Here is a 115,426-nt window from a genome sequence, read left to right as displayed (position 1 = left end):
GGAAGTGTCAAAGTGTGGATTCAATGAGTGCAGATGGGTTTATTCTTATCTTCATTTCTAAAAGGGGAAATGCAGTCCAAATATAATCTAGTCTGATAAATACGGGACGTGAAATCTTACGAGTTCAGCTGTAAAAATTTGTCTGAAATTAGATGAAAAATAAAGTTCATTGGTGCAAAATTGAGCAAAGAAAACGGGATTCCATCCCAATGGAATCCCATTTACTTAGCTCAATTTTGCACTTATGATATTCATTTCTGGTCAGTTTTTATGTTTGCATTTCTGTCATTATAAAGGAGATGGCTAGTAACAGATCAATGGGAATCAGTGGGAATGCTGGCGATGATTGTCCCAATTCTTGTGGGATTCATTTAAGAGTACAATAAAATTGTTTTTGTGTGAAAATTTTTTATTTGCTTCAGAATGGTCTTATATTCAAGTAATGTGCAGTTCAATGTTTCCAAGTTAGCATGCCTGTACAGTGACGGGGCGATCGTTAACGATCGCCACGCCACTGTACAGGCATGCTAATCTGGAAACATTAAATTGCACATTACTTGAATACGAGATCATTCTGAAGCAAATAATGTTCACACAACAGTAGATAGTTAATGTCATCTTAAATGAATCCCACAAGAATTGGAACAATCATCCCCAGCATTCCCACTGATTCCCACTGATCAGTTACCTAGCCATCCCCTTTAAGTCTGAAACATGATGTCATTCCTGGTTGAATAAATGCAGAATAGTGATCAGTCGGATATACCAGGATTTGAGCCTTGCTTGACATAATTGCGTTTGAATGAAAAACTGGAAATGTCAAAAATAATTTATGTACAAACTATATGTCAAGTTGTGAGGCGAGAATGACATGTTCACTTTGCCATTATATCAATATTGACCGTTCAAAAACTGTATCTTGAAAAATTAGCAAAACTTCATAATGTCAAAACTTCCTTATTTTTCTACCCGATCAAAATGTTACCGTTGAACTCGTAATATCTTACTCTTTTTTATCAGACTAACTTATATTTGGACTGGATTTCCCCTTTATCCCTTTGTTCGTTTTTTGAATGCATGCTAATATCTGGGTTTCTTTCCGCTTCCATAATGGCATTGATATTCTGATTGTGTATTTGCACGATATTGTTTGTATGTTGTTTGATCCACTCTCCAGTTGTATGATCACATGATACAAATCTAGAAATTTATTGTATAGGCCTACGTGTTCCTTGTTTTTCCTTGATGTATAGATCCATGTAAACCTGCAGGGTGCCTTTAGACAGCAGTTTTGCACAACTGAATAGACCAACCCTTCAGGATAATGTAAAAAAATAAATGAATCAATATATTGTTATAGTAATGATTTTGTTATTAGTAAGAATATAATAAGATGGTTGCCGGTTGAGTTCATTTTTTCCGTTTTGGGTGGGGGCATTTATCACTTTCAGTGACAGTATTAATTTTTGATGAAATATATGGTTAATTGTGTGGTTATAATAGATACGTAGGCCCACCATGGTATTATTGCTTGTTTGATTAGTAAGCGTGTAATTTTCAGTGTATAGTTGTTGTGTGACTGTATATGTAGGGGACTCGGTGGAAAGTATACTTGTCACATACAGTGTGTTGTATTTGACGTAAATGTCTTTGTTTTGTCAACTGTAATGTTTGTCTGTGCAGGGTCCCCCAGTAAGAACAGCACCTGCCTACTGATGGGGCTGCCCTATTGAAAGAAGACTGAATAAAAAAAAATATATATACATCAATAAATTGGTATTTTCATATCAAAGAACGAGAAGATTAAGCAGTCACCGTTCTTGTTGGACCATGGTTTCACTCTTCGGCATTTTATAAGTAATCAATGCTTAAGTATTCAACGCTTCTCTTATTGCTTGCTAGACTCTGCTTATCAGTCTGTCAGTACAACAGATGACACCGTAACGGGTGTGTGTCTGTTTAGTTTATTCATCTGTTCATTGTAGGGACTATAACATCCGTCCTCGAAAACTATCGGCCCTGGAAACTTGGCACTGTCCCCTCAGCCTGGTTTACAGGACGCGCTATATCGTTCAAACAAAATACCTTCCCCTCCAAACAAGGTTTGTATCTACTCGTATGTTGATATACCACGCAAAGTTCAGGGACATAGGAAAGTTCGTTGATACCTTCCCTGTTCATGCACTTCTCAGGTCTGAGACAACAGTCATGACAGTGGCGCAGTCTTTTGACATAGGGCGGCTCAGTCAGTAGGCGAATCTGCCTTGCAATCGAATGACTCGGGTTCGCGGACGCGGGTTCGAGTCCCATACAACACAGTGAGTGTTGCTGAGCAATGTTGTGCTTTATCACCCCGCCCCCTTTAGCAAGAGGCACAACATTAGCTGTCCCTCGGAAAGGACATTGAATAAGGGTCGTATGTGAGAGTCACAACCCATGCATGTAAAAGAAGGAGCTGCACTCATTCATTGCGAAGAGCAGGATTAATTATCCATAAGTTGTTCGCCCCAAATATGATACAGCAGCTATACATATGCCTCATGGAAGTCACTATAGTCCTACTGAATATAGGCTATAGCACTGTCCAGCCATCTTGTACAAAAAGGGAAAATCGAAAACATAGCAGATAAACAAACAAACTTCGCCCATCAGTTCCACGAGGAAACTTATATGGCATCCACAGCTCACAAAACTGCTGAGTTGACAAAACTACACTTAAGTAGTTCAGAGGGTTCAAGTAAGTCTACCAATGTTATTGAGCGAACGGAAGAGGGAAGAGTCATGTGACTACGGACTTTGGAAGTAAACAATTTTCTGTCGCCTTCAGGACCTGGGAAATTAGATCGTGTTATTCCAGCGGGAAATGACATGGAACGTGGCGGGCTGTTACCACCGAAATCAGCTGAAGATCAGAGGACTTGAAAGCGTCCCTCTCCTCTCCTCTTCTACGGACGATTCCTAGTATTTGTTTGTTTGTTTGTTTGTTTGCATGTGTTTTGTCCATTGGCATGTATTCTGTTAAAGAGGAATGAAACCCAAATATTACGTACGTCCTGATTGGGTGAATACAGCAGCAATTAAATGAGTCGAACACATCAGTGAAAGTTTGAGGAAAATCGGACTATCCGTTCAAAAGTTATCATGAAGTTTTAAAGCTTTGGTGCAGCTATCACTAGATGAGAAGACTAATACAGCTTTTGTATGTCACATAAGGAGAATGATATGGGTGAAAATGTCGAACGATGTACAATTGGCTATTTTCGGGCTTTTCGATATTCAAACCCTTGTAAAATTGTCACCTTGGGGTGCTTTTCATGGTTTTAGGTATCATTTGGTAGGGGATGGTTGTACCTTTCAGAAAATATATACTTTGTAGTGTTCTTACTGCATTTTCTTTAAAAAATAATGCCTTGAAGCTGAAAAAAATTGACAAAAATGCATATTTTGGGAAAAAAATCCCAGATTCACACGTCTTAATTTTTGTTCTAATGCAATTCTACAGCTTTGTTTTTCCTTGTGAGTAAGCCCACACACTTCAACTATTTAATCAAGTACTTCTGCCATGAACGTGTGTATTATTTATCTTCTCAGGAAACGTTGTATTCACTTATGTCTGAAAAAGAACGTCTCTGAATGAATTATCTTTTCCTTGACGCCAAAAATTCAGAATGACTATGAAAGCAAGTAAGGCCATATTTATTTAGCGTCTTATCCATACTACCATTCCATCAAAATTTGTGAGTGAGCTGTGTAAAATAATCGTGTGGTGGCTCATTAAAGAAAATTATACTGAATAACCATCAGAGATGTTCAGTTGTTTAATGGTGTCATTAATGAAAGTGGATTATGCTTGAGATAAAAAGTGGTTATCAGTATGTCAGTGTGAGCCAGGCGACTATGATGATTGGCAACTTTAGTAGCATACTGTCCACAAAAATGAGTTCTGGTTGAAAACCCGAATTGGCGAATGTCTCTGATCAAAACGAATGTCCCTGATTGAAATTCTCTGAAGGGATATTCCCTCATCTGACACTTTCGCACTGCATGATACTTTCTTTGCGTGCTTATTTTACGCACTGACGAGCCATCCTGGAATCGAGTCAGCACAGTTCAACGACAGATATGCCCACAAATCTTGAAAATGTGAGTAATAACAAAAACTTTCCTGGTGTTTGTGCCGATTTATTACAATTATTATTCCGTAGATTTGCCAATCAGTATCATTTGTGAAATCATGTATTTCAATCTTTGGATTAGAGGTAAATTAAAAAAGGATAGACAGTAAATATGTAAGAATCTGCACGAAAATCAAAGACCGCACGTCTCTGAGCAAAATGAAAAACGTCTCTGAAAATTACTGTTTCATGAAATAAAGACATCCACTATACAAATTATGAGAACATTAAAGTAAATTTATGTCTGGATGGGCTCAGCTAGTACAAAAGGAACAAGTAGAACCAAGTTAACACGGGCATGTTGTAATATTAAGAAAAATGAAGCTTCCTGAAAGATGTTGAAAATATGTAAAAGAGTTTCAAATTTAAGATTTTCTGTTAATTGAGCAAGTGTAAACACATTGCCAGGACAGAAAATATGTTTTATGACTAGTAATAGGTCAATAGTCTATGATTATTATGTAGTAGTCACTTAAGTTTACGTATTTTTTGTGAGAGAGGCAAAAATGTTAGAAAAATAGGTTTAGGTCAGAAACGTTCTCTGAACAAATAGGATCTGCTCTCAAACCAATATCAATGACCCACCATGGCGAATTGGTGCCTACGTTTGTAGCACATTGGTTCCTCAATCCAAATATAATGCCAATATCTTGTAAAAATCAAACCCATTAAGTACTGATAAGCAAAGATGTTTACGTCAGAGACGTTACATTGAACGTTTTACACATTTTCAACTACTGCAATAAGGAGTAGATCTTTCATTATTCCACAGTATATGGCCCTCGTATACATACATCGTTCTAGGTAATTTACGCAATCTAAAAACAATGTTGATTTTATAATTTTGATCAGAGACGTTCATTTGTGCGTACATTGTTCTTCCAGTGCATGATAGATTCATTTTAATATCATTTTAACTCTATCTTTTTTTTTCTTACAGCAAGATGGGAAGACCGGAAGGATTTTGAATGCTCCGAATATTAGAATTTCGTCCTGCTCAGGATCTTTAGGCTCAGTCACGTTCATGGAGCCTACAAGTTCCGGACAACGGCCGTGGTACTGTCAAGACCGGATGGACATCTTGGAGGTGCCATCTGTTTATAAAATAATGACTATCCCAACCCCTGTTTCAGGTAGCAAGCGACGCAGTCGGTACCATGCACTGATTGAGGACATGGAATACCAAGTGGAGGGGAAATACAATTTAATGTTATAATGCGGACTCTGTTTTTAATGCACATCACTACGTTTGCTTTTGAGGCTGTAAAATCTGAGGCTTACACGCTAAGAGATAAATGTTCAAATTTGCACCTAATTTGTAACAATAGCAGCACACCTGCGGTGCATACTTGCACCCTTAATTGTGCTGAATTGCACCCTTAATTAACTGCCTTTTTGAAGTTTTGCTAATTTCTGCAAACAAGTTCTCGTACAGTTGATAAGAATTTGCAAATGAGTGAGCTAACCATGTCATAACCTCACAATTTTCCATTGATCGTGTACAAAAAATAAAGAAAATTCAATTTTTCTGTCTTTGAAATCTGAAACATGATGCTATTCCTGGTTGATTACCTTCAGAATAGTAATCAGTTAGATATACCCGGATTAAAGCCTCGGGCATAATTATGTTTGAATGAAAAACTGAAAATTTCAAAAGTTTATGTGCAAACATTATGGCAAGTTGTGAGGGAATGACAAGCTCAATTTGCCATTAGCATATTCATAATGACCGTTCAAAAACTGTTTCCTGAAAAGTTAGCGAAACTTCAAAACGTCATAACTTCATTATTTTTTTCTTGACCCCTTAAGATTTTATTCTTTCTTGTCAGCGGCTAGCTCATATTTGGGCTGAATTTCCCCTGTAATGACTCCTTTTCTCTTAGAAGTAAGGTGAGATGTTCTAGTGGTATTATTTTTGAGGTTTGTAAGCCAAATACATGAGAAAAGGAAAAATACTAACATCTATGATGAAACAAGAAAATGTCTATTAAGAATGTCCCTTTACTTAGTTTCCTCTACAACACTATATACTTATGTATCGCCTTCGAGTAGAAAGAAGGATCGATAATCCCCTACCGATGTGACAGGTAAAATGTGGTATTGTAATGTTATCATTGTCAACCTCTTGAAAGAGGTTTTCAGTTCATTTTTGGTCAAACGTTTGCTGTGCCACACCGTTGATATTCTGTTGAGTTTGGCGTTTACAATTTATATCTGCCATAGTATACAAAAAAAAAGAGCACAGCGGAATTTGATGCTTCTAGGATGAGTATAGGTTAATTACAGCTTTCTGAGACGACATCATGACAGTGGCCCAGGTACGGTCCCTAATAAAAATCCGAACTGGCCTGACAAAAACATACAATCATATTTGAGGTATAGTGGTCAAATTGAAATAGTATTAGTAAATTCGTGTTTACCTTTGTTATAGATTTGGACTACATTTTAAAGAAAACATATACAATATTGATAGCATGTGGGCACACCTTCGCATACACCGGAAGGTGAAATACAAAGTAGTGGTTATCATAAACAAAAACATTTCTTGACATATGCCTCGGTAAATGATTTCTCAATGAATGTGGAATGTTGAGTTACGAGCATCTTTTAAAATAGGGAGTTTGGTGTTTAATTCTAGTGATAACTTACAGCCGAAAAGTCCCTGATGGAAAAGCAGATGTCCTCTGATATAAACAAATAATTTAGGTAAGGTAGTCAAATTTGCAAGTATTTCATGTAATTTTTATTTGTCTGTCTTTCAAAAGTGTTGTAAGATATGAATAATATAACAAGGACAGGTTTGTTGTTGATTTTTGGTGTAGAAATCGAAATTCCTCTTACAATTTGGAGGTTTGTAGTTACAATCGGTTATTATGAAAAATAATTCAAGTTGAAATTACCATTCTGAATTGTTCACAAAAGATAAACATGTGTTTAATGAAAGAATAATGTTGTTTGTTCACAAACCTCGTAATTATGGATCAAAGGACATCGTTTTTATTGTCTATGTCTGAGGAACGTCTATGAGTGAAACCTGAACGTCTCTGATCAAAACATGGCTTACTTTTAGCATCTATAAAGGGCTTTTATGGGGATTTGACCAAGCGAAATGCACTAACTTCATTATTAGTATCTAGTGAACATTAACATTTAAACAAATGAGACCCCTGCTATATGTTTTGTTCAAATGAGATGAAAGTGAAGATAAGAATATAAAAATCTCTGCTTACATGACAAAAACTCCACTTTTACTTTAACTTCCGTGTGTATTAGCTTTTGTAAACTTCACAGGAGGTAAACAATATTTTAGGAACAAATTAAAACAGTCTTCAAAAGCATGAACAAGATGAAAATATATTCATTTGAATGTTTTTCTACCCTTCATTTGAATTTTCACTAAAACAATGTTTATTTTAGTCAGAGACGTTCGCCAATATGTCACAGTTCTATCTAATCTTGAATAAAAACAACACCCTTCGAGATTTCCCAGTATAATCGGGTTTCCAAGAAAGTTGATATCAATGACATTTGACTGAGATATATTTATATCAGCGAGTGACGTTTTTTAATTTTGACCCCTGATTTGCCCAATTGTACATCGTTCAACGTTTTCACCCATATAAAGAAAATGTTGAAAATAAATCCATATATTTTCACTTTTTTTAGCGCAGTAAAAGAGCACTTGACTAACCTCTTTAAGAAAGCGGGGGAATATTTTAGGTTACTAGCCTTAACTTATGTCAGTAACAAATCGAGGAACTACCACTTTTCATTAAAAAAAAAATGCATCCAGCGATGGTTTCACCTCCATCTGACTTGATTGGCAATCGCTTCTTAAAGGGGAAATCCAGTCCAAATATGAGTTAGTCTGATAAGAAAGAGTAAAATATTACAAGTTCAATGGTGTAATTGTGATAGATATCGGATGAAAAATAAGGAAGTTATGACATTTTGAAGTTTCGCTATTTTTTCCGGAAAACAGTTCTTGAACGGTCAATATGAATATGCAAATGGCAAAGTGAGCATGTCATTCCCTCACAACTTACAACATAGTTTGTACATAGAATTTTGAAATTTCCAGTTTTTCATTCAAACGCAATAATGCCCGAGGCTAAAATCCTCGTATATCTAACTGATCACTATTCTGAAGATATTCACCAAGGAATAACAGCATGTTTCAGACTTCAATGACAGAAACATTGAATTTTCGTCATTTTTTTTTGGACGCAATCAATAGAAAATTGTGAGGTTATGACACCTTATAGCTCACCCATTTGGATATTCATATCCACTGTACAAGAACTGTTTTGCAGAAGTTAGCAAAACTTCAAAATGTCATAACTTCCGTATTTTATATCCGATTTTCAGTCAAATTTTTACAGTTTAACTCGTAAGATTTTACTCTTTTTTTATCAGACTAACTTATATTTGGACTGGATTTCCCCTTTTAAACATTCTGGTGGATGGGATCCGAGACCTGCACGCGTGACTCTCACCATGCTGAATCTCCGAAAGCAAAGTTCGTGTTGTTATATCATATCATTAAGTATTGTGTGTGTGTGTGTGTGTGTGTGTGTGTGTGTGTGTGTGTCTTGATATCACAATTTAAAACTTGGGTAAATATCATTATCTAAGAGTGTGCATGTATATTTACACATATCTGTAGTAGTTGTATGATGACTTGATAAGAAATTATGCCAGCTTGCAAGATTCATCTCTCTCTCTCTCTCTCTCCGTCACTCTCTTCTGATGAGTTTCTTGTTGCTTCCTACATTATGTCTCTGCATGTGATATGCTGTTCTTGTTCAGTGTGAACAGAGCCTATCACATGATGTTGCAGTGACCCAGAAATTAACTGAGTAATGTGATAAGAATGCTAGCCATAATAATTATCTGTAATCTACACTCTACATAAGTACATTGTCCTCCGGCGCAAAGGGTCCTATGAGTTCTGTTTCGAAAAAAATAAAAACATACCAAAATCGCTCATTTGGGGATCAACTAAGGTTACCGAAGAGGTTACAGTTCCTAATCAACATGAAGGTTTGTTATTCCGAAGGTTAGTAATTCCGACAATGAGATAAGGTTCGTTGTTCGACAGATCGTTCTTCCGAAGGTTCGTTAATCCTAAAACAAAATAATTGCACTCGTTATTCCGCAGGATCATTAGTCACTGTCAGCACGCATCCTCTTTTTTCTGATTAACGAACCATCGGAATAATTAACCATTTTTCATTTTCGGATTAACGAACCTTCGAAATAGTGAACCTCTCTTCATTTCGGATTAACGAACCTTCGGAATGACGAACCTTATTTCATTTCCAATTTAACGAACTTCCTGAAAAACGATTCTTCGGGATAATGAACCATCACCCCCAGAAGACACCGCTCACTCCGTGTTAGCGCGGGTAAAGGTGACATCGCGTAAGAAAGTCGACAGATCGACAGATACATGTACAATATCGATGCAGAAACTAAAGATCTATGTATATATCTCTAGTGATGTAAATATACGGTGCAGACCCGATATAATTAACACGGATACAACGAATTCCGGTTATACCGAATTAAAAACGAAGGTCCCAACATTATCTGCTCTATATTTGTTATTGTTCATTTGTCCGGTTTTAACGAAATTTGACAACGACATTTATATTGTACTGCTGTATATCTCTCGTAATCACTATGTCTATCATGTCTATGTATCTATGTTATACGTGTATTTGTATATGTATGTATCGATGTAACGTGTATGCACGCAAATAAAACATATTTCTAGAAACGGACAATAAAATCGAATCTAATTGAATTGAAATTTCGATATAACGAAAGAAAACTGCCGGTATCGAGGACTTTGCCTAACGGGAGTCGACTGTAATTGTGTTCTCTCTATCGTTCTCTCTTTCTTAGATTCACGTTACCTCGATTTGGTCCTTCGTACACCTGTACATAAATTACTTTTTAAAGATTTTTTTTTTTTTTAAAATCCTCGAATGTGAACGCTTTTACATTGTGAACATAATAACTGCATGCTTGGAACAACGAGCAACAAAGTTTGGTTGAACCACAGTTTGACACTTTATTATACAGCAATACATTGGCACTTACAGCGTCACATTTTAAAAACAATACAACTTGTATTCCATGAACAAATGATAAGAGCGAGTCTCACTCACAAACTGCATCATAACCGACTCGCATTCTCGACAAACATAACTCACTCATTCATAAATATAAGACATTATTCTTTTCAGGACAAGCTTTCAAAACGTAATCAAACGTTAAAATTAACAAGTTCCTTGCGGTCGTAAAAGAGGTTTAGCATTTCATCTGAATCATTACATGATTTTTTTTTAATCCCTTCTTCTCTTGTAATTTCTATCACAAATTCACCTCTTCGAAACTCGGGATGACCTCATATACTGCGAGTACGTAGCCAGTTGATGAGGCAACATAACCTCCTCGCTACCGCCGAGAGAAGAGAGATACTATAGGTAGTCTCTCGATTACAGCTGATTTCTTAAAACCGAGCATGTGCACGTACAGTCAACCTCGCCTTAGTCGACCTCGCTAAAGTTGCAGAAATTGGCTAGGTCGACGAAAACTATACCCCGATGGACATATCAAACATGTTTATTTATATTCTGTAAACCGAAAATCACGTGTAAGTCAAAGGATATTCTCCCGTCCGTTTGGATCGGACTTTGAGGTTGACTGGATAATTTACGTATATAGGTACCACGATGCACACATGTATATATAGGAAATATAACAGTTGACTTCCCAAACGCACATGAAGTAAAAAGAACGAAAACGTGGATGTGCATACATTTTTTCCTTTTAAAACAAAACAATTGCACTGACATCGTGAAAAAAAAAAAAAATATGGAATGCTCTTAATCATGTGGGCAGAAAAAAAAAAATGTTATCAGGGAAAAGATGACAGTGTTCATAATATATCTCTTCCTCAAAATCGGCCATAAATGTATACTTCTTCCTCGATTCCGTGGTCAACATTTGTCGTATTCTGCTGCCATTAAACATAATATAATTATTTTGAAGGCTTCTGTGATGCACTGAAATTGGCTTACCTCCATTCACACAGAACAGTATATAACCTCCCCCCCCCCCCTCGAAAAAAGCGGCGAAGCATAGGACATTATGTCAGACAAACCAGCAAATTGACCACTATTATACACCCACTCAATGAAGAGAGAGAGTTGCTGTATTACTAAATCGCAGGGGAGGAGCACACCTCTCCTAAAGGCTGCTTTTTCCCTCAAGAATTCCATTTGATTCCATCTTTCCACATTACATGGACTGTCATAGACTTAAGAGCAAAATCACTTGTATGATCGAATATAACTCTTGATAGAACAGGCCCATCATAGCATGGCTTCTTTGAAAGACCTGTTTGAACTACATATTATACTCATCATTCAAGTGCGGAGATGAGAGATTCCAGAAAGGTCTGTTCACAATCTTATTGAGCATCCCAAGAAGATAAAGTAGCCCCCCCCCCCCAAAAAAAAAAAGAAGAAAAGAAAGAAAATTGCCTTTATTATAATTTTGTTTCATCTCAGGCATCATTAGCGCCCACCATGGGATAATTCAAGACACCATTTATTCTTCAACCATCGTAGAACTATGGCAAATTCAATATTGTCTCGGTTCTACATGTATTAACAGAATGACTTCTTTGAAGAAGGATGACATCATACCTGAATTTGACAATCTGGACAACATTTCATGAAAGTTGTCAGCCCTGACAAGTTGTCGGTCTCTGACAATTTCAGCAAAATCCTCGATTTTGATTGACAAGCTCTGGTCACTGACTGTTACTACACTGTATGTCAGAGACTGGCAACTTGCCAAGACAGACAACTTTCATGAAACTGTGCCCAGGTCCTATATCTCTGGCCCCCTGAGAACCTTGAGATTAATTTCTGAATCTAGACATCCTACAACCAATTCGATGACTCTACATGAACAATCTGTTGGCATTGCTAAAAAGAGATAAATTTGTGAAATGATTTAGAGCTGAAGTAGCAGAAACTAAGCAAAATGCACCATGGGTAATTGACATGCCTACATTGGGACGCGAGCTACCACAGTATCGTTTCAACTACAATGTATCTACGCATTTTGATGAGCGATTACTCTGAACATGTAGTGTGCAGTTCATCTTTACAACCTGTGATATCAAATTGATATGTACTGCACTAGTCATTTGAGCACATTAATTGTGACCTTTTCTTACGGGCTTAACCATACACCATACGCACAACCTTCTCTCAATTTCAGCCAAGATTTTGATAATGTACGTTCATAATTTGCATGTGCTCAATATGCACTTTAAACATTGGGGTTGACATAGTAGATGTTAAATGAGCTGAGAACAAGGTGCTTGAAGTTCAGAGGGGTACAATTGACTATTTGCATTAAGGGCGAGTTTATACCCAATAGACAGGCCTTGTGGATTCGGTGAATGCTGAAATATTAGTAGAATTCCAAGTGAAGTTCAGGGTAACTTTGGAAATCCGTTTGTAAATTTTGAGTAAGTCCATTATGCCATCATCGCTAGACAAAAAGGCTATGAGATATGTATCATCACATTGGTGGATCAAGAATATAGAAAATAAAACATGAAGTCCACGTATTTAGTTTTTCTAGCAGAGTTGAAGAGCACCTGACTCTTTCAGAACATAATACAGGGTTCCACACTAACTTTTTTGTTTGGTGACCCGATGGGGCCACCAAAATCCTCAATGTCAAATTTTTGGTGGCCCGAGAAAAAAATTTGGTGGCCCCGAAAAAAAACACAATAGAAAACATTAAAAGTCCTGTTTTTTTAATGAGTCAAATATCTAAGTTTTATCACAGTCAGAATTGGAAGTTGGACATATCTTGAACGTACTCATAAATAAACCTCAACAAACTCGCAACACTCACTCTCAGGTACTCATTCAGTCCTTTTCATCCATCCTTTAAACAAATTTAACTGCTGATTTCCGGCGAAAAAAGATACGAATTAATTGACACACTTTTCCAAAAATTTTGGTGGCCCGAGGCGGGCCACCAAATTTGCCCTTTTGTAAAATTTGGTGGCCCAACTTTCATTTTTGGTGGCCCTGGGCCACCGCGCCACCGTTAGTGTCGAGTCCTGCATAATATTATGTCAGTGAGAAGTCGAGGGAATTGCAACTGAATGATAATTGCCCTACATTGACGTAAATTTCATTAATTTGTAGAGTCGAGGAAATTCTCATTTTTCATGTAAACAAACATGAAATTTGGTTGGATTCTCTCTGTATTTTCTACATATCCTTCCACTCTGTGACATCACAAATATTGCTGCAGAATTCTTTACCAGCGATGGCTGCACATGGACTTTACCACAACTTCTGAATTTCATTTCTGAACAGACTGTCCTCAAACTTCATTGAAGTGCGCTATTATTCCTGCACTGACTGAAACTACAGGTCAGAGTGGAGAAAACTCGCCTTTAAATCAGATTATTGCTCTTATCAGAGATATGTTTATCAACTACAGACGTGACAATCCCCATTTAATTCTCTCCCTTTTTATTTCCATTCTGTCAATGGTAAAGCCTGCATTAGTTGAACACTTTAAATGTACGAACAAAAAGCCATGGTGTGCTGTGACTATCAAATCTGGGCAAAACTTTGTTGCATAAAGTGTAACCCTGCCTCCATTAAATTTGTAAGTCTAAAGTTTCTGCAATTTTTTTTTTCTCTTCATGAAGGACATTGAATATGAACTACATGATTTTATTAAATTTGTTCAAAATATGAAGAATATTAACATGAATTTTTCAATTTGAGACAGAACAATCATTCGCAATCTTCAGAAATGTGGCTCCCATTCATAAAGCACCCATTACAAATTTAGCAATTCAGAGCTTTTGGTAACCCTGCTTTGAAAAATATGCAATGGTATATGACCCAAATATGGTTCAAATTAAAGAGAATTTTTGGACATACAATTTACAAGCAAAGAATTCATTAGACTTGAAGTCTGGAGTCAATTGAACGTAAGTAGATATGTGCATTCAAGCTGGAAATTTTCCTGGAATCCGCACAGGCTTCTGCCTCTAAGATTATGACTACATATCTGTAACATCTGCTATGAAACTGCTGCAGTAAAATGACTGCAGTCCACTCTTGTGAATTTCATCTCAAGAAATGCAGCATATTACAGTGTACTTTATTTCTGCATCTTCTGTTGTTGCTTATTTTAAGCCCATAATTGTTTTGCACAAGTATAGACTGAAACATATACACATAAATACACACACACATTGGTCATTAGAAGCAAAAGAAAAACAAAATCACTTAAATTACAATAAAAGGGTGATGCTACAAAATTAATAATGAAGAAACTAAGAGTTTGACAAATGCTTAAAACATCAAAAGATTCAGATCAAAGAGTAAGTTCAGGTGGAACAAAGGTGATCACACACATTGTGAATATGAATATATCTCAATAAATCTTGACAAATACGGTGTAAGCAAATAAATAACGTACATACGAGGTGAAATTCTGTTCACGGAGCAATTTTCCGGTCTATGGGAAACAACAGCTTCAAACAGCCTCTGCAAATAATCACTGACAAGAAAATTTAAGAACAGAAGAAAAAAGACAAGTAACTGATCATGCTGTGATGTAAAAGTGACACTTGGTTTACCATGAAATTTTGAATTTCACCAACAAAGAGTGGAGAAAATATATTTTACCATAGTTAGCTGACATGACATAGTTGCATTCCATAACACACATAATGAAGGTAGCTTGTAAATATCACTAACAGAGAAATAGCTTTTTCTTTTGTCACAACTACACATCATTAAATCGTCATCTGCCCAGCAGAAGAGCTCTAGCATAAAAATTTGACACAAAGTCAAAGTTGGTTTGTGACATAATTTGAGAGTTTTGAAGGCTCTTCCTTATGATTTAACCATAAATGTGTGTGTGTGTGTGTGTGTGTGTGTGTGTGTGTGTGTGTGTGTGTGTGTGATATTTATGAGTGTGCAAGCCCTGGGGCCATTTTGCCCAGCAGGCAACAAATACCAATGTCCTGTTGAAAATGACAGACACAACATACAGAATGACCCATTCCATGGGGTTGAAGTGCTACTTCGACGGAAGTCAGACGTCCGATTAAAAGGTAAGGTCAAGAAACTTGTGACTTCCCCAAAAGTGAGCATTTAAAACAACTGGGGTTAGCAAATGCTGCATATATTCCGGACAAAGAAAGACACGGTCTGTCATATCAACCGGGATTCGTCAAAGTGCTTTGAGGGGAACGCATACCTTTTCAACTCAAATTTACGATGGCAGCCATTTACGCACGGACACAATAGCGAGCTACGCAAAACCATACACAACTTGGGTGTCTTTACACCTCATGCGCACAGAATATACCAAAATTGCGTACTATGATTTTGCGAAGTACTGCTTCCCTCATATGTAATTTGTTTACAAAAGAATATTCTCCTTGGGGGAACACTACGAATAGTAGTCACCACCACATGATAGGTAACTGGTATATGATTGTTAACCCATATGATACAATACAATCAACTATGGATTGGCTACTGTCTATTTCTCGGAGCATGGGAGAATGACCTTTAACCTTGTAGTATATTGGGAGGAAAGTAACCCGTAACTCGTACTGTCCGTGTATGCATACGTGGACTCATAATAGGCGTGTGGCCTTTTAGACTGGATGCTAGACAGGAGTGAAAAAGTCCTTTTTGTGATTGGCTAAGAGCTGATGCGTGATCACATGGTAATATCATTCAAAATGTGAACAAGTACATGTATCTATTGACCAGACATACATTTCACTAACAACTCGTCGGTTGAGAATGATAAGGGCGTTAAGTGACCACAAAACCCATAATGTTCGAGACAACTTAACGCCCTTCTAATTCTCAACAGACGAACTGGTCACTGATATCTTCTGAGCACCAAAGGAGCTTACATTTACACATAAAACAAAAATGCGTTTTTGTGTACACCATTGCAGAGTGTGCTACACATCCTATAACCTGTTGAGGATGGGCTGTTTTGCTACAACATGCATTTCCCATAGACACCTGCCCCCTATCCGAGTATACTCAGGACTCATCCTCAATGGGTCAATACAGGATATCTACAGGTATCGCATACTAATGCAACACAAAGTACTACAGTGTAGAACTGAAAGAATCCATCCATGTTGGCATTCCACAAGACTGGTGGTTCTTTTTCCCCGCCAAGAAATAGCTATGTCATGTAGACACACTGACCATGATGATACGCTGGCATGGAATTCAGATATGATTGGAGCTTGAGTGCCCCGTAACTTCTGGCAAGTCTGTGTTTGATGACCACAACAAGCCCACATCGATTGATGCAATAACTTTTGCGCACACCCTGCATTAACAGCACCATAGGTGACCCACCATTGGTTCATCATCTGTTTCAGGCCTTCTCATTGGTTCATTGGAGAAAGCGGGTTGGGGGGGGGGGGGGGGGGGGGGTCTGCTGGTTACCACACACATTCAATAATGGCATATGGAGTATTCCTTCCACCACCAGTGGCAATACATGGCCTGAAATATTTACTCCTTAATTCAGAGCATGGCTGAAACACCCCTTGGCTATTTTCATAGCCCTGATGACAGCAAAAATAGACACAAGCCACGTCTTCACAAATAATCAGCACAAATTATTCCGTGACAAATTTCCCTCCCTTCTCATAGGAACATAATAAAACAACAACAAAAATTGACAAAACCTTACACTTGAAGACACCTTCTCCGAGTACAAGACCAAGTACATAGTCATAAGAGCAAGTCCTTGTCAAGAAAAATAAATATCCACTTGTTGAAGGAGGCGTAATCTCTTGGCATGAGAAAACAAGTGTCTTTAAAACAGTTTGAGGTATTCCACAGAGAATGATCATGTGTGAACGCTGCTTCAAGGTCCGAGTCCTGAGTTCGTGGCGGCGTCGAGAATCATATATCGAGGGCCTCCTTCAGTAGTTTGGCTATGTCCTTCTCTTCATCCTCTCCTGGCCCACCTGGGAAAAAAAAAAAAATGATGAGAAGAATTAAGACTAAAAAAAAAAAAATGATGAGAAGAATTAAGACTAAAAAAAAAAAAAAATGATGAGAAGAATTAAGACTAAAAAAAAAAAAAAATGATGAGAAGAATTAAGACTAAAAAAAAAAAAATGATGAGAAAAATTAAGACTAAAAAAAAAAAAAAAAAAATTAGCTTCTCGCTTCATTTCATATTAATTTTCTTTTCTGAAACAAAAAAAAAAAAAAAAATTGCTAGATTCTCCCCTCACTTCATATTAATTTTCTTGTACATTCAGAAGAGCTTTCACAGCATATTCCTAATCATGACAGCTGTTGTAAAGTGAGGCTCAAGTTACACATTCACTCCTTTCTGTGCCAGGGACTTTGCACAATGTGTATACAGCTATGTGGTTTCCTGTGACAATCAGCACTCATAGCAGACGATGGGTTAATGAAACACCGGACATGTTTTCCCGTGAAAGAATACACAGCCATTCTGACAATACTTAATAGGCGTTTTCACATCAGCCCGATAAAAATCCAAGCTCGAGATATTTTTTAATTCCCCCTTTAAGAAAATAGCGCGCTATTTCGAAACATCGGGCTGATGTGAAAACGCCTAATAGGACTGGTTTAATTATATATTCAAATTTAAGCATGCCTTCCTGACAATGGTTATTCTTGACAACCACGTGGCCTTTGAAAGCCGCAAGAAATTTTTCACCAATTGCCACTGACATTCAATGCTCATAGTGTCAACAAAAATTTTTGCATGCATTTTTTAATACCTTCCCAATTCTTGGCTCTCGTGAAATTAGCAAAATTAAAATGCGCACCAACATTTCTGGGCCCTGTTTCATAAAGCTGTTCGTAAAGTTACGAACAACTTTCGGGCGACTGGTGATCAGTTCTGATGTGCTATACATACCAGAATTTCCATAATTCAGCACAGACCTGATCACCAGTCGCTCGTAAGTTGTTTGCAACTTTACGAACAGCTTTATGAAACACCCCCCCGGTTTTACAGTACACTGTATTCTCCTTCTTATCTTGGTATAGGAATTTAACAATATAAAACTCTTCTTCTTGACATGACCCACAAAAAGACAACTGCTTTGAGTTGCAAAAAAGCCAAAATGGGTCGGGTCAGCAGGAAAAATTCGGGTCCACATGCCTTTGACAATAAGCTACCCAGTCAATGATAATAATAGTGTTCAAACAATGCAGTTCAAGTGCCTGCATTCAAACAATGGTATAACCTCATGCCCTGTGCTCCAGAATCAACCCTGCAGAATGAAGTTTCCTTTTCCTTTTCATTTGTTTTTTCCCCATGTGCATATTGAAATACACAGGAATCTATCTACTGCAGTGGGATACACCGATATTACATGGCTGCCATTAACAAGTACATGTACACACAATGTGCATGCCAATGTTAAAATGCTGAATATTTCCTGTGTTTAGTGAATGAGGTCATTGCCCTTTTTTTCTTTGTGTATGTGTGTGTGTATGTGTGTGTGTGTGTGTGTGTGTTTTACATTATTTTTATTGTGCGCATCACGGCTGCATGCACTTGAACTATCAAAATTTATTACAGGCTAGTAGCACTGCAGCATTTATGAAAGAAAAAGACAGCAAAAGTAATGCGTAGGCCAAAGTTTCTGAAATATTAATTTCATGTCTTCATCTAGATCTAGATCTACAGATAAACTTGGTACATGTAGCCCCTGCTTGCTCCCACAAAATACAGCAAAAAAAATATATCTATGTGCTGTATTCCACATGGTCTTCAACCTCATGGAATATGGTTCCAGTCTGCAGACATTTGCCTGTATTTCTTAAACAACCTGGAGATAACTGATAAGATATCTTCACATTTCTGAGACTTATAATGGCGAGTAACTATTCATATCACACTAAACTCCTGGGCCTTGTATCATGGGCTCAGAGGTGGTACTGTATTACGTCCACTATAGAGTTTGTCATGCAGCTGTCACACACACAAAAAAAAACCACCTTAAAATACTACTTGCCCACAGATAATCTGCATGATGAGGGATCATTGACATTGAGCAGCTTAGTTCAGCCTTTGTGGTAAATTTAAAGCCAAAAGTATAGGATTCCAGTTAGATTATTATGAAAAAATGGGATATAAGATTGTATCAGCTGTGAATATCAAACTCTGAACATTTCAAAAGTAAGACTGTCTGAAGCAACTGTCGATGTTTAGATATCAACATACTTTGGATTGTTAAGTTGTTTTACATCCTTGATAAGACTTGTGGGGTGCAGTTCATGCATGGGGGTGGCCAATGCACCAGCACATTTGGTATCAAAATGAAGACATTCTGGTAGTTGATCTCTCATCCATCTCAAACTCTCAAGTGGAGGTGGAGAAGGAGAGGAGTAATAGATTCTCCATATCGCATACAGCCGATATCCAGCGATATCGGCTATCGATAGCAAAAATTCCCTTCAAAGTACCCGGATGTGCTGGGAAGGGTACTTCCGTTGCTGGCGCGCTAGTTGGCGATCGATGCTTTCTTGCTTTTATACGACGGCTTCGTTGGCTTTCCTGGCGAGTGTCTCGAGTTCTTGTTGTCGTTTCACAGCATTTGGAACACCGCGACTGTTCAAAAATTTTCTCAGTTGTGGCACTGTCATTCCCTGAAATTCATCAATGATGAATGTGTGAACAGTTCAGAAAAAGAATGATGAAACTTCGCACTTTCATTGAGGGTATAACGTTTCAAAGCTGTTACTGGAAGTGAGCTTCCCAGCAAAAATACCCGGATGTTGATATCGATAGCTGATATCGCTGTATATCAGCTATGCGATAAGGAGAATTGAGGGATCCCTCCCCCTGAAATAAATCAGGTGGGGGGGGGGGGGGGGGGGGGCTTTACCTGTCTTTCCACTGGTCATCTGCCTCTCCAGCTTGAGCTTATAGTTGGCACAGGACAGCATTCCCTCCTCAATGGTGTTCTTGCTGACCAGTCTAGTGACCGTAACATCTCTGGTGGATGAAAGAAATAAGTCCTTACACTGTCATTGGTGGGCTAAAACTGTACTATAATACTACAGCTTATATTACAGTGTAGAAACACTGGTACACAAAATTTGCAATGAGGAAGTTGCAATCAATTATACTTGTCATAATAATTATTGTCATTATCACTATCATTGTCATTATCATTATCATTATCAACATCAATATCATTAACATCATCCTTATCTTAATCTTTATCATTACCATTATCATCATCATCATCATTACTATTGTTAATACCATTCTCATTATTATCATCTTTCCAAACATTTCTACAATTTTCACCCATTTATTTTTTTAAAGCATGAAGAACATACAAAGTACAAGCTATATTTTTTAAAAATATAAGAAAAATTGGGCATCTGCAGTTCTTGAAAAAAAACAAAACATGATAGTGTCTCATAAAGTTAGTAAGAACAACAGGTCTCACAGTGTTTAATAAATTTAGGAACAACAACAACTCTTTTAGAAGGTTTTAAAGCAAATGAAAGAGATAGAAATCAAGGAAGAAAGTATATTTGACATTGGGGTGTAACTTTCAAATTTTAAAGGCATAATTTACCATTTGCAGATGAAACAAAAACCCAGCATTAGTGCTTTAAAACAGTTCTAAAATATGAGTTAGGGACAGAAACAACCACTGCAAAAATTTGAATCCGTACAATCGACGTTAACCCGTTCCATACGGGAACCTGGTGGCCTGTGTATTAAGTCTATGGGGAATCCAGAATTCAGTATGGAACGGGTTAAGTGCTTTTTAATACACAAGATGTGAACTATAGCTTTGATAAAAATTTTCCAAACTAAACTGTCTACAATTACGGTTTATTGAGAAAAACACTGATATCTCCTTTACTTTTTAGGCTTTATTGCAAAGAACAAAAAATTATATGGCAGGATGTTTTATGATAGAACAGACCTACACATATGCATCACACTTTGAACCTTTTTTGAAACCACTGCTCCCGAAGGGAAACTGGACCTTTAAATCTGACCAATCAGAGCTAAAGGTAGTTTACCTTGTCTGGCCAACCCTATGGCAGCGGTCTTCGGCCTGCTTGTCGTTGTACGGGTTGAAGTCAATGTCGTGGAGGATGACGTAGCTGGCCGACGTCAGGTTGATGCCCACGCCACCTGCCCTCGTCGACAGCATGAAGATAAAGACGGAGTCGTCCGAGTTGAACTTGTCGATGAGTGGGGCCCTGGGGAGAAAAAGAGCAGGGTATGGCTTGTGTTTCTCATTCAAATGAAAAGCATGAAATGCTATATCAGTGATGATGAATACTGTGGGTACAAAAACTTAAATCTCCTCCTTCCTCTTCCTCCTCCCCTCCCCCCTCCTTGTCCTCCTCCTCGTCCTCGTCCTCCTCCTCCTCCTCCTCCTCCTCCTCCTCCTCCCCCTCCCCTCCCCCTCCTCTATCCTCCTCCCCCTCCTCTATCCTCCTCCCCCACCTCTATCCTCCCCTCCCCTCCCCCTCTGACTCTTCTCCCAATGACCACCAAATCTGACTAACTCATCCCTACAATTTGTCAACAAAAACCAGATGACTTCACGGCAGACAAAGAGTAGTCACCTTTCAGTTATTTTGCTTGGTGCAAGAAATTGAATGATTGTGGCAATACACCAACAAATAACAAGAATGCATACACACACAATTCAATTATCACATACTTTAATACCCAGACAAACTACACCCCATCCGTTTTGCATACATTCCCGCGACATTCTATCCAAAAAGGTATAATGGAATGGACAGCACGGCACATATTTTTCATAGTCCTGCAGTAATATTGTAACGCAATACTACTACGATCTGTTTGTGCTAAGAGACCTCATATCAACAGCTCCATGACATTTGCTACTGCAACAATTGCTACCATGAAATATCTCCCTGCTAAGCCAAAAAACTCTACCTGCAAACAGAACCGTAACCCTAATCCAATTTCTCACATTAAACTTTAACCTAAAACCCTATCATAAACCTACGGCCTTACCCCTCACCCCAAGTGCTTGGAAAAAATAACACCAGAGCAATTGTCACAGGAGCAAATGTTTTGTCACCCATATCAACACAGCATCATACCATTTCCCAAACTCCAATCACCACCTCCATTTGATGTGTATGTGTGTGTGTGTGTGGGAGGGGGGGGGGGGGTTGAAGTTTCTAATTGGGACATGCTCATTTTACAAACCTCTCAGACACTTGTGTCTGGCCGTCCATCCTCAGGAACTTGTGTCCTCGCATCTTGAGGTAATCCTCCACTATATCTAGCACGATGACAAACTGGCTGAAGAGAAGGACTCGGGTGCCCTGGACAAACAACCAACAACAACAATAACAACAACAAAAACTAACAAATTATACGGTATACTAACTAGAAAATCACTCGGAGAGTGCAGAGCTCATTTCCACTCATATATGAAAGCTGAAAATTGGCTCTATATCCCAATGATACAGAAGCCCTTCTGTTGTGTCTAAGAGTCTACCTCATCACCAGCTTACAGCACGCTACACCTCGAGTGCACGCTCAGTGCATGTATGATTACCTCAGACATGCACAGCTTGAACTCCCAGGTTTGTTGGCACTATTTGCTAATGATAATCCTTCCAAAAAAAAAATAAATAAATAAAAGTAAATAAAAAGTATTCCAGATCCACACGGTTACCAGATCCCTACCAAAATTTAGTCATCTGTTACATGTGTCATGTACTACTTTTCCTGTAATCTTCATCCAAATCTGTCTACAACTTTTTGTCTTATTTTGCAAACAAACAAACAAACCAACACTGGCAAAAATATAGCCTCCTTTATAGTGAAGGTACTTAGCTAATACACAAAACAATCAGAAATTAAACAATCTTTGATCAAATCACCCTTCTTTTTTCTAGGGGTTATAAGGACAAGACCAGAAGGTGAAACTGAGCTTTGAACAAGGGACAAAAAGGGCTTGCAAAATATACAGATACAGATAATATCCCAAATTCAGTTAAACTTTGAAATACACAAATCAGAACGAATACAAATCAACTTTGCTCTTCCTTGGGAAATGGTCATGAACAAAATCACGACTGACTGTGCAAAATATGTGATTTACATCTCTAATAGAAACATTATGCTCTCAAATCAAAATGTCAATCGCAAGATTGTCTGCAGAGAATACATACAGTAAAACCAGACATTTTTGTGGGCATGAAACTTTTGCGAATTTTGCGAGGGGCTAAAATTTGTGAAATTAAATGCACCAAAAGTGTTTGTTTACACAATGAATTCAACGCCAGTGGCGATTCGTGACAGTTTCATGCTATGAAAAAGGCCGTCAGTTCCAATTAGTGAAATTTTCATTCAACCAATGTTTCTGGTTTTGCAGCATTAAAACTACTTCTAGCAGTCAAAGCCACTGTCAGGATAGGCATGTTAAACAGAAGAGCCAGAGAAAATGCTTATCAATGTAAAAGCAAACATTTTCTTGTGAGCAATTTTTCTGCGCTCAGCCTGGTAAGATGAAATTCATGTCTTTTTAATTCCACATAATCAAAATACATATATGTACTATGTAGCATTACAAACATACATGTATATTACAAGCAGAATTCATGATGTTTTCATTTTCGCTCTAGTCTTTTGTTGCTCAAAATGCGCAAAAATTTTCGCACTGCAAAAATGTCCACTTTTACAGTAATTCAAAGAAGAGGCTCAAAGAAAGTACAGCCACATATGAAACTAGTGGATTACAATCACATCTACTGTTCCCACCTTTTGCTTGAGCTCCGGTAGCAACTTGTCCAGGTACCTGAATTTACCCGAGTCCAGAATGGTTTCCTTGTCCAACCGGTACTCAGCGATCACGGCGTACTCGTGGCACAAACGGTGGAGCTCGTAGTCGTTCATCACCTGCATGTCCTCAAAGATGTAGTCCTCGTTGGCATCATAGTGGGTCGGTTCCTATGGCAACGGGAATGAAAAAAATCTTGTCAATACTGCCGGGTTATTCACATCGCCGTCGTCAAACGACGACTGGGTGTTTTTACATTCAAAGCATATACTAGCATTCATAACAGGAAGAAAACTTACAAAGGAGACAAACTGCATTTATTGGCATGGATGAGTACAATAGCAAATCATCATCATTGGCAGGAAGAATTTTTGCCCATAAAATACTCTTGATCAAATATCAAAAAAGTGGGGAGGACCTGAAAGAGAAGTTCTCTCCAACCGTTCCATTTGCAGTGAATCCACACCCACTCTATGAGTGCACAATACACTCCTGAGTAGGAAATGCTTCATCAGACTTTACTGATCAATTCTTGCCGTCTTTCTCCTCCTCACATTCTGCAAGATGAGTTTGGATGAATATTGCCAATTTGCTGCTTTATTGCTAGTCACGTGATGGGAAAAAGGTCAAAAGGTTTACAACGTTTTTGCCCATTCCCAACATTGTGTGTGTGAGATGGAGCAATTTAAGCAGGTGCTCACTTTGCTCTTTGGAAGAATAAATTACAATCTATTTCACTGTTAGATTAAGCATTGTTTATGTGAGTGGCTCTCTCACGCATGGAGCCTCCATTTTTTTTCCCCTCTGGGACAGAATGGTCGACCCTTTACCCCCACTGAAGACCAGTCCCGAGAATACTTCAGCAAGGTGTCTATGGGAAACGTGTGCCATAGCAAATTCAGCTCGTCGTCACAGGGTTGATAGTGGAGATGACATAGTAACACACAGCATTGCTCACCCAGACTTACTGTGCCTCAAACCAAAGCCTCTTGACTGTGGAGGAGACAAACTATCTACTAACCCAGCTACACGTCAGCCCAATGCCCCCCCCCCACCCCCCCCCCCCCCCCCCATCCCCTATCTTAGCCCTAATCCGGCCGGGCTTTATTGGCTATGCCAAAACTGGAGGGAGGCAGATTCTGCTACTTTTCTACCATAGTTAGCATAAACTCAATCAATCAAAGTGATTAATAGAAAAAAATAATCAGGTTTTTATGACTTTCAAGACAGAGCACTTTTTTTTTTCCAGAGGAAATGTACACAAAATCACAAAATTGTGCCTGTTTTGGGGTGACATGCAGTTACAAAAATGTGTGTGGCTTTGTAAAAGAATGCACAGATGTTGCAAATTTGGTCTCAAAAGTTGCACAAGACTTAACGAAGCAAGTCAAGGAACCTCAGAATGAGGCCTTCTCGCATTACGGAATTATTGCACGAAACGCTGATATGGGGGGGGGGGGGGGGGGAGGGGGGTGCAGATTCTGTCCCCCATTGGCCCTTATTGGGTGAAGCTGTTTTTGATACATCACACATTACCCATTGACATCTGCACAAGGCATACTTGTGACTAGTCTTCAATGGATTACACTACAGCCAACTCACCTTCAGCATGAGTTTGGCCATTTTGCGCAACTTTCCGTCGTCATAGCGACGCCTAATGAGGAGAGGGTGGTTGGCCTGCTTGCGAAGCTCCATCATGGCAGACGACAGCTTGCCGGCACTCATCTTGCTGTCACTCGACTTCAGGCTGCGTGAGAGGGTAGAGACCAAGTCGGTGTAGCCGCGAGCCTGCTCCTCCGTCATGGCGCTGTGTTCAACGAGTTCCAGCTTCTTAGGCAGCTGCTTGAGAACCTAGGGATACAATTTCCAGGAAAGCCTGTAGGTAATGACCTCTGTGTATTGCTAGAGCAGGGCCCCGTTTCATAAAACTAGTTATCAGTGACAAGTTGCAATATTTGTTATAAGCTACAGAAATCCTTGCATCTGATTGGCTGAGAGCAAATTTGTCACAGAAATGTGGCAGTCTATAAACACATGTGGGTTCAGTCCAACACTGATCAAGAGACATTATCTTAAATGGGGAATGAAACTTAAATACATGTATACAATACTAGTATGCAAATTGAAGGAATGCAGTATTATTAGCAGCACATATCAGAGTAGTTTGAGGTAAATCGGACAATCCATCTAAAAGTTGTGAACTTTTTAGGAAGTTTTGGAGCAGCCATCGCTGGATCAGAAGACTATAACACTTACGTATATGATGTCATGTATGGGAAATGACATAATGAAAACACATTTTCACTTTTCTGGCACAATAAAAACAAGAGACCCGCGGGTCTAGCGCTCACCTGAGTATCGCAAGTTCACCTTTCACGCAGTCACTAATCTAAATTAAAATTTGACCAGGCATTCTCAAGTAGAAGATGAAAATGTACAATAAGGGCCCAATTTTTTTAAGATTCCTTAATTTGGGGGGATTGGGGCCCCCCTGACCCCCTAGGGATGCTACCTGCCAAGTTTGACAAAAATCCATCATGAGGTTTTCAGGAAGAAGATGAAAATGTACAATTCAGGCCCCCATTTGGACCCTTCCAACCACCCCCCCCCCCCCCCCCCTACCCAAGAGGGGCACCCCTGGATCTCCTATGAACAAACTTGAAACTACAGTCATTAATGTACTCACTCATGATATTATCTCAGCTCTATAACTTCTGATTCTAGAGATTTATAAAGATTCCTTCATTGGGGGGGGGGGGGGGGGGGGGGTTGGGACCCCTGGGGGCCCCCTGGGTTGGGCATGGTGCCCATTTTAACAAATTGAGATCCTAACCCCCTAGGGATGCTACCTGCCAAGTTTGGTGAAAATGGGTCATGGGGTTTTCAAGAAGAAGATAAAAATGTACAATTTAGGCCCCATTAGGACCCCTCCTCACCCCCTCCCCTGGGTCCCAAGGGGGGCACCCCTGATTCTGCCATGAACAAACTTGAAACTACAGTCATCAATGTACTAACTCATAGTATTAACTTAGCTCTATCACTTCTGGTTCTAGAGAAGAAGATTTTTGCAGATTCCTTAATTTTGGGGGGTTTGGGCCCCCTGGGGGCCCCCTATAGGTGGGGCATGGTGCCCATTTTAACAAATTGAGTTCCTAACCCCCTAGGGATGCTACCTGCCAAGTTTGGTGAAAATGGGTCATGGGGTTCTCAAGAAGAAGATGAAAATGTACAATTTAGGCCCCATTTGAACCCTTCCCCACCCCCCTCCCCTGGGTCCCAAGGGGGGCACCCCTGATTCTGCCATGAACAAACTTGAAACTACAGTCATCAATGTACTAACTCATAGTACTAACTTAGCTCTATCACTTCTGGTTCTAGAGAAGAAGATTTTTACAGATTCCTTAATTTTGGGGGGTTTGGGCCCCCCTGGGGGCCCCCTGGGTGGGGCATGGTGCCCATTTTAACAAATTGAGTTCCTAACCCCCTAGGGATGCTACCTGCCAAGTTTGATGAAAATCGGTCTTGGTGTTTTCAAGAAGAAGATGAAAATGTAAAAAGTTTACGCACGACGCACGACGGACGACGGACGACGCACGACGGACGCCGGACGAAGGGCGATCGCAATAGCTCACTTGAGCCTTTGGCTCAGGTGAGCTAAAAACAAAAAAACACTGGACTTTCTTTCCGAAAGCAAGGAGAATGATATTACCCCTAAACATATAGTATGTCAGTAACAAGTCAAGGGATTGTGTACTTTTCATAAAAGATAGAATTTTGTGGAATTCTCTTACTGTAAAAGGGGATATTTCAGTGTGACTAATTTTTCATGCTCGGTTGGGCAAGAAGAGTTTCGCATGTTTTTAATTCTGCGGAATCAAGACATCAACTACTGAAACATACAGCAAGCAAAAATATTCTCGTACTTTTATTTTCGCGCTAGTTTATGGTTACGCGAGATGCGCGAAAATTTCAACACCGCGAAAATGTCAACTTTTACAGTATATTCTTTCTATTGTTGTACATAAGAACAGGACATCATGGACGGTAGTAGTCTTTAAAATTTTAAAATTCTTATCAGCTTTTCAATGGACGGTCTGATTTTCCTTAAACTTTGCTGATGTGTTCTGCTAATGTACACTTACGTCGGCCTTGATCCGGCGCAAGACAAAGGGCGTCATGATCTTCTTGGCGTGGTCTATCCTCTCCATCTCATAGCTGCTCTGCTCATGCAGGTTTTCAGTTTTTTGCTTCTGCAAGGTGAGAGAGGAGGACGCGGAAATAATTTCAGGCTTCCAGGCTATTTGATTTATCACCAACAGACAACATTACGAAGTCAAGTCAGAAAGAAAGATCAAATGAAAGAGGACAGTGCTTGGAAAAGATATGTTATCGTTTGAGATACTAGTTACAAAAGCTTGCAATTAAATTCTGTTCAACTAGACTTATGTATATACATTGTACTTGTGAAAATCACGTAGGGAACAGTTTCTTATACAATTCATACGAGGAAAAGTCCTTGACCTACGAACAATAAAGGCAGTATCATCGCCCATTCATCCATCACGGGTGAATGTTTATCAGCCAGACAGAGCTGAAGAAGCGACATGAACGAGTCATGAAACTGCTCTCTCTGTGATTTTCATGAGTAAGTCCAGTCGAACAAAGTTAATTACATGCTTTTATCACACTACCTGAATACTAGTAAATCAAAATCTACATCGACACTGGAAAAGAAAACAATTTTTTATACCATGCCACAAAAATTACTTTCAATCACGTACATCACTGTGCTAGGAGAGATGTAACATCAATTATAGAAGATCTGTCCTAGCACATTTTCATCTCTCTGCATTAATAATCTCTCTTTTTTTTTTTTCAATCACATCATTGCTCGAGAAGGATCTAAGTATGCTTTTGCTTTAAAGACACACAATCGTGGCGAGTGGTTTGTGCAGCACGGAGACGAACGCAACATGCTGCCTCCCCCATTCTGTATCAAATGTAGTGACCCCGAATGAGAATAGCGGTGGCTCAATGGGTCAGCGAACAACACTCTAGACTACAAGAGGTCTGTGCTACAAATCTCCTGACCCAAAATGGCTGTCCAAGCGATCCAGGAGAGCTTCCGAATGGACGCACACTCTCAGTGCGCATGCGCATGAAGAGAGGCCAAAAGAGCCACGCGTCTTCTGGCCTCTCTCCTCCAATCACCGCAGCTCGCGGTCACAATGTTTGTGTATGATGCGTACACACACACACGCACACACACACACGTGTCTCAGTGGCAGCATTGTCCCACACCGAGTCTGGCATTGCGCAATTGCATGCACAAACTTCGGTCGTTCGGGAGTTTGCGTACCATTAGGGATGACGATCGTCCACCTTTAATATTCCCCAAGTGTTTTTCTTCAGATTCTCTCTCTCATAACACGTCAACTCAACACTGATAATTTTCAAAAGGTGATGTTTCGGTCTTCGTCCAACAATAATGGATCGTTAATGGATAAACACTTAAAGAGAACATGATGGAGTATCCGACAAGAGCAACTTGTATAGAGTTTATCAATACACTCTCCAGCGTCGTATACTTAACCCGTTGAGGATGGGTTGATTTTGCTACAACATTCATTTCCCATACTACTAGACACTTGCCTTGTGTGTGTGCTTTATCAAAATATTGTATATTACTTTGGGTTTAATGTACCTCTGGTATTAGTATGTGTGTGCGTGGTTGGAGGTGTATGTGTGTATGTGTTTGAGTGTGTGCACGTGGGTGAGTTAGTGTGCGGTACACGCGCGTGTGTATTTACATACTAGTTATTTGAGTTTGCTTGAATATGAGTTTTTCATCAATATCATATGAGCTCCCTCGTGGAGACTTAATGAGCTCCTTTGTGGAGACAATATGAGCTCCCTCGTTCAGACGATATGAGCTCCCTTGTGGAGACTTGGTATATTTAATATTCTTGTTTATATCTCTATAAAATTTATAATGTTTGTTTTATGTTAAGTGTTGTCTGGGGCAAATTATTTGTATAGGGCCCCATTTTCTCTCTCTCTTCTTTCTTTCTTTAAATCAACAACAACAACAACTTGCCTGACTATACTCACAACTCGTCCTCAACAGGTTAATGTCATAAAAAGTGCATAGACTGAACTTTCCCTCCCTCTCGTCTCCCCTCCCCTGTCTCTATGTCTTAGTTTCTGTTAATCTGTTTCTGTAAAATGACTTTCACATCTTTTTACTTTCTTCTCAAGCTTTATGACTAACTGCACATCTATTCGATTCTACATTTAAACTCTACGTCTTGTTTGCACACCGGTGATTGATGTGCACAATCACTTTGTAATGGATGATAGAAAGGCACTACTTAAGTGCTTGTCGCATGGAGTATGTTCTCCGACCAACCATTCCACCTCTAAAGTGTTCTGCAGGATTCAAAATAATGTCTGCTCTGATTGAGATTTCCTTTTGGCACACTTCCTTGTTATCAATTTCCCTCCATTCGCCTCTTTATTCCCTGCGGTTTTTTGTTTGTATGTTTGGGTGGTTTTTTTTATCAGCATAGACCAGTTGAAGCAGGTCACATGCTCAAATAAAATAAACCAAACTGAACTGAATCTCTTTCCTTTTTCCTCTTTTTCTATTTTCTCTCCTTATTTCTCTATGTCTCATTCATTACCTTTCTAATTCTTCTACGCCAATAAACGCTTTATTCTCAATGAAAAATTAGAAAAGCACTCGTAGAGCGCAGACCTCCGCCAAGCAGCTACTTTTACCTTATCAGCTTCCGCTAGGCTTTAGAGCGCATATGAAAACCTCAAATATGCACAGCTTGAACTCCCAAGTTCATTGACCCTATGTGCAAAAAGATACAAAAATCCTTCAAAAATATCCATAAAAATTCCTGGATCACTACCCAAATTTAACCATCTGTTCCTCACGTCATTATCAACATTTTTATTCAAATCCATTCACAACTTTTTGAGTTATTTTGCAAACAAACAAACAAATGCTGATAAAAAATAACCTTCTACTTCCTTGGCAGAGGTAACTAACAATACCAAACAACTTTATCTCATCTTATCTTTCCATCCACCACATCTCTCACAACACTTTCTCCTACCTTTAATAGTTACAGTATGCCTCTTTCTCTCACTTTCAATGTCTAAGTACCAAACAACATACCGATATGTCTCTCTCATCCCTCTATCCAAGCTACATTGTTTTTTTCCATCCTTCCTCCCACATTCTCCTCCTTGTTGCCTAGATGATGAAGAGGGTAGTTTTTATGGGTTTGTTGGTCTGTTTGTTTCATTTTCCATCTGATAAGATGGCTGGATAGCGCATACTCAGCTACAATGGCTGGTCTTTCCTAGGGGTCCAGGTGTGAGCATTTGGGGCTGACCATTTCACTGGGTTATGCACCCTACTCTTTGCAATGAATGAATGTAGCAGGGTTGTTTTTTGTTTTTTTGTTTTTGTTTTTTCCATGCGTGGGCTGCAACTCTTTCACACACGGGACCTCCATTTTATGTCCGATCCGAGGGATAGAATGTTTTGCCTCTTGTAGAGAAAATAGCATGATAAGACACAACATTGCTCAGCTGGATTCACTTGGGTTCGAACCCACCAACTCAAAACCTGTAAAAACGTAGGTCAAATTGAATTTCAACTTTTCTACATAGTTAGAAATAAGTAAGCTCTAGACTTTTCAATGATTTCTTACTTGTTATAAACTGGACCATCTTGACCCATTCAATAAATAATTGAAATAAGACAGAGCTAGGAGGAGCAGTTTCATAGAAAAGGGAGAAAAGAGGATTTTTTAAGATTTGGGTTGCTCAGGCATGCTGTGCAGAAGTATCAAGTATCAATGAAAACATGTTCTATTTCACAGTGAAAGCAGCCCCTGTCTGAAAAAAAAAAGGTCCACAAAAACTGCTAATATCGCAAAATCAGTTTTGTTTCAAGCCAATAAAATGTTGACAGTGGGTCGAGAAAAGATTACTCTTCCAGGCAAGGCAAACTTCAAAATTTTAGGCTGTCAACCTAACTGACATATTTTGGTGCAGCACAGAGAATCCTACTTTATGACTTTTTGTGGGTTTTAAAGGGATTGTATAGTATTGGTTGAGATAAGAATTGGGCTTTCAACTTTGGCAAAGATACCAAGAAACCACTTATGAACTAGTACAGAGCATACCATATCAAGAGGAATTCAAAGTTTATTAGATGAAAATCGGTTTTGAAATTGCTGAGACATCCAAAAACAAAGGAAAACAAAGCGATCCTAATAAAAGGTGGGTTCCGCTTTTTATTAGGAATGCTTTTTTTTGGATATCTCAGCCATTTCAAAAACCGATTTTCATCAAATAAACATTGAATCTCTCTTGGAATTTCATGCTCTTTCATTTTTCATGAGAGGTTTCTCATTATCTCACCAAAAAAATGTTAGAAACCTGAAGTTAGGTCTCAACCAAAACTGCACGCTCCCTTTACGCTGGGCCTTCACGTATGCTACCAACAAACTGCCCTCTTGCTTGATACCTTCATGCAGAAGACCTTCTGTAGGCGCTCTGCCTTTCCTCCGATTAGGTTGGGCAAGGTGAAGGCGAGGAGGGAGATCAGCTCAGGGAGGTTGTTCTGCAGTGGTGTGCCTGTCAGGAGTAGTCTCCTTTCAGCCTGTTAACAATTGAAAAAAATATAAACAACATAGGAAAGCTATTCAATGACACACTTTCAACTCTGCAAGTTGGATCTTGACAGAACGGAGGAAAACACATCAGCAATATTGGACTTCTGTGTGTATAGAAAATAAAACACATAAGCCTTTAATGTAGTCTGGGACTTTTTGTTTTTGTCAACTTTGCTGATTACTAAACAATCGCACAGTCAACTTATGCGGAGTTGACTTTATAACTTTATTTAAAGGTTTAAGAGTAATGTACAGCTTGAAGGCAAGGTTAACAGACTCGATTATATTGTGTAAAGTTCTGCAGTGGGTGCTTCTTGCAATTGGTTGGCCATCGTTAGGATTATCACATTGTTGGTTCCTGGGATTCACAACACTGTATCACGATACTTATGTTGCTGTTTTTTTAATATTGCATGTGTACTATGTTTGGACAATATACTGTTCATGTTTACGATGTCGTCTACAGCTTGATGAAATAAAACTGTACCAATATTGAAACTGAATTGAGAATCAAAAACAGGTAGCAAGTTTTTTAACAAACAGGTATAACACACACACCCATTCCATTCCTTAATAGCACAGTCTGTCACAGCTCCTGTTAGTGTTAGTTCTCATAAATCACCAATATAATGAGATTTTGCTTTCAGTGTCTAGACTCGTGGGTTGCTTAATATGATATGAACATATGACTGGCGTAATATCATCTATAAAAAAAGTCACTGCATTATTAATGACCCTCTTTTCTTAAAAGGACAAGTTCACCTTCACATATATGCGGACTGCGTGAATGCAGCAATATTAGTAGAACACATCAGTGAAAGTTTAAGGAAAATCAGACAATCCGTTCAAAAGTTATGAATTTGTACATTTTTGCGCAGTCACTGCTAGACAAGAAGACTATAACAGTTTTTGATGTCACATGTCACATGATATAAGGGAAGTATAAAGAAAGTTTAATAAAATTTCACATTTTGAAAAAAAGTACCCATTTCCTTGACTTGTCAGTGATGTATGATTGGGGTAATACTATTCCCCCGCCTTCTGAAAGAGGCAAGTCAAGTGCTCTTTCATTATGAGAGAAAAGTGAAAATATGTAGAATTTACTTTATATTTCCTTACGTTCTACACAGTTCATGTGACATTACAAGCTGTAGTAGCCTTCTCATCTGGTGATGGCAGTTCTGAAACTTCGAAATTCAAAACTTGTGAGTGGATTGTCCGATTTTCCTCAAACTTTCACTGATGTGTTCTACTAATATTGCTGCATTCTCTCCATCCACATGTATATGAAGGTGACCTTGTCCTTATAATAAAGTCCCATCCATGATGCCACCGCACAGTGAAAACATACGTATGCTGAAGGATCGGAGACTTGGTGCAAAATGAAGAAAAGTGAAAACTTTGCTAGGTTTATTTCGTCACGTTTTAGAAAAAGTGCCAGGTAACCAGAAATGTGCAATGTACATTAGGACTTTTATACATTATTACATATTTATACTTTTTTTTATACACCCTGCAAAGAAGAATATGACATGAGTATGAAAATGATAAATTCACTTTCTTAACCTGTTGAGGACGAGTGCCGAGTATACTCGCGCAAGTGTCTATAGGAAATGCGTGTTGTAGCAAAATCAGTCCGTCCTCAACGGATTAAAGAAGGAAAATTTGTTTGAATACATTATTTGATCAGAGCAGCTGAAATTTTCACCAATCAGTTTGAGAGATCTTCACAGGAGAGCACATTTTATTTTAGGGCGTGGTCAAGCGGGGTGCCTATGGTTTGGAAGGTAGGGATGATATTACAGCCACTGTACCTTGAACTTCATGAGATGGATGTACCGCTGCGACTTCATGTTCTTCAACATGTGGCCCTCATCGAAGATGGCGTACTGGAGCGGCAACTTGCGGAACAGACTCCTGTCGTCCGAGCAGCTAGAGCAGAGGTTGTACCTGGGTCAAAGGTCATTGGGTTATTTTGTCACTTCAGCCATTGCAGATAGAAAACACTTCTGTACTGATACATTTTGGGAACTTGCCAGAATGCTGTCAACACACTAGGAAAAAAAAAAGATTTCACAGAGCAGAGAGATGCTATCATCCATATTCTTAACAGGTCAAACTGTACCACATGTTAGCTCCTTGTCCATACATGGGCTAGGCATAACATCCGCACAAAACATCTCCCTAGGGCATTTTGCAGCTTTGGTGTACATCTTTTGGGAATGAAGCAAATATATAAATGCTAGATTACTGTGTTGCACATGGAAATGTATGCAAAAAGTGCTAAAATGATATACATGTACACTGTACCTTCTGGAAGTTATTTGTGTATCGTACAAACATGATTTGTGTGTGTCTCTCACATTGGAAGGACAAATTTTATTAGCAGCTATGGTTTGTATTTATGTAGCGTATTAAAGTGTACAAGTATGTACAGTGCACTCCTGTTATAATGAACAGAGTTATAACGAAATTCTCATTACAACAAAATGAAAATTCATGTTCCAAAATCACCATCTACAACGTATATATCTTTATACATTATACTGTTCGGTTATAATGAAAGAAAACAGCCGGTCTCGAGGACATCGTTTAACAGGAGTACACTGTATGTGCACACGAGTGTGTGTATACACGTATACATATGTTATCTACATTTATTTGTATAGGCCTGCATACTTGTACGGTAGACTCCTGTTATAATGAAGTCCTTGAGACCATCAGTTTTCTTTTGTTACATCGAAATTTTGTAATAACTGAACAAATAAACAATAAAAAAACATAGAGCAGATATTAAATGTTAGGGCCTAAATTTTTACTTTGTTGTATCCAAAATTTTGTTATAACTGTGTTCAAATGGTGTAAGTTGTGGTTACCAAAGTTGGAGCATCGAGAAAGCGATCCACCCACGCAAACGTCAACATCGTGATACGGAAACACGTCCAACAGAACATTGCCGCGGGATAGGTGTCTCGGTGCCCTATGTCAGCGGACTCTCTGAAAAAATCCAACGGATTCTCTCAGGCTACCGGATTCCCGTCTACTTCAAACCGGCTCACACACTAAAACAGAAACTGGTCCATCCAAAAGATAAGGTACCGAAGGAAAAGAGAAGCAACGTGGTCTACGCCATACAGTGTCAAGGAGAGGGTTGCCAAGAGAACTATATTGGCGAAACCAAGCAGCCACTACATAAGCGCTTATATCAACATCGAAGCCCAGGTACAGTGTACATTGGGCAACGATTCGGCCGTCTTCTCCCACCTGAACACCTTCAAACATAACTTCAAGGACAAAGATGTGCATATCTTAGACAAGGAGCCTCGGTGGTTTGAGAGGGGGGTCCAGGAAGCCGCCTACGTCAACTCTGAAAACCCCTCCCTCAACAAGGGTGCGGGACTGCGACACAACCTCTCCCGGGTGTACAGCTCTGTCATCCGGAGAATTCCTCGGCGACTGACTTCGAACAATAACGTCGGTAGTGCGTCTGCGCCGATTAGCAACGACGCCTTCCCGCCATCAAATCAGACGAGCTGATGAAGCGTCCAGGATCGGACGTCAACCGTTCTCCGAATTAAAACAGTGAGTCCAGATGAATTGATTTAATTTTGGTTCCTTTATATAACTGTGTTCGTTATAACACGAGTGCAATGTACATGTACATATGATGACACTATTTGTAATGTGTATGCATGAATAACCTGTCCATCATCTCTAGGTATTGATAACCTGTGGAAGACTAATCCCTTGTATACACGGGCAGGTGTCAACAAAAAATGTATGTTCTAGCGAAATCAGCCCATCCTTAATGGGTTAAAAAGAAATGCAACATGCTGGGCATAGGCCTTACGAGGTGACGATGACATTACAAGAGCTCTCCCCGTAGAGGAGCTCGTCCCGTATCTCATGTCTGTCCTCCTGGGAGCCGTGATACAGGATCACCTCCAGGGCCGGGCACCACGTGTTCAGCTCACGGGCCCAGTTATCTGGAGGGAGATGAGAGACAAAGGACAGACAGAAAGAAAGACGGACGGACAGACAGACAGACAGACAGACAGACAGACAGACAAAGAGACAGAGAGAGGAGACATAAGTTTATGTCACTAATATTGTGATGGTAACTGACTACAGTAAAAGTGGATATTTTCGCGCGACTAATTTTTTGCGCTTGGCCCTTTAAGAAGAATTTCGCGCGTTTTTAATTCTGTGGAATCAAGACATCACGCACAGGAACATATGGCAAGCAAAAATATTTGCGTGCTTTTATTTTCGCGCTAGTTTTTGGTTGCGCGAAATGCGCGAAAATTACAACACCGTGAAAATTTCCACTTTTAGAGTACTGTATAAGGCATATAATTTGTAGGGTTTCTGTTTTCACAAATTTTGTGAGTCAGGTCCTCTTCATGAATTCAACTACACACGAGAATATTACCTCAGGTCCACACGTGAATGTAACATGCATGCATACAGTGCACAATGCTCCACTGATAACTGTTCTCCATGATCGCAAATTTAACCACTTGCGAAACTATCGAGAACTCCTGATTCGCAAAAAAAAATCCAACTTGTTACGTAGATACAAATACTGTATGGCATACACAATATCATGATACTGTACTTTTTATTCAAGAAAAGATAGAAGAATTCTGCCCCACCCCAAAATTTTCAGTCACATTTTGTGAGATGTATCCAAGCATCATGAAAAGAAAACATACCATCACAAACAAAATGCCAATTCTACAATTCACATAGAATACTAAACATCACACATTGGATAAAACCATACAGATAAATATCACCAAGAAACCTATTTGTTGATAAGGTGTCTCCATGTTCCATGATCTTATTTCTTCGTGTTGAATACTCTTGCAGGAAAATTTTTAAAAATCCAAATTCCACAGGCAAAAATCATATTTCGGATAGAAACAATATGAAGATTATATATTCATACACTAAAATGATTTCAGAAAAAAAAATTCTTCCCATAACCAGATTTCATATGAATGAAGAAAACACATCATACTATTAGGGAAGCATTCAAGTTACAAGCTCTAGCATTCTACAAAGACTACACAATGGTCTTCGTCCAAAGAGCTTTGTGGTGTGAAGAGGTAACGTCTGCAGGGGGGTAAACTTACCAACGGTCGACGACGGGGCCACAACGAGATGGGGCCCTTTGTTCCCTTCTTCCAGTAGATGGGCCAAGAAGGCAATCACTTGGATCGTCTTTCCCAGTCCCTGTAAGAAATACAACAAAGTAAAAAGAACTAAATGACACAAAACCTGTCAAGGGACAGACCATATTCACTTTAAAATACCAAGAATATCAAGAAATCTTACAGATGATCTCCACGAAGTACTGTAAATGTCAATATTTTCATGTGATTAATTTTCCGCACTGAGCAACTGGAAACACATTCGCAGGTTCTTGAATTCAAGCTACATAATAATGTCAAACCATTCAAAACATGCAGAACTGCAGAGAAAATTGCGAAGAATATTTTTGCTGGTTGTACAATTTGCGCTAGCCAGAAGTAGCATGAAATCTGTGAAAATTGATGTACTGCAAATATTTCAAAACTTTGGAACAACGCTACAGATTTTCCTGTGTCAATCAGCACTCCAAGCACACATAGAGGCAATCATGGAAAACTGTTGTCTTAATGACCTTGAGAGAAGACTATGAGGAAAAAGTATGCACTCAATGTGTTAAGAAATGGGGCTGCTTATACCTCTGCAGCTCAAAAAAAAAAAATAGTTCTGCATATTTAAAAACAAATGAAAACATAAAACCAAAAACAAAAAGTTTGGAAGGAAAAAAAAAACAAACACACACCATATTTTGATTTCATAATTGGAACATTGCACAGGCTTTAAACATGTTATGTGAAATTTCAGACTAGGCTCTATATAAACAGAAAGTGATCTAGCACATTAATTAATTGCTTTTCTTGATTTCCAAAAACATTTTGAATGGCACACCTGGTACAAGAAGATAATGGTTTAAGGATCGAGGTACCTAGTTTGTGTTTGTCATATACTTAACGTGCCTGGAATCTATTGTAAAGTATACCAGTACGCGGAGTATTATGTTTGCTTTTGTATTTTGTTTCACATTTGTACTTGTAGAATATAGTCCAGGCTAGGCTCCATAGAAAGTGCACCTAACCTTGTTTTTTGATATATACAATGTTTTTTGATGGTTTCTTGTCAATTCGAGGGTGCTGATTCCAAATCCGATTGATGCCACTCGCGTAACCTTGAGCATTTTCGGCAAAACGCAAAAATCCAAAATGGCCGCCAGATATGCTAATTTGGCCATGATAATCCCAGTTATGTCAATTTTATGACAAATTATTCCATCAAAGTTTTTCAAATTTTTGTTCCTTGAGTAATTCTACTTGCACATGCAAGAAATTTTTCATTTGAAGAGATATATTTAGTATATTAAGCTTATTTTCAATTCAAAATGGCCGCCACTCCTGTACTCATGTACTATATGAATGGCCACAAATATGCATAGAAATAGAAGACGAATTTTCAGTCACATACCTACGCTTTTATCAAGTTTTGCATGTGCAATGCAAATCTGATGAGTGCCACTAGCAAAGCAAGCAAACAAACAAGCAAACAAACAGAAACTTTATTGTTTTTAGGCTTATTATATTCTTCTTAATACAAAACTTCAAAATGGATGCCACTCATATACCCCTGCACAATATGAACGGCAGAGCGTGTGAAATAAACACATTTTCTTTTTTTTTTCTGTCATTCAGGTACACTGTTTACCAATTTGTGTGCTGATTAAAAATCAGAAGGTTGTTACTAACAAAGGCTGTTTTATTTTTTGATGCAAACATCCAAATTTGCTACCTCAATCTGAATTTTTCCGTAGGTATTTGGAAAAATCCACCAAAACTTGAATTGACGCCAACATCAAGATCGTTTATCAGGAATTATTAGATATGAACATTTGATACTTACTTGCCTTGAGATGTTCAACATCAAAATATTCATTCTGATTTACTGAATTAAAAGGCTGAATCCTAGATGACACAAATGAAATTTCCAATTAATAGCTGTCCTGTTCTACATTATCTAGAAGCGATATTATACAAACTTTTCAGTCCCCTCATCCGAGAAAGAACATGAGGCAGGGGAAAGTGCAAAAAGGGACCACCTCACTTCCTGTTGTCAAATCTCTGAAATGAAAACAATGCCCCAAAGTTTTTAATGTTAACCCAGATGAATTATATATGGTAGATGAATTTTACCACCGTTTTTTTCGGAGTGAATGTGTTTGAGTATAGGCCTATGATTTCGAGGGAGACTCTGAGATCTGTACAGTGCTGCCTCATTCTGAAAGCAGTGTTATAACAACTTCACACTGCTTGTCTTTAATCTTCAGCATTTGCAGATTCAGGATTGCTCTCGGTAACCAGACCAGCTGTGTTAGGACTCTGAATGATGGCCTCCTTAATGGTGGCTATAAACTAACTCCACTAGAGGTCTTTTTAACATAATATTTGGTGACATTACATTCACTTCACGTAGGAAGTTTGCAGATGATCTTGCCTTTACGTCTCATAGAAAGTCCTTGGATGACATGAGCCGAGTACTGACCCATCTCAAGACAATAGTGGAGTACTTCATCTTCTGGATACTTTGCCCCAACCTTTATTAGATTATCATCAGACCCATGCCTTCCATCTTAGTAACCATCTTGCCAACGCTACGTTTAAGGTAGCCCTCTGTGGCAAGCCTTCCAAGCATTGGCTAAGGAAGTCCACCATCCTTCACTGGCACTCGATCACTCTCCCTCACACTGGAAGGAAAGGATGGCAAGTGTCACCAGTGCCGTCAACGCATACCCTGACCTTCCAAACACGATAGCATTGGGGGGGGGGGGGGGGGGGGGGGCATTTCATGAAGCGTTTTGTCTGACAAATTTGCTCTCAGCCAATCAGATGCAAGGATTTAATAGCTTATAACAGTTTCTCAAAAAGAAAAGATCTGCCAAAACACTTCATGAAATGCCCCCTTGAACAACCTGCCATCAATGCGCCTGAAATCCCACAAGCCTAGATTTCCCTACTGTAACTTTAAAGCTTTGACCCCAAAACAGGTTGGGACATATGCTGGTCTGATGTCATCTCTGATACCACCCAAGTTACCTACAACACTGTCTCTGGCCTGGCAACAAAGCCACAGGGCTTCAACGGGTGGTGATCAAGCAAGTCTTCATGTCTTCATCCTGTTTCTGTGGCAAATAATCGCCCTCTGACCCCTGAGGAAATGCTGAACATCACCAGATGTGGTTGCAATTAAAACAATTGCAGGACTGATATGCATCTTTAGCCTGAGAATTCTGCAAATTTGGGGCTGATGTCGCCTGCTGCTAAACATAAAATTTAAGGGGTCTTTAAAGACAATAAAAATGACAGTTTTGGTTTTAAGACAAGACTGAATGAGATCATGATGTCAAAGTGTATATTATCAACACCTTGGAACTGTGAGAGAACTGAAAGAGGCACCTCACATTGCTTCTTGGTTGATGTTTAATGAACAGTTTGTACGGTATTGCATTAGCAGGGGCGGATCCAGGGAGGACCGCAACCGGCGCACGCCCCCCCCCCTTTATTTTTTGTTGAAACACAAGAAATAAAAAGAAAAAATGGGGGAGGGGTGCGTGCGCCCTCCCCCTTTAATTTTGTAAACGCGCCCCCTCTTTACGGAATTCCTGGATCCGTCCCTGCATTAGGACAGTTTCATTTATGCCTTCAACAGTTTTTGTTGTTGTTTTAATTCAAGAAGAAAATCAGGTTTGCTCGATACTATCAAGGCGGCACTTCTAAATTAAATCATATCAAAGTAATGGAGGTTATGATCCATTTCGAACTCGCCTCAGGACTCCTTCCTCCTCCCCCCCCCCCCCCCCCCCTCAACTCCTTGCTGGAAAAAAAAAATCTACAATGTAAAGGGTTTTTAGTTGTGTCATTAATGTCCGATGTGTTTTTGTCTGCAACCATGTGTTTCTGCACTTACTGTATAGGATTTTTCTGTACTTTGTTAGTATGGTTTTAGGGGAATGCATAATACAAGCTTTGCTTTATAGCTTCCCCTCCATTTTCAACATTATTTGATAAATATCATGTATCTAGGCTCCTTAATATATTGTGTTAGTATTACATTTTTATATTCAACCGGCATGTAAAATATGGTGGTATATTGATTCCTTGCGAGACGTTTAGTGAACTCAGTATATTGTTGAGACTTTTTTGGGACAAAATGAAATATATAAGAAATTGTGTTCAACATCGTAAGGTTTATGAATATTAAATGCTCATATATGGAGAGGCCCCCTATATATTGTAAGTGACACCCAACATATTGCACGTGCAACACTTTATAATAGCGTAGGTACGGGAAATACAGTAAATTTGTTCTATATTTCCATGCATATGTTTTGCCATTCATACAGTACATTAGCATAAGAATGGCGGCCATTTTGAATAAAAAATGAGCTTTAAATGCTTAATGAACCTATATGAAATGAAAATTCGCTTGCAAATGCAGATGGAGGAACTCTAGGAACAGAAATGTACAAAGTTTGGTGGAATCATTGGTCATATAATGCACATTACTGTGCTTACCACGGCCGAATTAGCATATCTGGCGGCCATTTTGGATTTTCGCATTTTGCCGAAAATGCTCAAGGTTACGCGAGTGGCATCAATCGGATTTGGAATCAGCACCCTCGAATTGACAAGAAACCATTAAAAAACATTATATATATCAAAAAACAAGGTTGGGTGCCTTCTAGCCTGGACTAATATACTTAAGAGATGACCTCTGCAAAATAACAATTTTTTAGCATTCAGATTTTTATCTATTGGGTTTTGAATGTAAATTTTAAAGAGTGTAAAAAACAAAAACGACCTGAAATAGATGTGACGATCTCGCGATTCTTTAAATCAAATGATTGCGCTATCAATAATTTATTTTCCCAAATACATCTTGAATGATAGTGATATGCAACGCACATGCACATGTGCATGCACTTTGATCAATACCTCACTAAATGATTGACATGGAATCTTAATATTATTCATAAAAAGGTGCAAATATACATTGTAGCTAGAATGTGCACACATCAGTACCACCGGTTAGGGAGCAGAATTTAAAGCACAAAGCACACTAGTGCCAGATTTATAGAAATAATGATCCAATTATCAAAATATGTATACTTTTAGGGTTATAACAGGTGAATTACGGTGGTTTTGTTTTTGTCAATATCTTTTCACAAGGTTGATGTTCTATGAAGGTTAGGTTCGTAATGTATTGCATAAAGGTATATTGTGAAGCAGCCTTAGTTTGTCATTGATATTCAGGTGTGTGTACATATGGTTAGATGGGTAGCCCAATGTAATCATATTAATGTATTGATGGCTAACGTTCCAATCTCTTTTATAAAATGGGCTTTAAAATCTCTGCAATCTGACTGGTCAATCATCATGAATTGACTTTCACTGATCCACACTGAGCCACGTGTCCTGAAAAATTAGAATGCATGGCTCAAGTCTTGTATACTGTTGTAGGTGTACCACATTCACGATGGGGGAAAATGTTGAATTTCATGAATATATACAGGCCCATTTTACAAAACAAATGATGCACAGTCCTATTTCATGGATCATTGAGAATCGGATGCTCTCGTTTAACTTTGGAAACAGTCTAAAACCCACAAGCTGCGCTCATGTGTTAAAATAGTTCCAAAGTTATAACTCGTGCATCAAATTCTCACCGATTCAAAACTGGGACAGTCGGATATTTGCAAAGAAGGTCCAACTCCCAGGTCGTCTCAGATAGAGCAGTGGTGGTTGTATGACTAGGATAAAAATTTTTGGTAAAAAAGATGATCAAGACAATATCCAGGCATGGATGGTCCTTCAGTTTGGATGAGAGAGCAGTTCTGGGTAATTTATCAAGAGACATCTCCATTCATACAGAGAAACTGAAATGGTATCAAAACCCATTGTAACATTCTTGAACGAGACAGAAACTGTGCACATGTTTTTCAAGTGTGCTCTGTCTCTTTACTGCATGCCCACTTCAAACCCGCACTTCAGCCATTCTCCTATGGCCATTATTCTGGAGTAGAAAGTTCATAAATCATCAGTCACACATTTTTTGGGTTGATTTCACGCCAGGAGAAGATGGAAAGAATTAAAAAACAAAACTAAACAACAACAAAATGACGGCATAATAACAGCCTTCATCTTTTCATTTCAAAGAGAAAACACATGCGTCATTCAATTTTATACCTGGTATCATTAGGGACAAAACACGTCCATCAAAAGAATCAGCGCTGGCCAATCACATCCAAGGGCTGATTCCCTGGTATGGGTTTGTCCAATCAAAAGAAGGTAGTTCCAGGCATTGTTTTTGCTTTCATGTCATAACAAAGTCACATTGCCACTATCATCTGTTCCTCCTTTAATACAAACGAAAATCAAATCTCCATCAGACTGATAGTTGTTGAATATCTCAATTCCTGGGAAAGCCAACCAACGCGGGAAGAACATGGCATCCCTTCTGTTGCATGCAATTTGCAAATTTGCTGTACTCGTTTCATTCTCGGCGATGATCGATCCAGTACTTGGCAGGATCGGTAAGGAACTCTGCTCTATTTCATTCTTTTCTTGTGTTTTGGATGTAAAAGGAATTTCTGTTTGCACACAGTAATCCTGCTAACATTGTGTCTAAGAACTAGGCCTATCAGGGCAATAATACCTCCCCCCCCCCCCCCCCCCCCCAGCAAAAATACTCGTTAGCATCAAGGTCAGAGTAAAGGCTAGGTTTAGGGTTAGGTTTAAGGTTTGGGTTTAGAGCAGGGTTATGATTAGGTTCAGGATTAGGATTAGGGTTAGGATCAGGGGAAGGGTCTGGGGTAATTGTCCAGGGGCTTATTGCCCAAGACCCAAACTGGGAGGCTTGCGTAGGAGACCGCAAATACTGTAGAAGAGGGGAGGGACAAGGGGAGAGGAGGGAAGCCTGGGGGAGGTGGGCTTACATTTGTATGAGATGCAGGTTTGGTAAGACACCAAAAAGTATCTGATTAACCCGTTGAGGACGAGTCCCAAGTATAATTGGGCAAGTGCCTAGGAGTAATGCGTGTTGTAGCAAAATTAGTCCATCCTCAATGGGTTAACAAGGACAAAACTCTCGACAGTCCAGGCATGTTTCTAAACTTCAATTCCCAAAAATCACATGAGATGTTTGCAAGTTTTGAGAAAAAAAAGAAGAAAACATTTAAACAGAAGATTTGAGAGCAAATTTAAACACAAATTGATATGTGAAAGTTATCAATGTGCTCCTTTTGTCTTTGGAAGCTTCATGATGATTGTTACCAAATTAAGTACTGTAAAATCTATCATAATTACCATTCCAGTACAAACGGAAAGCAGAACAAAAAGAAATGAAATCTTACAGAATACAGTAAGTCTGTTTTAAAAACACAGTCATGAATATGCTTTATGATTTTAATACTCTATTACTCAGAATGGCCAAGGAAAGATGTCTTTGACTTACAGTTCTTCTTCTTCTTCTTCTTCTTCTTCTTCTTCTTCTTCTTCTTCTTCTTCTTCTTCTTCTTCTTTTTTTTTTGGGGGGGGGGTTAAAATATTTCAGATCTCATTTTTTGGTATTAAAGGGTATGTAGTTCTGGTCGAGGTGTAGATTTAGCTTTTAACGTTTTGCGAGATATTCAGAAACCACTCTATGATGAGATGTCAACGAGCATGCAGTTCTAAGGGGTATCAAAAGTTTATTTGATGAAAATTGGTTTTGAAATGGCTGAGATATCCAAAAACAAGGTGAAACAAAGAGATCCTAATAAAGTTGTGGCATGTCGCCTTTCATTATTAGCACTTTTTTTGCTATCTCAGCCATTTGAAAACCAATTTTCATCAAATAAATGTTGAATCCTTCTTAAAATTACATGCTCTTTCATATTTCATAAGAGGCTTTTCATTATCTCACTTAGGAATGTTCAAAACATGAATCCCTACCTCAACCAGTACTGTACAGTCCCTTTAAAATGGTTCAGCAAATTTAGTCTCTTCCTCATATACATGTATATATCCCTTGCTCAAGTCATGAAAAGGGAATGATTAATAAATGAGAAGGATATAATCCGTTTGTTTCCACTTTACATCAACCAAAGGAAATCTTGTGAACACTGCTTGCATGCAGGTGAATGGGAAACTTGTGAGGTCCTGATCTCATTTCATTGAATTTGCTACAGTGGTACTTCACTGTTCAGAGAACATCTTAGAAAAACTATTTTTTTAGTGTCTGGGGGCCTTATGGTCATGTGACTATCTCACTTGAGTTTGTTTCAATAGATTTTATTTTCCCTGCAAGTCAATATTATGAACATCGCATACTGAAAAGGAGCTGTCCTGATTTTGCCTTTGGAGCACTGAACAAACAGCAATCTGACTTTAAATAGCAACCCCACAACATCAAAGAGAATACTCAGGCATTTGAATTTCATGAAGTGCAGATACAATAGCCACGATACAGTGGATAGGGTTTGGGGACCCTTGAACACAAAATCCTGGGTTCAAGTGCATACATCTTAGTTTGGACATGATATTTTGTCAACTAATCTAATTTTCTGGGGCTGTAGTAATACAAGCTGTGCTTTTGATTATTAAAGGCACCCCACTTTGGTTCTTTTGACTACTACTACATAATAACATTATACTATTTGTTGCAAATGTACACATGTTATGATACAGTACGAGCTGAAATTTTCGCATACAGATATTTTTGCAAATTGCTACTTGGAGGACATTTTCATGTGTTGTTAATTTCGCGGTTGCGAGGGTCTAACTGAACATAGTTATTCACGTGTTGTTATTTTTGTGTGTTGTTATTTTCATGGTTCAAAGGCGATTCACAAAATTCGCGAAAATAAAACCACCGTGAAAATTTCAGCTTGTACAGTATTAGCATTATACATTTCAATTATTTTTGAACATCCCCTGTATAGTGGTAATCATTGTAACTCAGTTTTGTTTGTTTCTTGTTTTTGAGAACACAAAGTGGAAATAAATTCAAATTAATCAAATCAATCAAGCTATGCCCCCTCTTTATTAAAGGAAGGTGTATAAATGGGTACCTGACGATGCTGGGGGTAGTGAAAGTGGCTTGGCCATTTAGGAGAACAGTGTTAATGTGGAAGAGTAACCCAGGTATAGTTACAGTTTGTCACTCAGAAAATGAAATAAGGTTGTTGTTCCAAAGGTTTGTTGATCCAAAAGTAGTGTAAGGTTTGTTATTCCAAAGATTCATTAATCTGAAGTACTGAACCTTTGGAACAATAATGAACCTTATTTCACGTTTGAATTAACGAATTTTCAGAATAACAAATATTTGGAATAAAAAACTTCACCCCTACGTACTATTAGTTACCCCCTGCTTGTTCATGAAATACGGGAAAATATCTATGGTCTGGTGTCATATTCCATGAGGCCGGGGGCCGAATGGAATATAGCACCAGACTGTAGAAATTTCCTGTATTTCGTGAGAACAAGCAGGGGGTAACAATTTTATCTTTTTGAGTGTAGATCTACAGTTTTAGGCATTGTGCTAACCTTCTTCTCACTGATTCCCTCTCGTGAATGATTTTGAAATTGCCGGCTGTCAACCATGTTGACTTACATCTCGCGAGCTGATTACACGTGCAGCTTACATGCTGTGTAATATCATGACGTCGTGTCATGGAATACGGAAAATATTCAGTGGCGGATTTAGCGCATGCGCACAATATGACCTTATCATGGAATACGGGAAATATTCAGTGGTTGATTGACCAATGAGATTACAGCATTCACGATCACTACAAGATAATATGCCATATCATAATTATTCAGATTTTTCTCTCCCTTTCTTCTATGTAGAGTGGGAAAGAGAAAAAGAAATAATGTACCCATACCAACGGAAAACTAAAAAGCATGTAATCATTGCTAGTGAAAATTAAAGTTGTATTGTCTCATTTCAAAGAAAAAGACATATCCTTAGCCAATGATGATGACATCACAATTTCATCGGAGGATCTGGCAGACGGTGTGAGGCTTTCTATTTGGACTTTTCACGCGCACGAAGGGCGTAGGGTTTGGTTCGGCTTCAATCGCTTCAATTTCTACGAAGGCTTCCAGTTCCTGATGATTGGCGATGGTCTTGATCGCCACCCCGACACCACATTGGCTACATTCAGCGGCAGCAGTACTCCAAGCAGTGTGAGGTCTGTTACCAACAGTGCCTGGTTGAAAATTAGCTACCCAAGAAATTTCCAGGAGAATCTTGAATTGAATATGACGATCAAGTCCGTAGCGGATGAAGGTATGTGAATTCTGCACATCAAGCTGATGATAACTAAATCCCTTTAATAAATACAAGGAGTTACTGCAAGACAGTAGCAAGAATATACTTGATGCATCACTCAAAATTAGGAACAAAATCATACTGATCACTGCTGTCAGTCTCCCTGCAACTACATCAGCAATACAACTAGCTACACTGTTGATGGTCTAGATTGTTTGTGATATTTTTTGCATGTTACAGACTGAGATGAAAGTGTCCCAAAATATATTCTGATAGCTCTCATCAAAGGATTTCAATCATTGTTCAAAACAAAAAGGAAAACAATGTTTTACTGCCAAATGATGTAATGCAAAAATTAATGTACCTGCACATAAACATTGTTGTATGTGCATTTTGAAAAAAACCCAAGAAAAGAGGGAGAATTGAAGAAAAAGATATAACAGACACACATTTAGTTGGGTCAAGTTGGCAAATGATGATATTTCTTTTTGCCACAGTGCATCAAGTAGTTTGTTTTTCGTTTCCTGTTTAGTAGTTTGTTTTTGAAGTGGAGCCAGTTTCAGTTTCACTTCAATGTAGGTATATCAAGAGAATGGCACCTGTCTTGCATCATATCTTTTAGATGTATTTTTTTTTAAAACTCTCACAGTACTGGTTCTTGAACATGGCATGAACCTCACAATCATGTCCACTGGCCATCCACAAAACTACAGCAACAACCACTACCAGTACTGGCATATCGTGGCCAGTGAGGGGGCACTCATCTCATTGAACTTCCAATGTTTCAACACCGAGGGAGATATGGACTACTTGTTCATTGGTGATGGAGCTGACCATTTCTGGTTCAACAGCAATGAAGCTGACCACTTGAACACTACCAATGATGTGTGGAAGAGGTGGTCCGGTCATCGCACTGGCCATTTTCTCCGCGAGATGGACTTTACCTCCACCGCCTCCTCCATCGTGGTTATCTTCAGGAGTGACCATAGCAAGTTCAAACCCGGTTTCTTGATCACAGTACAAGCCATCAATTTGCCACTGATCAGCACAACACCTCTGACAGGTTGGTTAATGAATCACACATTGAGAGCAAGTTTTAAGAAATCAGCCATGACTATAACTCACTCGGTATGGCCTGGATATTTACAAATCATGCATTGTATTCACAGTCTAATTGCATGATTCCTTTATATGTGGTGATCGTAGCAATCTTCTTCAGTCATTTCTTTTCTTCTATTTTAGGCAACCACTATTCCAATTTCCAAATTATGCATTTGTACAACAACAACAACAACAACAAAATCCTCCAACTCATTTCCTAAATCTCAAAACTACGCTATCAGAACACGATTTAACAGACAGGTGGTGAAAAATAGAATGAATTAATGCACCTACATGAAGACTGCTATAAAGTTTTTCCTCAAAAACGTCTTCGCTACAGACATGATCCTGAGTCAACGTTCAAATTTGTCTGGTCTTGTACTCGCAGACATTACGGCTCATCCAACCCCAACGGATTTCGTTCAGGAACATGGAAATGGCTGGCTCATTGGCACAGAGGACGCATCATCAGCGACACGAGGTGTCATCCCGGCAACATCTCTCATCTCTATGGCAACATCACCACTTCTAGAGCAACAAACTGGTCTTTCGGTGACTTCTTTACCCGCTAATGGATCCACAAGCCATGGTATGCACCCCATACTAAGCCTTCTTCATCAACTCTGTCCCAAAGATGATTGCACACTTTGGCTGACAAAAAAAAAAAGAAAAAAAAAGAGAGAAAAGTAACTACAGTAATTCAGCTGCAGATGACGGTCAACAGGGATACCTCCACCTTATCATCTTTCTATTCCGTTATAACTTACATGTTCTAACAGCAGTCCTTTTTTTTACCCTTCCTCCTTACCAGATTTTATCATCACTGAACATCCTTAAAGGGAACCAATACTTTCAGATGAAGTTTCTCTTATTCAAATGCTTGACATATTGGATTTATTCATTGCAAATTCGAGCTAAATTGGGCAAGGAATAGGGAAGCTACAGCTGCTCAAATAAATGAATCGTAGCAGGGGACAAATTAACTCAGGTTGGAACTTGTGGACAACTCTCCGTTCATTTTCTACACAAACTTTCACTATAGTATTCTTAAGTTTTCTCTTGATTCACATAAACATGGTTCAACTTCAAAATATGCGCTTGCAAAATGCATTTCTTTTTGTGCCATATTTGGACTTTGGACAAGGAATTACTCTCATTGTTGAGAAAACTTAATAAATGTGAAATTTCATGAATTGAACCTTTGGAGACATGTCCACAATTATGTCACAAGCTGTCTGCTGCCCTCTACTGACCGTTGAACTTTGCAAAGCTGAAATTTCCTTATTCCTTGCCCTCTTTGGCTCAAACTTGCATTGGTTAATCCGAACATATCAAGCATTTGAATACTAATAACTTCACATGAAGGCTATGGCTTTGGTTCCCTTTAACTCAGTAGGAAAATAGCATAATGAAGACATATTTCAGTAGCTTTTGACCTTTGACCTTGAAGGATTTTTCCCTAAGCAGCTGAAGTACACCTCATATACCATACCTAGGTCAAGAACCACAGGAGTCTCTGCATTTTCTTTGCACTTTTAAATCATACTTTAAGATTGGAGTAGGCAGATAGATGGATGGAGAACCTGAAAAACGTAATGCCTTTGGCAGCCTTTCAGGATGGGGGCACTACGGAATGGTGTAGAAACTGAAAGTTTGGTTACAAAAAAATAAATCCTTTATGTACATCAATGAAACCAATCAGTCATCTTGGGAATAAGAGCTTTTGATTAGACGATGAATAGAAGAGTGTTGGTCATGGTACTAACCGCACTGACATGAGGCAACTTGCCAGATGGCGTTTCACACAGTTGGAAACAAAAAATTGAAGTATACACTCTAATATACCCTGAATGAAAGGAACAAAATAATGTTAAATGCAATCTGCAGAAGAGTCACAAGATATAGGTGACAAATTAGATACTTGAAGACTAAAAGCAGAACTGCACGAATGTCCACACAAAGATTAAATTTACTGCGATAATAAATGAGGATAGAAACAGAAGAGGCAGTAGAGGCGGCAAGACAGCTCCATGACCAAAGTTTCCTCACAATGAGAGTTATGGTTGCAAAGTCATTTGGACTCATATAAACTACTTTGCAGGCAAATCTGCAATGACCTTTGACCTCAGCAAGTGACCTCAGTCTCTCAAGTTGGTCGCAAATTGGCATAATGGTGGGTGGGGATGTTACTTGCCACGAGAGAGTCTAGCGGGTAAACCTTAAAGGTCTGCAATGGATGACAGACACAAGATGGATAAAGGCCATTTGGGTCCTATTGTCTCGCACTCACTCTCAGTGAGAAACAGAACAATGACATCCAAGGTCATGAGACCATTTTCTCTGAAGGGCATCCTTTATATTTGTCAGAGTATGCAATTTGACTAATACAGTAATCTGACTTGTGACTTTCAAATTGCGTGTTCACTAATTGCTGACCGCTTGAACGGTTTGATGTTTCACTTTCTACAGAGTGTATGACATTTATGAGCGGTTTAAAAGAGGGCACATCCTTTCACTTCTCTCTAACACAAAGACTGAGGAAATCTTGTATTCTTTGAAAATTAGAATATTCACAAAGGAGCTAGATCAATGAAAGTCTTCAACAAAAAAAAGAAAGAAAACAAAATCACTGTTGATGTTTAAAGTGCTTTGACCTCCTGCCCATACTTCTGAAAAAGTTAAAAAGAAGACAAAGTAATAGAAAGTGAAAGGTACGTATCACTGAAGTCACATTCAAATTGCAGTACTCTTGTTGCAATGTGACACATATTTTCTTTCAAATTAATGATTCTTGCATCAAGTTGTTTTTATTGCAACTGATTTGACCTACTGCCCTGTACATCGATGTAAATAAGCGTTAAATCAATCGGTCTTTCAGACCCCGTTTACAGTGCGAGGCTCGGCCGCGGCCGAGCCCACCTTCCTTTCGGTGTAAACGCACAAAAGGCCAAATGCTAGGCCAAAATTGGCCGCGCATTTGGCCACGCTCTGGAGGTGGTCTCGGCCACGGCCAAGCCGCAGCCGAGCCCGGCCTTTTCTTGGTGTAAACGCAAACTGGGCCAAATGCGCGGCCAATTTTAGTCTGGCTTTCAAACCCCGCTGCCTGTACTATTTCGCTATTCAGGATATTAACCCCCTCAACGTCGATACTAGTATAGTTTAAGTTGGTTTTGTCCTGCAAAGGATTTTTCCTTCGGCAAATGCCTTTGCCCGAACAGCGACTTTGCCGTCACGGAATTCTGTTGGCAAAGGGTCTGAAAACCAGACAATACCAAATTGCGTTTGTTTACAAGCAGAGTGCCACTACGACAAAAAATTGAAAGGTTTGAATCAAAAGCGCGGCCGAGCCCAGCAGTGTAAACGGACAAAATTGCGGGGCTCGGCCTCGCAATTGAGGCTTGGCTCGGCCTCGGCTCGGCCGCAGCTCGGCCCAGCCCCGCACTGTAAACGAGGTCTTAATAGTTGTCATGATCAAAAATCATGGGCATACAACTACCATGATGATTCGGAACCTTTAAAGCAGCTGTTACTACCCATTTAGTTGATAAGATCTAAAATGCTATTGGTTTGAGTCCAACCCAAGTATGCATGCCCATGATTTCTTTAACATGGCTACAACTACAATAAACGGTATTTATTTTACATGTAGGTGTGTCAAAGAAGGGCAATTTGTCAATCAGCTGCAAAATGTTTCTTTTCTGTCTTTGTGTAATTGGATACAGATACTTCCAATCGCCTCCTCCTACTAATCATGGTAGCCATCTCTTCCTTCACCACCTTGGTGTTCCTGCTGAAGTTCCTGAAATGGTTCTACAACAAGTATCAACAGCAGAACAGAGGCAACATACATGTAACAAAGGTATTATGGATCACTCCATGTCAGGGCAAATCCTCCTCCTATTCCTGCTGCTGCTGCTGTTGCTGCTTCTTCTCCTCCTCCTTCACATTCTTTCTTCTTCTCCAGACAAATCTCCCTTCTTTCATCCCAAAGGATCCTTGGAGAAAATCGTCCATTGCAAATGTCTTCTTTACCGAGCCTATCAAATGATTATTATAGCGATGCACTCATGGCATTTAGTATTGACTTGGTCTGCTTAGGTTTGTTGAAAAACATGACAGACTTGTACAAAATGTAGCTCCTTCAATATGCCACAGTATTAAAGGAAATATCTTCTTACTAACCCGACTTCTTACAGAAGCAGACAGTGAAACAAAAAGTATTTCTTGATATGCAGTTTTTACAAGTGACCATTATTCTGAAACTTTGACGTAGGTCACAAAGATTGAAACCTGTACACTTCTCAACGACTGTCCATTCTCTATTTAATGCTACACAGACCTATCATAAACACAGAGCTCGACCACCAACTCCACACGACATCTCTACCAAGAAAGTTATCAGCAAAGAGGAAGTTGTCAAGGGTGTTCCCTTGCCCCGTGATAGCCTGACCCTTAAAGAGCAGGAGGAGGAGGAAGGGTACTACGAATCCTTGTCTGACATCCAGGAACGATACCAGATAGCTGACGATCGTGGTCCCATACGGGACTATGACGCAGACACCGAATCTTTCTCCTCATCCTCGCGGCCAACGACAATGGTCCTCCCTGATGACGGTCCAGGATACGGAAGCAGGCCGCATCTTCCAGTTCGCCCAGGGTTCTTCATCCCAGGAATGGAGAGAATCATTGGTAGGATGCACCACACCTACGAGGTTCCTGATTCCTGTGAGAGCCTTGAGAATCTGGATCTTGCAACGGCTTGCCACATCCAGCCTCGAAGTGCACAGACCACCTGGCGCACCAGGTCAATGAGAGTTTCGGACACTCCAAAGGCAGTTCCTAAAGAGCTGTTGAATGCATACGCAAACCGACGAGCGATCTGGATGCACATGCCTGGAGCTGGGGGCGAAAGGGTCATGCCGTGTTACGCTGGAACTCCACCTTCCAGCACCGCGGCAACGGTTCTACCGGAGGAAAGTGATAGCCAACGCAGCAGTGGCACAAACCGCTCATCATCAATCCGCTTATCAAATTCCTCAAGTACGGGAGAGGGCAGCATTGAGTTGGGCTGTCAAGAGAACTTGCCAACAATATGGCAGCGATTGGAAGATGCAGACTGCGAAAAAAGCACCGATGAATGCGGCTATCTTGTTCCGAGTAGTCCCATCAACTTGGATGCGCCTTAGACAAACTTTATTTCCTTTGATTTTCTTCTTACAAAGAGAAGTTGACAGAGACTTTGACATGGAAGAGCTCACAAAAAGATGCACAGACCATAACAATAGTGTCTATGATCCAATCATATATTATGAAGATTCATGTATTATGATGGATCTTGGATTACAAAGACCATTCCTTCTCATCTTCTTGTTACATTGCAGAACCTCCCTCGACTGTGAAAGCACAAACTGACATGCTCTCTGTCACTGCAGAAAGGTATCACAGCATGAATGATAGATGAGTAGTGTCTACTTTCTGCAGAGTTTGATACTTTTTGAACTAAGTGGCAGTTTTGCTTTAGTCTATGCAAGGGATTATAGAATGATTGATAAATGTAAAGTGTATACTTCCTGAAATGCCTTGGTACATTTAAAAGTGATCAGTGCCTTGCTGTAGTCTATGAGAGGTATCAGAGCACGTTCAATAAATGTCTGGTGTATAGTTTCTGAAGAATTTTATACACTTAAAGTTTTGTACATTTAAAACTAATTGGTGATTTGCTTCAGTCTAGTAAAACAGGTGTCCCAGTATTATCAATCGATGTCAGTTCTACACTTTCTGAAGAGTTTTGTACATTTAAAAGTAATGACTGCCTTGCTGTAGTCTATAAGAGGTGTTGCAGCATGATCAATAAATGTCAAGTATATACTTTCTGAAGAGAATGTCTACGTTTAAAAGTAATTGGCATCTTATTTCAGTCTATAAGAGGTGATGCAGCATGATCACTAAATGTCGAAAGTATACTCGGAATAGTTTTATACAACTACATTTAAAGCTAACTAGCACCTTGCTGTATGCTATAAGAGGTTTTTGCAGCATAATTGATAAATGTCAAGTGTTCACTATCTGAAGAGACTTTGTATATTTAAAAGTAATCAGCGCCTTGTTTCAGTCTATATTAACAAGTGTCCCAGCATGATCAATAAATGTCAGTTGTGTACTTTCTGAAGAGTTTGATACATCATTTTATGAACTAATCGACACTCTTGCTTTAGTCCATGATAGGGGTCGCAGAATGATTGATAAACGTTGAGCGTATGACATACTTTTAAAATTAATTGGTGCCTTATTTCAGTCTACAACAGGTGAGGCAGCATGATGATCAATAAGTGTCAGGTGTATACAGGTTGTTTTGAAGAGTTTTACACATCTAAAGCAAATTGTCACCTTGCTAAATAAAGTCCGTAAGAGGTGTCGCAGCATGATCACATGTCAAGTGTATATTATCTTTAAAATTTTACACATCAAAAGCTAACCAGCACCTTGCTTAACTATAAGATGTACCACACAGCATTGTGAAAGATGCATGTTGTTATAAAACCATTTGTGCAAAGCTAACTTTAGTACAGACTGTTTCCCTTATGGAAGACAGAACACAGAAAGTAAAAACTGAAACATGGTTGTTCCTTTTGGTACAGATTCAACAGGATAAACGTGATGAAATCATTATCAAGTTATATACATAATGCTTTGGGTTGGCCAAGCCCAGCAGATTGAGAGGTTTCAGTTCAATACTTCCAAGAACAGTGACCTGCCAAGGATAAGGATTCTCCATATCCCTAAAGCTATTATTGATGGGCTCTACACTTGTAGCTGCCACAGTTTAAAAATTGATGGATACTTCAAGATGCTAATTGCATGAAGACTCTCAGACAGACTAAGTACTGAAGAAGAAGAAAAAACAAATGAATAAGATTTATATGTGAACAGGAAGGACTGGATACCATCATCTATCTCCTCAGCGATGAGGAGAATTCCAGACGGTCGTGAACAAAGCATTCTAGATTGTACCTGCATAACCCTTTCTCAATGTTAATTGCTAGTACAGGGGTGATAAATCAAGATGGGCAATGATAGAAACTGTCTTCACATTTTTTTTGTTTGCATTAGCCTCACAAGATCACGACAAAGGAGGCTCTGGCAGAGGATCACATCACACTCTCCCATTGAGAGTTTCCGCAAAATTTTGAACCCCTCCTGGCAATATGTTTGGAAGAAAAGTGAAAGTGTTTTTGATTACGTTTGCTGCATTGCATTGCATTCCGGTGGAGCCATCAGGTAAAATAGATCTTGGAGAGTTGAGTTACATTTTCAAGTGGAAAATTGAGCAAAGAAAATGGGATTCCATCAGGATTCAAACCCGAGACCTCAGGATTACTAGACGGGTGCCCTACCAACTGAGCTACGTGTATAATCCCATTTTCTTTGCTCAATTTTTCACTAATAAGTTATATTCATTTCTGGTTAGTTTCCCTTTGTTTGTATTTATTAGTTATATTTTGGGGCAAAATTAGCAAAAAGTTCTTTTGGCAAAGTCTTCTTATACATAATGTATGATGGTACTTTATAAAGCTGCATGAAGACAAAGCAAGAGATGTAACACAAGTAATATTGGTATAACCAATTTCGATAAATGAAGGAAAATATTTCAAGTGCACCTACGTACAAAAATATATTTTCTGTATACAACTCTACATATATGCCTGTACACAAGTATTTTACATGTCAATGTCTATGTGCACATTTATGAGTTTGAATACATTGTAAAAGGATTGTGTTTATGTACATTTGTATATGAATGACTTGTGTATGTGTAGTAGAAGGAAGGCGCTTGCTGGTTTTTTGTTTTTTTGTTGTTGCTTTTTTTGCAATCCGGATACCATGTTGTGATGTCGTAATTCGTTTTGGCAGAATTTTACCAAGATAATTTCTGAAAGAATGTATCACTGTGATGATACTGTTAAAGTTCATAATACGACCATGCACAAAGTAGTCTTAGGGTTATGAGGCAAATAAACCATTCTAAATAGATGCTGGAATTTGCCTACATGTCTGTCTGTATTCCATGTAATGCTAAAAACTGGGTGATGTCAGTTTTGCAAAGCTAGAATATGAAAGTGTGATAGAAGTACAGTAAGAGGGAACACTGCAGTTTCCAATCATCTACCTGATTATGTTCTGAGGAGAGTGCCAGAGTTTTTAAAAAGTAAATGAGCCATAAAAGCGAGGATGACTATTAAAGAGGATTTGGAAGAGCCAGGTGAAGGAGGAGGAGCTAGAGAAGGTGTGCTCTTGAAAGGATGGAGAACGCCCCAAATTGGGCGAGATGGCGAGGTGTGAGAGCGGTTGCTGTTTGAGTGAGGTAATTCCGGCCACCCCTGTTATCAAGGACAGACTGAGATCAACATTGGATGATGATGGGAAGGATGGTGACGCTAAAAAAAAAAATGGCTACCATAGAAAATTAAGCTGAAAGTATTCATTCTCACGATCAAGTGCTTTGACTACATGTATTAGACCAATACAGTGGACTTCCATTATAATGAAGTCCTTGGGACTGGCTGTTTTCTTTCATTATATCAAAATTTCACTTTACTTGAGATGTAACTCTTGCTGTTGGGGAAAACATGGATTGCCCTCACAAGCATTTAGAATACTACTAGGGAAAGCTGAGAAGTCTATCAACAACATTCCAAACCCTTTAGATGGACTGCTTTACTGTAGGTTCCAATTTCCTTCCCCAAGCAGTCTCAATCCATGTAGCATTTTTCCTTTCCTTTCAATTAAACAGATATCAGCATCCACCTTAAAGAGAGTGATACTCATATTATTGCATCAAAAGATGTGAATTCAGCACATCAGTTTACCAGGGTATTCACGACAGCAGCCCACCTCAGAATTCACTTCACCTTCGTCGAGTTCAGCACTGTCCACAATACCCAGACAGTGGAAGTCGGGGATGGTAACTGCAGCGATGACGCGAGTAGATTCTCTGTCTTCAGTGGAGACAAGGTGCCAAGTAATGTTACATCTGTGACAAATTCAGCCTGGATCCGAGCAAATTTTCACACACATTCCTCCCTCGCTAGACTCAACATTCGAGTCACTGTGGTACAGCGCCCAGGTAAATAATCACTTCCATGTCCATCCCTTCCTGCTTGCACACAGGGTTAATCTTTTTGGGAGAAATGAAAGACATCATTTGAGTTTTAACTCCTTTTGACTTCAAATTTCCAGATTTTTGTTCTCAATATCAATTTTCAAGAGAGAGCTACCTCAAATAAGGATTGTATTAACCCATTGAGGATGGGCTGATTTTGCTACAACATGCATTTCCCATAGACTCCTGCCCAAGTATACTCGGGACTCATCCTCAACAGGTTAAGTAGTTTTCTGGATTTAGGCTGGTCTTCCAGGCAGGGTAAGCCTATGAAAAATCTGTAAAAGCGAGGTTCAGAAATTTTGGCAGTCCTGAGACAGAAGGATCCTTTCAAAAGGTTGGAATGAACATATGTGTACCCTAGATGATACCCCAGGGCTTTTTTTTTTTTTTTTTTTTTTTTGGGGGGGGGGGACCTTCAAACAAAATACCTTGAAACTGACTACCTTTTCATGTAGGCTTAAATCCTGTTAACTGTTTACCATCCGCATCTCCTGTTTTGTAGTTTTTCAAGACACTGCATTAAAAAAAAAAATCATCGTGGTTAATACAGAGGTTAACTATGATTATTTCCTCCTGTGAGCAAATTCAGAGAACTCTATAAAACCTTCCAAATAAATGAATGTAACCTCATCAATCTATCTGTATATTCATCTATCTATCCATCTAGCATTTATTATCTATCATCTATCTATCCCTCTATCTACTGACCTATCTATCTATCTATCTATCTATCTATATGTATTTATCTCGCTTTATCTCAAAGTTCTAGTTCTCCGAGAAGAAGTAACACAAATCCAGTCCCCTCGATTTCCAGCCAACTACCCACACAATGCTTTTCAACTCTGGGACATCAGCATTCCAGCATGGCATTTAAACACCTCTGTGTACTTCAACTCATTTGAGACCGAGAAAGGTTACGACTTCCTGTACATTTACTTTGGAGATGAAGAAGAGGGATTCAACAAAGATGACCACAGCTGGATGACACTCTCAGGAGAAGTGTCAGGGACATCTCTCCCATCTCTGGACTTCCACACCAATAGCTCCTCCATCAAGTTTATCTTCACAAGTGACTACGGCAGAGCACTGAGGGGCTTCTCCATCACCATAGAAACCGCATCATCACACCAGGATGGCATCATCTCTAAACCAAGTAATCCATGCAAAAGGATTGTACATGTACTATTTTGCAGTTAAGAGGAATTCTCCAAAGGCAGCAAAAAAGCTTGCTCTCCCTTTGTATTATGGGGTGGGGGGGGGGGGGGGTGTGCAGATTTCAAAAATGTACAGTTTACGTTCAATGAAGGCTTGCATGCTTGAAACTTACTCGGAGTGTTACCAGAGAGCACATTTGGAAAGAATGTATTGAAGTTGAACAAATGCTTAACTTGTGCTGATAGGAAATTCAAACAAGAAAACATGCTGTTCAAAGTTATGTTATGGTAAAAAGAAACTGGCATCAAAAGACATATTCACAGATTTAACATGAATAGCATCATATCCTGTACAAGTAGCAAACAAACAAATACCCCAAAGCAAACATATAAACAAACAAACAAAACAATGATAAATGTTAAAAAAAATAATGTGGCTCTCTGGGCATTCTAAATTTCCTTTTTGCAGGGCTTGGTTCAGGAGTTGCCATGACAACAGCAACTACATCTGCTAAAGAGGTCATTGTACATTCTACTTTGAGCCAGTCAGTGACATACTCAACTGGGCCAGCATTAACAGCACCCGAGTCCCTCAAGGAGGCCACTATAAGACTGATGAATGACACAAATGAGCAAACCTTAGTGGGTAAGTATGAACTCCGCAGAGACCCTCCACCACTGTCAACCAGCTCTTGAAGCCCTGTGCTGAATACTCTTTTTCAGACTGTGCCATTCAGGAATTCCTCTATTCTGGCATTACAATTATCATACCCATCATCATAGATTTCTTTTCCATCATGCCTACAGGCAAGACCTTTCACATTTATGTCACTTTTCACATTTAATTGTCACTGTGCTTCGTATGCTCCGACTTCTTATTTTTTATACAAATTTAGAAACCTTTCACATTGGGGTTAGTTTCATCAAGTTGTGAAAACCTATAATGAATTAGCAAGGGTGTACTGTCAAACGAGGAATATTCGTGTGCATTTTTATTCTGCGAATTTCACAACAGCCAAGATTCACAAAATTAAAATGCAAGCAGAAGTTCTTGTCTACACCATATGCATTGAATGTTAGACGCAACTCGCAAAAATTTCACGCCGCGAAAAAAGGAAGTTGTCTCCAATTCATGAATATTTAATGCCGCGAAAACAGTAATTTAGTCCTAAGATCATTCCCTCATCATTCAAAAGATGGAATTTCAAAGTGCACAGATATGTTGCTCAAAGTGTTGACATAAAAGATTTGTCAAACAGTGGTTAAAATTCAAGTGCAATATTGACAATAGATATGCGGGGCTCAACATTACTGGTGGCTCAGTGGCCGGGAGCCAATAAAGGTTAAAGTTGGGCCACTGAATTTCAACAAAGGCTACTTTTTTGGTGGGCCTAAAGGGCAACTAAGATTCAAAACAGATTTTTATGTTTCTTTTTACTTTGGGCGAATACATCTCTTTTTCGGGCTGCCAAAATTTCAGCTTTCTTGGGTTAGTGCCCAGTTCTGATATGTTCTGAATGGTAGCTATATCAAAAGCAAGTTGCATTTGAGTATGCTGTGATGTGTGCCAGCGAAAGAATAGAGCACAAAAACTCATCATTTCCCATATAGTATGCAAAAAATTGAAACATAGAATATTACTGAGACTTCTTTCCCCTTTCCTTTGATCATCCTGAACAAAAGATCCCGAAGACGGGGAACTGGTTATATCGGTCCAGACATTGGTCATTGTTCTTCTGGCTATCACCTTGATAATAGTCATAACGGGCTTGGTCTATGTCAAGTGTCAGCCTTGTCGAAAATCAAGAGTAAGTATAAAACTCTTGTTGTGGTAAGGCTTGAATATCACTACAATACAAATCACACACAGAAACAAGCAATATTGAAATGGACTCTGCCCATAAACTGAGAACCAAGACCTCATTCCCTCTTTTTAAGAAAGAATTCAAAACTCTTGGGTAACTTAAATGTGTGCTTTTCTTTTTCATTGTGGCTCCTTAATGAGTCAGCATCAAAGAGAAGTCTCACTTTTCTGTGACAGGGATGTCATTGTGTGACAGGCACTGTGCAGTTAAAGAAAGCTTTTAGGGGGATTCTTGTGTGTGGCCTGCACCCACATAAACAGGAATATTCCCCCACATCTGGGAAGTTTCATATTCTTTTGTCAAAACATTTTGTAGTTCTGTTTTGTTTTATTTCTGTTTTTTCAGGAAGCCTCCAGGAGGATATGAGAGACTGCAATATATGACACAGAAAAATATTTCTACGAAGCATATCCCTTCAAACCCATTACATTGCAATTCAAAACTACCAAAGTAAAATAAATGATGATGCATGTTTCATCACATAGGGTCAACATTTATCAAGTACTCTCTATGATCATGCACATGTGACAACTCCTAATTGACATAAATGGCACACTTCCACAAAATGTCATCCGTGTTTCATTAAAGATCATAAATCATACAGTCCCATGTACAGTTGTAGTGCATATCACAAAAAGAAAATTAGAATGTTTCTGTGCACATTGAAGGAAAGAAAATAGAGAAATTGAAAAAAAAATAGACATGAGACAAGAGGAAGCAAGACAAGATGAAAAGTCACAAAACTTTGACACATAAGGTGTGTACAGTTCTGGTCGATGTGACGATTTAGCTTTAAACGTTTAGCGAGATATGCAGAAACCACTCTATGAGATGTCAAAGAGCACGCAATTCTAAGGGGTATCAAAAGTTTATATGATGAAAATTGGTTTTAAAATGGCTGAGATATCCAAAAACAAGTTGATACAAAGAATTCCTAATAAAAGGCATGGCCTGTAGTCTTTTATTATTATCATTTTTTTTTGTGTGGATATCTCAGCCATTTGAAAACCAATTTTCATCCAATAAACATTGAATCCTTCTTAAAATTACATGCTTTTTCATATTTCAGAAGAGGTTTCTCTTATCTCACTTAGGAATGTAAAAAACACGAATCTCCACTTCAACCAGTACTGTACAGCCCCTTTAATACATAAGTCCATTTTCAAAAGACTCTTACAATAATATGATAATATTACGCGACCTTATCTTTAATAAAACACCTTATGACAATCTCTCCACCAATTCCAGACACAATGTGAGGTCACTGGACTTTCTTCACTAACCCAAGAAGCATCGGCTGCGATGCCGATGACACTGACTAACCTGACCGATACCGGCCATGACGCCCAGGGGTTTCCCGTCAACTCCCAGCAGATGGCATGCACAGCAGAGCCAAGATACTCAACTATGGATGAACTTCCATGCGATATCGTCTGGCTGCAAACGCCAGGTCACGGACCTCTAAGAGACAACTTCCAGCACAAAGATGACACAATAACTCCACCCCCACTCCCAAGTAAAGAGCATCAGGGCCAGCCTGTCCATGCACAGACGCTAGGATACTTAACTCCACCACTGGGAACAAAACGAGGATACAAGCATGTCTACTACCACCACCACCTCAATCGAAGATCCATCTCGGCGGAAAACGTGAATGCGTACTTCTCACCGGCTCCCGCCGCGCCGGCACAGCTCACCATGTACGCAAGCTTCCCGGATCTCCTGGACTGCACTCGGGGCGAGTACGGGTGTGGCACCAGCCAGGACGAACTGGTCAACCAGTTCCTGGTATCCCACAGCACTGGAGTAACTCTGCATGCTGGCACAGCCAGGGATACAAACGACATGACTCCAATATGCGGGCAAGAGAGTCACGCGCCTGGTGCAACAGGTGTTGGCCACTACCCATCCAGTGAAAACCACTTTTTTTATACCCCTACTGGAGACGAGACCCAAGGAGATGTAGCAGCTACAATGGCTTTTGTCCCCACAGACTCGTATGTAGAATCAGAGCCTTATTACATGAATGTGCGCCAAGACTTTCCTAGGTGGAAATGAATCCTGAAGTATTTCTAAACAAAATTGAGAGTGATCTTTAAGCAGAATCAAGAATTAAGGGAATTTTTCTACAAAGCGAGGAAGTCTTTTTTTCCAAAGCACTACAAAAAATAGAACACTTGGTACAGGCAACAGTGTTAATGATATATAATTCACATATGGTATCAAAAGTGGAATTATAAAGTGAAAATGGCAACATTCATTATTTAATTTTTTATTTGTACATTTGTCATACAAGGAAAAACAAGGGCATTTCAGAATAAAAGAATAAAAAGGATGAACGAGACAACTCTGAAATATATGCACCTAAATGAATGCAAAAAAAAGTATATTCCTTTATGTTTACAACCTCCTAGTGGCTCTAAGATATTGTCTATATCTAATCAATACATAACACACACACAAAATTCAGCTAGTCACATTGCTCACATTCAAGTGTATCTTCATACAAATTGGTAAATATTTCAACTAGTAAATGCACCATCAATTTGAGTGCACCTAACCATTTTTCTGTGATGTCAAGTTAAAATGGATAAGAATCTCAACTGACAACACATTGTACATACCTCACAAGACAGATTAAGTCGGGCTTAATATGTGTATTAAATGATTTTTCAGTTACATTAACGAGTGACACAGTGATTAAAAAAAGTTTTGTTATACACGTATGGCTGTACTAAGAGGACAAATAAAACTGATTAATATCTATGTCCAGCCTCACTGAGTCTCATCTAGGTTCATAAATACTTGAACAGGACAAATTTGATGACAGTATTATTAACCTGTTGAAGACGAGTCCCGAGAATACTCGGGCACGTGTCTATGGAAACTGCATGTTATAGCAAAATCAGCCTGTCCTTGACGGGTTAATGTCATACCGGTACATTACTTCGGGTTTGCTGAGTCCAGGAAATGAAACAGGTTTATTCTATCCAAGGGGCAATGACATGCTTTCCAGAATGTTCATTTTAATGAGTTGAGGACGAGGGGATTTTGCTATTACATTCATTTCACATAGACACCTGCCTGAGCATACATGGGACTAGTCTTGAACAGGTTAATAAAAGTGCTTCTTGGTTTAAAGATGCCCTGCAGCACTCTCCGTGCCATTAAAGCTGTTAATATTTATGGGCTCTGGACTCGTAGCTGCCACATTTATAGTAATTGGTGAATATTTTATAATACTAATTGCACTGAACCCGTCACAGAGACTGGACCCTGGAACATGAAACAAAAACAATAAACTTTTGTTTTATACATAAAAGGACCTAATATACATACCCTTATTTATCTCCTCACTTGTAGAGGAGAAATTTATACAGTCTTGAGCAAACCACTTGAATTTGTGTCACCCTTTCTCAAACTTAATTGCTACCACAGAGGTAATAAATCACAGTGTGCGACTTTGGAAACTTTCCCCAAGAGTTTTGTTGGCATTCACTTTTGCAAGATCACTCCAAAGAACACTCTGGCGGGTGATCACTTCGAACTCTCCCGTTGAGAGTTTCGGCTGAGTGGCGAATTTGGCAATATTCTGAACCCCTCCTGGCAATATGTTTGGAATAAAAGTGATAACGTTTGTGATTACGCTGTCTGTGTTGCAGTACATTCCAGTGGAGCCATCAGGTAAATAGATGTCAGAGCATTAGTCATATTTTGGGAAAATAAGCAAATACTTCTTGCAAAGTCTTCTATTAATACGATGCTGTTTATGGCTGCGTAAAAACACCACTAAGGATGTAAATGCAAGCAATTTTTGAATTGCTGCAGTTTCACTAAATGAAGGTAGTCATTTGTATCTACATACAGTTTGTATTTAGAAATAAAAACTCAGTTTTAACTTCTATGTCACTGTCGAAATGCATGTTTGTATGAGTGTCCAAAGTAAGGATGACATGTGTTCATGTACATTTGTAAATGAATGATTTGTGTACATGCAGTAGAAGGAAGGTGCTGCTTGTTTTTTGAATAGTTGTCAATGTGCTGTAAAGCAAGATATTTTCTTGGCATGAAAGTTTTATAAATTGGAGCTGACCACATACTATAGTATTTGAATTTCAACAGGCAATCAATGCACACAGTGCAGAAAAGAATTTTCGCATGCATTTCAATTTTGTGAATCTTGACTCTCAAAATTTGCAAAATATGAATGCATGTGAACATTTCCAGTTTTGTAGTAAAAAGTAGTAGGGACCATCCTACTCCTTTTTTTTTTTTTGGCAGAATTTTACCACAAGAACTTACGAAAGAATGTGCGGTTCTGATAACCTTGCTGAAGTTTATTGTGCAGAACGTAGCCTTAGGGCCATATGGACTGATAAAATGAGTAAAATATTCTACTAGATACTAATTTTTGTCGACATTTTTGCATACTATGTAAAGCTAAAAACTGAGCATTGTGCAGAGTGTACGAAAGTGTGATGTGCGATGGAAGTAGGAGCTAGCACTGCAATTTGCATGCGGTGGATTTGATGATGATGCTACAAAGTGGTTACCGCAGAAAACTGAAAGTTGAAAGTGTTCCTTCTTATCAAACAATGAAGCGATTTGACTAAATTCTAAAGTGAATCAGATGCAACTCTTGCTGTCCGGGAAAATATGGATTGCCCTAATGTCAAGTATTTAGAATACCATTAGGGAGAGTTGATCACTTGCTCAACAGCATCCCAGACCCTTTGGATGGAACTAATCAGCCTGTTCCCTCCCCTAGCAGTCGCCGTACATGTAGTACTTGTCCTTTCTTTTTACTGGAACAGCACTCACCATCCACCTTCAAGAGAGCGATACTCATATTATTGCATCAAAGGACATAAATTCAGCATATCAATTTACCAGGGTATTCACCACAGCAGCCCATCTCAGAATTCACTTCACCTTCGTCGAGTTCAGCACTTTCCACGATATCCAGACCGTGGAAGTCGGGGATGGTATCCACAGCGATGACGCGAGTCGTTTCTGTGTCTTCAGCGGAGATAAGGCACCAAACATTACATCAGTGACAAATTCATCCTGGATAAGGGCAAATTTTCACACGCACCCCTCACCCACTAAACTCAACATTCGTGTCACTGCGGTACAACGACCAGGTAAATTGCGACAGCCATACATTGCCACAGCCATATATTTTTCATGAAAATTACACATTCTGTCAACTTGATACTGACATATGTTAAGGGTAGCAATTATCCCCCCTGCTTTCTGAAAGCGGTTAGTCAAGTGCTCTTTCATTATGCTAGAAAAGTGAATTTTGGTGGAATTTCCTTTATATTTTCTTTATATTGTTGTCCACACATGTCATAAACCTCTAGTAGTCTCCTTATCTACTAATTACAACACCAAAACTTTAAAAATTTGTAACTTTTGCATCAATTGTCTGATTTTCCTCAAACTTTCACTGATGAGTTCAACTTATACTGTAAAAGTGGATGTTATCGCGGGACTAATTTTTCATGTTTGGCCGGGTTAGAAGAGTTTCTCATGTTTTTAATTCCGTGGAATCAAAACATAAACTACTGGAACATAATGGCTCACAAAAATATTCCCAAGCTTTTATTTTCTTGCTAGCTTCTGGTTGCGCGAAATGCGCGAAAATTTCAACACCGCGAAAATTTTCACTTTTACAGTATTGCTGCTTTCATTCAATCCACATTTCTCTTTGGGTTTTGGTTTCCTTCAATCAGTCTCATTCTCTCCTTTCATCTCAAAGTTCTAGTGCTCCAAGAAGAGGTAACACATATCCAGTCCCCAAGATTCCCAGCTAAGTATCCACACAACGCCTTCCAACTCTGGGACATCAGCATTCCAGCGTGGCACAATGCCTCTGTACATTTCAACTTGTTTGAGACTGAGAATCAGTACGACTTCTTGTATGTGTATACGGGTGATGACAAGGAAGGATTCAACAAAGATGACCACAGCTGGACGACACTATCGGGCGAAAAGTCAGGCACATCTCTCGCATCTCTCGACTTCAACACCAATAGCTCCTCCATGAAGTTTATCTTCACAAGTGACTATGGCAGAGCACTGAGGGGCTTCTCCATCACCATAGAAACCGTTTCATCACAGGCTGGCATCTCAACACCAGGTAATCCACAAACAATGATAATACTATTTTGGTGTTAAGAGTTCCCCCAAGGAATGTATTGACAAGAAGAAAAACAAACTTCTTTTAGTTAATAGTTTTGTTAGGGTAAAAACTACCTGGCATTTAGTAAACCAAATTACAGATCAGATAAATATCTGCCTTGAGTCAAAGCAACCACTCAACTAACCAATCACTAAAGGCACTGTGTACACTTTTAATGTACTTCTTGCAGAGCAGAGTACAGAAGTTGCCATGACAACACCAACTAAATCTGCAGCAGAGATCATCAAAAATTGCACTTCCTGCCAGACAGCAACACATTCAACTGAGACAACATCAGCAACAACTAAATCCCTCGAGGAAGTCACTACAAGATCGATAACCAGTGATACAAATGAGCCAACATCGGACGGTAGGTACAATGCATCAACTCTACAGAGACTCTCAGTCAAAGCCAACCATCCCTCGGCTTTCAAAGCCCAGTCTTACTCCTTTTCAGGATCGTGAATGCTTCACACAAGAACCCAAGCATGCTTCTACTTCTTTAATTTCTTAAAGTTTTGAAACCTAACATAATTCCGCATAATTTCTACTTCTAAAATCTGTGTCCTGTACGAGCGCAAATATAAAATGTCCTGATAATAATAATGAAAAAAAAAATACAGCGTATCATCATAGATATTTTAAGACAAAGTTTAACTAGGGCACATGAAAGCTCTGTCTTGCAAACTCTCTGCTCTTAAACAAGCTGTTTGCATTTTGATATGCTGTATGCCATAATTTAGATCCTCTTAAAGTGTTGCTGTGACTGCAACAATTACCTAGGACCAAGTTTGAAATGCGACAAAAGTTTTACCCCAAAGGATCTTGAAGTTGCCCTGATCACAGTTACCTCATGGTTCTCTTATTGCTATTGATGAATTCATGGGCAGTGTAGCTACTTACAGTACATTGCTCACACTACTTCATTCTTCTGTCTGCACACTGTAAACGCAGGAATTTTTTCAATACATTAATTTTCGCAAATTTTGCGCTACTTTTTGCTAGCGCGAATTCTAAAACCTGCAAAATTATCTTCAAAATTTCCTCCGCACATTTTGAATGAGTTAACAATTGCACAGAGCGAATTCAAGAATCCAGGAATGCATCTTTGAGCCGCCCAGTGTGAAAAATCAATCGCACAAAAATATTTACGTTTACGGTATTGGATTTGCTTCACTTTATTTTGTTCAGAAAAAGGAACCGAGTCGATTACCACCAAAGTCATCAAGGCATTGGTCATAATTTCTCTCATCACCTGTCTACTCTTCAAATCTTCACACTGGATATTCTCCAAATTCAAAAGGCACTGCAACCTAAACCGGGTAAGTCAGCACACAAGAGACTCCAGCTAAACATTTCTGCTATCAAACCCACTCGGCTTCCAGAAAACCACACTTATTGATCTATGGTTTCGCATCTCTCTTTTAATATCATAATTAATGATATGTTGTTATTCCTTGCCGAGTCATGGTAGTGTTTCATAACAAATTTACCCCACTTTCTATCATCTGAACTACATACAAGATGTATGTACATTGTAAATGTGTATCTCTACTTTCACTCTCTAGACGTACTCTACAGTTGCAAGAGTTTCATCGGGAGCCCCGCCAGCACTACCCCCACCACGGCGGAGACACTCACCAATGGAAATGGCAGAATGCAACCAAGCCTTAACGATACCTTTACAGCAGCAGCCTCCAGAGGGCAGCCTCACCATACACAGGGCAGAGAGGGAAGAGTTTGATGACATAGACACTCCTGAAGCCGTCAGAAACCTGGAACAAAGCGGTCTGCTGCAGCGCCCTCGCCAACTCTTGGACACTAATGAGTATGTATCTGACCAAGTGGTAGTTTCACAACATCTCCTGGTTGATGATGATCAGCTAAGGGGTGAGGGAGTGGGGGTGTGCCCCATGACCTGTCAATCAAAATCTGAGGAAAGTCTCGCAGGACCCAAACAGAGACCATCCAATGAAGTGGTCAGTGAAGATGAGAGGTCAACCAGAGTTTTTGATGACCGGTACTCCAAATATGACCGGCCAAGACTGGATGGTCACTCAAAATCTGAGGAAAGTCTCGGAGGACCAAGGCAGAGGCAGAACAATCGTGTGGATGCCATACCATCCAATGAAATGGTCAGTGAAGATGAGAGGTCAACTAGAGTTTTAGATGACCGGTACTCCATATATGACTGGCCGAGACCGACGAAAGCCCGAGAGGGCGCCGTGACTGGAACAGCCCTATATCTGGGAGACAAACGCAGAGATGGATCGACAGAACATGACACTTACAAGGCAATGGCACCCAAATGCAACACTCCAAGCTCTGATTCCAACACCCAACAAAGTACGGAGAATCTGGCATGTGCTCTTCCTGTCAAAACCAGGAAAGCGAACTCAAAAATGACTTTGAAGTTGGAGCCTGATTGTGGAGGTGAAATTGAAGAAGACTGCCATGGCTATGTTGTGGCATCACCCACACTCCAAATTTAAGGGGCATTCTTATCCTAAATGTAATCATTTATTGTTGTGAATGGAACAGAAAGTATTTTCCCACAAATACTTTCCACTATTTTCAAAATTTGATAGTTATTGATTCACCAAAGCTTTTAATTATAACTGCCTTGGTTCCATGTGTACCCACTCCTTGTATTTTGATATACATTGAAACTACCGGCAAGCATCATTATCCATTAGGTAGTGTTAAGACGTATACTTCGGAGAATCATTCACAGTTTCTCGAACCTAGATGCATTATTATTGAATGTGTACTGTAATGATGTAGACTTCAGAAGCAGTGTATGCATATTTGCCCCAGGCTGAGCAGTCAAAATTCCGCATGCTGTTTAGATCAAGTACACAGCCATGTAAAAATCCAAAAGTCTAGTATTAAAGTACATGTATCAAACGTCAGTATGAAGCGCCATATAAATGCAATTATTATTATTAATTATTATTAATACCAGGCACATTGGTTACAGTAGACTTGATATCTTTGATTGGCAAATCTCAAACACAAGTTCTTAAGTCTTTTGTCAATGACTTTCATATTTGATGGGTGATATATCATGCTATCCATGGTAGAAAGCCCTGAAACTAAAAGAGCACCTTTCTGCCTTGCAAGCAGGCCACTGAGGATAATGTCTGTTCTCACACGTACACTTGAGTTGCTGTGGGGGTCATCAATATACAGTTAGTAACGACGACAAAAATCCCAATTATAACTGTGATTCCCATGAAAGCAAAATATTAGTCAGAGGGGTGAAGGTTCAGGTTTGAGTTTCTTCAATTTGTCTCCCTGTACGAATTGAATTTGTTATTAAAAATCACAACTGCTGATCTGTTAATTAACAAACATGTCAGAAAAAATACAATAGAGTTAATATCTTTTTCCCCCAACATGTTTGTTAATTTACAGATCTGCAGTTGCGACCTTAACAAATTTCATTTGTAGAGGGAGACAAATTGAAGAACTCACACCTGAATGATTTCCATGTTTGACAATGGTTGCTGTTCAAATGTACTCAAAGAAGTTGTAAAAATGTAGTTACCATGTTGGTGGAAACACTTGACAGCACTTTTGAAACTCACATCCTCCCAAAGGGGGCAAGCTGTCCAATAAGCAATACTCTCACTGTCTCACAGTTACATGAACAAAGAGACAAAATAGTTACCAAACTTTCAGTTAGTATCAATGACACCAGCTACAGATAAATAATTTGTTATACTTTGAAAACAATGGGTAATAAGATCTCTGGTTGTGTCATGTCTTTTTGCCACTTGCACTGAAAACAAAACCACATCAATCTGAGTCAGTAAATTAACCCATCAAGCCCTAGAAATAGCATTTATGTGATTTGGTAGGTGGAACCTTGAATGATGGGAGTTTTCCAAACTATACAACGTGGATTGAGTGAATGCAGCAATATTTAGTAGAACACATGGAGTGAAGTTTGAGGAAAATCTGAAGATCCACATAAAAGTTATTCTGACATCATTGCGGAGCAATACAGGGAAAATGAAAGAGAATTCCACAAGATTTCATTATATGAAAAATACAGATTCCTTTGAATCGTTACCGACATATAAAGGGTAATATTACTCCCCTTGCTTTCTGAAAGAGGTAAGCGGATTACTCTTTCATTATTCTGAACAAAAATGACATTTTGTCGAATTCTCTTTATATTTTGTTTATATTTTTCTTCTGTAGTAACATCAGATAACTGCTTTAATTTCCTCATCAAGCCATGGTGGCTCTGAAGATTTAAAAATCAAACTTTGTAACAGATTGCCCAATCTTCCTGAAACTTTCACTGATGTGCGATGCATTTACTAAATCCACGTTTATTCTGTCAAACTTCCCCCTCAATGGTGATATCTAGTGTTCAATGTTAGTATTTCCAAAGGTAGTAATTCTTTTACAATTTAGTTTTTTTTTCCTCTTCGTATATTGTAATTGTTTCTTTGGTTATAGAATTATCAGTCTCTTAACTGTTGGCTCTATCTCATTTTGAAAATGGCAACACATTCTATTCTAGAAAATTAAAGGTCATGCTTTACTCTCAAATTGGCAAACATTTGTACATTTCTATATGTCTTTGCACAGATAATGAATCAAATTAGTTCTTATCCAATCTTTCTCCAATTTACGAAGTCCAAAGAAATCCCGAGCTGCCAATAGGAAGAAAGACAATAATACATGCAGTTATATTCCTCAAGGAGTAAATGTGACCGTGCACCTCAAAACGAACGTAAAGTCGCACACACTGATTTTGCAGGAGGACTGAAAATAGTGAAATGGGTCAACCTAGCCGAACTTGACTTTTTCATATTTTCTGAAAGAGCGGGTCTTCTTTTACATTATGGTAAAATTTAGAATCATAAAACGGGCAGAAAAGTGTGTTTTTTTAGCAGTTTATCTCGAACATTTTTGTTGGAATAGTGTGATTAGGTGTGTCTTTAGAATCCCTTTTTCATTTCTGAAAAACCTTGTCCACACTCATCACTTTCAACTCTAATAACTTTTGAAAGGATAGTGCTACTGCTTTGAAAGTTAGCATTAATTATGGACAGAATGTGTTAATGAGGCATGCTTAATTTCAGTTTAATCTGATAATCTCTTCATTGTTGTTACTGTGGTGGTTTACGTCCTGTTTTTTGTCCCATTCATCGCACAACCAGCACGGTTTGGTAAAGATTAAGCGCTTGAATAGACACTGTACTTCAGAGCCTCTATTCTCAGTTCACACTTTTCCTGAGTTTGTGCTTTCTTTCCCATATTTAGATAGGTTAGGAGAGTCCATTTGATTTGAGTTATACATCATTTTAAAGCTTAAAGTCTGCTCTTTCAGAATATGGTCTTAACTAAAAATTCATGTCTGGCGACTTTTCGTTTGTTTTGAGGTGCAGGGTCACAAATGGGACAGGGGGTCTTTGTTCTGAAGTGCCACGAAGCGTCCATCAATGCATCGTTGAGAAGTCTTTGAGAAATGTGGAGCTACTTTATCACATGGACTTGTTTAATCTGCATGCCCCTATTGCTCAGCAGTACGAATTGGTGTGGAAAATATATTTTAACAGAGCAGCCTTACCAAAAAACAAAAACAACAAAATGTTTCTAAACTGCACATGCCCAGCAAATATTTATGTCATAAATGAAACTGCTGTGGCTACATTTTGCAGAGCGTTTGTGCTGACCGCTAATTCAAATTATTGTGCATAGGTGAGTGAGTGTGAGTGCGTGCATGTGTGTGTGTGTGTGTGTGTGTGTGTGTGTGTCTGTCTGTCTGTCTGTCTGTCTGTGGGTGTGTAATGAATAACAAACAGTACAGAATCTCCACCAGAACATAACTTTAAAAACTGGAAATTGTCTGAATCCTGAAAAGAAAATGTGATATTTTCGTGAACAAAAAAAGTACTCATCATCTGGAAAGTGAGAAATATGATGATGTGTTGAATCAATTGTTCAACTTTGCATGGGGGAGTATATCACAATGTGTACGTATGACTGGCTTGTATTATCTCCAGATCTGGGAATTTGGAAAGTTAAAAACAGTTTGGGGCACATTGGTAGACAGCTGAAAATACATGTAAAGCTTGAAATGACAGTTCTATTTAGGGCTCAGAAACCTGTGACTTTCATCTTGTGACTAGAGAATAAAACCTCAAACACTTCACTTCATATAACATTCATGTCTTTGACCTCAAGATCTTCTTAATGATCCATCTGACGAAACCGAAACGACGCATGAATAATGGATATGTTTACAGCAGTGTATGGTTATCAAATTTATGCACTCAAAACAGCTTTAGTAAATTAACCCTTTGTTTGCCAATGATTGGCAAGCGTATTGGGGTCCTTTCTCTACCAATGCACAAAGATGCTCCGAAACTGATTGCCAACGGATAGAGATTAACTAATCCCCTTAATCCCAATTGCATCACTGTGGTCTTCTGTTGGGACTGGGGCACGTTGCCACACCTGAGTGGGCTTGCTAACTCTACAACTACGTCAAGTTTGGATGGATTGCTGAATGCTGATGAACATGCCTGGCAAATTAAGCTAAGTGCCTGGGCATGCAAAGCGTTAACTAAAATACACTTTCAAGCAAATGTGTACCATTCTCTGTCTGTGTGGTATAATGTATCAAATCAAACTCAAGAGAGGTTGACATCTAAATATCAATCACAAATCAAACAACGACAACCACACAGGAACAGACGACAAGAACCAAATCACTCGACGATCCTTGCACTTCCACTTCATTGAGCCTTTGAAGATTTCGCCACGCAGTTGACAGTCGCCATTTCAGGAAATAACAACACAACTGGCTGTCTTCGTCACAGAATCCCAAGAGAAATATGTACCGATTTGAGAGACAGGGTGGTGTGCGTACCGCCACTGTATCATTCTTGCTGTGGATGCCTTTGTTGGCAATGTCTGGGAATGACATCGGTAAGTATGCATATAAATCTGAAGAGCCGCTCTTTGTTCATGTTGACATAAATGTGTGAAAGCAAAACTGAACATAAATCATGATTGGAGTTTTACGACAACTTTTAAAAGTTTGGAAACACATGATGATGTCATAACCCAACAATTCAACCATACAACAATTTTTTAACAAATGTGACTGCCCAGCTCAAAACCCTCCAAAAACTATGCCAAAATGGAATTCCAATTTTCTGGATAGCTAAAATGACCAAGTAATAAGCTAATGATACATATTTTACATAAAATTTGTCAAAATTGGACCATCCACACCCATTCAAAAAGTGATTAAGAGTTAAGGGATACAGTTGCAGAGAAGAAGGAGAAAAGAGGATATAAAGCATATTAAGATCAATCAGGTGTGCTGTGCAGAAGCATAAATGAATTTCACACAAAAGCAGTTTGCACCTTACCGAAAACTATGGTCCGTAAAACTTTTCATATCTCAAATTTTAAAAGTTTTGTTTTCAGCCACCAAATTTTGACAGTAGGGAGAGAAAAGATTAATCCCAAAAGTAAGACAATCTTTACAAATTCAAGTCGATTAAATGACATATTTTGGTCCAATACAGAGAATCTTAATCTGCCACTTTTCATGGGTTTTGAACTGGACAGTCTAAGAAAGATATTATTCAGGGGGGGGGGGGGGTTTCAGGTGTGAGTTTCTCCAATTTGTCTCCCTCTACAAATTAAATTTGTTACGAGTGCAACTGCTGATCTGTAAATTAACAAACATGTCCCAAAAAAGGAACCAGTAGGATTCGAACCTGTCATCTACTACTTTCGGGCAGCGACACTACCACCAGGCTGCCCCTGGTTACCGGCAGTGACACCTTGCAGTTGATGACAGGTTCGAGTCCCACTGGTTCCTTTTTTCTGACATGTTTCTTAATTTATCTATAGATCAGCAGTTGCGATCATAACAAATTTAATTTGTAGAGGGAGACAAATTGAAGAAACTCACACCTACTGGGCAGTCTATAGAATCTCACCTTCAGTCGATGCAGAAAGCAGGTTGCCCTGTGCCCCTCCCCTCTCCCCCCCCCCCCCCCAAAAAAAAGAGGCATTGCTCTCAAGTTATCAAATTTCGGCCATGATATGATACCAATATCACAAAATACTGTTTTTCAATTCATTATTTCTGCAGGGTTAATATCCTATAGACTTCTTGATATTAATGCGGCATTGATGTTTAATATCACTTTGCCTGACTACATATGGAGTGACACACCGCACCACTGTTTGCTAAAAAGGCACAGATCTTGTAAATCTACTCTCTCTTACTGTTGTTTAGGACTTTGATGAAAATCTTGTATTTCTGTTCATTTCATTTATCTCAGACAATTAAGTCAGATATAACATGGCAAAGCCCTGTATGGTTTAAAAGATCCTCTTTCTTCAGTTTTCTCCTTTAATCTTTTAAAGAAAGGGGGGAACAGTAAAAATGCTTTTGTTATGATGTCATGCAGAGGATATCATATATGGTTCATGTCAGGATAACATCACAAAATATCCAGTATTACCATGGAAACGGGAAAGTGTTGATGCTTATCACTTATCATTTCAGTTCATTTTAAGTCAGGCTGTCTGATACAGTAAGTTGTCTCCTAAATTTTATTGCCCCCCCCCCAAAAAAAAAAAACCCAACAACAACAACAAACAATGCAACCTTAAAAAAGGCTGCCAGGCTAAGAAACGCAAATATGATTATCTGTTTCTGCTTTAAACACACCTTCCAATGAAATATCTACAGCATGGCTATGATTTCTTGGAAGGAATAATCCAGAATTATTTAACTGCGCATTTCATCAAGTATACTGTAAAACATGAAATTTTCGCGAATTGGAGCCAATGGCCTTTTCACGATGTGAAATTTTTGCAAAGTGCCTCTGGCATTCAATGCATATAGTGTAGACAAGAGCCTTTATGGGCATTTTAATTTCCCGAATCTTGGCATTCGCGAAATAAAAAATGCACGCAAACATTCCTCGTTTTACAGTTATCATAATGTTGTGCACAACTTTTATTGGTCTGTGCGTTTTAAAAATGTGGAAAACATTCAATGTTTATTGATTGGAAATTCAAGTTCCCCTGTATCAGCTGCATGCAAGCACGTATTGCAGGTTTAGATGACCAGTATCTGCATGCACATGCTTGCACACAATAAATTCATAACTTTCTCTTCTTTTTCTTTCCAAAGACTACATCAACATACAAAACACTGGCATTCTCATCTCATCACGGGACTTTCCCCCATCATCGATACAGCACCAGTGGATCATATCAACATCGGACAAATCACGAATCCTGTTCTCCTTTGCGCAGTTCAACTTAATATCTGGCCAGGACACCCTAGAAATTGGTGATGGGAGCACGGTGGAAAGTGCTACGACGCTTGTGAAATTTACGGGCAGCACGCTCCCCAGCGATGTGACTTCGGTGACAACGTCTGCCTGGCTGCGAGTCGATTTCTTGAAGCAGAAGAAACCGTTTGCCGAGGAATTCACAGTTAACATCACAAAAGTCAATCCAAAAGGTACAAAGAATACATTGCCATTGAGAGGCCTGCACCTCACACTTCTAACGTGTGGACACTTGTTATCGAGAACTGATTTACGGGAATTTTATTTTGCCCTTGTAAATAACAACAACAACAAAGTTGCATCTTTTACAAGATTGCTTTAATAACTTGCTATATATTGACTCTTATCAGATGTAATTTTGGTTATATTGTTTTGTTTTGCTTTGCTTTGTTGGTTTTTTATTACAAGGTTGCTTCCAATATTGTGTGTGTGTGGGGGGGGGGGGGGGGGGAGAAGTAACAACTCTGATAAGGGGTAAAAAGCCGAACCACCATTTCTACAGTAAGGATATCAGTAGGCCATCAGAATTGCATGGAATTAAATGAATTTTTATTTCATGACTGCCATAATGGGATGCAAAGAATACAAATTATTCTCATGAATGTCGTGTGGCAAAAACTGGATACAAATTTTATGAAAATATACATACAGATTGTTGGAAGACTTTTGAGGTGATGACAGTATCACTACCCCAAATTTTGCACGTGTGGATATGACAAAGTTCTGTTTTAAGCAAACGTGTGAAAATTTTAAAATTCAACAACTTTTCAAATCTAGGTCCAATTTTGATGAAACCTCTGAGAGTCTATTGAATCTGAGTTTATTCTGCAGATGAAACAATTAATATTGATGATGATGTATCATCACATGGTCATAATGATAACAACATGTCTGTGGCAAAAATGATGCTGAAGATGATGAGGATGGTAATGACAGCTATCACTATTATTACAAATCATTGTCATCATAACAAGAAAAAAATGTTTGTATTATTGCTTTATTTGATTGGTAAATTTGTGCTTCTGTTGTCTGAGTAATAGCACTTGGTGAGGGAGTATTATCATCATGTCAAGAAAATACTATAAGTTGCTTGATTGATTTGTAAATTTGTGCTACTGCTGTCTCAGTTATAGCGCTTGGTGAGCAGTCGATGACCATCCTGTCCCCAAAGTACCCCAGGAACTACCCCAGCAATTCCTATCAGTTTTGGGACATCCAGCTTTGTTCCTACTGCAAAGCGCTCATCCACTTTCGATCATTCGCCATCGAGCACTCTTTGGACTTCCTCTACTACGGAGATGGGCAAGAACAGTTCTCCACCGAAAATGGAATGTGGACGGCGTGGACAGGACACAATCCGGCATCTGGGGATGTCCATTCAACTGGCGCCTCCGTCAAGTTCATCTTCGCGAGTGACTACGGCATAGCCATGTCTGGATTCGAGATATTGGTGGAGGCAATATTCTCACGCAACGACGCGGGTGCATTGGAAGGTACGTATAATTATCCTCCATGCTCCCAGGCACTTTTAAGCAACTTTCTTCATTCGTAGAGAGAAGATACATAGATAAGGTAGTTTAAAAAAAAATCTGAGAAGATACATAGATATAGGAGTTTATAAAATGTTCTAAGAAGATACATCTACGTAGTTAAAAAAAAAATGTTTTAAGAAGATACATAGATATAGAAGTTAAAAGAATCTAGTCAGAAAAAAACTCACGTATATCTCATATCTCAATCATATGCACCTCTAATCTCACACTACAAAAGAAGTACTATGCACTGTATCTCCTACAATATAGCAATATGATCTGATTGAGAGTGAAGGTAAACTGCAACATCCATACAAACCCCAATAAATCATGAATTCATGTACCAGTATATAATATGTGAGCCTGCTGCACAAACCCATCTAAAAGTCGCCAGACATGGATCTCCTGTTAAGGGCAGATTTCGAAAGAGCAGACCTCAGCTTTTGAATGACACGAAAAATTTAATACAAATGGGCTTTCCTAATAAACCAAAACAATGAGAAGAAAGTACACACTCTGGAAAAGTGTGTGCTGAGAAAGGATGCTTTGAAGTTTGGGGGTCTATTCAAGTGCTTAATCAATCTCATCCAACAGTACTCTGGACACAGAGTACAGGACAGAACACTTACAGAATACTTTCATTGGTTGGGGATGATAACATAACATTGAACTTATGGTTTCAACCAACCTTTAGCATATTAAGTGGGCCAGCTTTCATCCACTCCTGTGAATTTTCTCAAGCCAAATACCACACTGTTTCTCCTCCCTGTCTGCCGGCTTGTCTTCCAATCGTTGAACCGAAGACCAAAGTGAAGGCTTAATCCTTGTCAAGTGTGGGGTATAATTCTCTTCAACTACAAGTGGATGGGGGTCTAGGGCAATTACCCCCTGGGCAATTACCCCGGACCCTTCCCCTGGCCCTAATCCTAATCCTAATCCTGAACCTAATCCTAACCCTAACCCAAAACCTTACCCTAACCCTAACCCAAAACCTATCCCTAACCCTAATGTTTACTCTAACCTTACCACTAACCAGTATTTAGCCCTCTGGGGGTAATTGCCGGGATACGGTAGATGGACTCTTTCACCTTAATAAAGTCTTATTTATCCAGCAGCGTACCCTCTTCACTGCTCTTTCAGTGGCCCTTGCCATTATTATTACCCTAACATTGCCAGGTGCCCATTTATACGTATACCAGGGTAGAGAGGTATAATGGTGGGTAAAAACATTTTGTCCAAGGACATAAGCACTGGGAGAGAATTTAATTCGGGTCCTCAGACTGGGAGTCTGTAGTCTCATGCACTGTGCCACAGCACCCCCACTGCACCTTTGAAAATGAACTTTTGGTCAAGAAAGGTGAAAGAGTCTATTTGGATAAAAGGAACTACGTTACCCAACACTCGACAGGGACTCAGGCTAAATTTTATCACCAATCTTCAGTTTAACGATCGGAAGACGAGCAAACAGCAAGAAGAAATTTCTATGGCATTTGCTCCTGCGACATATATCGCTCCCATGAAATATCTGCATGCTATTGAAAGTGAAACACAAAACCTACCAACAAACATAACCCCAATCCTAAACCAAACTAAATCTGAAACCCTATCACAACTCTGACCCTAACCCACAGACCTTGGCAAAAATAGGACCGGAGAAGTTGTAGGAGCAAACACTTGTGTCACCCTTTACATACAAGGAGAAATGGTATGATCACTTGGTTTGAAAATGACCACAGGATGGAAGCTTGCCCATATATGCTAAAGGCTGGTAGAAACCATGACATCCTGTCACAGGGCAAAACACTCCATACGGTAGCAACCACAATCAAGGAATTAGTAAAACTTTAAAACTGAAAATTTACACCCTCATCATTAAAGTAAAATTTATTCAAGGCTGACATTAACTTTCAATGCAATAGCATCATCCTTTCAAATGTTATGAAAGTTGAAAGTGAGGAGTGTTTAAAGGATTTCTTGTGCTCAGGGGGGCGTTTCATCAACGAGTTCGTTAGAGGTTTTCACCGACAAATTTGCTATCAGCCAATCAGACGCAAGGATTTCAGTAGCTTTTAACAGTTGTCAGTGTAAATCACTGACAAAAAGTTTCATGAAACGGTCCCCTGAATTGGCAAATCTAAGAAAGCCAGGGTAGACCAAAATAAGTGCTTTACAAAAACTGAAAAAACTTCCCTTTTGTTTTATGATCCAAACTTTAGAAATATAAAGAAAAATTGCACTTTCAGAAAACATAATAACTAACAATTTGCTGGGTTGACCCATTTCACTTGTTTAAAGTCCAAACAGAAAATCAGGTCATATGACTATTTGCTGGTTTTGTGATATACAGTTACATATGAAGGCTTCCTTTAATATTTTCTCGGGTGGAAAAAACAAAAAACAAAACAAAATCCAAATACCAGACAGAAATAAGTCTGTAAAGTTTAAATTGCAAAGTAACTTCACAAATGGTAACAATTTGAGTATACTCTGAAAGTTTTCTTGCCTATTTTTGGAGGAGGGAGGGGAAGGGGAGGAAGGACTAAACCATTTACATTGTACAGTATATTAAGCATTTGATGGATGTGCAGTCAAACATGTCTTTAGAAACCACCCAAGGACAAAAAAAGTGGCCGTTATAGATAGGTGGTCGCTACAGATGCATGTAGGGTCTTTAACATTGCTTTTTTTTTCTCTTGAGGGATTTTTTCCCCCCTGTTACCATATATGGCGGGTGTCCGCCAAAAAGTTTGACAGTATTCAGATCAAATAAATTTTAATCCTAGGTTACGTCAGACCAAACGACCTGATCCTAGCTCAGCCAGGAGTGACATCAACAATCTCCAGAGAAACGGTGAATTGCGGAGAACCCTGTCAACGCACCTCTCTGGTTACCATGGCAACAGATCACGCAGGTAGAAATGTTTTGAATACCTCGTATGTGGCACAAATTTTGCGACCATAAAACTTTGTGAATCAGGATTTTCGAGACAATTTTGTGAGTGTTTAAATTCCTAGATTGAGAACCACTGCAACAACATTTAAGTAATTTATATCTATTTTAAAGAACCCCATAGAGACTAGATTGAGGGGAATATTATGGCATGCTGCAAACTTCTCTAATTCAGCAAACACATTCCCAAACTCAGTGGACATGTGAAATTCATGACAATATAAAAACCAAAATGAGAGCATACACATGTAATTTGTTGCAATACAATAATTTCTGTGCTGAATCCCTCGCTGACACTGACCATAATCCAAATGTGACTGAAGTGACGAGCATGCACAGTTAACAAACAACAACAACAAATGATTCTCCATATAAATACCTTGGTCAGCCATGTAAAGTTCAAACTACATGAAACAGTCAGAAAACTTATCATATTTGTAACCAGAAGGGCATAAATTCCTAGAGAGTGCACTACTCTTCTAGTAAAACTTGACAATTTCCGAATATCATCATGATTTCATTGGAAGAAATATTGATCACTGCATTTCCACTTCCATTTTCAGGGTACAGCATCGAGACACCTCAACAAGGAATTGAATCAAGCGGGCCAGCCACAGCTTCTCTGGAAGAAAGTACTAAACCAACAGTTCCACAAGGTCAGTATACAAATGATGCACAGGTCTTAGTGCGTCAGTTGGAATTGCGTCCATATTCGAAAGGTAACTATGCAATGTTCAACCCACGAGGCGAAGCTGAGTGGGTTTAGGCTAAATTTCATAGTTACCTCATGCACACTATATTCCAACTGACGTACAAAAAGTCATGTGCATCATCTGTTATAGAATGGGTGATTTTCTTGCCAAAATCCATTTTTCTATCATGTTAATCGATGGCAATATTATTGGATGTATTTCCTTTTGGCTTGCCATAGATAAGAGCCCGAAACTCATGCATCCAGTAATTCAAAACCATGCATCCGGTATTTACTGAATGCATGAAAAAAAAAAGTACTGGGTGCATGACTTTTAGCCAATAGGCATCCCGTACTAAGTGCACGAACCTTTGCTACTAGCACGCATACTCTTGCTAAGTGGGTGATAACATGTTGACCACTGTGAGTCTGCGTGCGGCCAGTAGAATATCAACACATAGCTCTCAACCAACGAGATCACAGGATTCTCGCTACCCATTCTATAATACATGCCACTTATCTCAAGAAAGGCAAAACACATCACTGGACATCCCAAACTCCACTTCCCAGGAGAGATGCAAATTCCATTTGCAACCCAAAATGCAATAAAAAGCAAAAATACATTACTTCCCATACAGTACGCACAACATTTTGAGCATATCACCAATTCTGTTTTTCTTCCCTACATCTCTTGGACAACAGATCCCACAGACAAGGAAGTGGCTATGTCGGTCCAGACGATAGTCATTGTTCTTCTGGCTCTCATCTTGGTCATCCTAATGCTGGGCTTGGTCTATGTCAAATGTCTGCCTTGTCGAAAATCAGAGGTATGTATCAAATCTTTTTTTCTTTTTCTCTTTTCATTTAGACTTGAAGTGGGTAAGATCTTTACAATACAATTGAATTCACAGACACAAAAACAAGTGCTGAAATGTACAAATCTTCAGCCTTCCAAGGCTGCCAACATTCAAACGTCAAAATTGGAAGGTTCCAAATAGCTTTCAGCCAGGCACATGAGTACTACAAATATCAATTTAAAAGATAAACAATTATCAATTCCCAAATTGGGGATAAACTATTCTTTAGTCAGGAAGTACAAATTAATATATTTATTTTTCATTTTGTCAGGGAGACTAATGCAGAATACAGAAACCTTGGATTCTGTGATATACACATACAAATTTGCTCTCTGTGAATTATTACCTCAAACCCATATCATGACCCCTTTACAATCCGTTGAAGACTACTTAAACGTCCCTAGTATTCTTGGGCATGGGTGAATGGGAAATGAATGTTACAGGAAAATCTGTCCGTCTTAAAAGGGTTAAAATGATGTACATTGTAGATAAATATCCCATGAGAGCAAAAGATATGATCAATCATAAATATGTACTGCCCCGAATACAGCGAGTATTACCTTTCTGATGCACGAGTGAAAACTTCGGTTGACATAAATGGCACATTTTTGCACACTTCCATGTATTCTATCTGTTAAAATTTGAATCAAATACATGATTGCTGCATCAATTCCAGGTACAGCGTGAGGTCACCACACTTTCACCACTCACCAAGAAAGCACCAACTGCGATGCCGACGGCGCAAGCAACCATGATGCATACGAACCGAGAACCCGATAGCATGCAGACGGCATGCACAACAGACCCGACCTACGCAACCATAGATGAGCTTTCAACAGATACCCTCCAGCAACCCACACCGCATCGAGGGCCTCCGAGAGACAACAACCCGTACAAAGGCCAGACTTGTACCATGCCCCCACTACCAGGCATGGGGCATCATCCCAAGTCTGTTCACACAAAGTCGCTGGGATCCTTCACTCCACCTCTCGCATGGAAACGAGGACAGAGACGCATCTACCATCACTATCACAATCGTAGATCCATCTCAGCGGAAGACGGGAATTATGAATTGCCGTCGAATCTCTCTGCACCTGACCGAATCACCTTGTATGAAAGCTTGCCCGACCTCACGAGCTTGTCTCCGGGCGAGAACGGCTGTGGCACAAGCCAGAGTGAACAGGTGAATCAGTCCTTGGTATCCCAAGTGAATTCTGCAGAAAGCAAACAGAGCATCGGAGCACCAGTGCACGCTGGCATAGCCACAGAGACAAATGGCACGACTCCAACATGCGAGCCCCTGAGACAGGCCCCTGGTGTAACAGGTGTCGGCCACTCAGCATCCAGTGAAAATCACATTACCCCTGCTGGAGAAGAGATCCAAAGAGATGCAGCTGCTACCAAAGACTCTGCCCCCACAGACTCTTCTGTAAAATCAGAGCTTTATTACATTAATGTACGCCCGGACTTTCACAAGCACAGACGAGCACTGAAGATCCGCGCAAATTTAGGTTATCTTTAGGCAGATTTATGGTAATCTTTCTACAAACCTACTTGCAGCATTTTCTACGAGTAGTGCTGATGTATAAACTAAATATGATGACAAAAGTGATGTATGAATAAAATTGGTTAAGGTCATGATTTCATCTTTTATTTACACTTGTTAGGAGGAAAATTCAGAGTGTAATGAATACCCTAATTCCACTTAAGAGTGAGTCAGTGATAGGAAAATGTTGATATATTGCCACGAGGGGGTAAATATATCAATGGTATGACCACCCTTGTTGAACTGGCAGACAAACAAATAGGCCTACAAACATCAAGTGTGCGGGGGAGCTTTTTCTTCTAATACAAAGAATGGTCGCAAGAACTTGAAATGTTTTGCCCATGTACAGGTTGCACAATGTATTACCTTAACAATTCAACATATCTCCTCTCCCTAGAAGTGTACTTTACTCATATTATGAAATTAATGCACCAAATCTTCATAGAAGAATGGAATATTTCGAAACTGACCAGCAGCCAACATTTGACGGAGAGCAGGCACGTCCCACGGCCTGCCAGTCAAAGATTTGTGGGAAAAGTCTCACGGAAACCCAGCAGAGGCCAAAATTGTTGTGGATGTCGTATTTTCCACTGGAGGGGTTAGTGAAGATGAGAGGACAACCAGTTTCTGATGACCAGCACTCCTTACTGTCAAGCAAAAAATATTTGTTGCACGAAATTTTTGCAAATTGAGCTGACGGCCTTTTTTGTTGCATAAAATTTTTTGTGAATTGCCATTGGCATCCAGTGCTTTATACTGTATACAAGAACTTTTGCAAATCTTGGCTCTTGCGAAATTTGCAAAATTAAAATGTGAAAATTTCTGGTTTTATTGTACACGACTGACTGAAATGGACAAAAGCCAGCAAGGGCTAAAAAGCTGGAATATTTAGCAACGTCCTTGGGAGACATATATATAAAGAGATGAACTGACAGAAAGTAAAACTGACCAGCTACTGACATCACAATGCAATTCTTGCTACTGCTTACTGTATACGCCATATATTTCGCGAGTCTAAATTTTCGCTAATCGGGAATTCCCGACAATTTCGTGAGGTTAAATTCGCGATCGTGGAGTCCTGTACTGAACGAAGAAATGTACACACGTACATCACATCCACATCGGGATCGGAGTCAATATTTTCGTGTGTCTTTAATTTCACGAATAGCACCTGACTCAAGAAATTCGCGAAAACAAAAACATCGCGAAATATTCGGCGTATAAAGTATAAATTATATGTAAATATTTTGTCGCTAGCGGTTGTGTCTGTACACTGGTCTTACACTACAAGCATATGGATAAAGGTATCTTACACATCTAACACTTGTGCACTTCCGGTAACACAAGTTACTGTCTGTGCGGCAGGCATGGGCAGAGGTTTATATGCTATAATCACATCTTATTTTTCCCTTTAAAAAAAAATGTAATACTCTATAGTAACCACAATGAAGGGATTATTAGATTAAAATGAAATTTTGCACTCTGTTGACATACTGTACACGTATTCTATTCATGACGAATGTTCACGTTCACAGCAGTAGCATCATCCTTTCAAAGGTTATTAGCATTGAAAGTGAAGAGTGGGTAAAGGTTTCTAAGAAATGGAAAGGGCCTCATTGTTGAAATCAGGTCTTTATTGACATATGTGTACCTAATCAAAGTCTTCTACAAAAAGTGTTCTAGGAAAGCTGAAAAAAAAGTCACAACTTCACTTGCTTAATGATCCCAAACCATAGAATTACATAAAAAAGGAATTGCTCTTTTTTTTCCAGAAAATACACAAACTCAAGATTGACAAGGTTGACCAATATCTCCTATTTTGAGTCCTCAAGTGAAATAGGTGTGCAACTTTTTGTTGGTTTTGTGATGCACGGTCACATATATGTGCAGTGTCATGATGTACAGATGAAATCTTGCAAATCATTATACAGGAATATGTCTCAGAGGGATCACTCAAGGTCTTGGAACCCACATGATATCACTGAATGAGTATTACAATGGCATGTACTTGAAAATCAGTGTATGCAAATTTGTCTTGTGCTGATCAGTCAATTTTTGTCCTGTAGGTCATCTTCTAGTATGCATGTAAAAACTCTAGAAGTCTAAATATCAATACCAGACACTAGTATTAAAGCAAGCATTCATATGCAATTACCCAGCTCAAAACCTTGAAAAAGTCAAAGATTAGAATTCTCTGTAATGGACAAAAGTATGTCATTTAGGTTGACTGACTCAATCATTTGAAGTTTGAGAGAGTAATCTTCACTCTACCTACTGCCCAACTTTGGTGGCTTAAAACAAAACCAAAATTGGGACATTAGCACATTTTCTTTTTCTGGAATATGTTTTGTTTTGTTTTTGTTTTTTTCACTGATACTTCTGCACAGTATGCATGAGTGACCTCACTCTTTAGCTCCTCATTTTTCCCTCTACTACACCTCTAAACTCTCTCTTAATAGTTCAATTGATTCTTGAATGAGTAGGACTGTACATGTATTATTTTAAAGCATATAGCATATAGACTACACATGTACTCTCTTTAACTATGTAGAAAGGTGAACATTAATTTTGGTCTACTTTTTATGTGTACTGAGCTGGTCAGTCACATATTGCTGATTGACAGGTCTGACACACGATGAGTTCCTAAGTCTTTTGTGCAGGACTTTCACATTTAATGGGCAATACCATGGTTTCGTATACATATATTCAAAACCAAATGAGCACCTTAACGTCTTTAAAGCTGAATATTAAAGACGATGTCTGTTCTCACACTGAAATACATTGGGTTATATAGAGCATGGTATGATGCCATTGTCACGACGTGGAAGGTTACATTGTCCATGTGAAAGTTCTACTCATAATCTCATCAGCCCTTTTACATCAAATTTATGTTTATGTGCAAGGCATCCCTTAATGTGAGTTCACACTGCACAGGGAGAAAGAGTGCAGTCACCCCTCAGGCCCTCATTACATCAGGGGCACGAGTGAAACAAAGCGTAACATAGAGGGGGAAGACGACTCACACAAGTGCTGACCGCCACCAGGAGCAAGGGTCATAAACCTGCCAGATGTCCACCACTAGGAGGACAGCCCAAAAGAGGCATAAGTTTAGAAACTGGTACTCACACCCAGGATGTAGTGGTCAACTATTAAACGTTAAAGGAATATCCCCTTCTTTATGAACCATGTTCAAAAACAATTCCCTAAAATTAAGGAAAAGTCACTTGTAGGGGTGTGACCATTTTGACCAATTGGTAGGAAGTTTTGTGAACCATTTCACCCACTCCTCCAATAAGATAACTTGTTTAATAAATCAATGTACAGTGATTGTTCCTACATAGGCAAGTGTGGTTAAGAAGGAAATTTTTGAAAACAAAACCAGGATGCAAAACACAAAATTCTTCAGACCAGCGCACAAAATTGTTTGTGAAACCACTATGTGTGTATCCAAGTTCAAGTTCGTCAGGAGTGTTCAGTTAACAGTGTAGCCGACATACTGGCCTACCCTTACAGATCGAATTTTGGAACAAGGAGAAAGTGGTGGTGGCAAAAGGCCATATACATTGTGTTTGAAAATCTGAACAAAGGAAATCTTTCATCAACTCGAAGGAGGTTGCGGCAGGGGCCGGGAGAGAGTAGCTTGCACAGAAAAGGGAGAAATGCCAACGAAAGTTGGCGTTTAATGTTGAGTAAACTTCAACCGAATTGGACTACAGAGTCTACAGAGGATCGAGAAGACTTCGCTTGAGGGCCTACTCAAGTTTGACGTAATTAGGAGCCAGGGGCAGAGACTTCAACAGTTCATCTCATCCCTAGAATCAACCGGGAGTAGTGATTACGTTAAATCACTGTATCTATTAATTGGCAACAACTTTGTCAATGGTTGTTAATCACCATTTTTATTCACATGTTGTAAATACATTTCAAAAACTCAGTACAATAAACCAAGTAATTATTGAACTGAAGAAGCGCTTGTTTCGCCTATTTTGTAGACTCTCAGAAGAGAAATTTTTTGATCCAGGTTATGGGGTGGTGCAGCGTCAGCGCCCTGTGACAGCGATGTATTGTATTGTGTACTAGTAGTTCCCATAATTTGTTCTCAGCGTCCATTAGTGCCAATCTAAATCACTGAAAATGTGAAATTGTCAGACTTCTAATCTAAGATTTGTCTGGTAATGGGTAAAAGTGCAAGGATATGAAATCATAATTGTGGTAATTTGTCTGGATGTTGTTGCAATATTGAGACAATAATGAGGGACACTGGTAAGTGACATTCTGGCCAGAGATATGCCCAAATTACAACCTGGGCTGTAGTCCAGATTGCGCTTTGACAATAGCATGTCCCGAGATTTGTCACACAGAAATGTTATTCCATAAAGTAGGAATACTACCTTTGTAAAAGAGTGAAAAGTGGTCCCTAATTATTTGTTAAATCATCAAAAAAAATCATAAAAATGATGTCTGAGTCTGAAAATGTTTGCTGAAGTAAAATAAGTTGTAAAAGGGTAGTGGCTTCAACATTGGTCCCAAGCTATTGGGTGCTCACTGTACCTGTATCATCAAAATAACTGCAATAAAATTTCACATCATAACAAACAGGTCTGCGTTTGACAATGTCTGCTGTATTCATAGAAATAGAATATACACAGTCAGCATGTTGGTGGAAACATCTGACAACACTTTTGAAATCCACATCATCCTGAAGGGGGCAAGCAGTCCAGTGAGCAATACTCTGACATCTGAAGAGACAGAATAGCCATTCTGATTCAGCAGTATCGATGGCACTAGCTACAAATAAATATCTCGCTATACTTTGAGAAGAGTAGGTACTAAAGTCTTGGGCTGTGTCATGTTTTTGCCACTTTCACTGAAAACAAAACTACACCGATTGGAGTTAGTGAATTAACCCATCAAGTATCATACTTTTATGGTATGGCGTTGCATCCTTTAAAGGTAAACATAGTTTCCATACAGCCACAGACCTGTTAATTTTTGCTCTAAAATGGACACATAAACGGTGCAAAATAATGCTGTCATACCATGACTTCAGTTTGTTAAAACAAAGAAAGTGTGAAACATTGGCCAAAAAGCTACACTAGCACATTGCAATCTGAAAACATATCTGATTATGGTTTCGAGGTAATGTTTTTTGATTGATTTCTGACAATCGACACATCGTGCCAGAACAGTACCAGTTGATCTTCTGTGCGAGAGTGAATCGCATGCAGCTCATAAGGAAATACAATTGCTAGGGTATGATTGCTCACTACATAACATTCTATTTACCCACTACTGAACGAGGAGGGCCCTTCAGGTATAAAAGTTTGGAATACCAATCACAACTATTTTCTCAAAATTCATTGTACACCAAAATAACTTATTATCCTGGCAAATGCATCACCCAGACTTAAGTTTCTTGGCAGAACCTTTTGATGTATTGAAAGCAAATTCCAAATGGTGGAAGAGAATTTTGAGCCCTTCTAAAAACCATATTTTACCTTTAATGATGATTTCTACTGTTCTTTGTCAGTTGTTTCCAAAGGATGAGTGAATTCTTTTTCATTTAGGATCTTTCCTGTTCTTGTACTATTGTTTGTTTGGGCTACAGAATTTTTCAGTCTGTTAATTGCCAAATCATTATCTCATTCTTTAAAGGGGATGGCTAGTATCCGATCAGTGGGAATCAGTGGGAATGCTGAGGGATGATTGTTCCAATCCTTGTGGGATTCATTTAAGAGTACATTATATATCTACTGTTGTGTGAAAATTATTTGCTTCAGAATGGTCTCATATTCAAGTAATGTGCAGATTAATGCCCCGTCACTGACCAGGGACGCTTACCTGGAAGCATTAAACTGCGCATTACTTGAATATGAGACCATTCTGAAGCAAATAATTTTCAAACAAGAATAGATATATAATGTACTCTTAAATGAATCCCAAATGGATTGGAACAATCATCCCTCAGCATTCCCACTGATTCCCACTGATCAGTTACTAGCCATCCCCTTTAAGTCAAAAATATAGAACAGAAGATTAGATTTCCCTTTTTTTGGTGACAACTTACTGAATTACAAGATGAAAATTTCTAAAGTAAAATTCCCCCAATCCTTAATGGGTTCAGGGGAATCGTTACTTAAAGGGGAAGTTTCCCTCAAATAAACATGTCCAATGAGAGAATGCAGCAATATAGTAGTAGAACACACTGAATGAGGAAAATAGGATGTTTACTACAGATGCTGAAAAAAAAAATATATATATGTAATATATATATATTTTTTAATAGTTTGGGAGCTGCAATGGCTGGATGAAAAAAAACAACACTTCAATAGTTTGTGATGTTATGTCATCTCATACACTTATTACTGTAGGTACAGCCACCTTTAATAAGGTGGTGGCAATCAACACAACACAAGTAAGTCATATAGAGAATCAAAACTTGCCCATTTTTCTCTTTACCACATTCATACTTGTGCCCTATCATACCATCCATAACAATGAAACAGAAACTACAAATAGGGTAGGTATATCGTTAGCATTATCAATACTTAATTGCCACACAAGCCTGCAAAGCAGCTTTTGGAACGTGAGTGCAGACACTTTCAAGCCATTCTGTATCATCTTTCGCATGGTATGCAGTGGATTAAACTCGAGAAAGAATGACAATCTTGAGAAACAATGATATCTATCGCTGACTGGCAATCAAACGACAATAGCCGAGCAGGAATAGAACGGAGCGGAAACCGACGAGAATCACATCCCACAATCCTCGCACCTTTCGCTCAGTTGTGGCAAGGAATTTCCCGTGTGACTGACAGTCACCATTTCAGGAAATAACATCACGGGGTGTCTTCAGAAGAATTCCGGAACAATTATGCAGCATTTTGAAAGAGAAAGGGGTGCGTGTACCACCATCATATCATTCTTGCTGTGGATGCCCCTGTTGGCAATGTCTGGGAAAGACATTGGTAAGTACAAATAAATCTGAGCAGTACATAACTCTTTCTTCACGGTGACATAGATGAGTTGAGAAAAACTAAACAAAGAGAGCGGTGGCAGATTCACCATCATTAAATTACTCAAGTCAGTCACGCTAGAGTGATGGTAGTAGTCGCAACCACATAATATGCAAATCAGATGATGTGGTGATGTCATCATCTAACAACTTTTACCAGACAAAAATTCTTATCATTTGTTGCATTTTTTTTACCTCTGCCCCGGCACGAGGCTTGTTTTCATAGGTGTTGGTTTGTTTGTTTGTCTGTTTGCAAAATAACTCAAAAAGCTGTGATCCAGGAACTTCGAAATGGATTTTTGAAGTATTTTTTCATCTTTTTTGCAGACAGGGTCAATGAACTTGGGAGTTCAAGCTGCGCATATTTGAGGTTTGCATGTATATGTGCACTACAATGTGTGCTCAGTTTAAGAGAGGCCCCACGCAGCTGGAAGCTGATGACATACAAAAGGCATCTATATTAGAAAACTAGGCGATTTTCAGCATGCATGTATGGGTGGAAATGAGATGTTTTTTTTATATCTGTATTGGCAATATCATCATTATCATTATCATTATCATTATCATTATCATTATCATTATCATTATTGTTATTATCATTATCACTCTTACGTAATCAAAACTAAGCAATAAGTTGATGCCAAGGTGATGACATTCTTTTCCCGTTAATTATCTCTTCAAAGCTACTTCAATAGACTACCTGTGAATGCCAACACAGATGTACAATTTTAAGAAGGCATTTAATATCCATCTTCTCATCTTTTTCATATTTGCATTGGCAATAATGTCATCATTTCCTTTAAAAAAATATATAAAGTTTTACATTTATTACCATCACCAAGGAAATTATGTTTTAGTTGGCACTGGTTAGTTTGCTATGTGAAGATGTAGATGGTTTGTCTGTTTGCAAAATAACGCAAAAAGTAGTTTAACTTTACAGGATTTACACAAGGAAGATAAGATTAAATTTTGGTAGCAATCTGGATTCAACATCTGGGTCAGGATACCTTTTTTTTCATAGTTTTTTGAAGGGTTATCATTGGCAAATAGGGCCAAACAAACAAGGGAGTTCAAGCTGTGCATATTTGAGGTGAGCATGTACACTCACTGAGTGCGGGCTCAAGGCACAGCATGCAGCTAAATGCTTATGATGTAGATGAGTGGAGACACTGTAGAAAGGCTTCTTCATCAATGACTGGGAAATACATAAGAATGATTTTCAGCATGCGTGTATGGGTGGAAATGAGCTGCTTGGTGGAGGTCTGCATTCTCAAAGTGCTTTTTTTTTTTTTTTAGTTTTCTGATGCTTTCTAGGAGATTTCAATGGCACTTCTCCATCTGTTTGTGAGATTTTACCCCACTCAGTTAATGTTAACTTTAACCTGTTGAGGACAGACTGATTTTGATACAACAATCATTTCCCATAGACACCTGTCCGAGTACTCGAGTACATCGGGACTCGTCCTCAACAGATTAACATGGTGAAGCCCAGTTTAGTTCATGGAGTGATTATCCATTCCCCCTTTCATTTAATGACGGGAAAAAAAAAAATTAATGCTTAAAGGGACTGTACAGTACTGGCTGAGGTGGGGATTCATGTTTTGAACATTCCTAAGTGAAATAATGAGAAACCTCTTATGAAATATGACAGAGCATGTAATTTTAAGAAGGATTCAACATTTATTTGACGAAAATCGGTTTTCAAATGGCTGAGCTATCCAAAAAAGCGATAATAACAAAAGGCGACAGGCCACGTCTTTTATTAGGATCTCTTTGTTTCACCTTGTTTTTGGATATCTCAGCCATTTCAAAACCGATTTTCATCAAATAAACTTTTGATACCCCTTAGAATTGCATGCTTTTTGACATTTCAGTGGTTTCTGAATATCTCGCAAAACGTTAAAAGCCAAATCCTCACCTCGACCAGAACTGTACACACCCTTTAAACTTCAGCATCTTACAATGTATATCAGATGATATCAAATGACTCGTTCTTCAAGAGTGCACTACTCTGGTGGCTTGTGTAAAAGTGGAAATTTTCACGGTGTTTAAATTTTCGCGCATTTCGCGCAAACCAGAAACTAGCGCGAAAATAAAAGCACACAAATATTTTTGCTTGCCATATGCTCCTGTGCGTGATGTCTTGATTCCGCCGAAATAAAAACACGCGAAACTCTTCTTGCCCGGCCAAGCGCGAAAAATTAGTCACGCAAAAATATCCACTTTTGCAGTAATTTCAAAGTTTGAGAATCTTTCGTCCAGTCTCATCAAGTTCATGATTGTGCAGTATTTCCATTTCTCGTTTTCAGAGTTCAGCATGGAGACATCTCAAAGGGGACGTAGATCACGCAGGCTGGCCAGCTCTTCCCTGGTAGAAGACCACACACAGACAATCCCACAAGATCAGTTCATGTCATTGGACGCGGGAGCGACCAGAAATACCTCTGGACATCCACTTCCATTTACAGAGGAGCTGGTCAACATTTCTCCGGAAGACCCCACAACGACATTCCCACCAGGTCAGTTTACACCACTCAACTGACACCACAATGCCACCTCCCAAGCGACGTTTCACATCACGTGTACCAAAGGGCGGGGAGGGGGGAGGGGAGGGGGCTCAGTTGAGGGCATACTGTGTATCCGACTTGCAATTGAATGGCTCAAGCTCGGGCACGGGTTCAACCCCCAGTCAGTCTCACTGAGCAATATCAACATATCTGGTTTTGGTCTGGTCTTCTACAAATTTTTGAATCCCATGCACGGACACATCTTCGCAACGAACTGGGATTCAATAACAGAAATTGAAACCCTTAGTATAGATTCACAATCGGAAGCAAAATTATTTTTCTTCTTTTCTGGATGCAATGATAGAGACATCCTGCAAAATGGATTGTAAGAACTCTAACAATTTTCACACATACACAAAAGTGGTAATATGCTTTGGCGAGTGTGAAACTGAGTTTCAAATTCAATTAACACCATTCAAACAAAGGACTTAGAGTACTAAAATTTTACACAGTAAGTGTTGACACAAATAATCATGTATGCACCAATTCAAGTGCAGGTGACAGTAAGAAATGCTCAAAGCAGTTAATAGCCCAGCAAGGCATGTTGGTGCGTACAGCTGTACATATGCTGTGATGTACAGTATGACACTATTCGGTTGACGACGATATGCCCTAGTAGCTCAGAAGTTCAGACAGCTGAAAGAAAAAGATTGTTGAAGGATCTTTATGATTTACAGCAGGTCACAAAAATATATTCTACTGTCCAGACTTGAGTGAAAAAAAAAATCATCATTATTTCAAATAAAGTGTGCATAACATTCTGAATATGATTAGTACAACTGATTTGTATTTTTTTTACTTTGTGAAAATAATCTTGGACAACAGATTCCACAGACATGGAACTGGTTATATCAGTCCAGATGCTGGTCATTATTCTTCTGGCCACCGCCTTGGGCCTTTTCATCCTCCGCTGGGTCTACATCAAGTGTCTGGCTTGTCGAAAAAGAAGGGTATGTATTACATTCGGTGCAGTGAGACTTGAAGTAGACAAGATCTTCTCTGTACACCAGGGCTGCACACTAACCCATTGTTTTTTACTTGTCCGACCTGTCTGTAAGGACCAGTAGGTATCCATTTTTTTTTCACTTTTTACTGGTCCATCATTCCTGAAAAAGTTACTGGTTCAACAGTGATTTTTACTGGTTAGGGACCATCAGACCAGTGCCAGCGTGCAGCGTTACGTACACATCACAGACACAGAAACAAACTCATGATGGAATGCACAAGGCTTCTAAAGCAGACCGGGTTTGGGAACAGTTAAAAAATCAAGATGCGAAATGTTTCAGAAAGCTTGCAGCGAGGTACTTGTCAATTACATGCATCACAATAGGCAATTGTGATTCCCAAATCGAGGAAATTTCTTCTTTTTGTCAGGACATGCTCCGTGACAAAAGGTACAGAATATCAAGGAAGACTCTAACATACAAACATAGTCTGTTTGCGTTATGGGAATATTATTTAACTGGAATCGAATGTGTCATCATGAACCCATTACATTGTAATGAAACTTGAAACATCTTAGATGTATGTCCTAAGGAAGTAAACAATCTGCTTTTATCACACAGAGTGAATGTAAATCAAGTACCATCTTGTTGAGAGTGCATATATGGCAACTTCAATTTGACATACGTAAAAGGCACAATTTCACTCATTTTCATCCCTGTGATGCTATTTGGTCTAACATCAAGTATACGATAACTACTGCATCAATTTCAGACACGACGAGAGGTCTCCAGACTTTCTTCACTTTCCCACGAGGAACCATCTGTGTTGCCGATGATGCATACTAGCCTGAGAAGTACCAGCCAAGACACCAAGGGGCTTCCTGGCAACTCCCGGAAAACAAAATCCAAAACAGACCCGACCTACTCAACTATAGATGAGCTTCCACTGGATATCATCTGGCATCCATATCGAGGGTCTCTCAAAGACAACTACCGGTACAAAGGCCAGACAGCTCTCATGCCCCCATTACCAGGTAGGGGGCATCAATTCCAGTCTGTTCATACAAAGACATTGGGATCCTCCTCTCCACCTCTCGCATGGAAACGAGGACACACACACATATACCATCACTATCAGAATCGTCGATCCATCTCGGTGGCAGACGAGAATGACGGCGGCTCCCAGTCCACTGCCTTCCTACCGGACAGGCTCACCATGTACGCAAGCTTGCCCGACCTTGCGGGCTTGACTCAGGGTGAAAGCGGGCGTGGCACCAGCCAGAATGAGAAGGCAAACAAGTTCCTGGCTCCCCGAGTGGGTTCTGCAGAACACCCCAAGAGCATCGGAGCACCTCTGCATGCCGACAAGGCAAAGAAAACAAATGACACGACTCCAACATGCAGGCAAGAGAGACACGACCCTGGTGTTTCAGGCATCCAGCACTCCACATCCAGCAGAAATCAGAACACCCCTGCTGGAGGAGGGATCCCAAAAGATGAAGCAGCTAACAAAGACTCTGCCCCAAAAAATTCATCTGTACAAAAACAGCCTTATTATATCAACATGCGCCCAGACTTTCCCATGCGGAGACGGATCCTGAAGATCCTGAAGTAGATGAATCTAGGTTTTCTACGATCTCTATATAAAATTAAGGCAATTTTTCTACCACAGCACTGACCCTCTTGCAGGCAAGAGTATAAACTACACATGATGACAAAAGTAAAATATAAATGAAATTGCCAAGGGTCATAATCAACTCCTAAGATCAATTGTATCTTTATAGAAAGTTGGGATATTTGGTAAATATTTCTTCTGGTAAATCTGCTGAAATAATGAGTGCACCTAACCATGTTCCAATGAAGACACTTACTACAAAGATCCACATTTCAAATCATTGAACATATCCACACAATGTTCTCATTCGAGTCAGGCTTAGTATTTGATGATACTTCAATCCTATTTGTGACCCTGCATCACAAAACCACCAAAAAGTTGCCAAATATGGATTTCAAGTTAAGGATAGATTTTGAAATCTAGTTAATAAAAAGAAAGTACACACTCTGGAGAAAGGTTTCCTGAGAACAGAGGCTCTGATGTTTAGGGTCTATTCAAGAACTTAATCTGGCACCAAGCTGCACTCTGTGCAATGAATGGGACAAAAAAAAAATACAGGAAGTAAAACTCAATAACATCCACAATGAAGAAATTATCAGATTAAACTGAAATTGTGCACATCTTATCAGCACATTCTATTCATGACTAATACTAAATTTCAATGGAGTAGCATTGACACCTTTCAAAAGTTACTGGAGTTGAAAGTGACGGGTATGTGAACGGCTTTCGAGAAATGAAAAGGGGCCTGTAAGACGTACCTAATCAAGATATTTTACGAAAATGTTTTAGAATAAACGCAAAAAACACAATTTCCCATTTGTTTTATAATCCTAAAATTTAGAACAATGTAGAAGAATTTCTCTTTCAGAAATATAAAATTTATTTTCACCTATTTTGAGTTCTCACATAAAACTGGGGCGTGCAATTTTTTGTTGGTTTTTGTGATGCAAGGTCACATCTGAGAGTGACCCAGTGGTGGGAAAAATGTTGTTTTATTGCCACAAGAGGTCAAATGTATCAGTGGTCATCATCAACCTCATTGAACTGGTAGACAAACATCTAGTTATCTTGTGTTCAAATTCATGTGTTGTTTGTTCTTTCTTCCAGCAAAGGGGCTGTAATGAATTTGAGTGTGCTGAAGGGAGGTGGGTGACACAACTCATCTGAACGGCATGCAATGGTTGCCAGAATATGTAATGTTTTTCCTCATATCAATTCAATGTCCGAACAAATCTCTTGACTGCTGCACCAAATTTCAATAGAAGAATGGAGAGACCTTGGGTCTGTATATGGATGGCTAATGGCTGAGGGCAGGAAATAGTCAGAGGACTGAGTCGGGACGGTAGTGGTGGATTTAAACTCACAACCAAGCAGGAGAAAAGGAGAAATAACTTTCAAGGAGAGGATGTACGATCAAGAATGGATGTGCTTCTTGCTGAAGCTCAGGGCCCCATTTCATAAAATGTTGATAAAAAGTTGATATGATAAAACTCTTGCTGGAATGGCAACTGTCATACAGTGTAGTAATGACAAGAATCTACATTGCAGCTTCATGACTGGCTGATATGATAGCAACTCTTGCTGGAATGGCAATTGTCATAGTAATGACAAGATTCTACAATGTAGCTTCCTGATTGGCTGTTGCTATGGGAAGTTGCCATTCCAGCAAAAGTTGCTATATTTTGTGAATGGGGCCCTGCTTCAGATTGCATTGACTGATCTGTATGTCTATGATAACAAGATACCATGTTTTTCTTATTTTTCGTAATGAACCTCCCATTCTGACATGTGTCAATATGCGAGACACCCTATGCTATGTATGATAGCAAAGATCGTACTGTAAACTCATGAGTATGATATGATACATGTACCACTATTGAAAGGCGAAATAATAGCAAGTGAGTACCGAGACAAGTCTCGCATTCTGCGTCTTCCATATTTTGCCAATGTCCGATGAATACCGTTAAAAGAAAGTATAAAAGGAAACGAAAAATAGAGCAAATACATGCTGCATTCTAGGGAAATTTTGAGCTGAAATAATGTGTATGACACACGCAATATTTGCGTGGAAATTTTTGTTTTTTGTTTTTGTTTTTTTTTTTAGGTCCGAAAGTAGGGGTGCGTCTTATACACGGGTGCGTCTTATACACGGAACTTTACAGTAATGTACAAAGAAACCAGTCAGAGAATTGAATCTACTACTCACTAAGCAGTGGCACTATCAACTGAGCCGCTACCAGTTCATGGCATTGACACATTGAACGACACATTGAACTTGAAACAAGCACCCAAATGTCTTATACAAGTAATATATTTTATTTTTCATTCTCTAGAGACAGAGCAATTACAAAATTATGTTTTTGACTACAGTTTTCAGTAAAGATTGCAAAGAATGTGTATGGATGATCACTACAGTGGCACCACCAGGGCCTCCATTTCATTAAACTAAGAGATGAGTTGCTATAATAGCAACTCATGATGCAATGGCAAGTGTCATGATGGTAATGAAAAGAATCCTATACTACTGGTTGGCTGTTGCTAGGAAAAGCTCCTATTCTATAGCTGCTATCCTAACATCTTTAATGAGGTGGGATTCAGGTGGAATAAATACAAAGTTTATCATTGAAAGAAGTCTGTCTCAATGAGTAGGAATGTAGGTCAATGTCATCTCACTGTCTAGGTATTGGCAAATTTTATACACGCCTATTTTTCTCTATGCCTAGTGAGTATTTGCTGGATCACACGATGACAAGGTATTTCACCAATGTATGCACTAAGAAGCGGTGGTGTGCACATGGATAAGAATATGTGGGACTACTACAAGAATGATCGCATGATGCAATCAAACATGAGTTTAAATACAATCTTTCTTGCCCCTCCCCCCCAAAAAAATGATAACATCCTTTAAAGTGGCTGATCCAGGAGGGGGCGCACCGAGCACACCTCCCTTTATTTTTTTAAAAGAAAGAAACAAAAAGAAAAAACAAGGCAAGTGCCAAAATGTGTCTCGCCCATTCGCGTAGAAGAAATTAATGTTTTTCTATAACATCCCTGAAGTTCATTGATCCCGCCTATGACCTCTGACCTTGTGGTGACCTTCAACTCCCAAGGGACATTCACCAGCCAAGTTTGGTCACAAACGGACATACACTGTATGTCAGTTTGGTCACAAACGGACATACACTGTATGGATCAAAAGTTATGAGCCATAATCAAAATGCGCAGTAAAAACTTAACATTGGGCCCTATAGTTCATTGACCTCTGCCTGTGACCTTTGACTTTGAGGTGACCTTCATGTTTGATAAAATGTGTAACTTTGTATAACCACTCTTCCCTCCAAGTTTGATTGAAATTGAAGTCCTCAGTAGAGAGTTATTCAAGTTTTTTAGCGTTACGGACAGACAACGGACGGACAGAGACGCCGCAGGTGATCCCTTAGTCTCCACAAACCTCCGGTGGGCTCGACAAAAATGAAAGGGGCCCCCTCTATTTTTTATTTTGTGTGTGCCCCCCCCCCCCCCCCCCCTTTCTGGAATTCCTGGATCTGCCCCTGCTTCACCTTCTTACTGCAGCACTATATCTAGCACATGATGTTTTCTGAGAAAACCACATAACCACCCTGGGAAATTCCAGGAGAGTTACTCTTCCAAGAAAAATCTTTCCACATGGTCAGATCAATGTAATGACAGCAGCAGCATTTCCACTTCTGGCAAAAATTATCCCCCCCCCCCCAAAAAAAAAAAAAAAAAAAAGGAAGAAGAAGAGGAAGTGAAAATAAATAAAAACAAAAAACACTATTAACAGCTTGTGAATATTTATAAGCAAGCAAAAGTATTGTGAATCGCGCTACTTATATAATGTACAACAGAGTTGGGTGAACACTGAAAAATTCATCTCTACATGTACATTCACAAGAGTATCAATGTATTGGTTGAAAGCCATCCATCACCGTGGAAACTGGTTCTAAACAACCTCAAATGGCAAGAATGTTAATGCCCGCTCCTGGCTCAAACCAAAGCTATAACCACAGACAGTGACATCATCAGTTTAGTACTCTGTAAAGTAACAGTAATCCATAATTTAACTTTATGGATGATTAAAGTGTATGCTGCAATGCTAACTGACATAGTGTTTGTTGTGCTATATGTGAAAGTGACTACAGTTGAAAGAACGGGTATTGTTTTGTTGTTGTTATTTTTGTTGCTGTTGCTGCTGATGTTGTTGTTGTTGTTGTTGTTGTTGTTGTTGTTGTTGTTGTTGTTGTTGTTGTTGTTGTTGTTGTTGTTGTTGTTGTTGTTGTTGTTGTTGTTGTTGTTGTTCAGCACTGTTGTGTAGTCACATAAAAGGAGACTCTATAACAGAGCTAATGACATAATAAAACATTCCTTCATGAGTCTACTACTCATGAAAGCTGGTCTACAAACCATTTCATCCGCCAGGATCCCATTGACTGCCTGTGCGTGCATCAGTTTCAACCAGTTCAGTCCAACCAGTTGGTACGGCTTCAAGGTCATACTGGACAAAGATAAAAGTTTGCCATGACGTCTTGGCACGAATGTCTATAGCTCAGCATAATACAGAATAATTCTATTCAGCAGACAGTTCATGAAGATATGTGTAATTCTTACAACAAATGGCATGAATTTATATTGAGGAGAAAATTAAACCGTTGAAGATGAGTCCCGAGAATAGTTGGGCAGGTGTCCATGGGAAATGCGTGTTATAGCAAAATCAGTCCGTCCAACAGGTTAATGGCAATAAATGCTGCTTACATGCAGAACAAAATTCATAGTTTGTAAAGGAGAATGCATGCAATGACACTTTAATGTCAACATAAATCTTGACATGGTACATGGCACACTACATGTATATTTTTATCAAAGGAAAGGAAGACATAGCACAAACAGCACATGACATTTATTCCTGTCGAACTGAGAGAGTTGTGATAAATGTATCTCAGAGTCAGAAGGGGCCTGAAGCTTTTTTTTTCACCATCACTGTTATTATTCTACATGTGGTGTAGATTGTTATGTTTTGTAACTTGCATTTGTTGGTTGACTCTCACTTTCATTTTGTTGCTTTTTCTTGGTACACCAGGTTAGGGCTCGCTGCTTGCTCAGCAACCCCCTCCCCCCTTCACTTATGCTTTTGCTATTTCACTCTTATTCAAGTCTTTATCCCTCTGTTGTTTCTATCTTGTTTGATGTTGCCTCCTATTCATCATGATCCTTCACAGGTTGCCCTCTTTGATCCTTGGGATCACCAATGATCCTTCTCAGCCTTTTGTCTGTCCACCCTCCTTCATCCCCCTCCCTTTACCTATTGGGCTCCTTGCCCATGACTTCCAACCCTTCTCTTTTGTTTTCTTTGTTCAGTGTCCCTAGCCCTCCCCTGACTGTTCTTGTGTACAGCCCTTACAATGATTGCTTTCCCTGCTTGTTAGTCATTTTGCCTCTGATAAAGATTCTGCTAGGAACAAAAGCTTAGACCCCTTTCAATTCCATTTTATTAAATTGGCTCATCACTAGTGGAAAAGCAATTTTCAATAGCTTTTTTTTTTTTGCTACATAAATGTATCCCTTTACAATGCACTGCATAAATTTCTATTGAAGAGAAAAATTGTGATGACACACACATCTCCTAATATATATTAACATTTACTTCTCCAGAAAAAGAAACTAGTTACCAAAATGCCTTATTCAAAAGAAAGAAGAAGTTATTTGATTCATCGTACATATTTCTCTTCAGTCCTCAAATGGGACAAGTCTGTATCAAAATGTGGGCAAACTTTTAAAGGACAAGTTCACCTTCATAGACATGTGGGTTGAGTGAATGCAGTAATATTAGTAGAACACATCAGTGAGAGTTTGAGGAAAATCGTGCAATCCATTAAAAAATGATGAATTTTTGAAGTGTCTGCTCAGTCACGGCTGGATGAAAAGACTAAGTAAGCATGTGATGTCACATGAGTACAACGATATAAAGAAAGAATACACAAAATTCAACATATTTCCATTTTTCTTGCATAACAAAAGAACACTCGACTTCTCTCTTTCGAAAGGCAGGGGGAATAATATTACCCTTAACATACGTCAGTAGCAAGTCAAAGAAATGTGCACTTTATTCAAAAAGTAAAGTTTTGTGAAATTCTCTTATTATTTTCCTTATATAGTTGTACGCCTGTGACATCATACACTGTAGTGGTCTTCTCTTCCAGCAGTGACTTCGCAGATACTTAAAATATTCGTAACTTTTGAACGGATTGTCCAATTTTCCTCAAACTTTCACTGATGTGTTCTACTAATATTGCTGCATTCTCTCAATCCTAATGTATATGAAAGTAGACTTGTCCTTTAAGCTTAATACCACAGGTACTTGAAAGGAGAGCAAGGTGATATGCGGAGAAACTTGTGTTTCGTAGAGTCCGTAGAATGACCATTCTTCCACTATAGAGGTCATTCAACCCAATGAGCAGTAATTAACCAATCATAGACGATCTCCCTCTCACCTGTCATTCAGCAAGTATGGTTGCCGAGTGATCTGCCCCTCGACGGACACGTCGGGGCTCTGGCCGCCCACGTCATCACGGTTGCTGCTGATGACGGCCGTCACCATCTTCTGGATGCGCTCCGAGATGCCGACGCATCGGGAGAGGAGGTCCTCCATCACGCTGCGCTCTTCAAAGACAGCCTCACAGTTCCAGACGATGTGAGTGCCGAGCCCCTTGTAGTCATCAAGCCTCTCCAGCTACACAAGAGCATTTCATATTCACATCAAAGATAAAACAGGAGATATACACAATGTAATTGCTGTGCATTGTTGTGGTAGCTGGTAATGCTGATGAATTGTTCTACAAAATAAAATGCTGACAATAATAGCATTGTCATTCTTACTACAATTATCATCATACCATCTAACCATTCTTGTTCCTAAGACCTTTTTTGTTTTGTTTTTTCATTTTTGTAAACTAAACAAATTTAGGGATATGCCTTGAATATAAGTGTGCCTTAAGCCCGCCGCACACTACATAATCAGACCTGTCGCACAACTCTATGGCATACGACCAGTCGCACGACTATCACCACACACTATATGTGACCGTGCACCACAAAACGAACAAAAAGTCGCACCCCTTGATTTCACGTGAGGACTCAAGAAACGTGAAATGGGTCAACCACGTCAATTTTGAGTTTTCTATATTTTCTGAAAGAGCTATTCTCCTTCTACATTATTCTTGAGTTTGGGATCATAAAATGAATGGCAAAGTGCATTTTCAGCAGTTTTTCTACAACCCTTTTTTGTAGAGCAGTGAGATCAGGTATGTCTTTAGAGGCCCCTTTTCATTTCTTGATAACCCTTTGCAAACTCTTCACTTTCAAGTCTGATAACTTTTGAAAGAAACACTACTGCTTTGAAAGTTGGCATTGATCATGGACAGAATGTTTTAATAGAGCGTGCTCAATTTCAATTTAATCTGATAATCCCTTCATTGTTGTTGCTCCAGTGGTTTACATCCTGTTTTTTGTCCCATTCATCGCACAGCTAGCAAGGTTTGGTAAAGATTAAACGCTTGAATAGATAGATAGACCCCAAACTTCAGAGCCTCTTTTCGCGGTTCGCACTTTTCCAGAGTGAGCGCTTTCTTTCCAATATTTAGATAGGATAGAAGTGTCCATTTGAATTGAGTTATACATCATTTTAAAGCTTAAGAGTCTGCTCTTTTAGAATCTGTCCTTAACTAAAAATCCATGTTTTGTTTGTTTTGTGGTGCAGGGTCACATATGATCATACATTGTACTACACAACTAGGCTTACAACCATTTGGCTTCAGTACACTTTACCAATGAGGAAAGAAGCGCACAGTGCACATTGCGTACACTTCTATACTCTTTGCATAATGCCATTTCATAATTGGCTGAAAGCCCACAACCGCCCAGGGAAATTTGTCATGTCAAATCTCTACAACATGCAATAACACCCAGTCACACCACTGGAAAGTGGCAAGGCTGATGACGTCACACTTCCGATCTTTGAGGTCGTACGACCAGTCTGATCGTATACTATAGTAAGTGGACATTTTTGCACAACTAATTTTTTGCCCTCGGCCCGGTAAGAAGAGTTTTGCGTGTTTTTAATTCCGCAAAATCAAGACAGTAAGTACTGGAACATATGGCATGCCAAAATATTTGCGTGCTTTTATTTAGTTCCTGGTTGCGCGAAATGCGCAAAAATTTCCACTTTTACAGTAGTGTACGGCATGCCTTACCTGTAAGATTCTACAGTGGGTTTATGTGTCTATGTGGCACTCACCACATCTGTAAAAGAGGTGAAAGGTCGCATGCTGCATATCCTGTTAGCCTTGACCTTGGAGCATCCGTCGATGCTGCACAGCTCCTCCACCGTCGCGTCGTTGATGAAGGAGACGACCTGGGCTCGGAACTCCTCCGTCACCTCCACCTCCTCCTCCTCGTAGTCCGACTCACTGCCCCCGCTTTCGGCTTCATCTTCGGAATCACTGTAGTTTCTCCTCTTTGCCTTGGGGGTGGGCTTTGGCCGCCAGGAATTGACCGCAAGCTTTGGCTGCCAGGAATTAGCTGCACAGGCAAAATTCAACAAACAATTGGTCAACTTGGTGTAAATTACTCAAATCACTTGCTACAATGTAAAAAGAAAAAAAAAATTGATTAAACTGCAACCCTTCAATACTTATTCATAGGTTTATGCGAAAAATTTGTGCACATTTGACTCATTGGCACAGAAAGGTTAATAAGCTAAGCCATGCAGATCCTAACATGATTTCTGAATGATCCAGCTTTCTTTCCTCTCTTCTGCCATTTCCCATTTTTTTCCATCAAAATGCTCTGTTCTTCAGCCTCCTTTTTGCATACAGTCAGCTTTTCTCACAACTGCAGTGTTTGTATAGTTTACAATTCTTTCCTTGAGTTTTTTTTTTTTTTTCATCTCCTGCAAAATGGAGCATACAAGCCGGTGCAAAATTCTGTCACTGCGTAGGCCTCACCGTATTTCCATGAACGAAAGTGTCTTGAGCAAAACTTGTTCAAGTTTGTGATGTCACTTTATGATCAGGTCAATCAAACCAATTTCTATGTCATAATATCAAAATATTTTAATGGGGAAAAATAGTGGACAGAAATTCATATTAATTAACATAATTTGAGAGAAGCAGTAAAAGATTTTGTGATATTACTGTTACACTGTTTACAAACTGTTACACATTAAAATGCTCAAGAATTTGAGCTGTAGCAAACTGTACAAAGCAATGTTTTGATGCCAAATGATGTGACAAACAGTTGCTGCAGGTACAGTGTATGTGTTCCAGTTTAATAATGACCATCACATCTCATTGTACGCATTTGCATTGCAGAAATCTGGTCAGAAACTACATATCAAAATAGTTACATTCTTTTGTACAGAATGTATCAATAACTTACATGTTTATTTTTTCCTTTCTTTCAGTGTCACAAATCCTCAGATTCCAAAATATTCACTTGATTGTTTGCAGATTAAAAGCTTGGAAACGTAGTTTGATTTAATTCAGTGGAGAATGTTTAAACATGTAAATACATACTAGATTAATCACTGTTTTTAAAGGGTTTCTTTGCCAAGTCCACAAAGCTGAATTACAATCATTTAAGCCTGTGAAGTTTTCATTTAAAATACCTTGCTGAGAAAAAAAAAAGGAGCAGAATATATTTAACGCAATTATGACTAGAACTGCATACTTCCGCACAGACTCTTATTGGTTTATGTCAATATAATCCAGTGCTCTCAATCATTCAAGACCTCAAAATATCTGCATTTCCAATACATATACTTGTACATAACAGATTAATGTGTAAACTTACAAGTTTTCTTCGTCTGCTGTTTCTTTCCTGCTGATTTGCTTGCTTCCTGTTTCACCTTCGGGAGAAAGCCGCACCAGACTTTTCTGACTGGCTTCCTTCCTCCACCACAGAATTTGGCAGGACCACCAGTCAGATCTTTGTGAGGCCCTGATCGTCCCTTTGCCTCCTCCTCTTTCTCCTCCTCCTCCTTCTCCTCCTCCTCCTCATCATCATCATTCTTCTCATCTCCATCGCCAGACAACGTCCTAATGCGCTGGACCCGTTTCATCGGGCTTCTCTTTTCAGTGCCACCCGCTTCATTTCCACGGCAACCATCAGGTGAAGCAGGCCTCTCATCGTCACTACGATCGTGGTCGACGCTGTCGTCCGAAATCACCCTGATCCTCTGCCACGGTTTCGACTTCTTTTCCGGCGAGATGTCCTCTGTGCCGTCGGAGGAGAAGGTTCTGATTCGACGATAAACTCTCTTTGCCTGACTGCTCTTCTTCTCTGTGGTCACTTCTTGGACCTCGTCCTCCTCTTCGTCAGAGGAGCTGGACGATTCCCGCCCTTTCTTCTTCGACAGCTGCAAGTTCTTGGTACTGGTTGACGGTTTCTGCAGCCATCCATCAAAGGCCCCCTGTAAATAGGCACACCATGGGATAAAATTCATGGTTAATCTTGCTGTTTGCTCTGAATATCACCTTCAAATTGGATCCTTTATATTGCTTTTCCGACAGAAGTGCAAGGGAAGAATATAAGCAATATTTTCATAGTCAATTGACAGCTTACCTACATGTAATGTGTTTCAGAGATTCCAACTTTCCCGCTGTTGGCAGGAGATTTCACACTTTGAGACTATTTTCTTCAAATCTCCCAACCCCACATTTGGGTTTGAATTTCTCCTGATTAAGCTGTAAGTCTCCTGCTTAAAGGGATGGTACAGTATTGGTGGAGGTGAAAATTGGGCTTTAAGTTTTTCGCGAGATTCCCAGAAAACACTTAGGAAATAGTACAGAGCATACCCTTTTAAGAGGAATTCAAAGTTAATTTGATGAAAATCGGGTTTGGAATAGCTGAAACATCCAAAAACAAAGTAAAACAAAATGATCGTAATAAAATGTGGGTCCCACACTTTATTAAGATCACTCTGATTTGGATGTCTCCGCCATTTCAAAATCAATTTTCATCAAATAAACGTTGAAATCCTCATGGAATTACATGCTCTTTCATATTTCATAAAAGTTGTCTCACTATCTCACCAAAAAAATGATCAAAACCTGAAGTTATAAGTCTCAACCAAAACTATTTGATCCCTTCAAGATGTATTTTCTTCCATCTGATTTTATTCTGTTGTACATGTTAAAAAATAATGCTAAGATAGCACCAGAGTGCATCTATAAACCTCGAGCATCTGGGCCCTGGCTGCAAAAAAATTCACGCTTCGATGTAAATATGCACACATTATATTGTGAGCATGTTCGCACAATCAGTCTCCAGTTTGCTGTGGGATCCGAGTGGGAGAAGCTTCCAGTACAGAGATGCCAGTGGTTGGAGTCTTTGCATGTAACCCTATATTGAACCCAGCATGCTATTCAGAGTCATAGTTAAAAACCAATGAAAAGGGACAGTTAAAGGGATAGTACAGTTTTGGTTGAGATGAGAAATAGGCTTTCGAATTTTTGCAAGATACCAAGAAAACACTTATGATATAGCACAGAGCATACCATTTTAAGAGGAATTCAAAGTTTATTTGATGAAAATCGGGTTTGGAATAACTGAAACATCCAAAAACAAAGTAAAACAAAGTGATGGTTACAAAGTGTGGGTCCCACACTTTATTAGAATCGTTCTTTTTTGGATATCTCAGCCATTTCAAAACCAATTTTTATCAAATAAACGTTGAATTCCTCATAAAATTGCACGCTCTTTCATATTTCATATGAGACTTCTCATTATCTCACCTAAAAATGTTAGAAACCTGAAATTAGGTCTCAACCAGAACTGTACGATCCCTTTAACAATGAAAGGGAGAACTTGCAAACATCATGAACAAAAGTGCATGCATATTTTAAACACTTACATTATCAGACATTGTATGTGCTCTCTGTTCAAGATACAGCAAATGCATGGTGATAAAAAGATGTTTCGAATGTGTAAAATCTGCAAGGACAAAATAAACCATACAGCTTTCTGTGTTATAGTACTACGAAACACTTCCTTTTACCTGGTAGCTGCTGTGCTTTTTGTTCGGTTCTACGACTCCATTCTGCTTTGTGCTCTCTGGAGATGTTCTGACTTTCCTCCTTGGTGGGCTGCTGCCTTCATCAGCCATGAGTGCATTCGCTGCCTGATTGATGTTCCAGTCCATGGATTCTAGGGTCTGTCGAAGCACCTGTGACAGCACAATTTAACAAATTTAGTACACATCATCGAATGACCTTTCACCTTTTAATGTGCTCAAGTGCACCACCATAATTGAATTGTCAAAACCGTATCAGGGAAACTATTCACTATTCACAAGAACCGGCTGATAGAAAACACCTTAGGATGTGCTCATTTCAAACATTTATGCCTAAAATATGGTTTCAAAACCGTGTTTTACGGCTTACATTTTATACAGTTGTTGTGATTACAAACACAGTTTTGAAACATGGCTTTGAAATGCACTAGGGAGGTGCATTTCAAAACCCTGTCTCCAGAAACAAGATTTTGGAAGTCCCATTAAGTGCAATCAGAGTAAACTAATAACCTTGTTGGATTTCTGTGGAAAGCAGATCCTGAGTTGTTCCATGGCATTATCCCGCTCCTTCTGATGCTCCTTCCCACCACCATCAGCATCCTCCTCCTCATCTCCTCCTTCATTGGCACTGGACATCTCGGACAGTTTCCTCTTCAGGCCTCCGGCGCGTCGCTGAGACCCCTCCTCCGAATGATCCTCGTAACTATAGGCAACCGTCTCCAGACTGTCTTGGGTCTCTGCGTTAGTGATGTGGGTCGAGTCCGAATCATCATCACTCATCGTCTTGTCACTTGACTTGGTCCCTCTTCGCGAGCTGCCTGCAGTTTCCCGGGTGTCTCCATCTTCGGAATCGCTCTCAGAGTCGGTGAAGCGGATATGTCGGTTCCTATCCTGCCGACGTTCCGACTTCATGTGTCCATTCGAGAGCTGCTTACATTTACCAAATGTCGGACTCTTGGTGGCACCTGAGGAGAGAATTAAGATTCAAATGTTGTTTTTTTTAATGGAGGGAAGAAGCAGTCAAACTATTACAATAAACATGTTGATTTGATGTTAGCTCCAATCAAGCGGGATAAAAATTATGCAATTTGATGGTCATATCACACAAAATAATTATAGGCCTGATCACGTGTTCTTTAACAGTCAAGAAGCAAGAAAACAAACAACAAGACCACTTGCAGTGCGAAGGCTGGCCTGGCTCAGATATGATTATTCAAATATATCCTTGTAATGACTTGTGTACAGCTTTATCACTGATCTTAAGCACACACACAGCCAAGGAATCTCAACTGGAGTCGACCATTGCCAATGAGCATATCCTTCCAAGCACATACAATTTTGTATTCGCTGACCAGTGCTATTCATGGTTTCCAAATATGTACCCCAGTGGACAGCAAATGAATCAGGCTACCCATGAAGTCCCCATCCCAGCAGGTCTTTATTTTGGAAGGTGAGAACAAAGAATATCAGGGCCTTTGTCATATAATGCACCATGCCCCCTCCCCTTTCCAACAGTAACAACACAAAGACTGTCCACATGAACAATTTTAAATAAACTTTTGCAACTGAATGACAATTATTTTTTTAGTAGTACAACTGTAATCATTATCCAGTGACAAAAGAAAACATGGGCATACAGTGTACATATGCACATGAAGCAGGATTCAAACCTACGACCTCCTGATCATCGGACAAGCTTCTCATCCACTAGACCACCATGCTTCCACCCAAGAGCTGTGCTGGTTCTAATCCTAATACTAATAGCATGCAGCGGTTACTGCATAATTATTCAAATCAATGAAATTAAAGGAGACCTCCGGATGATTTTCAGATTTTTAAATTTGAGCAACTATTATTAGTTACCGTATACCGAGGACAGAGTTTCATAATTTGTGATAATTGGAATGAAGAATAAAAATATTTTCAAAATTTAGAACAAATTGCAATGAACAAGGATGATGACATGGCAGAGTCACCATAAGAATGCATGAGTTGGGGCTCAAGGAAGCAAGGAAGGCATGCATACATGTAGATTATGCACAGGTGAACTCGCAAGCAAGAAGTATTGTAATGGAATTGCACTGCTACATTTCTGAAATATGTGAACCTCTATGTCATCACCCTTGTTCAGTGTAATTTGTTTAAAGGGAATGGCTAGTAACTGATCAGTGGGAATCAGTTGGAATGCTGGAGGATGATTGTTGCAATCCTTGTGGGATTCATTTAAGAGTACACTATATATCTATTGTTGTGTGAAAATTATTTGCTTCAGAATGGTCTCATATTCAAGTAATGTGCAGTACTTTTAATGTTTCCAGGTTAGCGTGCCTGGTCAGTGACGGGGCATTAATCTGCACATTACTTGAATATGAGACCATTCTGAAGCAAATAATTTTCACACACCAGTTGATATATAATGTACTCTTTAAATGAATCCCACAAGGATTGGAACAATCATCCCTCAGCATTCCCACTGATTCCCACTGATCGGTTACTAGCCATCCCCTTTAAGGTTTTTCAAAGTATTGTTTCTCTGCTCAAGAACCACAATAAATTCCACAAATCTACACATGGAGTTGTCGATTTATGTACTGTATCATGTGAAAGTATGAAAATCGTCTGGAATGTCCCTTTAATAGAACTTTTTAAAAAAAATTCACCAATTTGAAAAACAAACTTCACCTGTCGAGTACAGAGATGAAATGGCTTCACTGGCCAGAGACCTCTGACTAGTCTTGGCAATGTTCTTCTTGGCCGAAGATGACGGGAAAACTGGACTTCCTGACTCAATAAACTCCGGCAATTCTGAAGTTGGTGTCTCAGGAATGCATGTTATCACTGTAGTACAAGTGGTAGGCATACAATTGTATGATCATAGTTGTAAAAGGACTAGAGTACTGTAAATTAAGTTAAGTAGTAGGTTATTATTTCATAATGTAGATTGTGCCTCTTGAACTTATTGCAAACGGACCTATGCAAATAGCATTTAAATATATATGGAAATCTTTTTTTTTTCACTAAAACCAATCTACCAACAATTAGGCCACAAAACTTTATTTGCAAAGAAGACATTTCTAGTCTTCATTTTATTACTATTAGCAAAGGTTTCGACAAGGTATACATTGGTTCAAGTTGTAAGGACCACCATCTCATAGGTGGATGAGAAAAGAAACACTCATGCAATGGGCATCACTGGAAATAATAGTTAATACCATTACAGCCATACAGGAGATCTCTCCTTCCATGCACTAGGACTAGGAAATGACATTCACTTAATAGGGATCGTATAGTTTGGGCGAGACCTAACTTCAGGTTTCTAACATATTGGTGAGATGATGAGAAAACTCCTTGGAAATGTGAAAGAGCATGTAATTCCAGGAGGAATTCAACATTTATTTGATGAAAATTGGTTTTGAAATGGCTGAGATATCCAAAACAAAGCGATCTGAATAAAAGGTAGAACTTTAGAACCCAACTTTTATTATGATCGCTTTGTTTCAACTTTTATTTTACTAAGTTGTTTTTGGATGTCTCATCCATTCCAACACCAATTTCTATCAAATAAACTTTGAATTAATCTTTGAATCCTATGCTCTGCACTATTTCATTTGTGATTTCTTGATATCTCACAAAAGAATTAAAAGCCTTATCCTCATCTCCACCAATACTATACGAGAGCTCCAGGCTAGCTGAACATCCCTGAATAAACAAATGATTCATTCAACAACACAAAATCTTGACCGAAAGATCGTTCTGCGGATGTTCAGCAGAGACTAGATATACTGTATCTGGACACATGGAAGCAGAGCCATACACCATAAGAGTCTAACAATGAAATTTAAAAAAAAAAAAAACCTCCCTACACAAAATCGAGTTATTGACATATTTTTAAATGTTCAATTTCAGCTTGAATTTGAAATTCCATTTCCACTTCCATCAATTCCAGTTCTAACTACCTACAAGTACAATTGTACTAATTTGTAGGCTACATCTTAAATACCAGTGGTAAATATTACTGAGTATTTTGCAGGATGTCCAACTAAACGTGATGCTCATAATCATTGTTTAGACACAATTTAACAACAAAATGATCAATTAAAGTTGACATTTGCCGTACCGTATTATGCAGGTCGCAGGCATTGTGCCCGACCTACAGAGGTGTTTACCTTGTGACTCGGGGGTCGCCGGTCGCACGGTTGTTCCGCCGTGCTTGGCTCTTGTCTGACTGTCATCAGTATCGCCAGACGAAGATGTTATCCTTTTCTTCGGTTTCTGCTCAAATCTGAAACGGTCCAGTAGTGACGACATTCCTGAAGAAGAAGCCATTCTGTCGGACTCTAATCAAAGAATCGCTGATGTGAAATTTACCGCATCAAAGACGTCGTGAACGAGCTTTCACTAATTTTTGTACACGGGAAAAATTTTTACACAATACATGTACGTGCATGTCTTTCATGCAAGCTGCTCCATGCGCACCGGCTGAAGCGCGCGCACTGGTGTCGTTTGTATAAATACCAAGCACGCTTCTATTTGTCTCGAGATAAAAAGCAATTGAAAAAAGTCGAATCCTTATCAATTTCCTTAATCTGCATTTTGTATGTTCTGACAAAAATCACTATAATATTATTTGACATAGATTTTGATAGAAATGCATGATAAGCGATAAAACATCACACGTATCTTTCTTTTTATACTTTAGATGTCTGAATTGAGGCTAAATCGACATTAGTTTTGAACTCGGCTGAACTTTTCTGTGTGTTGTGCTTGGATCGGGGTGTACGGATCCAGCTGAAAATTTTGTCGTTGTTGTTGTGTTCGTTCTTCACATTCTGCTCTTTTAATCTACTGTATTGTCGGAAGGTATCAGAAGATAGGACCTATTAAAAATATCAGTCTGCATGATTTTCAAGTAGATCTAGTCAAATACTTTGGGACTTTACAGGTGAAGCGATTAGCTCAGAGTAGTTCTTCATTTAGAGAAGAATTTTAGAGAAGAATGAATTATGTTCTTCTTCGTAAACTTGATTACCAAACCGCCCATTCTTTGTTCGTTTGTTTTTTTCGAGCGTTTATACAATATAATGTACCACAACGGCATTTTTAATATCAACTACATGGTTTCCTCAATTTCGAATTGATTTCACTTGTGTGTGTGTGTGTGTGTGTGTGTGTGTGTGTGTGTGTGTGTGTGTGTGCGTGCGTGTGTGTATGTGTGTTTAACGGAATGATTGAAAGAAGCCTGAAAAAGCGTCATAATGAGCAGAAACAAACTAAGAAAATCACGGAAATTTTGTTGCGATAATTACAGGCCTGTATACCTTTGCTATTATTATGACTCGTGTTAATCATTTAAATCAAAACACAAACAACAACAAACAGACTTCATGCATTTTTTTTAAAACTAGACGTAGGACCTACCTGCTGGTAATCAGATTTTTTTTTTTCATTCTTATCCATGAAGTATGTTCTTGGCATTTTCAAGGCCGCTTTTGCCGTTGTCTAGAGCGATAAACCCTCTAAGTTATTGATTATAACTTTGCCGTATTTTGAGGATCTTTTACGGATTCGAATGATATGCATTTTATTGGCAGAACAAATTTGACTGATTACAAAGAAAATTCAAATGGGAAACTGCGGTGATGTGACCACAATTATTATGTCTTGATGAAAGTACTCCCACCAGTACCTGTTTTTGCGATAATGTTCAGGCTAAGGTAGCTGTTATTCTTCATATTTTCTGCATGGAATACCTCAAGGTCAAGCGCTCTTTTTATGACCTAGAAAAAATATCTATATAAATTTATATATATATATATATATATATATATATATATATATATATATACCGTATACAAGATTATAACGTATACCTATATCTCATTCTTTATGGTTTTCTAAGTTTGTTTGTTTTTTCGACATCACGCATTGTTGTAAAGTTCTAAAGGGCAACTACACGGACTCAAACAAAACCTATTGTTTGATTTCACTTTAGTTTTCACGTGACGGCTTTTCCTTAATCCATTTGCTTTGCTAAATCTATAAATTTTATGTGGAAAAATGTACCTGTTATTGAAATCAATGTTATTTTTATCATATTATTCAGATTTCAGAATCATCTGAATTGCGGTTTCACATGAGTCATTCAATATGCACTTCTGTTGTTCCCAAACAAGGAAGTCAAATCCCTTTGTCATAGGAAAATTCAAGCTATTCAACATAGAGAGAAATGATATCATATCCTAAAATTTAGAGACAATATTCCTCATCCTATTGCTTACGGAGTTAGATTTGATATCGTGGCTGTGTATGCCCTACTCACAGGGGCGTATCCAGTAAAGGGGGGGGGGGCGCAGATAATATTTTTGGTGCCACTTCCAGGTTTCATTTCATTTATTTTTTTTTTAAATAATAATAATAAAGGGGGGGCGTGCGGCCGGTTGCGCCCCCCTCTGGATCCGCCACTGACTCATAAGAGAAGGTCAGGCTGAACTTTACATTATGCTGAAGATGAAGCAGGCACTATTCCGTCATGACAAGGGCAGCGAAAACGGGAGGGTGGGCTACCCCCCCCCCCCCCCATCACTTTGGATAATGATGATCATAGATCATGATG

The 115,426-nt window shown here is 39.1% G+C and overlaps 1 protein-coding gene across 1 annotated transcript; it reads right to left on the bottom strand.

Moving 5' to 3' along the window:
• Positions 1-16,742: 16,742 nt before the first annotated feature.
• On the bottom strand, positions 16,743-113,215 carry LOC139731359 (SWI/SNF-related matrix-associated actin-dependent regulator of chromatin subfamily A containing DEAD/H box 1-like). Its single transcript, XM_071642253.1, has 20 exons — positions 112,980-113,215; positions 111,496-111,651; positions 109,324-109,778; positions 108,799-108,966; positions 106,938-107,211; positions 106,593-106,691; positions 105,037-105,320; positions 103,235-103,473; positions 101,151-101,241; positions 37,931-38,030; positions 36,643-36,778; positions 34,607-34,742; positions 32,645-32,779; positions 28,236-28,343; positions 25,696-25,944; positions 24,075-24,263; positions 22,512-22,630; positions 21,338-21,520; positions 20,176-20,285; positions 16,743-17,265 (listed from the first exon to the last, which is right to left on the bottom strand). The coding sequence occupies exons 1-20, from the start codon at positions 113,137-113,139 to the stop codon at positions 17,201-17,203; spliced, it is 3,456 nt and encodes a 1,151-aa protein (XP_071498354.1). The 5' UTR covers positions 113,140-113,215; the 3' UTR covers positions 16,743-17,200.
• Positions 113,216-115,426: the final 2,211 nt, after the last annotated feature.

Source organism: Diadema antillarum, unplaced genomic scaffold (assembly GCF_040938485.1).
Source record: "Diadema antillarum isolate AM-2024a unplaced genomic scaffold, OU_Dant_1.0 scf00000022, whole genome shotgun sequence".
Taxonomy (NCBI): domain Eukaryota; kingdom Metazoa; phylum Echinodermata; class Echinoidea; order Diadematoida; family Diadematidae; genus Diadema; species Diadema antillarum.
This window is presented reverse-complemented; position numbering and strand designations above follow the sequence as displayed.

What these genes read in the sequence shown, in the direction of transcription:
- LOC139731359 (XM_071642253.1), bottom strand. Translation starts at nt 113,139, where the DNA reads ATGGCTTCTTCTTCAGGAATGTCGTCACTACTGGACCGTTTCAGATTT. An exon ending in AAAAGCACAGCAGCTACCAG is followed by an intron (nt 107,212 to 108,798) that starts GTAAAAGGAAGT and finishes GCCTATTTACAG; the next exon opens with GGGGCCTTTGATGGATGGCT. An exon ending in CGACAGCGTCGACCACGATC is followed by an intron (nt 106,692 to 106,937) that starts GTAGTGACGATG and finishes TCTGTGGTGGAG; the next exon opens with GAAGGAAGCCAGTCAGAAAA.